The sequence below is a fragment of the Nematostella vectensis genome, chromosome 1 (assembly GCF_932526225.1).
Source record: "Nematostella vectensis chromosome 1, jaNemVect1.1, whole genome shotgun sequence".
Lineage (NCBI taxonomy): Eukaryota > Metazoa > Cnidaria > Anthozoa > Actiniaria > Edwardsiidae > Nematostella > Nematostella vectensis.
This window is the reverse complement of record NC_064034.1, coordinates 9,345,955-9,485,950: the sequence shown is the minus strand read 5'-3', so window position 1 is coordinate 9,485,950 and position 139,996 is coordinate 9,345,955. Positions and strand designations below refer to the sequence as shown.

The 139,996-nt window shown below is 39.5% G+C and overlaps 12 protein-coding genes and 1 non-coding gene across 26 annotated transcripts; 9 read left to right on the top strand and 4 right to left on the bottom strand.

Moving 5' to 3' along the window:
* The first annotated feature begins 904 nt into the window (after nt 1-904).
* Nucleotides 905-5,318, top strand: LOC5520421 (calreticulin). The gene is made up of 10 exons (XM_001640122.3): nt 905-1,108; nt 1,220-1,327; nt 1,466-1,608; nt 2,121-2,184; nt 2,406-2,500; nt 3,031-3,240; nt 3,440-3,553; nt 3,955-4,098; nt 4,245-4,484; nt 4,836-5,318. Exons 1-10 carry the CDS (start codon nt 1,021-1,023, stop codon nt 4,998-5,000), a joined length of 1,371 nt encoding a protein of 456 aa, XP_001640172.3. The 5' UTR covers nt 905-1,020; the 3' UTR covers nt 5,001-5,318.
* A 1,421-nt stretch (nt 5,319-6,739) lies between these two features.
* LOC5520422 (ficolin-2) lies at nt 6,740-12,490 on the top strand. The gene is made up of 3 exons (XM_032365395.2): nt 6,740-7,044; nt 8,397-8,781; nt 8,908-12,490. Exons 1-3 carry the CDS (start codon nt 6,757-6,759, stop codon nt 9,171-9,173), a joined length of 939 nt encoding a protein of 312 aa, XP_032221286.2. The 5' UTR covers nt 6,740-6,756; the 3' UTR covers nt 9,174-12,490.
* Nucleotides 12,491-15,062: 2,572 nt separating this feature from the next.
* LOC5520341 lies at nt 15,063-24,533 on the top strand. Its single transcript, XM_001640124.3, has 8 exons — nt 15,063-15,744; nt 18,266-18,540; nt 20,049-20,193; nt 20,573-20,870; nt 20,973-21,004; nt 21,141-21,325; nt 21,645-21,702; nt 23,341-24,533. The coding sequence occupies exons 1-8, from the start codon at nt 15,420-15,422 to the stop codon at nt 24,042-24,044; spliced, it is 2,022 nt and encodes a 673-aa protein (XP_001640174.2). The 5' UTR covers nt 15,063-15,419; the 3' UTR covers nt 24,045-24,533.
* Nucleotides 24,534-25,575: 1,042 nt separating this feature from the next.
* Nucleotides 25,576-35,210, bottom strand: LOC5520342 (steroid 17-alpha-hydroxylase/17,20 lyase). 5 transcript variants are annotated; one of them, XM_032365415.2, is made up of 5 exons: nt 34,479-35,210; nt 31,549-31,725; nt 28,430-28,915; nt 27,677-27,923; nt 25,576-27,076 (listed from the first exon to the last, which is right to left on the bottom strand). In XM_032365415.2, exons 3-5 carry the CDS (start codon nt 28,868-28,870, stop codon nt 26,280-26,282), a joined length of 1,485 nt encoding a protein of 494 aa, XP_032221306.1. In that variant the 5' UTR covers nt 28,871-28,915; nt 31,549-31,725; nt 34,479-35,210; the 3' UTR covers nt 25,576-26,279. The 5 variants fall into 5 exon arrangements, with proteins under 5 accessions (XP_032221306.1, XP_048581322.1, XP_048581328.1 ...); XM_048725365.1 differs by lacking the exon at nt 34,479-35,210 and having other exon boundaries at nt 31,549-32,114; XM_048725371.1 differs by lacking the exons at nt 31,549-31,725; nt 34,479-35,210 and adding an exon at nt 30,670-30,831.
* An 8,255-nt stretch (nt 35,211-43,465) lies between these two features.
* Nucleotides 43,466-50,429, top strand: LOC5520423 (proton channel OtopLc). The gene is made up of 2 exons (XM_001640126.3): nt 43,466-43,899; nt 44,156-50,429. The coding sequence occupies exon 2, from the start codon at nt 44,571-44,573 to the stop codon at nt 46,413-46,415; it is 1,845 nt and encodes a 614-aa protein (XP_001640176.1). The 5' UTR covers nt 43,466-43,899; nt 44,156-44,570; the 3' UTR covers nt 46,416-50,429.
* Nucleotides 50,430-54,618: 4,189 nt separating this feature from the next.
* Nucleotides 54,619-63,068, top strand: LOC5520345 (kelch-like protein diablo). 2 transcript variants are annotated; one of them, XM_048730246.1, is made up of 2 exons: nt 54,619-60,503; nt 61,324-63,068. In XM_048730246.1, the coding sequence occupies exon 2, from the start codon at nt 61,426-61,428 to the stop codon at nt 62,392-62,394; it is 969 nt and encodes a 322-aa protein (XP_048586203.1). In that variant the 5' UTR covers nt 54,619-60,503; nt 61,324-61,425; the 3' UTR covers nt 62,395-63,068. The 2 variants fall into 2 exon arrangements, with proteins under 2 accessions (XP_048586203.1, XP_001640178.2); XM_001640128.3 differs by lacking the exon at nt 54,619-60,503 and having other exon boundaries at nt 60,512-63,068.
* Nucleotides 63,069-63,580: 512 nt separating this feature from the next.
* Trnaf-gaa lies at nt 63,581-63,682 on the top strand. Its single transcript has one exon. It is a non-coding gene; the product is annotated as a tRNA-Phe (tRNA).
* A 166-nt stretch (nt 63,683-63,848) lies between these two features.
* LOC5520425 (transcription activator BRG1) lies at nt 63,849-91,766 on the top strand. Of its 8 annotated transcripts, none has more exons than XM_048730200.1 (40): nt 63,849-63,962; nt 66,181-66,275; nt 69,263-69,788; nt 71,091-71,376; nt 71,677-71,803; nt 72,763-72,869; nt 73,064-73,304; nt 73,936-74,408; nt 74,533-74,653; nt 74,815-74,978; nt 75,190-75,256; nt 75,598-75,708; nt 75,844-75,972; nt 76,398-76,511; nt 76,928-76,978; nt 77,069-77,131; nt 77,241-77,348; nt 77,487-77,573; nt 77,675-77,721; nt 78,049-78,126; nt 78,347-78,411; nt 78,846-79,033; nt 80,410-80,544; nt 81,023-81,118; nt 81,448-81,489; nt 81,937-82,014; nt 82,765-82,800; nt 82,876-82,956; nt 84,298-84,513; nt 85,877-85,919; nt 86,036-86,114; nt 86,469-86,577; nt 86,892-86,993; nt 87,518-87,544; nt 87,988-88,095; nt 89,395-89,434; nt 90,022-90,101; nt 90,323-90,418; nt 90,619-90,715; nt 91,058-91,766. In XM_048730200.1, exons 2-39 carry the CDS (start codon nt 66,207-66,209, stop codon nt 90,697-90,699), a joined length of 4,671 nt encoding a protein of 1,556 aa, XP_048586157.1. In that variant the 5' UTR covers nt 63,849-63,962; nt 66,181-66,206; the 3' UTR covers nt 90,700-90,715; nt 91,058-91,766. The 8 variants fall into 8 exon arrangements, with proteins under 8 accessions (XP_048586157.1, XP_048586149.1, XP_001640179.2 ...); XM_048730192.1 differs by having other exon boundaries at nt 90,868-91,766; XM_001640129.3 differs by having other exon boundaries at nt 85,877-85,907; nt 90,619-91,766.
* An 813-nt stretch (nt 91,767-92,579) lies between these two features.
* LOC5520346 (protein BTN1) lies at nt 92,580-97,950 on the bottom strand. The gene is made up of 2 exons (XM_032365366.2): nt 97,262-97,950; nt 92,580-94,200 (listed from the first exon to the last, which is right to left on the bottom strand). Exons 1-2 carry the CDS (start codon nt 97,770-97,772, stop codon nt 93,332-93,334), a joined length of 1,380 nt encoding a protein of 459 aa, XP_032221257.1. The 5' UTR covers nt 97,773-97,950; the 3' UTR covers nt 92,580-93,331.
* A 2,430-nt stretch (nt 97,951-100,380) lies between these two features.
* Nucleotides 100,381-105,129, bottom strand: LOC5520347 (protein btn-1). Its single transcript, XM_032365364.2, has 3 exons — nt 104,930-105,129; nt 102,429-103,069; nt 100,381-101,811 (listed from the first exon to the last, which is right to left on the bottom strand). The coding sequence occupies exons 2-3, from the start codon at nt 102,967-102,969 to the stop codon at nt 100,886-100,888; spliced, it is 1,467 nt and encodes a 488-aa protein (XP_032221255.2). The 5' UTR covers nt 102,970-103,069; nt 104,930-105,129; the 3' UTR covers nt 100,381-100,885.
* Nucleotides 105,130-107,244: 2,115 nt separating this feature from the next.
* Nucleotides 107,245-116,446, bottom strand: LOC5520348 (ceramide kinase). 2 transcript variants are annotated; one of them, XM_032365363.2, is made up of 12 exons: nt 116,109-116,446; nt 114,577-114,822; nt 113,596-113,682; nt 113,391-113,454; nt 112,732-112,877; nt 112,039-112,113; nt 111,518-111,695; nt 111,052-111,132; nt 110,556-110,644; nt 110,214-110,413; nt 109,417-109,703; nt 107,245-108,479 (listed from the first exon to the last, which is right to left on the bottom strand). In XM_032365363.2, exons 1-12 carry the CDS (start codon nt 116,236-116,238, stop codon nt 108,392-108,394), a joined length of 1,671 nt encoding a protein of 556 aa, XP_032221254.1. In that variant the 5' UTR covers nt 116,239-116,446; the 3' UTR covers nt 107,245-108,391. The 2 variants fall into 2 exon arrangements, with proteins under 2 accessions (XP_032221254.1, XP_032221253.1); XM_032365362.2 differs by having other exon boundaries at nt 113,596-113,727; nt 116,109-116,442.
* Nucleotides 116,447-116,799: 353 nt separating this feature from the next.
* LOC5520349 (cyclin-dependent kinase 17) lies at nt 116,800-135,504 on the top strand. The gene is made up of 20 exons (XM_032365365.2): nt 116,800-116,996; nt 117,428-117,615; nt 122,881-122,981; nt 124,646-124,828; nt 124,964-125,020; nt 125,690-125,724; nt 127,635-127,714; nt 127,962-128,056; nt 128,854-128,916; nt 129,719-129,780; nt 129,927-129,988; nt 130,067-130,127; nt 130,383-130,442; nt 130,534-130,624; nt 130,872-130,935; nt 131,458-131,506; nt 132,547-132,589; nt 132,857-132,947; nt 133,371-133,445; nt 133,802-135,504. Exons 2-20 carry the CDS (start codon nt 117,510-117,512, stop codon nt 133,834-133,836), a joined length of 1,413 nt encoding a protein of 470 aa, XP_032221256.1. The 5' UTR covers nt 116,800-116,996; nt 117,428-117,509; the 3' UTR covers nt 133,837-135,504.
* An 874-nt stretch (nt 135,505-136,378) lies between these two features.
* On the top strand, nt 136,379-139,389 carry LOC116603727. Its single transcript, XM_032365367.2, has 3 exons — nt 136,379-136,607; nt 137,438-137,798; nt 138,390-139,389. Exons 1-3 carry the CDS (start codon nt 136,442-136,444, stop codon nt 138,655-138,657), a joined length of 795 nt encoding a protein of 264 aa, XP_032221258.2. The 5' UTR covers nt 136,379-136,441; the 3' UTR covers nt 138,658-139,389.
* Nucleotides 139,390-139,996: the final 607 nt, after the last annotated feature.

The window sequence follows — 139,996 nt, the reverse complement described above, 5'->3', positions numbered from 1 at the left end:
ATTTGGTAGACATCCTACAGTGATCCAAACCATTATTACTGCTTCTAAATTATTGCATTCTTTCTAGAGGGAATATACTTGCTCGGGGATCAAAACTGACTTTTGATTGTAAGGAGTGTATTAAGAAAATGCCCAATTTGTTTTGCAACTTAATAAAAAAAATAATGATAACAGAACATCAAAAGGTTTGTATTTTTAGACTATCCGCTTGAAATTATCCGTAAAAAGGGTTTTTTCATATCACGGTAACCGTTTTTACTCTCACGAAAATGTTAAAAGCTACTTGATTATTTGGATGAAATACCCTATCTACAACTGCCAATGGCTTTGCTTTCAAAAAATTCCAAGCTAAGCTAAATGAGACGCAAACAGCTTTTTTTGTAACCATCTCAGGCGCTTACCCCGACCCAGGATGGCTTAGGGCTGATGCGCATCATTGGAATCTTATGGGAAAAGCCAAGAGACCATGATATCATGGTCTCTTGGAAAATCCTAGTATTTGAAAATTCCTTTTTAAGAAATAACTCCCTTTTTCCCTTTCTGTGTACGGGCCTGCATTTTTAACACCTGCATCGTGTAATTAAGACATGTACTGGTGCTATGGAGTGTTTCCTTTGTCCAAATTGATAGTTAATTCCTAAGAAAAGCGGGCGACGTTAGTTATACTTTGCATACAAGCGATAAATGTTTTTTTTGTTATCTATACACAAAGAAAAACTGTAAAACAAATATTTCATATGAAAACCAATGAACTTACACCAAATCGAGGCTGAATCGAGTAAAGCTCCCATGATAGTCCCGGGCAGACGTGTGTTGTCTCCCCATTGGTTAAAATTATACCATGTGGTCAAAATTCTATAACCTGATTGGCTGTAGCAGAGGTCGACCAATCAGCGCGCACCACGCAGAAGGCCTTTCTAGCGGCTTGTTACATTCACATGGTGCTCTGACAAATTTGTGTCTCCATTTTCAAGTTCTCCATCTTTCTAAACAGCTGTGATTGCTGTTTTCTCCACAAAAATGGCACTACAACATTTGTTACTCCTATCCTTAGCTGCTTTAGTTATTGCTGATGATCCTGTAGTTCATTTTCTAGAAAAATTCGAAGGTAAGACCTCAGAAAGCTCATGTCATTAGACGAGATGGAGTCCACCTTGAACAAGTTGTATATGCGTTGTGTTCTCGATGAATTTTACCCGATTCCCCCGTTAATCCACAGATAAATCTTGGGAAGATAGATGGGTAAGCTCAACTTCTAAGGGAGCCCAGCAAGGGAAGTTTAAATGGACTGCAGGGAAATTCTACGGCGACGCCGAGGCAGATAAAGGTATAAAACTAGTAAAAAAATCAAAGTCATTGCATTCATTGAACATCAAGCTTTAAAAGTCATTATTATACCTCATTATTCCTGAATCTAGATTATGACTGTGTAGGTTTATTTATTCACAGTTTTTAATGTTCTCAGGTATTCAAACTAGCGAAGACGCCAAGTTTTATGGAATATCAGCCAAGTTTGAAAAGCCATTCACAAACGAGGGCAAAACTCTAGTCATTCAATTCAGTGTCAAGCACGAACAGAATATCGACTGTGGAGGTGGATATGCTAAGGTAAATATCCCACGATATAGCCTTTTTAAGCTATAGATGTATAGAGATATAGATGTATCTCTCCAAACAATCCTGAAGGAAGCTACCTAAATTGTTGAAATTTTGAAGGTTCAATATATACAATATATAACAATGGAATCTTACTTAGTCTTAGGGGGGAGGGGGGGGGATTCCAACAAATATTGGTTTATTTTAGTTTGATCCTATACTCCAAATGATATCAAATAGTGTAATCAATCTTTGAGTTACTCTGCTACAATTGTTTTTGTTTACATATTATTATATTTTTATTTTATTGTGCATATACATTCTAACATATTAGGCTGTAACAAAAACATGTTTTGTTTTGATATATCTAACTAATTCTTCTCTAATGTTTATTTAACTTATATTTATGTAGGTATTCCCATCTAATGTATACATTCTTACATTGTGCTGTTACAAAAACATGTTTTGTTTTTATATATCAAAATAATTCCTCCCTAATGTTTATTTAACTTGTGTTTACGTAGGTATTCCCTTCTGATGTTGATCAAAAGAACTTGCATGGTGACTCACCATACCTGATCATGTTCGGTGAGTATGAAAAGAAGTTCATGATCAATTGTATCCACCTATTGTACACTCACTATGGCGGGGAGAGCAGAATATGGGAATAGTTTCTTCTATTTTCCACTTATCGTACCACAAATAATGATAATAGTAATAAATAATGTTCAGCAATGTTTTTTGTGTTAGCATGTGCTTATTGATATGGGTACCAGCATTAGTGATGATGTTTAAATATTAACAATTAGGACCTGATATCTGCGGCCCTGGCACAAAGAAAGTACATGTTATCTTCAACTACAAGGGAAAAAATTTACTGACAAAGAAAGACATCAGATGCAAGGTTTGTATTCTTGTGAAAACTATGTTCTTGAAAAAAATGTAAAGAAATTGAGGAACATTTCTGTAAACATAAATTCCAATATAAGTTTTTGTGATAACTGTTTTTGTGATCTTAGTTCTAGATGCCATTACATGAAAATAATATGTAGAACTTTTCAGTTAAAACCATATAAATTGTTACATTGTTGTGTACTCTACTGTACCATTCCAATCTTGACAGTTTTGGGAAGAAGGCTAGTAAAGATATGAGAAATAAGAGAGACATGAACTACATTAGTGAATCATGTATCTCATAGAAATGCTTCATTGCACAGAATATTGTGAAATTCTCCCAGCTATACAGAACTCATGTCAATAAAAAATCTGATACACATATGTTGATTTTAAAACCTGGTCTTGATGGCTACTATAGCATGAAAAAGTAGTGATATGCAATTGTTTCTATGTTTTTTGGCCTTCAGTTTGTTTTAAACACGACTTAATGTCAACATTATGTATAATATCCTTTTGTCTCTTTCTCAACTCCTTCAGGATGATGAGATGACTCACTTGTATACCCTGATTGTGCGCCCTGACAACACCTACGAAGTCAAGATCGATAACGAGAAAGTAGAAAGTGGAGAACTTGAGAAGGATTGGGACTTCCTTCCCCCAAAGACCATCAAGGACCCAGAGGCCAAGAAGCCAGAAGACTGGGATGACAAGAAAATGATTGATGACCCAGAAGACAAGAAGCCCGAGGTACTGTATATATATCGACCTGTTTTGCTCTCGCAAGTGTGTTTGCTTACAATTCTTTTTGGGCTTTTTCTTCTCCTACTCTTTCTTGCTGCTGACCTAGACCCCCTTTGTTCCTGCATTGTAGCTGAAGGGCCAGAGTTTCACCTTTAAACGAACTCATGTCTGACTAGTTATTGACCCAGCATGGACTTTGTTTTAGGACTGGGACAAGCCTCAGAACATCCCCGACCCAGACGCTAAGAAACCAGAAGACTGGGATGATGAGATTGACGGTGAATGGGAACCACCCATGATTGATAACCCTGAGTACAAGGTATGGTTGTTGTGACAAGGTTTGTTATACACTTTGTATTGCTCATTTTAATATGTGGGAAAAGAACATGATGCCTTATGGGAGGGTAATATTTTGTATTATTTATTAATTTCATCTTGTTGTGATTCTTGGAATTCAAGTTATAATGAACAAAAAGGCAACTGAATCATCCTAAGCTTATGTAGGTGAATTCTTTTTTTTTTTTTAATTGCAATGATGAATTCCCGAATGTAATTAAAAATATATTTTTATCTTCCTCAACAATTTTTATACATGTAGAACATGAAATAAAATGAGATAGGGCATAATTGTCATGTATATTGACCCAATATGTCACTGTCTGACCTTAAGAGGCAATAGTATGTATTGAGTCTCATTGTTCTCATCCCTGTTGTTGTTAGGGTGAGTGGAAGCCCAAGCAAATTGATAATCCCAACTACAAGGGTGAATGGGTCCACCCCGAGATTGACAACCCCGAGTACAAGGCTGATGACAAACTGTACATGTACAAAGACATCGGAGCCATTGGCTTTGATCTATGGCAGGTAAGAGTAAAAACAGTGACAAATTGCAAGATTAATGAATATAAACAATGATTTAGCTCATGTTACTAAGAATACCTCTTATGATGGATACTTGATTATTTAAAAACAGATTGTGAGGATTCTTTTTTTTTTTTTTTTTAACATAGGTGAAGTCAGGTACCATCTTCGACAATGTGTTGGTGACAGACTCTGTTGAGCATGCCGAGCAGTTCGCCAAGGAAACGTTTGACAAGACCAAGGAGGGTGAGAAGAAGATGAAAGACGAGCAGGATGAGATTGAGCGCAAAAAGGCAGAAGAGGAGGAAAAGAAAAGGAAAGAAGAGGAGGAGTCAAAGAAGAAGGACGAGAAAGAAAAGGAAGAGGAAGATGAGGATGAAGAAGAGGAGGTAAGAAGGGAGAAGATTTTCACCACAATCACCCCCATAGAACGGTTATGTGAATAAGTATTTTTAAAGGATAGCTAGAAATTGCCAAGAAATGAATTGTCACACAATTGTCTCGTGATATGCAGTGTCCATGCTAGTGCTGGAAGACAAAAACTGCTTTTTGAGAAATGTGGATTGGATATTTTGTTATTTATCACTATTACCGTATTCTAGCCGAATTTTTATATCAGTAAATTATTTTACGTTTTCATGTTTTTCATATCGAGAAATATCCTGAATAAAAAACATTATTTTTCTTTGCATTGGTTAATCAAAGTGTTACAATTTTAAAACCGATAATCTCTGTTTTAGGAGGAGAAGAAAGAGGATGCAAAGACAGATGATAGTGAAACGAAAGAAGCAGAACCCGAATCGAAAGAAGCAGAACCCGAATCGAAAGAAGCAGAACCTGAATCAAAAGAAGAAACAAAATCTGAAGACGAGACGACGGAAGAAAGCTCACGAGATGAGCTATGATTTAGCATATACTTTAGACTTTTTTAGTTCAATCACATGTGTATTAAATTACGTCCCTCCCAAGAACGTATTCAATGTGGCCCTCCTCCATAGGTGTATAATTTAATTGTCGCTTTTCTAGTTCAAAAGTGATAGTTTTCGTTACGTCATACATCTTCCAAAGAGCATTTAGACTTGTCTGGCTAATTAGCCGGCCTGAAAACTCTCTGGAGTTAACCAATTTTTGTATGTGAAAGGCGCAGAGTTTTGTAAGACCCGTGATGAAAAATAGTAAATGCTGTTTGTGCAAACATTGAAATAAAAATGGAAACATTTGTATTTTTTTCTTGTAATAAAAGGGGGTATTTGCAAGCTTGAAAAACGTTTAATAAAAAATGAAAAAGTGTGTGAAAAAACATAGTAAGATCTTCCTGATATGATTATTTGCCCAAGGGTAAATAGAGATGAACCACTTCTCCGTAAAAGGGGATATTTTATGCAAAGGATCTAGTTGGATTATACAATTCAATTTCAGGGTTGTAGTAAAGTTCAGCCTATTCCAAAGCCTCAATTCATTTCGATCCGCTCAATGTGTGGCGTTCGACCCACAATATTGTATATATATCTGATTTATATCAAGTTTGAGGAGAAGTACAGCATCTTTCGCCATATGAGCGGAAAACAGTGCTATTTCCAGCCTTGATAGGCAGTTGATATACCTAAAGGAGCGAGTCGAACTCGTCACATGAGCCGGTTGGGGTCCGGACCTCTTGGAACTCTCCTTTCACGCCGCAAGTAAAATAATCCAAGTTTTCTTTCGCTGGTAGTACCTAAACTGCGCGGGTTTATCAGGCGCGTAAACAGGGGGTGCGCTCAGTCCCCTTGGCGGCCAAAAAGTGGGTAATATCTACCCTAGGCTTTTCTGCGGGCCTGTCACACTCTGCATGGCTATGACGTCACTGGTCCCCTTGGTTCTCGCCCGAAGTTAGCATGCGTCCGCCATATTGGAAAGTGTTAGTCTGCGCGCAAAGCATCATGGAGCTGACAGCAAGGGAGTAGCCTGGGGACGAGTCTAGGAAATATCTTATTGAAGGTTGTCAAATCTTGGGTACGCGCCTTCTTAAAAAAATGGTCTATAGGTCAAGTTTAGGTCAGCTTTTTTATTATAAAGTGGGTCAAACTTATAACAAAGCATGTGTCAGGTGTTACAAAGTGCTCCATTTATAACAAAGTGCGTTGGAACACATCCCCTTCAACGGTCAAAAAGCGCTTTTATCTGTTAAAGATTTACCATGTTGTAAGTATTTTTCAAAATACGTATCTGCGCAAATAAACTCTCAGCAAACCTACTGTTGTTCTACTGTGTAGAGTTAGTTGAATTAGTTGATAATAGATTAAAGTTTTATGATGCTTTTGTTTGTAACTTTGTTTCTTTGGAAAATAATTTGTCTAATAGAAGAGTTATTATTATTTTTATTTTGTTCAAGTTTTTCATTCTAGAGTTTAAGATACATGTGTAGCCAAGCATTAGATGAATTACCATTATACTTACTTTTTTGTCTTTCCATTTGCTGCCTCAAAATCTCCATTTCTCAGTTAACTCAGAGAAACATGAACTAGTGCAAACTTTTTAAAGTAATTAATATTTTATATAGTTTAGTTTTATTTTCCATTGCTATGGATACGACTATCTTTGTAACTAAGTCGTTAATATTTCATTATTCTTAGTCGACTTTTGGTATTCGCTTGGGCAGATGCAATGGTGCGATCAAATGAGATGATAGCTTTTTTTTTCCTTTCCTTCTTTCCATTTACTCTTTCCCATTTTTTCACAACCCTACACGGTAGAAGATCCCTCGCCAAATCTTTGAAGACCGTACAAGTTTTGGACGACTTTTCGTGTACTCGCGAATGCTCCCGCGCCGAGGGATTGTGCGCATCAGTCAACTTCTACATAGAGAAAGATTCTGATGGCAAGCACCTTTGCGAGTTACTCACGGATGACAAGGAGCAACAAGGAAAGCTTGAGAAAGATGCCCATGTTGACTTCATCTCACCTGAGTTGGTGAGTACAATTTCTCTCCTTTTCAGTTACGCGCGGACAACGTTTCCATTTTTCTTGGATAGCTTAGAAACATGGCATTGTCAATCTGCTTTACGATGATATCAAGCAATAGGACTTACTGTTATCAAATGGTAGTATTTATTATATTTGAGCTTATTGAGCGATAATTTTTTTTAGAGTTTTTTTTAGAGTTTTTTTGAGAGTTTTTAAAAGATTTTTAAACTTGAAAAAGTTTAAAAACTTTATACGTTTTTATACTCCAAACTTCGTCGAATTCAGGCGAATTCCGAAAAATTCCGAATTGCGAAATCCGAAAAACTGAAGGGAGGGGACTGGGGAAAGTTGCTGCGTAGCATGAGGTTGCATGGTGTGTGTGGCTCAGTGTGGATATGCAGGAGTATATATATTGTTTTACTTAAGAGGGGCTTTGACAAAATGACAATGGTGAGGGTCTATTTTTATGTTTTGTCACATTTGGCTTATTGCACCCCCTCCGCCCCCAAAAATACTGTATTGTTTTATGCCCTCTATGTAGCTCCTCCATTCTCTGCGCGTTCTTGTGATATAAAAAGGCAGCGTTTATCCAATTAAATAAATTCTGTACGGCTTTTTTTTTTGCGCATAACACTTTCCCTCACTCCTCTAGATCCGCTACTCTGTGGTTAGTGTAATGTTGTGATGTGTTATGTTGTGAGCTGGTGTAGTAGTGTGTTGTGATGTAGTGTGTTAGTTTGGTTTATAATGATGACATATGATGTGATCTTGTTTAGTGTTATGATGATGTAATAGTGTGGATGAGCTGTGTTCTGTTATGTATGATGTGTTTGTAGGGTAATGTGGTAGTGTGGCGTTAAAAGGTATGGTTTGGTGTGCTGTTGTTTGGTGTGGTATGATGTGACGCGACCGGATGAATTAAAGTTTAACAGCGATTTTATGATAATGGGGGAGGGGGCGTTGGGTTTTGCGGTATTGGTCCTTTTTTGTACGAGATTGCGGTAAAAGTGCAAAAAATAATGCGGTGATGCGGTATTTCAAAACACTGCGAGATGCGAGATTCTGCATTTTAAACGGCGGTTTGCGGTAAAAATTTAAATATTTATGTTGTGGTGTTATATAATTAGAAATATAATTAGTCCTGCGGTGCGCGGGATTTGCGCTTGGAACAAGATCTAGCGGGAAACCTAGAAATATCGGGGTGTCGCGCATGCTCTTCAAATCCTCGTCCTTTAGTGAGGTATGCGATATTTCCGATGTTTTTCTGCGGTATTGCGGTATTTTAGAAAATTTTATGCGGCATTGCGGTAATTAGACCCACAACGTCCCCCGATAATGTATGTTGTTTTCTTTTTAAGTTGCCGTCTTGTGCTTATATCCAGTCATCACACGGTGCTTACACCAGCGCCATATATCGCATCGCCCTCAACCCCTCTCGGCCACTCGACGTCTACTGCGACCTGGTCACTAGCGGGGGAGGCTGGACCTTAATCCAGAGGCGCATGGATGGTTCGGTGGATTTCTACCGTAACTGGGATGAGTACAAGCGGGGGTTTGGTGACAAGGAGGGAGAGTTCTGGCTTGGGTTGGATAATATCCATACTTTGACGTCACAGAGGCGGTACCGCGTGCGCTTTGATATGGAGGACTTCGAGGGGAACACCAGCTACGCCGAGTACGATGACTTTAGAGTTGGTGATGAGGCATCTAAATACAAACTTGTTGCTGTTAGAGCATACTCAGGTAAATTCAGCCACTAAAACTAAAACGTTTCTTAGGCAAAGAGTGAAGGCTCTTTGGCTTTTGTTAGATTTCCCGAGCCCTGTAACCTGAACCGCGTATTCAATTACTTGTTTCTAATTCGTTCAGGTGATGCAGGAGACAGCTTCCTTTACCAGAAAAAACAATCCTTCTCTACCAAAGATGTCGAAAACGATGCCCATCCAACCATAAATTGCGCCCGTGCGTATCAAGGGGCCTGGTGGTACAATCAGTGTCATATGTGTAATCCTAACGGACTCTATCTTGGAGGTGCCAACGGTGCGTACGCGCATGCTAAAGGCGTAACTTGGAAAACATGGCTTGGACAAAATTACTCCCTCAAGCAAATTGAAATCAAAGTGAGGCCTTTTTAGACAGAGTGGTAGACCTATTTCAATTAATTTTGAATCAATTAAGAGTGAGCGTCTCAGACCAAGAATTTTTTTGTTCAGAACGAAAATACCATCTTTCGCCAGGAGATAGCCCTTGATGACCTTAGTATTCTGTGAAATTTTGAAACGAATCGGATAAATATCTTTGGCTTGAGAGGGGAAAATGTATTTTTCGAATAAAATTTGCGATTTTTCGGTATTTTTCGACTTGAACAGAAAATGTCTAAAAAAAAAAAAAGAAAAAATTAAGCCCGGCGGCAAAAATCAAACTTGATTGATAGAAATTATATAATTGTACATATTTGGATTAGGTCGTTGGTAGCTCTAGTATTTTTCTTAATTTTTAACAGATTTTTCAATTATTTTATGTTTTTCGTACTCCGTAAATAAGCCCGGAGGAAAACGAGACCTATATCTTCCATGGGACTTGGGACTTGGGGTTTTCGTAACGGAATATATGACTTCTCTCCCCCTACTAAGTTTCTTTCCTTAGTAGGGGGAGAGAAGTCATATATTCCGTTACGAAAAACCCCCAAAATCGTATATTACACACAAATATGACAACAACAAGGCATGTTCTAAGTTGTAAGGCAATTTTATTGGCAATGTTTCACAAAAAATCGCGACTTCAATCCACTCGTTTTACCTCTAAGAATAACAGCCGATTCCAAGCTACGAACAAGCTTCGAAACCATTGCCTGGGCTACCTGTGTATAAAACAATGAATGCGGACAACACCACAGATAGCCCATGTAAACACAGCTGTCGTGTACATATAACGTTCATATTTCTTTTTCCAGTTCTATCGCTGATATAATAAACTATAAAATGCTAAATATTCGTGTCATGGTATCTGTTTATTGTGAAACAGAGCCATAATAGAATGTTCTGTTGATTCCGGCTGTACACTACTAGCTACTACTTGTACAACTTACTAGAGCGCATAAAAGCTCGAACAGCCAATTTGAGACTGTTTAAAAATATCCACTACACTGTCATGGAACCTAGGGATAGAAAAGGGGGGTTGTCATTGTTGCCTATGGATACAAGCATTGACAGGGTTGTCATGCATCCTGGGGATATAAACGATAAACGGGTGTTTTTATTCACCCTAGGGATGCAATGTATGGTTTTAATGAAACCTTGGGATAAAAGAGAGGGTAGTTATGGACCCTAAGGATATTTATATCAGATATCAAGACTCTAGACGTAAATATTGGTACAGATTCTAGAAGAAGCACACAAGTTTACACCTTACTTGTAGTACAAGGGCATGTTGCCAAGACCTCACTGATATGTTATATAAAAGAAGATTTTCTTCTGGACTTTATCAGATCTTCGGAATCCAGCTCAAGGAACACGCACACATTTTTTAGCATTTTAAGATTCATGGAAACCAGTTTTCCATTTGCATAGAGAGAGCACAGGTTGACCGAGTCGATCTCAATGGGGTGTGTCAGCTGACATTCTCGGATGATTCTCGTGATTAGCTGCGATGATGTCATCTTCAGTGATGTCATCGGTCACTCCAGCACCTCTGGAATCTGGCTGATCCACTTTGGAAAATGTGACCTTTCTATGACAAGGCTGCAGTTCTATACCGGGACAAGATACTCCAAGAGCAGTCTTCACAGCCAAATATCGAATCAGCTTCACAACCAAGCGAGACGGCAACCCTTTTACGTGGGTGGGCATTGAAGGAAGCCCGTCCGACTAAAAACGCGCGCCACAGGGCTCCTGAACACTCGAAAGGCTAAAAGTCCGATTCAGCACAAAGAGAGCCTGCCCCCTCCTACTAAAAACGCGCGCCACAGGGCTCCTGAACACTCGAAAGGCTAAAAGTCCGATTCAGCACAAAGGGAGCCTGTCCCCTCCTACTAAAAACGCCCCCTCCTACTAAAAACGCGCGCCACAGGGCTCCTGAACACTCGAAAGGCTAAACGTCCGATTCAGCACAAAGGGAGCCTGCCCCCTCCTACTAAAAACGCGCGCCACAGGGCTCCTGGACACTCGAAAGGCTAAAAGTCCGATTCAGCACAAAGGGAGCCTGCCCCCTCCTACTAAAAACGCGCGCCACAGGGCTCCTGAACACTCGAAAGGCTAAAAGTCCGATTCAGCACAAAGAGAGCCTGCCCCCTCCTACTAAAAACGCGCGCCACAGGGCTCCTGAACACTCGAAAGGCTAAAAGTCCGATTCAGCACAAAAAGAGCCTGCCCCCTCCTACTAAAAAACGCGCGCCACAGGGCTCCTGAACACTCGAAAGGCTAAAAGTCCGATTCAGCACAAAGGGAGCCTGCACCCTCCTACTAAAAACGCCCCCTCCTACTAAAAACGCGCGCCACAGGGCTCCTGAACACTCGAAAGGCTAAACGTCCGATTCAGCACAAAGGGAGCCTGCCCCCTCCTACTAAAAACGCGCGCCACAGGGCTCCTAAACACTCGAAAGGCTAAAAGTCCGATTCAGCACAAAGAGAGCCTGCCCCCTCCTACTAAAAACGCGCGCCACAGGGCTCCTGAACACTCGAAAGGCTAAAAGTCCGATTCAGCACAAAGGGAGCCTGCCCCCTCCTACTAAAAACGCGCGCCACAGGGCTCCTGAACACTCGAAAGGCTAAAAGTCCGATTCAGCACAAAGGGAGCCTGCCCCCTCCTACTAAAAACGCGCGCCACAGGGCTCCTGAACACTCGAAAGGCTAAAAGTCCGATTCAGCACAAAAAGAGCCTGCCCCCTCCTACTAAAAAACGCGCGCCACAGGGCTCCTGAACACTCGAAAGGCTAAAAGTCCGATTCAGCACAAAGAGAGCCTGTTTGCAGGCTAAGCTTTCTATGAAGGACTAAATTCGACGGGAAGCGTGGCGTACGATTGCGTATAAGTCGAGGTCGATCGAATGGTTGACCTAGCGTTATCGAGTGCTCTTTTGAACTTCTACGGTTAGATACGCCTTGTAAGATATTATTTAGAGTCTACCAGGACCACATTTATATGAACTCGTTTTGGCGATAAAAGGTGCCCCGATGCAAAGGTATGTGCTCTTACGACAGCCATTGTCTTGCAATTGTTGAAATATGAGCGCTCAATGGGGGCTGTTTATCGCCTCATCAAAACTCGTGTTTTTAATTGCCACAAAATTTTATTTGATATATTGGAAGCAAAATAAGTGCTGTATACTTAGAGTGAAAAGAATTGTGCAATTCTACGTCCCATGGAAGATATAGGCCTCGTTTTCCGGGCTTATTTACGGAGTACGAAAAACATAAAATAATTGAAAAATCTGTTAAAAATTAAGAAAAATACTAGAGCTACCAACGACCTAATCCAAATATGTACAATTATATAATTTCTATCAATCAAGTTTGATTTTTGCCGCCGGGCTTAATTTTTTCTTTTTTTTTTTTTAGACATTTTCTGTTCAAGTCGAAAAATACCGAAAAATCGCAAATTTTATTCGAAAAATACATTTTCCCCTCTCAAGCCAAAGATATTTATCCGATTCGTTTCAAACTTTCACAGAATACTAAGGTCATCAAGGGCTATCTCCTGGCAAAAGATGGTATTTTTGTTCTGAACAACAAATTTCTTGGTCTGAGACGGTCACTCTTAAATACCCTGAAAAAGGCGGGAAGGAAATTTTGCCTCGAGATATTAAACAAAGTCAATGTCGAAGCCTCCTTTTTGCAAGGAGCTTGTGGCATCCCCTTGTCAAGTCAAAACATTTCAGCGCTCTTTTCCATATACCACCCCTCAAGGGCCTTTATTTATGTTACATTAGAGAGTCCAATTTGTTTGTATGGGTATCATATAAATCAGTAATAAACATAGGTTCTTAGGCATTGGTGGCCCAGTGTTAGCGCGTCAGCGTATGGGGTCTCTCAACACAGGTGGGCCAGTGTGTTAGCGCGTCAGCGTAAGTGGGGCCTCTCACTGAGACGGTTTCGATTCCCGGTGAGACATGGATAGTAGGTTTCTGTTTGACTTTGACTTGTTTAACGCATGTGAGCTTTCTAGAAGCTTGTTTTTCACAGTTCCAAGATGGGAATTAAATTGAAGCGCCATCATTGAGCTTTAGGAAATGGGCCTTATAAATCAAGCTATTTTTTTGGAAATCTTTGCCTGTAAACAGTCCCATATGTATCTCAAGAGTCCAGGAATTAGCCGGAATTAGGTATGTATAAGCCACCCATAATGTAACGTCTAGTCTAGTGCCAGAGTTCTTATCGGGTTTCCTGTGTTCAGCCTAGTCACAGAGTTCTTACCGGGTTTCCTGTGTTCAGCCTAGTCCCAGAGTTATTACCGGGTTTCCTGTGTTCAGCCTAGTCCCAGAGTTTTTACCGGGTTTCCTGTGTTCAGCCTAGTCCCAGAGTTCTTACCGGGTTTCCTCTAGCCCCAGAGTTCTTATCGGTTTTCCTGTGGTTGGGTTTCCGGTGGATGGTAAGAGTTTTGACGTCACCGGAAATCATAGCTCGTCCAAGCTGCCTCATTGTTCATCTAAACTGCGAGCACAGTAAACCCGGTAAGAACGCCTGGTACACTAGGCTGATGATCGCTAGGTTTATGATAATGTCAGACCATCCTTGACGATGAGGACAGTACTAATTTTCGTCAATATACACCTATTTAAAAAAGGTTTGACGATAAGAGAATGGAAAATGGAACAAAGTTTGGCCAATAATAATGTTTCCTTGTATTTAAAATTCGTTCGTTCATTACAAGGACCTCGCTACAAATTTAAATTAGCCTCACTGAATGTCATTAACAGATACCTGGATACAAGACTTGTTTTTCCTAACCAGTGGTGTTTGGCATTCATCATTTTCTATTTTCTTATAGTCAACCTTAATTGAAATAGGTGTATACCCTTGGTGAGCTTTTGCATATAGAAATACGTTACAGAGAAAAAATACACTGGCTGCACAAAAAACCTTTAGCTTTTGCATGCTAAACAGGGCCGTATAAACGTGGATAGAAAACTTTTGGAAGAGGGGACGGGGGGGGGGGGGAGGGGGGCTCTGATGCGTGAGGGTGGAACTAGATTACTAAGACTCGCCACGGCAGGAAGTCAAAACAGTGCGGGGAAACTCGATAGAGCAAAAAAAAAATGGTAAAAAGAGGCGCCTGCCGATGGGGTTGTGTTGTGAGGTTGTCGTTTTTAGTCTACCACAATTTGTTCAAAATTTTGGCAAAAGAGGTCTTCTTTCTTTTCAGAGAAACCTTTATATTCGCGAAAAAGAGAAAAAAAAAACGAAAGCGAATACTAAGTTCCGTCTACTATCACCACGCATGTATTTAGTCTGTAAATATGCATGAATTATCGGTTATGTGCTGACCAGGCTTAGACAGTGTAAGTGGGTGGGTAGATGCTTGTTTTGGGGCGCAACCTGTCAGAGGGTTATGAAGTTATAAAATAAACATGTGACCGAAACGAATGGTCGTATACTCATACATCCGTATAAGCATAATAACAGAGTCATATACTTTGAGAGTTGAAGAAAAACTCTTTGGAAAGCTAATATCGTATACCCTTCTTTTTCTTTTAAAAACATTCTTAATGAATATTTTTAATTGAGTATAAACGTGCATTCCTTCTTCCCCGGAAACACTGTTTATTGAAGCTTCCCAAAGTAAACTTTGCTCCGGGTGCCACTTGCGAACAAAGCCCGAATAAATCACTAATCTACGGGTGTTTCAAGGAGTGGGTCATGGGGTTGTCCATATGTAAAATAATCCCTTCTTGCAACACTCAAAAGAGCTATCGACTCAAAATATCGACTATAAAATAGCGACTGGGTTCGAATTTTATCTCAGGTCGATTATATCAAGTTAGTTTTTGGAGATTAGTGACGTCACAATTTGGGCATCCCTTTAGAACAATAGGCCACTGACTCTATGTTGACTGTACGGATACGTGCGTTTCGATATTTTGTAAGCGTAGGGCACATTTCCGTCACTATACGACAGGCGTATAATTTGGCAGGCTTGTCGCGTAGTGTCTTTGCATTTTCTTCGCGGGTCGTGGTGTCACAGAGGGCCTGTGCTAGACACGAATCCCCAAAAGGAAATGCTTTACATAAACCATTTGTCTGTCATTTGATATGCTGACATCTGAGATGCCAAGATTCTTCAAAGCCTAGAGAAGAACTCATGGACGCCGGATCGAGTTGTGTTTAGGAGAAAGAAAACCCGGGTATCGACGTTTTAAAATTGGATGAGGGATTCACTAAACACACAATGAACTTTAAGCTGCTTGCCTTGATCTGTTTGCTGCAAGTTTTGGCGGTGAAGGGAGTGTGGAAAACCACGAAAGTAAAGGTTACTCGAAAGCCTGTGGTCGGTGACTACTTCGCTTTTTCTTTGAGCAAAGACGACGCTAGTGCATGTACTAAACTAGCAGAGAAGGCGTGTGGTAGCTACAACAGCGTACCTACAAGCGAGCCGTGTAATCCTTTAGATGCTTGCTGTAAAAGTTGTCAATGTAAGGACGAAACGCCGGCGTTCCTTGTACATGAAAACCGCTGCGTTAGCAACAACGATATCAAAGGCAACTCCAGTTCAGGTAAGATAACTCAATGCGCAGGATTGTTCGTATAAATAATCAACAAGGTTGGTTTGGTGAAGCTACTCTAATTTTTTAGCTTTCCTAAAGCGCGAATTGTCTATTTTTAGCATCTTCGCCTCAATCAAAAAAAGTTTTAGACTGGGCTTTGGGCCATTCGAATTGAGCAGTGCACTCGAATGGATTTCTATCCTGTCAAGAAAAAAAAACCCTCAAAAACGTTACAATATTCTCCAAGTTCTAGATTGGTTGGTTTGTCTGTTTTAAAAATACCCATGAAAACAGGAAATGAGAAAATTCGTTTAGGATTTAATGCTTTTCCTGATCTCGCCTGACTACAAAGATATCACGCCCTTTCGCCAAATAGCGCAATTTCGTACCCAACAAAACTATTAAAAAATATCCCTCAGCCAAATACTTTCTTGGCTATCACAAAAAATAGAACATGCTTTGATAGCCACAAAGAAAGGTTCTTTCAAAGACTGTTTGCACAAGATTTTATTAAACTGGAAGCGACATTGATTAGACCATGTTTCTTGTTCTTCGAAACGTGTTAATGTTCTCTAGCGCTTTTCATAAAGTCTTTTCCCGTCAGGATTCGTTAAAAGGCTTACCCGAATCTTTCAGTTTCGTGATTCACGGTTGATCAAATGGCGCTCTGCTGGCTAGCGTTTTTATCCTTCTGCAAACAACGCGGACTTTAGCTTGTTATGCTACGGAAACATGGCTTACACGTAGCAGAATAAAGCCTACAAAATAATTAAAAGAGATTTCTAGAATATTATGCTACAAGAAAGTAAACATGGGCCAGGTTATACGGATAAATGACAAAGTCCCAAATGGATGTGGTGATATCTGAAAAAAAAAAACCGTTTATTGAAAAACACGGCGTTTTTTGTGTCTTGTGGTACATTTTTATAGCAAATTCTCACTAACGAATTTATGCGACTGTATGATATGGCCGATTCATTCAAATGACGGGGTTTTTAGCGAATTTTTAACGAGTGCAGTGTTGAAGCGTGCCACATTGTTTACGCAAGGTAATTTATGTATCACAGAAGCGACTCCCTTTATTGCTCCCTTTATTTTATGGCCAAAAATTGGTTTCCATCGCATAAATTGATGTCAAAGCTCTCTTTTCGGTTATAAACTGTGTTTTGATGCTTTTTGAGATCCGCAAGATGTTAGCTCAGCTGTAAGTCATAGTAGGTTTGAGTAAAGCATGCAAATTGTTGTGGCTGTTTTAATGTTTGCACAGTTTTCTTTGTCCTGACAGTGAAATTTTACTCGCTCTTTCTAGAATTGCATAGTTTTTACTTTTTTTCTGGTATCCCAATTAATTTTTTTACGAGATTTTTTTAGTGGTATATCACTTTATTTTTTGCAGGGTGTTGCCTTTTTTGGAAGCCCTGATTTTGATTCAAACTGCAACAACATCGCTCGCATGTAATCCTAAATTAATAATTATTTTGCCATTTAACTAGACCTTATGTCGATTCAATGTTCTTTAGTGGGTAATTTGTTCATTCTTCATAATTCAAGACCCCACGTCAGGCCGCGATAAGAAAAATAAACCGAATGCCCCTTTCGCTCTCGTAGAAAAGAATTAGATTTCATCAACTATTGAACTTTCGCTTGAGCTCAGCGCATGAAGCAGATTGAAATCAAGGTCGCGATTATATTTCTACGCCTTTTTTATTTCTTAATAACAAGTTAGAATTGTAACGCTAATTAGTTTGGGCAAGATCTTCATATGAACTAACAAACATAATGCAAATGACAAAACGGGATTTTTTTCCGTCACTTGTTTCAAAAAAAGCAATGGCAGTTTTCCTTGCCGCGTTTTGTAAAAGATGCTGTAATTTACCGTCAGCATATTTGTTACATCAAAACAAGAAGAAACGGAAAACGTTTGTCAGCTACGACAATTATTGCGACCCCTTTTGTATGCATTGATTTATTTTTGATGATGCTAATCAAAAGACGAATACCTTTTGAAAGGGTCGTAGCCTTTTTAGAGCTGAAGGTACCGCCGTGTGCATTCATTTGCGGCTTTTTCACCGCATTTCGTCACTTTCCTAGACAAAAGGTCAGACAAAAGCAATAATGAATACATAAACGATTTACTAACCGAAGCCGACTAAACAATTGGTTTCGGGTCGTATCAGAGGAGTACGAATTGATGAGTAAGAATAAATTGACGTAATAAATTGAGTTCATCAAAAATCATTATGAACGATTTGTTTATGAGCATCGGAACATTGATTAGTTTCTAATATAACTCTGGATAAGGTCAAATGTTTTTATCTGTGTCATCAAAAATCCATTACTGTGAGATATCCCGCCATCTCAAACACCTTGTTTACGTCATTTTAGAAATTCTTATTGGAATTAAATCAATCTAATTGATGATTAAAAAAAAATTCCCAACATGAGTGTGTATATGGCATTAAATACTCCTAATGAAGCAATATTGGACTCACGTTTTGTTCTTAGGCAATAAAAACAACTTCTTTTTCAGAATGCCAGTACTATCTAGCAAATAAAGCTAACTCAAGTGCAACCTGTACCAGTCCAACTCTGCCTACCATAGACACAGTGAATCCAGGCAAGATACAGTTTGCCATCTGTGGCCCAGCAGACATCATAACAGACGAGACTTCTGGGAACATCCTACGATGCGAAATCATACCTCATAATTCACACTACCTGGAGAATGGCGAGTGGCTGGGGCTGTCAACAGACGTACGGCGAACGGTGAAGCATGGATTTACACTCAACAAACTACAGCTGCAGGTATGGAAGGAGAAATTAACATCAATTCACGCCTGCCTCGACGCTATACACACAGTTCGACCAAAATCCCCAATTTTGAGTATCACAGAAATTTCATGTTTTTTTCCCAATTTCAATGAACTTTAGTGCATTTATTGAAAAAGAAAACTTTAAGTTTTAAACGCTTTTATCCTTCCTGTCCTCAAGAGCCCCAAATTCACCTAGTTTTCACAGGGCAAAAACAAAAAGAAAACACTGGCTTGTATTGCATGATCTTTAACTGGAATCACACAATGTGACAAATAACTATCTAATAATGCCTTTTCCCAAGGCCCATGTTTCATTGTATGACTTAGTTTTCACAAGTGACTAACATAATTGACGCCCCTTACCAAGGAAAGACATGTAGTTTAATAACTACTCTTATTTTTTATTTTATATTTGTCACACTGGATTCGACATTGGTAACAGTCTTACATACCTGTTAACTCTCCCGCATTAGGCGGGAGTCTCAAGATTTTGGACCCCTTCTCCCGCTCTCCCGCGTTGAGCACCAAATCTCCCGCTTTTTAGCGTTTTTTTATTGCTTCCGAAAAATTATTCTAAAGAAAATCGTTATTTTGTCTATTTTCTATTAAAATATTTGAAACAATAATTCCCTTGCGTAGCGCAATTTATCTAACACCCTCGTGAGATCTACAAGTGGATTTGTTCGTGAGTGCTTTCTATACGGCAAACGCCTTCAAGGTAAAACCCACCCCTCCCCCCCAAAAAATGAATATACCCCACCCTTCCCCCCAAAAAATTCTCAAGCCTTGAGATTTCCGGAGGTTGACAGGTATGGTCTTACTCTAATGCCTAGTGCACACTAGCAACATAACAACATAACGACATGGGTGTGCGCATTATGTTTAGCCCGACAACAACAAAAAGAAAACAAAAGAAAAAACATGTTTGTTCTCTTATGTCGTTATTTCCATGTAGTTATGTCGAAGATAAGAGTGCGTGCGCCCATGTCGTTATGTCGATATGTCGCTAGTGTGCACTAGGCATAAGCACCCAGGATGCTGTGCCCCTATAGCCTTGTGTGAGAGTGCACGGTCAAACAGTCATGGGAGTCGAGCTCTCCAGGCTTGTAACAGGGGCTGAGGTACTGGGGGCATGTGACCCCCCCAAACATTTAAAAAAAAATTAAGGAAATGACCAGTAGGGCGTGGTTGTCCCCACGAATAATGTCTTAATGTTTCTGTATTTTGCCCATCCAATATTTTGAGACCTGCTATGGCACACTGCTATCATCCGCGTTTGATTGAGGCCTTACAATTCAAGTGCAATTTAAGCTGTAGATGCTTAGCTAGTCACAATTAGAATAGCAGTGAAAGGTTCATATTGTTTTTTGGGCTAGAGAAACATAAGTGTGTCTAAAAAGATGCAAGAGTGCACAGCACAGTAGGTCTTTATTGTATTAAGCTATGGGTTTTTTTCCCATAAAGAGTAATAATTATGTGAGTCCATTCGTATGTTAACAGTGGGACACAGTCTCCCCAGTCCTTCACGGCTTGGTACTGTCGATGGCGGTAAAGTGTGTGAGACACAGGTTGATAGTACAAGCAGGATTGATAGAGATGGAGATGAAATCGTGCTTCAAGTTCAAGATTTCTGGAACGCGCACCTGTAAGTTTTTGAATGTCATGGCGTCACATATTCTATATCAAGATATTGGTATTGACTGGTGTACAGTACCGAGACTCCTATGTCAGAAATTGTAAATTGTAAACAAATATGGTCGTTTCTAGAAGCAATATACAGCGGCGTAGCCAGGATTCTTAACAGGAGGGGGCCCAAAAGGGACTTACCCCCCCTGGCTACGCCCTGATACATATCAACTTTCCAAACATGGTTAGAAAAGATGAAACTTTTTAAAACTCTTAATATTTTGATTTTCGCGACATTTCGAACATTTGTGTTCTAGCTACGCAAGAATTTCTATCCAAATGCATTTTAGTGAACCTCACCAAAAAAAAGCAGGCACTAAACTTTGTATTTCTTTCAGGGCCAGGACCAAGAATCCAAATCCCAGACCCTACCACATCCTTGTCTACGCATTCCATTTCCATGACGACATCAGTCAATATAACGCAAAACGCGACGTCACTTCCGCCGCTGATACCAACAGGGCGTGAGCCCGCGAGCACGAGTCCCGAGGGCACGGAAGCGTCCAGCATGGTTGACGTGACTGACAATTACGGGCCGCTCCTGATTGGCTTGGCTGCCGTGCTGGGGACCCTTTTGATGCTCGTGTTCGTCGCCATCATCGCGGCTATCATAGTGTTCAGAAGGAAAAGAAGAAAGTGAGTTTGTTTTGGATCTTCCGTTAAGGTCACATTTATCGTCGATTTTTATTATTCTACTTTGTTCTAAGTTGTTACATTTGTATTTGTTATAATTCACAGAGCCGATCTGTCAATGCGAAGAAAAAACAGAAGTAAGTTATCACCCCAACAGCTGTTTTCAGTAGTACACGCCGTAGCGTGTTCGAGTTTGTCACCAAAAAAGTCACGCGCTTTTTAAGCGCAAGTGGCCTATCGCCCTGTCTAATTGATAATTTTTTTTTTTTTAAGGTAACCCGCTGTACGAACGCGGTATAGACCCCACGCTTGGCGGAAAAGCCGCCTCACTGTACACGAATTACTCGGGTCATTTCTACCAACCATTGGTGGTGAACACACGTCCCACATGGCCTGGCGGAAAGGAGCCGATTTACCAAACACTGGACTCGCAATCACGCGAGACTACCAACCACAGTGTAAGTACTTATATTAAAAAATGGTATTTTTTACGACTCGTTGCTAAGTATTTTTATGCATTATGTCTTTAGATTTGTGAGTAGTGATGTGAGAATTTTGTCTAAATAGTCAGATATTTAAGAAATGAGAAATAAAAAACGTGTTTTTTTAATTTATAATGACAAATCCCCTTCTCTCATACAATCGCTATAATCTAATGTTTTTTCAATTGTTTTTTCCCCTCGATTTTGTCGGGAGGCATAGCTCGCTCTACCACCCCACCCCACCTTTATCCCTGTTGCGCTCGTTGTTTTGACATTGCATCTTTCCTGTCAACAGAACACTAAGAACAGCCTGCCGTATTGTGACATGACAGAAGACGGATACCTCATGCCTGGTCAGTACATCACTAGTGCTTCTGCATCTGTCTCAGGCCGTTAGGCATGAGAATGCAGCTTATTTGGTACGATAGATAGGGGCGCACACAGGGGGGGGAGGGGCGCTTCCCTATGCCACCAAAACACAGTTCTGTCTTATTGAGGAATTGCCAAATACTACAACCCTGGGTTTACACGTCACCAAGAGAGCATTAGATAAGAGAGGAACACTTTGGTGTTACCCGCGCGCCATGTCGGTTCCGAATCTGGCTATTTTTAGTAACCACCACCCCACCACTGCGCGTCAGCATTTTTACTCACCCTACCCCCGCGCTTTGGCATTTACATCGTTATTTGCCGCTGTTTTGTGGCTCGGGGCCGAAAAAAAAACACCCTATTTGCACAAATACCATCGAAAATTTCATTCTAGCATCAAGGATACGGGCAGTTGCGGTTTAATAAGGGGATGTAGTACTTCGAGGATTGCAAGATTTCGAAAACGAGACTTCATTCAAAATCAAGAGCGGAAAACCTCGTGTTTCAAACACCGTTTTCGCTCTAACTTGCTGCTTCTTCGTGGTGTCTAAACATTCATTTTCTTCCTAATGGTCAAACGAAATCTGTAAGTTAGACATTAGATATGATATTGATTTTTGTGAACATTCCGGTGAATTGAGAAGGAATCCAAGAAAAATACATTTCATAAAACTATCCTTGTAGCGAGGGAATGCATTTTTTTGATGATCAAAGCCAGCAAGCTGAAGTATCTGAGATTTTGTATTCGTGAGAAAATGAAGAGGGAGATATTACTGTACTTCTTTGATGTTGTTATTATTATATGTTATATTATTATGTTGTTATTATACAAGCTGGAGTCGGGATTTGAATTAAACGCAATATCGAAGCCATTTTATCGCTCGTCGGTTTTTTCTTTCTTCTTCACTTGACTTCGCCGCTTAGAAAAACAAAACAGTCAAACTATTCAGGGATTTAGCTTTCTGTGAGTATATTTGCCAATCTTGCTTACTTAAGTTAGACTTGTTTTCTTCTTCCGAGTTATTTTACATGATCTCTTTTCATTCCTATCGAGTTGGCAAAACAACAACACGCAACCCGCGGGGGAGTAGGACAAAATAAACGGAGCAAATCCTCACGCGCAGTGGTGGGGTGGTGGTTACTAAAAATACCCAGACTCGGAATCGACATGGCGCGCGGGTAATACCAAAGTGTCCCTCTCTTATCTTATGCTCTCTTGACGTCACTTATAACACTCGCTTTAGGTTGATATCTGGTGGACAGGCATGCCTCTTATAACTCTTTTCAAGAGAAAGCATGCTTACGATGATTAAATGATTGGCTTGACTTTTTGCTTAACTAGTTCCATTTTACAAACTCTCTTGCAGGATGTCTTGTGTCGCTCGTTTCCCTTTCTTCAAAAGTCATTGTGTGTCATTCATTTTAGATTCCAGAATCGTGTATATTCGTTACCAGACACAGTAAATACACAAAATCCATTTTGTATGATTCTAACTAGAATTTAAAAATGACTCATAACCATAAGTCAAATCTAAAACACCTAAAGCACATCTTGATGTTCTGCGGTGATGACTTTATCGATACGCCCTAACATCTTACGTTCGTTGTCTTACGTGTTCTAGTGGACGACCATACGTACCCCACCCCACCCCAGTCAGAAGGTAACGTCACGGACATGACCGACATCTCGCATCCTTCCAGCTCACTCGACTCGCGCAACTACGACAAGCCAGAAGGCATCATCGTAGCCAACCCAGAACAGGAGAAAGTAGACGCTGAAACATCCCCCGAAAAGCTACCAGCGCGCGCGACCTCTGCACCGGTAAGAGGACAATCCCAGCGGGTCCCCACCCCGGGTGGGGCAAAAACCATGCCTGTACCCACCACTGAGAAGGAGCCAACGCAAGCGGTAACTGGGTCAAAGACATTACCAGACGCAGACCAGCTTGTTGTTGCTTTGGAGCCGGAAGATAAACATCAGACAGGCAACGTTAATAGCGAGAAGTCAGTGATTGTAGATACACCCGAGGAAGTGGAGCCTGCGAAGGACCAGCTTGCTGTGACATCACAATCGGATGACTCTGATAACGAATCTTGCTATGAGGACATGCAGGAGTTAACTCTCCCAATCGAGGAGGGGAAACCGTTCTATTTTGTGTTACATTGTCCGGCAAAGGGCACAAAGAAGTCGAAGAAACGGAGGAAAGAGGCGGAGGAAAACGGCGAAATGAATAATGACGAGGTAGAGAAACTACCGGATATTAAAACTGTTGAAAAGGAGTCTCCGCCTCTGTACCACACATTTGAAGGGCAAACACATCTCTAATCACGTGGACGACTCGTCATGATCACGAGGGCAGACCTCAAGGTCACGTGGTAGACACATGATTCCGATCACGCGTCAACATCGTGCAGTTGTCGGTTCGGTGTTACCAGAAGAGAGTTGTCGTTAATCATTGTGTTGTGTTAATCTACGTAGATATTTAGCTAGTGTTGCACGGGACCTCGGCCAAATCCAAACAGCCAGACGTTATGTTGATAAGTAGCTGATTGGAATCCAATTCCACGCGTTATTTCTAGACATTGATATCATAACATGCAGTTTGCAAAAACAAATATAGTACATTAGTAAATTATTTGATTCGAGAAATGATCCATACCCCATAGAGGGAATTGTGCTGATTTGAAGAGGGCAAAAAAGCTTTCATGTGGCAGCAATGTTTGCCAAGAGGCGGTATGAATTAGGGATGGGGGCTGGATCGACAGTGCTGAATAACGTATGCGCATGCGCGTGTTCTGGCGTAAACAAACAAAATCGTACAATACAATACAATACAATACAATAAACTTTATTTAATGAGGGTTTCATATTAACCTTTTACAGTTATATAATATATGGCCCTCGTAGTGTTGAATCGTTCGAGTTAAGGTACGAAAGGCTGACTTCAGTCGCTGTTTTGACTTACTGTACAGCATTAAAACCATACTGTACAAAAGATGACAGATTTGTTTGATAATGAGGGAGTCATAAAGAAAATGATAGCCTTAAGTTTGATCTAGTTTTCTTAGCATTCGCCAAAATGTGACAGTCCGCCGGTAAAACGCCGCCATTTCAAAACAAAAAGGCTGGTTTAACCGCGCGGTACTGGAACTAGTCTTGCGTTTTTCAGCACTGTCGGCTGGATCTTAGAACTGGAATCACGCAATATGACAAATTATCCAACAGTGTCTATTCGCGAGGCCCATGCTCCATTGTATGATATTGTTCTACTTAAGTTTTCACAAGTAATCAACGTAGTTGACGCCCCTCACCACGGGAAGATCACAGCGCACTATGTTGTGTGCAAAACTAGCTAACATTTGTATAAAGATTATCTTATTTTGTATAACCTTTGGGTTTAGTGTTCCAGCAAAACATTTGAGATTCATAGGTCAAAACTAGTGGCATCAGAATTTAACGCGAAGGAATGGCCGGTGGAGGACTGCTTAGTCCAGATAGAATGTCTGGGCCCATGAAACAAGATTTATAGGCAAAAACTAGAGATATTTAGCTCAACACAAGCGCAACAGCGTGCTTCTTACCAACGACTCTACATTTGGGTGGCCTGTGTCTGAATAGGTGCATGAGAATGGGGTCGAGATTGCTTATACACAGGCGTTCAAGTGGCCTCCAATGTATTATGTTCGTATCATTTATATATTTTTTCAAAATTCTATATAAAAAATAAACCCGCACATCGCTTTATCGCCCCCAAAAATGTTCAATAGTCTTACTAGTATTATATCAAGAGAAGCATGTTCACGTTATGAAATATAGATTATAGATATGTAAATAAATATGAGAAATGAGTTCAAGCAAAGCGTTGAATTTGTTTATTGACTGAATTAATTCGCATGGAGAAATTATCTATATATATATATTATTACGGTAACTGGCATATCGTCTGCATATATTAATGTATAATATTGAAGATCTATTATTAGTTTTCTTTGTAAGATTAAAAAAGGTTTCAACCCAACGAAAACCCACGAAATTATATAAAATATGGCGTCAAAATATCATTCACGGCTACCAGCCAAAAATAATTACTCTAAAAATTAGATGCCCAACAAGTTTATAAATATCTGGTAGTCCGGGTCCTTTCCATAAGTCTCCTTCTATCACGTTGTATTTTTTTAAATTGATTTAGAATTTAGAGACATTAGTTATGATTCTCTTCCCAGCGAAAATAAGAATTCACCAAGACTTACAATAATAAATACAGGCCATCTTAGGCATTTCCAGCTCGTTAACTTGAATTCGCCACTAAAAATTACTTTGAGTTAGTGTAGAGTTCGGGAAACGTTCAAAAACGGCTTATAACTGATCCAGTGGTTCTTGGTAGGTCACATAGATCTAACAATTCTAATCTATACAATTCTGAGTTGGATTTGCGTCCGCAAAGTCAAGCAGATGAAGACACATTGACAGTACCTTCCGTCCCGCAAACAAAGTGACTTTTCATTTTTTTCACTCAAAAAGGGGTATCCGCATCTGCCGTAAGACATTGGCACATCTCACTCAAGACCTCTTTTCGACCACTATCCGAAATGGTTTAGGGCACAGGCTTGCCCCGAAAACCCCCTCGAGACTGGGAGGATGTCCATTTGGAGGAACACTGAAGCGAAACTTGTGCAACAGTCGAGAGATGAACAAGAACAGCTGCATCTTCCCAAGCGATTCCGCAAGGCAGACTCTTCTTCCAGCTGAAAACGGCAAGTAACTAAGTGTCGCCGGACAGATAAACTTGCCTTTATCATCCAGAAACCTTGTAGGATCGAACTCGTCGGGGTTGGACCACCTCTGAGGGTCATGATGCATATTCCAGACATTGAAAAGCACGATTGTGTCCTTAGGGACCTCGTACCCTCGAAGGTGAGTGTCTGTCGTGGTGGAATGTGGAAAGAGGAGTGGAACAAGAGAACTACTCCGCAGGACCTCAGCGATTGTAGCTTCAATTAGAGGTAGATTCTCGCGGTCTGATAGCTCGGGCGCTCTGTCGCGACCGACAACCTCGTCTATCTGTTGGTGCAGCTGCTCTTGTACTTTAGGATTTCTTATGAGGTAAACCAGCGACCAGAGGATGGACGTCGCGGTGGTTTCTAGTCCAGCACTGAAAATGTCGTTCATGGTCATGATGATATGGTCTTCCGTCATAGGCAGGTATGCAGATTCCTCTTGGGAGGCTTTGTTGGCGCTGAGGAGGGCGTCTGTTAGGTCGCGAATGACGCCGTGTTCGTAGGTGACGAGGTGCTCTTGGTATTTCTTCTGGAGGACGACATCTCTGTTTTGACATGCTTCCTTGATTTGTCGCAGCCCTAGAAAGATAAATACAAAGTTGACATTTCTAGAGAAGTTTCATGTAAAAAATAGCTTGACAACAGGAAATCTCTTCAAGTGATTATGAGATCACCCTTAACATCCAATAAATATGTATATATACATGACAGCCTTAGCAACCAAAGAGATATATATATATACATATACATGACAGCCCTAGCAACCAAAGGTATACATATATACATGACGCCTTAACTAGCTATGAGATACATATATACGACAGCCTTAGCAACCTATGAGATGTATAAACATATGTACATGACAGCCTTAGCAACCAATGAGATAAATATATACATAGATTGCAGCCTTGGCAACCAACGAGATACATATATATACATAACATCCTTAGCAACCAATGATACATATATACATGACAGCCTTAACAAACAATGTATTTGTGACAGCCTAAGCAATGAATGAATGGGTTCGAAAAGAGAAAGAAGGAAAAATGAGACGTCTTCTCCTTCCTTTCTCTTCCCTCCCGCCCCTTCCCCCCTCCGCCGTCTTGCTCTCGCGCCTCGTTACGCTGACTGCGACGCCCTGGGTACCCGGGGATGGATAGCTATCTCAATACGTACCTTTATTTGGTAAGTGTCTAAGCCATGGAAAGTAGTCGACCAAACTGGCAGCACGGAACCCTTGCACGAATTGTTCCGTGTAGTCGACGACCGTGTGGAACTCTGGGTCGTCCATGTCATAGCGCGAGCCGAACACAAAAGAGCAGATGATGTTGAGCACCGCGAGGTTCACGTCATCCTTAGGGTTGTGGGCGCGGCCCTCCACGAGGGAGAGTCTCTTGATCAATTCGTCCGCCTCCACAGTGATCTAAATACAGGTGCCGTGATCAGGTATAAGGTGTGTCAAATGCAGATAGGGGGATGGGCCCTCTACATATGGAAAGCTTTTTGATCAATTTCTCCGTCTCCGGAGGTATTGGTGGGCAAGGGTGATCTCAGGGCCAAAGATCGCACAACGTTTTATTTTATAAGGCTCGACAAACCCTGCTCCTGAGTTTATTTTTTAGATAATATCAATCGACTCAATTTTTCACCGCGTTTTTCAAAAAAGAAAGTATACAAAAAGCGTTGGAAGAAACTTAGTTAAAAGGGAGATCTTGGATTTCGCTGTTTTTGTGAGAGCCAAGAACGTATGGTGCTCCCTGAATCGACAGAAAATTGCGCCTTTGACTCTATTGAAAAATATATTTAGGATTTGAGGCCAGCGGTATGGGTTTAAAAAGATCTCGGATGTATGGTCAAGATGACCGGATGTGCAAAAATACTAGACTCACTATATCTAGAGTACGTGATGGCTATCCATTTAGAGGTTACCTTTTCCTCAAGTGGTTTGAGACCGCTGCCAAACATCCTTAAAGCCGAGTGCGCAATCTTTCGCTGTTGTTTCCACAAAGGCCCAAAGTCTCCAAAAGCAATATCTGTCCCATTACGGGATATCAGGCTCGCGGTGTACAACATGGGTCGGCCAGCGAAGTCATTCGCACGACGGACAAGCGCCTCACGAGCAGCCTCGATACTATTCACGACCACAATCCGATGACTTCCGACTTTGAGCCGAAACACTTCTCCGTAAGACTTGGCGAGTTCTGTGAGGCCAAGATGAGGGGTGGGGCCCATTTGAAGCATGTTGCCGATGAGGGGGAGGGGTAGGGGGCCAGGTGGAAGTTTTTTGTTCTCTCTATAGTGGGAACCGAAGGAGAAGAGCATCAGCGCTGAGATAACGACCACGAGGACGGCCACGCCTTCTATAAGCATCCTGTAGCTCCTCCTCCTTTTGGAGGACGACGGGGGTTATGGGAACTGAAATCAAATGGACAGTCTTAAGCAATGACTTACACAAACAGGAGGAATTGTTCTCTCAGGGAGGAGGGGAATTACCACCGCGTTTTCAAATGTAATGACTATGTTTTGATAAAAAGTAAGTGTCTAACATTGGACCAAAGTCATTTCAAGCTAGTCCAACAATACTTAAGGTTTTGGGTGTTAGATTTATCGTCAGTTTGAATTGAGTTTGTGTTGGGCTACAAAATAATATTAACTTCAGGTGGAGGGAGTATCGACTGAGGTATCGTTTGAGTATTTGAAGGCTAGGTTTAGCCATTGCAAGGTTAGCACACTCGAAGACAGGGTTCTATTCTTGGACATATAGACCGCCTTCAACATATTCGTGGTATTCGTATCATTTGCCACCGCCACGTCCTTCGTCCAATTACCTTTACTTCTTTCTCCACCATCTCTGTTACGTAACAGCCGCGATCAAGATGACTATTTGCAAGGTCGCTCAGGGTGACTCGCGCTATAGTGCACTATATATCACAGCTTGATAGCTGTTTGCTGGACTCTGCACATCACCCTTGCTGTCGGTGGCGAACTAAGGCATTCTTTACATGACACGAAGGGCTGGTGCTGAGTCACCTTTGATGCAATAAAGAGCGCGCAATGATCGGGCAAAATGTTTAGAGCAACTGGTGTTGTCTCTGACTAAAAACGTGCAAGGTGACCCATTTGAAATAGTCACATGTACTGTTCACACGTAAATACAGCGATTCACGTGAGTAAAAGCCCTTTAAGATTGTCCCGAGGGATTCCAGACAGCCCCGAGAGACACGAGTAATACGAAGACTGCTAGTGGCTAGACAGCGAAATTAATTGATCACTTATTCGTTTAAAATATGACACGAATGAATTATAAGTACTACTTTCATACACAGAAAAACAGGTATGACGCCTATGCGAAAGAAATTTCGACCCTCTAAATGGATACTGTGATAACGAACGGTCCAATTTTACCCCACTTGAAAAACTAAGCTATAGAGAACCGGGTGTAAAACGAGGTGCCAGTCTTTTGCACAATTTCCGGACATCTAAATTCCTCTCGTAGCACTTTCTTATACACTTCACCACCGGTGTAGAATAAATGATCGCAAAAGGCAATGAATGCAGCGTTACCTTATGAGAGTCAGAGCTCGTGAACTGCGCGAACTTGAAGGCCAAAGAGGTAATACATCGGATTATGATCAACTTACGAACATACGACACAGACAAACCCATGAGTACTTATGTCATCGAACGCGCTATTAGAAAACCTGTAACAGTATCGGCGGGGTGTGATAATCTGAGCTCATAAGCCAACGAGCAGTGCCTACACGTAACATGGGCACTTGCACAGAAAACTCGCGAACTTACAAGCCTCAGAAATGATTCAAAGACCATGGGCCAGGTCTACGATACTTATATTATTTCTATACTATTATGCTGTGAACAGCTATATGTTTACCGAAGATTGAATTGAGCTTGCACTGTAAACTACGGCGCCAACACTAAAAGACTCCCTTCACAGTGTGAATGAGGGAGATCTGATGGATGGCGTATAAGTACAACAAAAAGTCAACCGTTAGCGTTACATTAATGTTAGGAGAATGTGTTCTTCTTGTTTGAAAAGTTTTACGTGGCTACGTAAAATAGCATCATATGTGATCATTGGAAGGCATTATCATGATCATAATGATCGATCCTTGTCATTATTATTATCATAAGTTCAATGAAATACAAACCTAGGAACACCGAGTCTTATCTAGTTGGAATGATTGGCTGTGTTTATAGAGGCAATTCAGTCCGAAAACCTCCCTGGAAAAGTATAAAATAGATACCCGTAGCAGCAGGGGGTGAGATATTATCTATCGATAAACCACTTCCTGTTTACATGTCAACATCAATCACCAATAAAACACATGATAGTCCTATCGCTGACCTCACTAGAGAGGGGGGGAGAGATGGCGACAAATAAAAGGACCTTTGAACAATGGCCAAGGAGGGGAGCATCCGGCAGATTGTATGATTCGATGCAGTTGCCTCAACCTTCTTTGAAAAACAATTTGACCGAAATTTAACATGGGGTGGCGTGTTCCAAGACGTGGATGATTTATGATTCATAGATGCTAATGGTGATGTTCAATTGCAACGGTAAAAGGAAGTACATGTTGGGCTTCTTTGTCACTCATCTAAACTCAATAATGTCATGTGCTTACACTGTGTATTAAAGTAAACCTCATGAGTACGCAGCTGCTTTGTCTCCTATTATCTTTGTTCTACAAAGGAGTTCTTTTGTCTCTATTCTTCTTGTTCTTTGTGTCGAGGTGCGGATATTGTTCATTTGCCCAATCAAATTGCAGCTTGTAAGAGCTGCGTACTGACCCCATGATTCAAAAGTTTTCGTTGACACGGTCCGTCTACGACGACAACTCTGCGCCATTAATCACCTCGTGTAGCTAAACCGATGCTTATTGATTCACGATTAATAAAGTAATCAGTTGTGAGTAGACATGCTTGTAACTCTCTGCTGATCCGTGTCCGAATAGTACATTTATTAACACTAAGTGACCCACTGTTTACTTCTTCCACGATCACTTCACCAAGTCCCCACATATTCTTACCTCTGATCGAGAACGCCCTGAAATGTAAGCCCCGCTGGGTCTCTTGTGGTGTGCACTATCGTAGCGGTGTACTCGATGAATGGTCCGCCAAGTGAAAGTGTATAGACCCTGATAGTGTTTATATAATGATATGCAAACGTCCTGCGCACAGGTTGCTCGAGAGCCTCTCTACTAATCCTGCGAATAATATCAAAAATTTAAAGCGATTAATGAACTGTGAAGAGCTTACAGAAGGCCTTTGTAACTTGGACTAATAAGTAGCCTTCAAGTGCTATAAAGGACCCCGACGGATCGCTCTTTCGGTCAGGATACCGGGTCAAGTGCCGACTACCCAACACCGACTATCATCTCAAATGCTGTACATCCACAACCTCCCAGTGTGAACATGCACAAAACTCCAGAATACCGAAATGTGCGCACGGATAGCTAAAGAAAACACTTTTTACGGTGAGAAGAAATATCCGTGAATGAGGATGGTGCGTGTTGGAGTAACAAAAACACACAAGGGGAAAGAGGCTCTACATTTCTGGATCACCTTCGAGATTTGCAATTTCTTAAGTTCTTAAGAAAAGCGTTTCCTTCGAAAATGCGTAGGAGGTTCCCGTTGTCAACAAGAATAGTTTTTTTAGTGTTATAATATTTGTACGAGCTGAACTTCCAAATCCCGCTTGTGTTACGGGTAACAATGCAATGATCCCCCGGATCCCTTTTATTTTATTTCATATTTTCATCCTTTTGTAGCTGTACTTAGTAAATCCTTGGATATTTGTTCCTCGGCTTGGTCTTATTTGGACCATTACATTTGATCAAAACAAGACAAATCTAGAATATGCCTTCGGGACATTGTACTTTAAGTAAACACTCTAGCTTCCCTAGGAGCGTGTGACGTTGTTAAAAATAATTACCACAAATTACACTACAACAGAACGAATTACAAAGAAACTAGGCCGTTTTCTTGCAATCATAAAAAAAGAACATTTAAAATCCACAAGACACAAATACGTTTTGCACATGAGTAAAAGACAAAAGGTTTTCATTGATTCTCATTTTGGTACAAATCGCACAAAAAAGAACATTTAAAAGGCTCAAATATGTTTAGTATATGAGCTATCTGAAGGACAAAGGTCTAGAGTTTTGGCAGAAGGAAAAAGGTCTAGAGTTTCTGCAGTAGACCTTTAGAGATTCTCATGGTGAACGACCTTTAGCGAATTAACCGGCCTTAGGGCGGATCGCAATCTGTTGTGCATACGTCTAAAATACGTATATGTAGAATTTACTATTAATGTTCCCCCTCTTTTCCTACTTTTTATTCCTATTTCAAGTTTTAGTTTTATTCTATTTTTTTTATCTGTACAATACCAAATCTTAATCTTTCACTAGATCATTATTTAGGGTTAGTTTGATTTATACAATACCTCTTACCCAATCTATAAAAGAGGAACCAAATCAGTTATAAGCAGGGACTGGACTAAAATATCTTACTGCTCATAAGCATCAAGAACAATTAATTAAGATGGCCTGGTGGGACTCACAACATCAAAAAGAGAAAAACATCAGAAAAAGGATTATCAAAATTCGATAACCTTTTTTTAGGAATATCGACATTAATGTTTGAGGAAAATATGGCAAGAAAAAAAAAGTTCCTACTGCGAAGGGTGTAGAGTTATTCGGGTTTTTATTCGAGTTACCCGAGAAAAACTAAAATCGGACCCGTCCAAATCGTACTCGCGATAACGATTTACAAGAGTTCGCATACTTTCAGTTAGCGGGATATATTGTTTATATATATTTTATCAAAAATAGCTAGAGCGGCTAAAAATAACCCCCCTTTCCTTATGGGTGTTTCTTGACTATGAATACATGAATATTGTTCTGTACAAAACATATCCGTAAAAGGCGCATAAACCCGGATGTATTAGAGCTACGTTATTCCACCTGGGCAAAGGAAAGGATGCAAAGGGTATCTATTCTGATTCTCTTATTGTTATCACTGTGTATACATTTTAATTATCAAAGTCAACATCGTCATCATGGCATTGATCATTTCTGATTCTATAAAATGAACACCGTACATCTTTTTAAACAATATAATTTTACATTCAATTGAGTGTTAATCATAGTTTTTATTAACCCACATTACGACCAGTGTGTTACATTGCTTCACAAACATTTCTAAAAGATCTCGTTTTTTCGTCTGTATAAAATCCTGTTGAAAACTATTTGAAAGAGTGACGGCTGAGCCCAATGTGGCGGGATTTTAACATGTAAAAGGACCGCACACGCGAACAGCCATGAACAAATTTCAAGATTATGTGCCTCATTACATGAACACGTCTTGGTTCACCGACTACTAGATTAAAGTGTCTCACAGTGCAGTAAATAAAACCGGCAACCCGCTTGCTGCGACAGGCAAGAAAACAAAGAAACACTACACAAAAAACCTTTACGCTACTGGGGGTGAACCTACAAGGATAACAAAAGTAGCTTTGCTTAAATAGTTTCCGTTACGTATTTTTATAAACTTTGGACCCAAAATAGTTTTGAGTCATTAAATGTCTAAAAAAATGTTATTAGCAAAAAATTGTAGACTTTTGGCACCCCTTCAACTTGGATTTATCAATATACTTTTTCGTCATTATGAATGAGCTCGCATAAAAAAAACATCAGAAAAGATACTTCTTTTTTTGTTTTCTTTTCCTCTTTTTAAAAAGATAGTCATTCATAATCTATCAATATAAACTAGAAATATAAAATAACTCTTTTTGTTTCACCTACTATTTCATCAAAGCTGGGGCCTCTACCCATTATTCAATAAATTTAATAGACCACTTAACCGCGAGTGCTTTCGGCTATTAAAAACAAGTATTTTCTTAAAAGGAGTATTTTAGACGTCAATCATCGATATTAAAATAGCTTACCTACTATCTTACCTCGTTGAACCTTGTTCCTCACTATCCGACAATCCGTCGCTGAGTATACCGACGCGAGGCCTGCTCACCAATACAAGTCTTCTCCCCTCCATTCACGTGACTTATGACTACGGGAAGTACTTCCATTCTATCAATTGATGGCCGGTTTACAAGCGACCCAGGGGCTTCCTTCCGCATTACTCGCTCAGCCATATTATTGCGCAATCAAATATGGCCACCGGCCTAGCAAGGGCGGGTTTGTTGTCCGTGCGCTGTCTTTGTGAATCCGCCATGACGAACCGCGTTTTTCTTCTTCGTATGTTTGCCATGGCGATGTGCGGATTCGATATCCGTTTGCTTTCTTCCTGAATCCGCCATTTCAATGCGCGTTTTTTTTCTTCGTATGATGCCCTCGTGAATACGCGATGACAAACGATGCGCTTCTTCCGTGTGGTCGGGACCGGCTGAAAGTAAAGGAAAATGTTTCCACAACAATAATATCAGCTAGTCATCAAACTAGTCCCTTTAAGCAAGGAGAAAAGCTGAAAAATAAGGATTAGCCGAAATAAAAAGGGTTAGGGAGATGCAGGTCCGCCCTCAAACGGGTAGGGTTAGAGGAAGACGTCTAAACATATCCACTCACAGGAGAATTGGGGACCGCCCCGCTAATAATACTACAAGACTTAATGAAGTGACTCCCACTATGTGACATATAACACGCTGCCTCCGAAAATAGATAACGTATTGTTACCGTGGCTTATGGCACTGTCACAATACGTATAAAGCGTAGTATAAAGAACTAGAGTAATAAAAGAATGAAATACATCGATTAAAAGTACCTGAAATGAACTTTCTAAAATGATTTCTCTATACTTTCATGCATATCTATCTCATAGAACAAACATGTATTTATACCATACTGTGACGCCAGTATTCAGGTACAGTAAACGCATTTTTGAAGAGCCCCCGGTGATAAAACCTGAAAACCTTGGCTAAGACTTGTAATGATGGCCAATGATGATGGTATTTTTACTTATTTATTTATTATTGTTCATTCAGTTATTGTTTATTATTGGTGGTTGGGGTGGGGATGGGGGGTACCACATATTCAAACAGCATGCTTGCCATACTGTGTGTTTAGAAAATTTTGTGTCGCTCGCAGTAGTTTGCACAGCAAACGTTTCCGTGTGTTTAAGGAAAGAAAGGAGAGGGCTGCTGAAAGGATCTTTTCTGTAACTGCACATCAAGAACTTGGTATTTCGTTTCGTCTGTCATTATCATAAAATAATTGAGATTGGTGGGATTGGTCACTTTCATGGCGCTTTGAAGGTCACAAATGACTTAACACTTTAATACAGCTCGTATCACAGGAAAACAGGCACTGACGGAAATATCATGGTCCTCCTCACCATGTATTTGTCTGATTATGATCATTAATGTACTATAATTAATGTAAATATGTGGCGAAAAATAAACTTGAAATTCGAGGTTTCAATTATTGTCGTATGAATGATTTTATTGTATAAAAGGAGAGTTAAAAAATATAATCGTTCAATAAAACTTTAGAAATTCTAATAAATTTCGTTATTTTCCCTTCTTATGATGGTGACAAATAATTGTATGAAGGTTTCAATGGTTTTCTGTGACTTCACAACTCTTCCCGACCACAGGGAACCCGATCAGAAATCCGGGTAAGAGCACCTGGGACTGGGCTGCCACTCCCCGTCCCCTCCACTCACCTACCGCACCCACCCCTCCCTCCCCTAAAGACGAAGTATCAAAACCTGGGTCTGGCGCTGCGCTTTTTGCTGTCGCAAAGAATTCAGTGAATGCACTCTCCAGCCCCATCCACCTCCTTTCGAATCTAAAAAGACATACAAATATACTCAAATTTAATAAATAATTATTTGAAAAATCTCTCAAATATACACCCACGCACAGTAACGTGACGTATATCAATCAATGGCAGTCAAATATGTTCCAAAAAGGAGCCTTGGGCGAGCGCTCGGGAGAAATTTTATGTTCTTAAAAACGCTAGGGCTTTGGCCTGTTTCAAAATGGCGGCCTGCAAAATCGTGGTAAACACGAATTCCTGCAAGTTTACGAAAAATAATCGACGTACACAGTTTAGGGCGACAAAAAAAAGCGAAAAAAAAAAACGATTGTAGCGGACTTCTAAATGTGATATGTAATGTCCTTATAAGGAATTGACCGAGCGAGCTAGAAAAACGACAGTTTTCAAAACTGGATTGATTGATAAGTATGGATAATCTTAGACCGAACTCCTAGCAATAACAGAGCGACGCCCCCCCCCTCTCCCCAAACAATTATAACAGAACACCCCTTTCCCCTCGAGAACCCATTAAATGTCACAGAGGCCTCTAGCCCTCGATCTGGGTTGTACACCAAGAGCAAGAGAATAATTAGGTCAAGTCGATTTGTTATTATTTTCATGAGCACGTTCTTAGCAGCTATTTTAATTGAAAAGGGAAGTTTCCATTTAATGCTTTGAGGATTGGTTTCAAGAAGCTTCGTTTGAATTAAAGCATGATTCTATAATAGCAACATGCGACATTCAAAACATCCAGAAATATTTATATTTTCTATCAGTCATTTTTAACATGGCAAAGTCAAAGGGTGTTAATGTTCCTGAAAAATTGCTTATTTCAATCGAACGTTTTAGTTTTTTTTACATATTTCATATTCATATGTCATACCTATATATACTAGTATAAACACAATTTTACGCTTATATTGGAGACCCAATTCTCTACGCTTATATTGGAGACCCAATTTTCTCGAAATGCATGCAAAAACGATAACTCAAATAAGCCCGTGAACATTCGACCATTACGCACTTCCGTGAAATGTACTTTAGTGACGTCATGCATTTCTACGAGAAATCTGCACCATCAAGGTTAATTCTGTGACGTACAAACCGAGATAATGGCGCGACATTATAAGAGCACGCAAATGAAGAGCGGGAGATACCATGTTAATCCGACATCTCACAGATAACCAAGTAAAAATTCGACAGACAACTTTAGAGTAATAAATGACTTAGGGAGCACTCCGTTGTGTAAATGCCATACAAAAGGCGTCAGTGCAATTATTTAGAGAGTCGGTTAGCAAACGATTGAGTGCGTATGGAGCCTAGAGCAAATAGGGGTAGCGAGGGAAAAAAATTAACTGAATTAAAAATAGAACACACTTTGGATTAGAGAGACTTCTACATTGGAGTACGGAGTATAGGAATGGAAAGATAGGGGAGGGGGCACACTTAGAAGCCGAGATCTCTACACGTTTAGAGTGTAGGGACGGAAAAAGAAGAGGGGGGTAATGGCAACAAACGTGGAAATTTTGGCAGGCCTTTATTTGCCTGACCTAGCGCAAAAATCCCCACGTTGTCACTGCTAGGGCGGTAGTGGAGGAGGGGGGGGGGGGGGGGGGGGGAGGTCGTGGGCTGGCAATCTTATGGCAAATAAGAAAATATAATAATGTACTTGGGAGTCCCCGCAGAAAGGTGATCAAGCTCGATATTTTTGGAGAATGAGCTTAAGCATTTGTATCGCACGCGCACTCACTTAGAATCGATCGAGTTCGTAAATAAACATAATATTTCATTAAAAGGAATTATCTTTTTTTCCATTTTGCGCGCCGTTAGCATAGGGCTCCTCCCTGTCCATATTAACAAAAATAAATAAAACTGACGCCGAGTTGCTAGGCGACGCACGTTAAGAGAGCATCTTGGGAATCTGACACGAAAAATGCAAATCGAAGAACAAATGGATGGGAAGCGCGTCAGTGACGATTTCGAAAACTTCGACCACAGCACTGCGCGTATATTGTATTCACTTAGCCTGCTTGCTATATTATTGCCATTACTAGGCCCCTGTTGCCCCAGGGCTAGAGTTTGCTATCAATTAACATCTTGTAAGACATCATCATTACATACAATTTATTTCCTACGACAGAATCACCCATCGCGCTTGAATCAATAACTCGGTACGCGTGTAACGGGAGCGGGAGAAAACTGATCGAGGCTGACAAGGCTTCCGACTCGACGAACGTGTGGTTCGAAGGCGATTCAAAACAGCTGGTTTCTCTACGCTGGTAGTAAGATGGACAGTCAAAAACAATCTGGTGCCATATTCCATTTACGGAGACCCTATGCAAGTCGTTGAAAATTTATGAGCTAAAAACCAAATATATTTACACATTCAAGTTGACTTAACCATCTATGAATACAGGAGAATTATTCACGGGCTCTATATTGCGGTTGAAGAATCAAGAAATCTTAAGACAAATTGAAAATAATAAAGAAATCAGAGGAAGAGGTTCACTTTGTGGTTTGAAGACCAACAAGATGAATACAATGGCTTTTTCTTCTACTTCTGTTGCGTTACCTGCACGCATTGAGAAATTCAGCTCATCGCTTACTCTGTATTCGCGTGGTCAAACGACCTCAAAAACTGCAAACGCGACAAGGCTTCTTGACAAAAGACCGAGCGCTCGCGTAACCACAGGCTCCAGCGATCAAGCCATTGAGAAGTCAAACGCAAAACAACGTGATTTGAAGCAACAAGAGAAAGGCGATTCACGGACTCCAAGAAGATATGTGACTTGCTTAAAGACCTCTCTTAGTACGACTTGGAAGAGAAGTTTGAGCCAGGACTCGGATGAGAGAGAGCGTGGAGCAGAAAAAGTAGAGGTGGACACAGACCAGGCAGAGATCACGGAGAAGACGACGACGCGTGCTAATCAGACTCTAATGAACAATGCAGCGACAAATTGGGAATCGTCGAAAGGAGGAAATGACAAAGAAAATAAGCCTGAAAACCATAAGGCATTAGAAGAACATTTAAATATCGACGCGGTGCACTTCTTGAAAGAAAAGGTGCGAAATACGCAGGAAAAGCGGCTCAAGCAGAATCATGTTCTCGTTCAGAGCGAGGTCGGGAAACAAGTGTCGATAGTGCGACCAGGTCGCACATGTCAGCAAGAGATGGACAACAAAAAACCCTGTACTTCTTACGTGTATATCAAAGGCAAATACTCGGGAACTAGCGGCTTGAATACTAAATCGAGTAAAAGTTCCACTGTGCGCGTTCAGAAACCGCAGCTGTACAGGAGTATTAGCATTTCTGAGGGTAGTTTGAGCGACGCGAAAAGTCGAAAAAAGCCGAATCAGCAAATGCGATGTAATTCCGTGGAAGAGCCGGGCATTGTGGTACAGAGAAAACCGGCAATTCGATCCATCACGCTGACAGGTAACTCTATGGACCAAATGGACGGGAAAATGGGAACGATTTACGAATCAGAAATGGAGGAACCATGCGGGAATGAATAATAGAATATTCTAAAGCAAGAACTAAAGCCTCTAAATTTCGGTCAAACATCTGACGGGTCAAGAGGAAACTTTATGCAAATTCCAAGCAATTGCACACGAACAACTGAAATCCATAGGCAAAGAGACATATAATGGATAGCTTGTTTTTCAAATACTCGCAATTAAGAGGTGGTTTCCCCATAATATAAGAGATTATGCCAAAAATGGGAAATAAAAATAATGGAGATTTCTAAAATTCACTCTATATCTGGAGTATTAAAAGAGAGCTGGGATGACAAGTCAATGATTTGCCGCGGTGGGGAGTTTCTATACCGCCAATTGCCTCCTTTCAAAAAGATCACATACGGTTTAAAACGGAGAATTGACAATTGAGACTAAACTTCAATTTTACAAGATTAGAAATGTAGATAGCGTCGGGGAGGAGAGTTTTTAGTTTTCGTGGAGAATAATAAAAGAAGGAAGTTTGAATAAAGGCTCAACTAAATTTATGTGAATTCATTTTAAACTCCTATATCATCGCAAACAAAAAGAACTTTAACACGACTTAGGCGATTAGTAGTTAAATTCATACCAGTGTAGACTCCGAGACATAATATTCACTCAAAATGAGATGGCAAGCAGAAAAAAAAGTATTTTTTAGAAAAAGAAAAACAAAAAGAAGACGAAAACACGTCGAGCAGGTGATAGTTTCTTTCAAAAAGTAATTACCATTTTATTTGACTAGCGTATGTAGTTCTTGACGAAGTAAACCATCAAAAAAGCAACGCGTTATTTGTATTCCTTCAATAAAGCTCCGGGGTTCAATTTTGAAAGACTAGTTCAGAATTTGTTATTATTCTATCTATGTGCTACACTACAAACACCCCGCGTGACAAATTTTTTCAGTAAACAGCTTCTCATTCAGTATTTCAAAAGCTGCCGAGTTCGGTTGGCTCTTCAATATAACCAGTACGTGCGTGTTGAATGGCTAAACGGTAACTAAGGAGCGACTTGCTATACAATGTTGTAAGTCTTGATTCTTTCATTAAAGCTATCTATGCTTGGATTCAGAAGTTTAGTTTTTACTGAAATTGGATTTGATTTTATAGTCATGAAAAGAAGCATTTCAAATACCGCCGGTATATGATATTAGCACAGTTGGTTATTTTGTGTATTTCTCGATATGAGATCAGTTTCTAAGCAGCCTACTAGCCTCGTATTGTACCTTCATTAATTGGAAAGGTACTTTAGTAACGAGTAGAGCAAGAGACTTGATATCTCATAATCACTCCCAGCTCGGCACTTACAACCAAGAGAGAAGCAAAATATATTTGCACCTTGGCAGCGGTACTATCATAACAAATTGCGAAACTAAACCATAACAAGGAAAAGTTTATGTAAAAAAATGGTAAAAAAGTAGTCTTTCCCTGACTAAATAACGAGAACTAGTTGTGGTCTTCCAGGGCCGTGCGTTAACTAATAGTACCACTTGACGCTCGAGTTTTCTAGAGCAGCTGAATGAGTTTATAAATAAAACTTGAAATTTGCTTCCTTTATCCTTAATACACGACGTGAATTGAATACCATTTCTCTAGGAACAGGCTTGCACTTAGGAATCACGATTCACAGTTTTTGGATGGCAAAATCAAGGTTCTCTGGCTATTAGCGGCAAAATAAAACAACAAAAGGCAACTTATTCAGCGCTTACCAATCAGCCAGAAAGGGCTTATTCATTTAGTAAGATATTTTATTTTGGTGAGTTTGTCAATCAAAAAGTCACGTGATTTCTTAGTGCAAAGTCACCTATTCTGCACTAAACGATGGTATCACGTGACGTACGACTACAGATTTGTCAAATCGTAAAGGGAAATGGAGTAACCGAGGTCAAAAATAGAACAGAAAAGTAACGGTGCTAATGGGAGGCTCGAGTTATGGAGGGTTTGAGTTTGGGAATCCAATTGTGCGCAGTAATTCAAAACTCATACATGTTAATTCCATGTTCGGAGCCTCTGGTACCCAGGGTATCAACGAGGCCGATTCGTAGAAAATACTTAACATGGCTTAACTGGCATACTTAAAGGGCGGGCAAGTCTGAGTAATTTCCGGTATACCCCTCTCCTCGCCTTATTACATTAGGTAATCAATCTTGTATTTATAGGGTGCTTTTTAACATATAGCGATAATAATAAAGATTATTATAAAAAGATTTTTATAGCTATTTGAAAGACATATTGTTGTGCACGGTATATCTCCAGCCAAAAATTATATATTTTTGTTTGTTCTGAGCGGACCTTCAAGCCGGGTTGAAGGTCCGCGCGAGGACTATAACTACATTGGTTCCTAGGTGGTAGGATGTTCGCTAGCTTATGGTTAGAGCACAGATAGACGAGAACAGATTAAGACAGAGTTCGCCCCGTCTGTCCTTCAAAGTCTGTAAGCCATGGCTGGCAAACCAGTCCTGGTAGTTAGCTTGTGGCGACACAATGCACATTACTTTTTTCTGCCCTCTCTCGATCTCGTCACAGAGATAAGCCTGGAGGGCATTGTGGAAAACAGGCGCGCAGTATTCTAAGACTGGCCTAATAGTAGAAAGATAATAGGCAATAATGTCCTTAATCGGAAGGCGGGCTCTTTTCAACATTACAATGAAGTATAATCGCTTATTTGGCTTTTTAATACATTCGGAGATTCCCCTTTACAACATTCCCCTCTACAATATACCAATTGCCCTTCTTGACCCGGTGACACCGTGCCAGCTACGGCCCTGAAAAAACATATCCCTGGGTGACCGACGAGGGATTTGCGGCCGAAAAACCTTATGGGTATGCTATCATCGTAAATTACATTCTACACAATTTAAAGCAGAGGTCGGCATCGGCAGATTGAGGAGGAAAAAATCTTAAAGGTTACGCACCTACATGTATTAAAAACATTATATGTAGCTTTCTGGTTGACATAGTAATATTGGGCTCTCTTAGTTATCGGTAGTGTGTTGCGTTATGTCTGTGTGTGTTTGGGGGGAGGGGGGGGGGGAGGAGAGGGGTTACCAACTGCCATATATTGAGTTATTGGGAAGGTTTCAAAATCAAATAAAATGGCGTGTTCTAGACATTTTAACACCAGCACTGCTCTATTTGACGATTCCTTGAAAGGTGATGAACACTAAGTGTTACAGAAATCGCGCAACAATACACCCTGTTAGGCTTGTTTCGTGTTACTGCCCATGGGTAAAAGCAGACTTTGACTGTCATTTAGTAAAAATGGGACCTACTGTAGAGACTTATATTAAAAAGAAAAACACGACACACAAAGGGCCAACCAACAATCAGCAAAGATAATGACGTAGAAAATAAACAGATGCAAAGGAGTACCGGCTCCACAACAGGTAACAAATTCTCAGAAAAATCCATTTAAAACATGCATACCAAATAATGATTTAAAAAGAATATAAAATTCTAGTTTATCATATTATCATAATATGAACTCATTTAGACATGTTTAGGCCAGCATAGTGTTTTTCCCTCGCCTGATTTCCCAAGTCTAAACTTTACTCGTTTGTTCACATGGTGTTATGCGTGGTCATTGGCTTCTTGACTGTATTCAGTGAACCGAGTGAGTTTATCACACGATGCTGTGCACACTGCTTATGACTCCATGAAGTTATCAAATTGTCGCTAATACGGTCTATTGGGCCCGTAGGGTGTGAACGAGGTATTACTCATAAAGCCTACGCACCAGACGCAAAGGTTACGATCGTAAAAAAAAAACACTGTTTACACTTCGCAAAAGATCATCTTTTGTTGCAGATGTGTTTATCGTAAACGCTTTTGTGCAGGGCTTAAGGACATGTGCTTTAAAGTGTTTGGCTTTGTTTGACTGAGGTTGTTTTGCCAAGTTGTAAGAGTTGCAGAAAAAAAAAACACTCGCTTGGTTTCCCATTCAATTGAAGCGTGTCCGTGAAAACATTGCCCTGGAAAGGGGGGTGCAGGGTTTTGAATCAACGGAGGCACATTTCAGTTACACATCATAAATCAAGAAAAGAAAGGAACATTGGATACACATCATAAATCAAGAAAAGAAAGGAACATTGGATACACAAAATAAAGGAGACAGGTTGGTACTAATGTAATAAACGAAATCGTCGATTAATAGCGATCTTAATTTGTTAAATTAATAAGACTAACGTAAAAGTTTCTGAAATATAGATGAACTGCTTTCCAAAAGTATTACATCTCAACACTCTCTTTTCATAAATCCCTACAGACACTTGCCACTATCGTTTTCTATTCCTAATACCCCCACACTCAAAAACCTTGAAAATTTCCTCGATTTGAAATCTAATCTGTTTTCTTTCCTTATCATTTTCAAGATTTAGCAAGGGCTAAATGTATAAAGCATACATCGATTGCACTTCAAATGTCAAACGAACGCAGATGATCGTAAAAAAAGGAAATAGTTGCAGAAAATCATCCCCTTTAAGACTGTTGTCGTACTTGTACGATGCGTGCCTCCCCCCGCTTTCCCGGGCCTTGTTTTGCCAATCCCTTCATGGCTCTATGACCCCGAATGATCACACAGACCGGTGGCACTCAAGCGAGCTGTACGATTGGCCAAACACGGTCGCTACAGGTCGTTGCATCTTTTATAACTCAATGCCCCATGAAGTAATGATGATTCCTGCTCTATGAGGTAATGAACCAGCCAATAAGAACTTTTTGTTTATCAAAACTACACACACACCGAAACGGGTGCCGAGCACACTGCGCCAGTCACGTGACGTCATAATGAAGCCGGATGGAACAACGGAGAGACTACAGCTCCTCTTTGGCGAAGCGCGACAGACACACGCTACCCCGATCATGGCTGGCAACAAAGAACTCTACCCCGTTTACGAGAAAAAAATCGAAAACGAAACCGCAAATACACCGGATCGTGCGAAAAAAGAAAAAAAATCCAAATACTCGAGATTTGTGTCAACGTCACTAATGTTCTTGTTGGAACCGATTCTCCCGGACGATGGAGTGAAAGGCGATGGAAAGATCGCTAGTGTAATGTACTTGATTTGTTTAACGACAGCGGGAGTAGTGTTCAATTTGTCACAGTGGCTACAGGCGGACGCCAAAGCCGACTCGGGAGTGACTGCCGATCATATCGATGGATTCCTCATCACATGTATCTTGCCAGCGTTATTATGGATCTGTTACATCTTTTGCAAACAAAATGACCGCAAGACGGTGGACTTTATCACACCTTCGCCACACTCCCACAGGCCGCTAATGGCAGGGGCGTATGTGTTCGGCGCCGGCAGTTGCGTTATGGACCTTTTACACATCGCATTTTACGTCGAGTGCTCGTCGAACTTACCAAGCTTATTCTTCTCAGTGTTCAAAGCGGTTTTTATATTTTCACAAATCCTCTTCCTGAGGAAGTTCGCTACGGCGACACTACACAAATCACCTAGCATCAGACTTGTGTTATTCCACATCCTGGGGACAAATGTTTGTATTTGGTTTCGAGCGCTGTTCAGTCATTCTCGGAGTATCTTTAGCGTGCGCGGCACCACTACACTAGACTCCGCGGCGGAGACTGAGTGCATCGCTCTTCACTACTCCATGAGTAAAATCTGGGAGGCGTCCGAACCGTACTTGTACCCCTTCACCATGGAGTACTCGTTAATAGCGGGCGGGATTCTTTACAACATGTGGAGCGGTATGAGAGATTTAGACCCGGACCCGCAAGACATCTACATCTACGATGAATTATCAGACTTTAACACAACCTCGGATAACCTAAGCGAGAGGCTGGAGAAGTTCGAGGAGGATCATGGCTATGGCACGTGCGAGGCCCACACTCCTTCGCGGGACTCTGTGGCAAGCAGCAGATTCTTCAGCCGGTTTTCCTTAAACAGGGCGGTGTCGAATTCCTCCATTTGCCAGACGTGCGTTGATAACGGAATGGTGCGGAACACGTCGGTCCCAAGTTCGGATCCTGGCCTTCTGGTAGGGCTTCTCTTCTCCACGCTGCTCCTCCTCGCTGTGGGTCTCCTCTGGGTGGACAAACAGTCAAGTAATGCGCTGAGGTTTTATTATCTCTACCAGATAACTCTCTTAACCTTTATGTGCATATCGTGCTGGGTGATACTCAAGTGCTTGATGAATCAGAAGTTTACGTGGTATCCGCTAGCCCCCGATGACACCCTTTTAATCGCTTCCTTCTCGGGTCTTTTTCTTTACGCGGGACTGTGCTTAACAGCGGGTATCGCAGAATACAAAAACAAACAGCTCATTTCGAGTTTTTCCATCGCAAAGTCAACTCTAATTTTATTCCAAGCGATGCTTCAAGCTTCTGCCGTCATTAAGGCTTTGAGGTTCAAACCAATAGATGAAATCGGAGCTAATGTTATTCGTCAGGGTGCGTTGTTCTTACTCACTACTAATTTTGCCCTTTGGGCTCAGGACTCGTTCTTTGAGCTTCGCAATTTTGCTACAACGCCCGTGCAGACTGTTTTCTATGGGGAGAAATCGTGGCGAGCGATAACCACTTTGGCGTACCCGCTTTGTATCTTCTTTCGTTTTCATTCAGCCGCTTGTTTATTTGAAGTTTGGTCGTCGTTTAGAATGTGTCGCTAAATAGATAGCTTTTTTGTAGAAAACTCGAAAACGCAATTTTATGAATTTAAAAGTATTTTATAATTCTTCTAATGGAGAAATTTTCTAAATCAAATCGACAAAAAGGATTTTGGAGGCCTTTACTAAATCTTTTAACACAATTTTTATAATTGACGTGACGGTAACCTGTTCTAAGGATATAAAATAGTTTTTAAGTAGGTAGGACAAGTACGACAATTTTTATTTTAATGTTTAAATATAAAATTGTCGGATAAGTAAATCAACTTAATATTTACTTGATACTTTGATCCAATAGGGTGGTATGGGGTTTAGAATCTTAGGAGATAGGAATAGTGATTTTTTATATTGGCATTTTTGTCTTGCTAAAATCGTGTGCAGTAGATCTTCATCAGAAACCAATTGACCAGTTATTCAAATGATTGACGGAAATATTGTTAATCAAACAAACTACAGAATTTCGACTAATTCGAGAAGCGAAACTCAAATGACATAAGTGACTGTCAACCTAGAGCTCTAACCTAGAACACATGGCTGGGAACAACCAAGGAAATCAAGGACTTAGAGTCAGCCTCAAAATAAACACAGGTAAATAACTAACAAACAATCACACAGCTTACATAAACAACCGAAATTGTTACACAGACATTACAGCTACTTTCAAACAAGCGACATTTCAGTGACATGAACATACGACATTATAGTGACGTGAACAGTCCACATGAACATTCGACATTAACATGACATGACATGACAGCCTCAAAATAAACACAGGTAAATAACTAACAAACAATCAAACAGCTTACATAAACAACCGAAATTGTTACACAGACATTACAGCTACTTTCAAACAAGCGACATTTCAGTGACATGAACATTCGACATTATAGTGACGTGAACAGTCGACACAAAAATGACAGAAACATTCGACATTAACGTGACGTGAACATTCGACATTATAGTGACGTGAACAGTCCACATAACAGTGACATGGGCATTCAACATAACAGTGATCTGAACATTGGACATGACAGTGATATTAGAACTGTCGAAATGACAATGGCTTAAAAACATTCGACATTACAGTGACTTAAACATTCGACATTACAGTGACTTAAACATTCGACATTACTGTGACGCGAACAGTCGACATAACAGTAAATCGAACAGTCGACATAACAGCGACTTATGAACATTCGACATTATAGTGACTTAAACAGTCGACATAACACTGACATGAACATTCGACATTACAGGAACATGGACAGTCGACATTACAATGACTTATAAACATTCGACATACCAGTAACGTGAACATTCGACATTACAGTGACGTGAACAGTCGACATAACACTGACACGAACATTCGACATTACAGGGACATGAACAGTCGACATAACAATGACTTATAAACATTCGACATACCAGTGACGTGAACATTCGACATTTTAGTGACTAAACAGTCGACATAACACTGACATGAACATTCGACATAACAGGGACATGAACAGTCGACATTACAGTGACTTATAAACATTTGAAATTACAGTGACTTAAACATTCGACATTACTGTGACGCGAACAGTCGACATAACAGTGACTCGAACAGTCAACACAACAGGGACTTATGAACATTCGACAGTACAGTGACATGAACAGTCGACATAACAGTGACACGAACAGTCAACATTACAGTGACTTATAAACATTCGACATTATAGTGACTTAAACAGTCGACATAAAACTGACATGAACATTCGACATTACAGGGACATGAACAGTCGACATTACAATGACTTATAAACATTCGACATACCAGTGACTTGAACATTCGACATTACAGTGACGTGAACAGTCGACATAACACTGACATGAACATTCGACATTACAGGGACATGAACAGTCGACATTACAATGACTAATAAACATTCGACATACCAGTGACGTGAGCATTAGACATTTTAGTGACTAAATAAACAGTCGGCATAACACTGACATGAACCTTCGACATAACAGGGACATGAACAGTCAACATTACAGTGACTTATAAACATTCGACATTACAATGACGTGAACATTCGACATTTTAGTGACTAAATAAACAGTCGACATAACACTGACATGAACATTCGACATTACAGTGACTTATAAACATTCGACATTACAATGATGTAAACATTCGACATTACAGTGACATGAACAGGCGACATTACAGTGACATGAACAGTCGACATTACAATGACGTGAGCATTCAACATTTTAGTGACTAAATAAACAGTCGACATAACACTGACATGAACATTCGACATTACAGTGACATGAACAGTCGACATTACAGTGACCTATAAACATTCGACATTACAATGACGTGAACATTCGACATTTTAGTGACTAAATAAACAGTCGACATAACACTGACATGAACATTCGACATTACAGTGACATGAACAGTCAACATTACAGTGACTTATAAACATTCGACATTACAATGACGTGAACATTCGACATTTTAGTGACTAAATAAACAGTCGACATAACACTGACATGAACATTCAACATAACAGTGACATGAACAGTCGACATTACAGTGACTTATAAACATTCGACATTACAATGATGTGAACATTCGACATTTTAGTGACTAAATAAACAGTCGACATAACACTGACATGAACATTCGACATTACAGTGACATGAACAGTCGACATTACAGTGACCTATAAACATTCGACATTACAATGACGTGAACATTCGACATTTTAGTGACTAAATAAACAGTCGACATAACACTGACATGAACATTCGACATTACAGTGACATGAACAGTCAACATTACAGTGACTTATAAACATTCGACATTACAATGACGTGAACATTCGACATTTTAGTGACTAAATAAACAGTCGACATAACACTGACATGAACATTCGACATAACAGTGACATGAACAGTCGACATTACAGTGACTTATAAACATTCGACATTACAATGATGTGAACATTCGACATTTTAGTGACTAAATAAACAGTCGACATAACACTGACATGAACATTCGGCATAACAGGGAAATGAACAGTCGACATTACAATGACTTATAAACATTCAACATTACAGTGACATGAACAGTCGACATTACAGTGACATGAACAGTCGACATTACAATGACTTATAAACATTCGACATTACAATGACGTGAACATTCGACATTTTAGTGACTAAATAAACAGTCGACATAACACTGACATGAACATTCGACATTACAGTGACATGAACAGTCGACATTACAGTGACTTATAAACATTCGACATTACAATGATGTGAACATTCGACATTTTAGTGACTAAATAAACAGTCGACATAACACTGACATGAACATTCGACATAACAGTGACATGAACAGTCGACATAACAGCGACTTATTAACTGTCGACATTATCTAACATTACAGTAACTTATTAGTTGATGAACTTACATTCTGCAGTTATTTGCAGATTGACATGAAATACTGACAAATGCCTTGACATGACTGACAAACCGACATCAGATTATACAGTAACTTTTAGAATATTGCATGACAGTAAAATATACACTAGCTTTGATGACTCGTTAACTGACATTATATGGTGACTTACGAAATGACATTATAAGTGACTTATGGACAAGTATTATACATAAACTTGTGAACAGGCATTTATACGGTGGCTCATGGACTGATATTATATGGTGACTTATCAACTGACATTACAGTATATGATGACTTATCAACTGACATAAATTAAATGATGACTTATGAACTGACATTATATGGTGACTTACGAAGTGATCCGCAACTGACGGACTGACATTAAACAGCGACTTACGAACTGACATTATATAGTGACTTATGAACTATTATATGGTGACTTATGAACTATTATATGGTGACTTATGAACTGACATTATACAGTGACTTATAAACATATATTAAATAGTGACTTATGAACTAACATTAATTAAACGATGACTTGTGAACTGACATTATATGGTGACTTACGAAGTGATCCGCAATTGACGGACTGACATTAAACAGCGACTTACGAACTGACATTATATAGTGACTTATGAACTATTATATGGTGACTTATGAACTATTATATGGTGACTTATGAACTGACATTATACAGTGACTTATAAACATATATTAAATAGTGACTTATGAACTAACATTAATTAAACGATGACTTGTGAACTGACATTATATGGTGACTTACGAACGGATCTGCGACTTACGAACTGACCTTATATAGTGACTTATGAACAGACATTAAATAGTGACTTATGAACTGACATTATATGGTGACTTATGAACTGACATTATATGGTGACTTATGAACTGACATTATACAGTGACTTATGAACATACATTAAATAGTGACTTATGAACTAACATTAATTAAACGATGACTTGTGAACTGACATTATTTAGTGACTTACAAACTGACATTATATGGTGACTTATGAGCTGACATTATACAGTGACTTATAAAATGACATAATATGGTGACTCACGAGCTGACATATGGACTGATATTATAAGGTTACTAATCACAACTACCTTTGTTGTTAACAATAAAATAGTAACTTGTAGAGTACACAAACACTACAGGGTGCTAAAAATACAAGTTCAACACAATTACTTGGAACAAGTCGCATGTCAATCTCATTTACTTTCTCGCTAAAACCAAAAGGACATGGATTTGTAAACACCCAGTTTACATCATTTATCAAATATACATCTCTACAGATGTTTAGGGCAATACACGGTAAGAAACAACTCGTCAATAATTCAAACTTCCACACATTGATAAAGACTGATGACAACACATTAACACAGATTACTATGATTAACATATTGAAACAGACTAGTTACATATTGAAACAAAGACTTCAAACTGACGCAGTTACTGTACATATTACAACTAACGGGTGCCTTACATATCACTTCTACGATATACTCATTGTAAGAGACGAGTTACACAGACTAGTAACAGACAACAGTTAATGAACTGACGACTTGCACATTGACAGAAAAACTATGAACTAATGATGACTTACACATTGACAAAAAAACTACGAACTGACGACGACTTACACATTGACAAATAAACAACAACTGATGACTTATACATTGACAAATAGACTACGAACTAACGACTTACATATTGACAAAAAAACTAAGAACTGAGGACTTACACGATAACACAAAAGACTACGAACTGACGACTGACACATGTACAAATACACTACGAACTGACGACTTACACATTTACACAATAACTACGAGCTGACGACTTACACATCGACAAAAAGACTACGAATTGACGACTTTCACATTGACTATAGACTGAAAACTGATGACTTACATATTGACAACCGACTACGAACTGATGACTCTTACATTGACAAAAAGAGTACGAAATGACGAGTTACACATTGACAAATACACTACAAGTGACGACTTAGACATATACATTGACAAATAGAAAACGAACTGACGACTTACACATTATCAAAAAGACAACGAATGGACAACTTACACGTTGACACAAAGACTACCAACTGACGACTTACACACTGACAAAAAACTACGAACTGACGACTTACACATTAACGAAAATACTCCGAACTGACGACTTAGACATTGACATAAAAAAAATTGGACTGACGATTCACACATTGACACAAAGACTAAGAACAGACGACTTACACATTGAGAACCGACTAAAAACTGACGACTTACACATTGACAAAAATCTACGAACTGACGACTTACACATTGACACAAAGACTGCGAACTGTTAACACAAAGACAAAAAGACAACGAATTGACGACTTAGACATTGACAAAAATACTACGAACTGAAGACTTACACAATGACAAATAGACTAAGAACTGACGACTTACACATTGACAAAAAGACTACGAACTGACGACTTTCACATTGACTATAGACTGAAAACTGATGACTTACATATTGACAACCGACTACGAACTTATGACTCTTACATTGACAAAAAGAGTACGAAATGACGAGTTACACATTGACAAATACACTACAAGTAACGACTTAGACATATACATTGACAAATAGAAAACGAACTGACGACTTACACATTATCAAAAAGACAACGAATGGACAACTTACACGTTGACACAAAGACTACCAACTGACGACTTACACACTGACAAAAAACTACGAACTGACGACTTACACATTACCGAAAATACTCCGAACTGACGACTTAGACATTGACATAAAAAAATGGACTGACGATTCACACATTGACACAAAGACTAAGAACAGACGACTTATACATTGAGAACCGACTAAAAACTGACGACTTACACATTGACAAAAATCTACGAACTGACGACTTACACATTGACACAAAGACTACGAACTGTTGACAAAAAGACAAAAAGACAACGAATTGACGACTTAGACATTGACAAAAATACTACGAACTGAAGACTTACACAATGACAAATAGACTAAGAACTGACGACTTACACATTGACAAAAAGACTACGAACTGACGACTTTCACATTGACTATAGACTGAAAACTGATGACTTACATATTGACAACCGACTACGAACTGATGACTCTTACATTGACAAAAAGAGTACGAAATGACGAGTTACACATTGACAAATACACTACAAGTGACGACTTAGACATATACATTGACAAATAGAAAACGAACTGACGACTCACACATTATCAAAGAGACAACGAACTGACAACTTACACGTTAACACAAAGACTATCAACTGACGACTTACACACTGACAAAAAACTACGAACTGACGACTTACACATTAACGAAAATACTCCGAACTGACGACTTAGACATTGACATATAAAAATGGACTGACGATTCACACATTGACACAAAGACTAAGAACAGACGACTTACACATTGAGAACCGACTAAAAACTGACGACTTACACATTGACAAAAATCTACGAACTGACGACTTACACATTGACACAAAGACTGCGAACTGTTAACACAAAGACAAAAAGACAACGAATTGACGACTTAGACATTGACAAAAATACTACGAACTGAAGACTTACACAATGACACAAAGACTACGAACTGACGACTTACACTTTGAAAACCGACTACGAACTGAAGACTTACACATTGAGAACCGACTACGAACTGACGACTTACGCATTGAAAAAGACTACGAACTAACGACTTACACATTGACAAAAAGACAATTAACCGACGACTTACACATTGAAAAAAAAACCCAACGAACTGACGACTTACACATTAACGAAAATACTCCGAACTAGCGACTTAGACATTTACATAAAACATGGACTGACGATTTACACATTGACACAAAGACTACGAACTGTTGACTTACTCATAGACAGATAGACAACGAACTGACGACTTAGACATTGACAAAAAGACTACGAACTGACGAACTACACATTGACAAATAGACTACGAACTGACGACTTACACGTTGACACAAAGACTACAAAATGACGACTTTACACATTTACACAAAAACTACGAACTGACGACTTAGACATTGACTTGACAAAAAGACTACGAACTGACGACTTACACATTGACAAATAGACTACGAACTGACGACTTACACATTGACACAAATACTACAAAATGACGACTTACACATTAAAAACCGACTACGAACTGACGACTTACACAAAAACTACGAACTGACTACTTACACATTGACTTAAAGACTGAGAACTGACAAATAACAATTTGACAAAAAGACTACACAATGACGACTTACACATAAAAAACACTACAAGTGACGATTTACAAATTGCCAAAAAGACTACGAAGTGACGACTTTCACATTGATAATAAGACTGAAAACTGATGACTCACATATTGACAACCGACTACAAACTCATGACTCTTACATTGACAAAAAGACTATAAAATGACGACTTACACATTGACAAAAAGACTACGAACTGACGACTTGCAAATAGACAATAGACTGAAAGCTGATGACTTACATATTGACAACCGACTACGAACTGATGACTCTTACATTGACAAAAAGAGTACGATACGATGACTTACTCGTTGATAAATACACTAAAAACCTATGACTTACACATTGACAAATAGACAACGAATTGATGACTTACACATTGACAACCGACTACGAACTGACGACTTGCAAATAGACAATAGACTGAAAGCTGATGACTTACATATTGACAACCGACTACGAACTGATGACTCTTACATTGACAAAAAGAGTACGATACGATGACTTACTCGTTGATAAATACACTAAAAACCTATGACTTACACATTGACAAATAGACAACGAATTGATGACTTACACATTGACAACCGACTACGAACTGACGACTTGCAAATAGACAATAGACTGAAAGCTGATGACTTACATATTGACAACCGACTACGAACTGATGACTCTTACATTGACAAAAAGAGTACGATACGATGACTTACTCGTTGATAAATACACTAAAAACCTATGACTTACACATTGACAAATAGACAACGAATTGATGACTTACACATTGACAACCGACTACGAACTGACGACTCTTGCATTGACAAAAAGACTAGGAAATGACAAGTTACACATTGACAAATACACTACAACTGATGACTTAGACATATACATTGACAAATAGAAAACGAACTGACGACTTACACATTATCAAAAAGACAACGAATAGACAACTTACACGTTGACACAAAGACTACCAACTGACGACTTAGACATTGACATAAAAAATGGACTGACGATTTACACATTGACACAAAGACTAAGAACAGCCGACTGATACATAGACAAAAAGACAACGAATTGACGACTAAGACATTGACAAAAATACTACGAACTGAAGACTTACACAATGACACAAAGACTACGAACTGACGACTTACACTTTGAAAACCGACTACGAACTGAAGACTTACGCATTGAAAAAGAGTACGAACCGACGACTCACACATTGACAAAAAAAACTACGAACGGACGACTTGCACATTAACGAAAATACTCCGAACTAACGACTTAGACATTGACATAAAAAATGGACTGACGATTTACACATTGACACAAAGACTACGAACTGTTGACTTACACATAGACAGAAAGAAAACGAACTGACGACTTACACATTAACAAATAGACTACGAACTGACGACTTACAAATTGACCCAAAGACTATAAACTGACGACTTTACACATTTACACAAAAACTGCGAACTGACGACTTGCACACTGACGACTTAAACATATCGACACAAAGACTACGAACTGTTGACTTACACCTAGACAAAAAGACAACAAACTGACGACTTACACATTGACAAAAATACTCCGAATTGACGACTTAGACATTGACAAAAATACTACGACATTAAGACTTACACAATGACAAATAGACTACGAACTGACTACTTACACATTGACACAAAGATTACGGACTGACGACTTACACATTGAAAACCGACTACGAACTGAAGACTTACACGTTGAGAACAGACTACGAACTGACGACTTACGCAATGAAAACGACTACAAACTGACGACTCACACATTGACAAAAAGACAACAAACTGACTACTTACACATTGACAAAAATACTCCGAACTGACGACTTAGAAATTGACATAAAAACTGGACTGACGAGTTACACATTGAGAACCGAAAACTGACTACATATAAACAAAAAACTACGAACTACTTACATATTGACACAAAGACAACGAACTGTTGACTTACACAATGACAAATAGACTACGAACTGACGACTTACGCATTGACACAAAAACTACGAACTGACGACTTACGCATTAACAAATACACTACAAAATGACGACTTACACATTTACACAAAAACTACAAACTAACGACTTACATATTAAAAACTGACTTATGAACTGACGACTTACACGTTGACAAAAAGACAACGAATTGACGACTTACACATTGACAAAAAGACAACGAATTGACGACTTACACATAAACAATACACTGAAAACTGATGACTTACACATTGACAACCGACTACGAACTGACGACTCTTGCATTGACAAAAAGACTACGATACGATGACTTACTCGTTGATAAATACACTAAAAACTTATAACTTACACATTGACAAATAGACAACGAATTGATGACTTACACATTGACAACCGACTACGAACTGACGACTTTTACATTGAAAAAAGACTACGATACGATGACTTACTCGTTGATAAATACACTAAAAACTTATAACTTACACATTGACAAATAGACAACGAATTGATGACTTACACATTGACAACCGACTACGAACTGACGACTTTACACATTTACACAAAAACTACGAACTGACGACTAAAACATTAAAACAGTTAAACATTGAAACAGACGACTTACACATTGACAAAGAAGACTTACACATTGACAAAGAAGAGTTACACATTGGCACAGACGAGTTACACACTGACAGAAATTAGATACACATTGGCACAGATAGTTACACAATGATGTAGACGAGTTACAGATTGACAACAAAGAGCTATACATTGACTTGGACGAGCTACACATTGACACAAACAAGTCACACATTGACACAGACGAGTTGTACATTGACAAAGACGAGCAACATATTGACACGGATGAGATACACCTTGACACAGACGAGTTTCACATTGAAACGGATGAGCTACACATTGACATAGACGAGTTACACATTGAAACATATGAGTTATACATTGACACAGACGAGTTACACACTGACAGAAATGAGATACACATTGACACAGATAGTTACACAATGATGGAGACGAGTTACAGATTGACAAAGAAGAGCTATACATTGACTCGGACGAGCTACACATTGACACAAGCAAGTCACACATTGACACAGACGAGTTGTACATTGACACAGACGAGCTACACGATGACACGGATGAGATACACCTTGACACAGACAAGTTACACATTGAAACAGATGAGCTACACATTGACACAGACGAGTTACACATTGAAACATGAGTCACACATTGACACAGACGAGTTAAACACTGTCAGAAATGAGATAAACATTGACACAGATACACAATTATGGAGACGAGTTACAGATTTAAAAAGAAGAGCTACAAATTGACACAGACGTGCATTAATACATTCTAGAAACTGTTGATTTATATATTGACACATCAATGAACTGACGATTTATACATTGATACATCCTACAAACTGGTGATTTATACATTGATTGATACATCCTACAAACTGATGATTTACACATTGATACATACTACAAAGTAATGATTTACAGATTGATACATACTACAAACTATTGATTTACACATTGATAATACTTTAAACTGATGATTTACACATTGATACATACTAAAAACTGATGATTTACCCATTGATACATACTACAAACTGATGATTTACACATTGATACATACCACAAACTGATGATTTACACATTGATACATACTACAAACAGATGATTTACACATTGATACATACTAAAAACGGATGATTTACACATTGATACATACTACAAACTGATGATTTACACATTGATACATACTAAAAACGGATGATTTACACATTGATACATACTACAAACTGATGATTTACACATTGATACATACTACAAACTACTGATTTACACATTGATACATAATACAAACAGTGATTTTAAACTGATGATTGCCACATATATCAAGCTGGAGACTTACAGGTAGTATAGAGAACATGGTCAAATATTTCCAAATATTTTTCACACAATTGGTGTACTGATGAAGGACTGTATGACAGGAAATACAATACCCAATCCAGAGTAATGACTGAATAAGAGTATCTTTGATTATTTACTAAACTCTGACATACCGCTCTAGAAATATCAAGTATAAAAGTTAGCTAAAATGAGTAGCCAAGATAGGCATGGACCAAACTTGCCAACATTGTGAATCCTAGTTCCAAAACGAACAATAAACTGATACATGACTATGTGTAAACACCTACGACACTACTGACTTGTACAGTTGACTTATTCCTTGTAAATATGACAGCAACAGACAAATAATTAAAAACCAATGAAAATAAACATTAGAGCCAAACTAAGCTGTAGAAAACATGATTAATGACTGAATATGATGGATGACACAATACTAATGATTTGGTGCCTGGCATAATATGATTACTGGACACTTATATTGAGGATAGACAGACTTGGTGTGTGACAGGACAAGGGCATGCATTTTGACAAGCAAAAATTGACATTATTACTTGCCACAACATTTTATCACTGAAAGCTTTTTTGGTTATGGTTTTGGGGAGGATTTGTGCTTCGGACACATCGTAAAATTACTTTTTTTTATCTATAAGCAGTTCCCCCAAATAAGCACCTCATCTAGGGCAGAAAAATCCAGAAAAAGTGCAGCGGCCCCTATTCAAGCAATTATGCTATGTAGCAAGTGCTAATGACATTATGTCATATGACAGATTTTTGATTTTGACTTGAAATGATGTTATGTGACACTGATATTGATATTTTTAATAATGACATGACACTGTTGACATGTGTGACAATAACATTGACATATTGAGTGACATGGCATGACACTGATATTTACTTAAGACATGATGTGACATGACACTGATATTGACTTGACTTAACATGACATGACTTGTTAAACATGATGCAACACTAATATAAACTTAAGTGAGATGGCATGACACTGATAATCACATAACATAATGTGACACTGAAAACTAACTTGACTGACATAAAAGGTATGGTATTGTTTGGACGCTGATATTTGACTTATGTGCAGGGCTTTCATTAACTTTCAGAGTAGGCGGTGGAGATTGATAAGTAGGGGGTGGAAGTTATATCTTTTTAGTTCAAGACTTTGAAAAAAAGTAGCCGGCGCTCAGTGGAAAATAGCCAGCACTTCCGCTGGCCGCCAGGACCTAATGCAACCCATGGTTTGATATGGCAGAATGCTGATATTGACCCTGGTACAACATGGCTAGAAAATGGTATTTACCCTTGATTTAATGAATCTGAGGACCACTTTTCAGCATTTCAACTTTAATGCTTATAATAAGTTGCAAAAAGTAATTGTTTAGTATTTAGATCAGTATTCTACTTGCCATCAATGTAGAGATCAATTATTGATTATTTATGATATCCAAGTCAAATATAAAAATCATGGGGCGGATCCAGGAGTCCAAAAAAAGTGGGAGCAAAGCAAGGGTTTCATTGTTCTATGGTGGATTTCCTTATATTTCTTGTTATCTTTAAGCTCAATATCTGTAAATTTGGCTAAACCCTAGATCCGCCCTGATTCAAATACCTCAGGGCCTTTTATTGCAGGGGCGTAGCCAGGAATTTTAACAGTAGGGGCCGATATTGAGTCATTTTCTCCTGTATTTTAAGTAATGTCTTGCCTTATCTTTATCTTTAAATAACTTAATTGCAGCTAGCGAGCTAATCCGGCAATGGACATTTACTGTATTTTTGGCTGCTGAAAGGGGGGGGGGGGGGTGGCCCCCCTGGGTCCTCCTCCTGGCTACGCCCTGTATTGTCTTGGCAGGAGCCAATGGCTTTGGAGGGCTGTGGAGCCCATTAAATTTAATGCATTCAATGATTCCAAGAAAAGAGTTTACCTATCTTTAATATAGATACCTATAGACAACTATAAGTATCATTTTATATGAAATGATATATTTGATTATTAAGTAACATTTATTTATTTTTATTAATAATAAATGCAAATTAGGATATGGACAGAGCTAAGAGCAGGACTTCTTATTTGCATACAGCTCTTGTTTGGCCATCATGCATCACTTCTAAAATTAGCAGAAAGATAAATTACATACCCGCCTCCATTTCGGCAATCCCTAACGTTAAACACAGGCCAAACACCATTATTCTCTCATTTTCTCTTCTACTTTACTTCGGGCAATCTCTTTGCAGCCGTCCGCGTTTGCGCAAAGGAGACTACACTACGGCGGCGGGAATATTTTGATCGGTAAGTTCTCGTTGCATCTTCGTGGAAAAGTCGGAATCAATGTCACTGTTCATTGGCAACTTTTGGGTAGCCTGTGGAAATTCCAAAACAAAAATGAACACTTCGAATGCTTGATTTCTTTTATGTTACGTGTTGTGAAATAGGTTAAAGGATAGAACATCAATATCGTTAAGCCATGGATTATTGCAGAGAGCTTCTTCATACCTTGAACGAATTTCGTCTAGAGAATCACTTGTGTGATGTCGAGCTGATAGTTGGAAACGACAGGTTTGCAGCGCACAAAAACGTCCTTTGTGCAAGCAGCATTTTTTTCAACGGCCTATTTTCCTCAAGTATGCGAGAACGACAAGAGAATACTGTCAACCTCAAGCAATTCCCAGTATCCATAATGGAAGATCTATTGACTTATCTTTACACTGGGAAGCTGGAAGTCACAGAGGCAACGGCTCAAGATTTTTTAGCTGCTGCTGATTTTCTCTTGCTGCCAAAATTGAAAACGATTCTGGAGAGTGAACTCGAGCAATATATTAACCCTTTCAACTGTATTCCATTGCTTCATGCGGCTAAGGCGTATTCTTGTCAGCGTTTAGCTTCCGTTTGCATTCAATGCATGAAGGTCTCTTTCAGTGAAGTCAGTAAATTAGAAGAATTTTCATCTCTTAATTTCAGCCAGGTATTCGAACTAATATCATCTAGAGATATTATTGTACAGAGTGAAGAAGAAGTATGCGAGGCTGTTATTTGCTGGGTTGAGAGCAATCCAAACACAAAAGATTACTTTACCAAGTTATTCCAACAAATACGTTTGTTTTGTCTGCAGAGTGACTACATAAGGGGGCTTCTTTCAAATGAGCTTCTTGATGAAAGATGTCTAAGAGCTATTGAACTCTCTAAACACCATACACCAACTTCTCCATACCTCATGAGACCCCGGACATGCCTTGATGACTATATTGATGTGGTTCTTCTGTGCAACAGGGCATTTGATCCAGCAGTTGTTTGCTATGCTCCTTGCTTAGAGGAATGGTATGAATTCCAGCCAATTGCTGGAGGTATCTCATGGCAGTGTCTGGCCTACTGTAATGGCTGTGTTTATGCAGTAAGTGGCAATGGATGGAGCGGCTGTATTAATCCAGCGTCGCATGTCCATTGCTATGATCCCTCGACCAACACTTGGGCAGCTAAGGCTCCCCTACTGCACGATGCAGACGAATTTGGAATGGCAGCCATTGGCAAATTTATTTATGTTGTAGGGGGACATAATAGACATGGTGTCAGGACAGAGCTCCTGCAAAGATATGATACCTGTACTGACACATGGGAATTGATGTCCCCATTACACCCTGCCAGGTCAGGTACCTGTGTGGTCTCCCACAACAACCAGTTGTATGTTTTTGGAGGCAGTACTAATGATAAATGTCTCACTAGCTCCATGATTTATGATCAGTCGTCTGATTCCTGGTCACAAGTAGCACCCATGAGTTATTCTAGATCATCAGCTTGTGGTATCGTTGTCAGTGAGAAAGTTTTTATCATTAGTGGACATAGTGATGAGGCCTATGGAACTAATTCCATCAATGATATCAAACCAATAACAGCTTGTGAGGTTTATGATATTAGAACAAATTCTTGGAGCAGTATACCTGACATAACTCTGCAAAGATCAAATGCAGGAGTTGTTCACATAGATGGTAAGATTTATGTTTTTGGTGGGGATGATATGATAAGCTTTGCTCAACAAGGAGAATCCATGGAGTATTTTGACATTGAGTCTTGTGAGTGGTCCAGTCCAGTTGAATTCTCAGACTTGCATGTCACTATTTCCAGACCCAGAGCTTGTGCGTTACGCTTGCCAAAAAGCTTTGTCCAAGCTCTTAATAATGCAATATAAAAACTTTGAAGAACATGGATTTGAACTGTGTTTTGAAGCACTTCTTCAATTCACCCTGAAGTAAATTGCAGATGATGGGAATCTGGAACTGGCTATACCATGCTAATTAGCCTGACACCTGACAAGGAATTAATTACATAAAGAAGTTACATGTAATTTCTAGAATACCTAAACCTGGAAGTTTCTGTTTCCACAAGTCAAATGAATCCTCAAGTCTATTTTTGTAAAGAAATGATCCATTTTATTTGGACATTTTTCCCACAGTGTTTTTGCCTCTAACCCTGTTAGTGGAACTCTCATGTACTCTCACTAACTCTCATCTCCATTTGTTGGGGCTTCACTTAGGGAGGGACCTCAATAAGAATAGACGACAGGGGCATCATGATCCTATCATTTAGGGCAGGCTGCATTTTGATTGTAGAGTTCTACCAACTGCTGTCTTTAAGCGGGTGTTCAAAGATTGTTCTAATTTTGCTATCCCTTAGAGGGTCTCACCCTAATGGTGTCCTGAAACCCCAAAAACTTATTCCACAGTACACTACAGGGGCGGATCCAGACTGCAGGCTCCAGCCAGACCTGGCTCTTTTATTAAAATGTAATTGTTACAAGAGTGGGGTATTAAAATTATAATATATTTATATGTTTATGTTAATAATAACCTCCTATAGTCCTGTTTTTTTTCTTGTTTTCGATTAACTTTTTATTTTGAAAAGGGTGCAGTATTTTTTATGCCATTCTGCTATTGCTTAGTGGGTTTAGAATTACCTACCCTGGAAACCAGAGGCTCCGAGAGTTTTTCGAGAGAAGCGAGAGTTTATTTTCGAGCGAAGCGTGTTTTTTTTTTCTTTTTTTAGCGAAGCGAGAATTTTTTTTTCAGCGAATCGGGTAAAGCGGATATTCAGCCTCTGGAACCCAGGGTAAAAATTAACCCCCCCCCCCCCCCCCTCCCGCCCTTTGCCTACAGCCCACCTTCTAAGCTGTAGTACACTTTGAGAACAATTGGTTGAACAACAATTAATCCGCACTGCGTACGTTTAGAGAATGTACCAAAATAGTCCCCCAAACCCCTTCCTTTTTACCTTGAATAATATGTGTGGATTGAGAATTGGGTTTTGTTGCCTACTGCGATGAGAACGAAAGCAACTTTGTTATCATACTGATAAAAAGTTGAATTATAGTCAGTTCTGCCGAAATAGCTCAGTTGGGAGAGCGTCAGACTGAAGATCTGAAGGTCCCTGGTTCAATCCGGAGAGTTCGTAGGAACTCTGAACAATCCCGGGTTTCGGCAGCTTTTTATTTTTCACAAGAACCTTTTAATTTTTACTTCACTTCTATATAGAAATATTCAAATTACATCAACAATTTAAAATATCCCCAAAAGCACAGAGTTTCTTTAAACTGTAACGACACGTCTCTGATATGTTTCGCGTCCGTAGAGGGGCCCGGGCTAGTATTGTTTTGTCGTCTTCGAAACGAGGCTACCTCCGTTCAGAGAGCCGAACCGCCATGGCGGAGTAGCGAAGTGCTTATCGTCGTTTGGAAGCCTAAATTCGGCGCTCCTACGATAGGTGAGTTAATTCTCCTTTTTTAAAATAGTTATTTCAGCCATTTAGAACATTATGTTTGAAGGAATATTGTTTATATGTCGCCAAAACTAGAACATGCGGATGTTTTTAGCGATCTCTTTGTTTGCCATATGTCCGTTCAGACAGCTTATTTTGACTTGGTCGTTTATCCATTTGCCTTTGTCTTGCTTCAGAGCATCGTGTGTCGGTTTGGATTCATTTTAATCGCTTTACCAGAATGTTTTATATGTTTAAGTCGATGATATCTTTGTGAAATGACTTCGATTTTTTAGTGACAGACTGCTATCATGTCGGCGGCATCACGTGTCCGTTTTACTTCTAGCCATTGGATAAAAATAAGAATAAAACTCTGTTGTTTTGACTCCATATTTGTTGTCTTTAAGTTGCAAAAACAATTTTGTACATAACATGTAGGGTCATAAATATGACTTTGATAACCATAATACTTTAAAACTTTGGTTGGAAAAAGTTCAGTGGGTAAACTTTGGACAATGAAATTTCGGACATTTTTTAGCCAATTTTCGGACATTTTCTTTCACAAACTTTGTAAATTATGTACCATCGTTATCCAATTCCGCAAGGTGGCATTGAAATAGTGCTGAAAGCAGGGTTCAAAATATATTGTTTTAAATCTGCTAGCTTTGTATATTTTGGTGGGAAATAAAGCCTGCATACTAAAAATATGAGAAGGGGATAAAGAAAACAGGCAAAGACCAGAAAACAGCCAGCTATGACCAGCCACTATTTTGAAAAATTTACATTTGCTCTGAAGAATTAGGGTAATAAACAGTATCTAAGCAATTCCACCTAAGAAACCCAAACAATTCCATCAAAGAAAATAAAAGAAAATGTTAATTGATTTAGCCACTTCTTAGGAGACTGGTTGTGAGATGCAAAAACAAAAATAAGTGATTAACTTCTTCAAGAGAAACTATGCAAGAAAATCTGTAATTGGAAAAATAAATTATTGATATTTAGGCTGAAAATTTATAATAAAATCAAAAAAGTTAAAAAAATTCTTTAAAGCCTGATATAGTTTGTTTGATAAATAAGAGAGGATTGATACTTAATCATTTTGGAACTAAAATACTATAACATATGCAAATACTTTGGTTTTATCAACTGCATGGAAATTGCCTTATTTGGCTCCCTGTGGTTTTAAAAAAACAATTCACCCTGTCGGCTCTGGAAAGTCATGTGCGTTTTATGTCCAACAAATCATAAACAACCCGTGAAAGTTCGGACAAGTGTAGAAATGCTTCGTACAAACAAATTGTTGACAACAAAGTATTGTCTAAATCTTTAGTAAGATTTCTGATGTAACATCTGTAACACTAACAAAGCTACAATTTTAAAATTGGAACAAAAAGCTTTACTTATTTTTTTAACATGGGCATCTAAGGTTGATATAGCCTTAACTAAAAAAAACATAAGTATAATTTAAACACTTAAATGCAACAAAGATATGACAAGATAAAAATTGAAAAATGTGTTCCAAATGTAATGTCTGTAACAAAGAACTGCTCATCTACTGCTTTTTTATAACGTTATCATGATTGTGAGTTCAAGTAAAAAAAAATGAAGTGTTACAGGGAAAAAACAGCAGTTATTCTGATGATGTAACATTTGAGACCTTATGCAAGGACGACATCTACGGCATGAAAAAGGGCATGCACTCTCACATATTCCAAAACGGTCGTTGACGTTCCCGGTGGTTCGCATAGAATGTGAAAAAAGAAAAAAATGCCATTCTAGATTTACTGCAACAAGGTTAGTGAGCTATTCGTGAGCATGCATGCCGTTTTTGGTGCCGTTATGATCATCCTTGTGTAAGTTGTCTACTATCAATAGTACCTCATGCTATTAATGCCTTACAGTATGCTGATGATTGAGTAAAACACACAAATGACAAAAATAAAAGGATATTAAAAGGTATAGACTGAATTATATTTAAATTTAAAAAACTTTCAGACATTTTTTTGTCCAAAATTTTTAAATATAAGCATCATCAACAAAGGAGAAGGAGTAACAGTGTTAGAACGTTAAGTTTTATTTTGTTAGGGAGCATATATGCCAAAACCTAGCATATCAAAAACTTTGTTAAGCCACCCCAAGTCAGGCTAATGCTTTTGGTACTCAAAGTCATAATGAGTCTGAATATACACATTACTAATTGATGCGTTTTGTTTTCTTATTGTAGCATACTGGTAGATAATCCCTGCTACAATGTCGGCCGCAATGAAGCCGTTGCCAGGCTTCCAGTACACTCCAGAAAATGTGCAGCGTCTGGAGAGGGTGAGTTAAACTTGCATCAGAACCACAATTATTAGTATTTACGTGGCACATGTACATACAGTACTGACAGAAAGTAATGCAACTGAATTTTGCCAAAATTCACTGTATGTTCGGCGATAACATCCGAGAACACCCGTAATTCGCCGAAAGTTTGGCAGCGCCGAAATTCTTTTGTTTTGCACGCTCCCGGAATCTCGGCGAATTTTCACCTAAGCAAGAATTATAGGCAAATGTGGTTCTAGCAGAACATCGCCGAAATTTCACCGTCCTAAATTTCGGATAGACTTATATGCACAGCAGAAATCCCTGAGAATGTACAGACACTAATCGGCTAATGTTGGCAAAGCGATTTCGCAGAACTTTTAATTTTAATTTTTTAGAGGCAGAGGATTCTTCTTGATCGGAATCTCAAACTTTGATTCTCTTATCATAGTTTAATACAAAAGCGAAGTTTTAAGGGGAACCAAAGCACATAATACATAGTCACACAACTTGTTAAGCCCCATCTACACTAACAATTTTAGTTGACAATTTTTATTTGCTAGTGTAGATGGAGCAAAGTCGGTAATTTTTATGTGGCAACTATAGTTGCATAAAAGCTAGCAGGTTTGCTTTTTCTCGGCAATTAAAAATTGTCAGACATGAAAAATTGCTAGTGTAGATGCCAACAAATATAGTTGTCAACTAAAAATTGTTAGTGTAGATGGGGCTTTACTCTCCAATGCCGCTGTCGTCTCTGAAACTTGTGCGTACGAAAACTTTGATGCTCCTCTCGACACCACTACGCAAAATATAGACCAACTAGTAAGTTATTTGAAGGAACTTCGAATAAAATAAACATCCTGTAATTTTTTTTCCAGAAATGTAATGTGTTGCTCAAGATTGCGATTTGATTCATCAATCATTTGACAATCATAACAACAGTCGTTCCCGGGAATTTCCGTATAATAATAACAACACACTTTGACTATGACAGAGCTGCATAAGAGAACTATCAGGCAAAGGAAAAGCAAAATATTTCAGAATAAAATTCCATGATTGTTATTGAGAAGTTTTAGAAAGGCAGGTTGAATCTAGAGATGTGTGACATTTCCATTGGCTTGGATGACGCTACGGCGACACGCTTTCCACGGCCACAAAAACTTTTATAATGAGTGGCTTTGCGTACCGAGTTTTAGTTAAAAATGTCCGTTTGAAAAAGAGACCAAAAGAATCTTTACATTAATATGAGATACAACTGTATTTCTGCATGTAAAATATATTTTTTAAGACTCTCTATCGTGTTTATTTACATTGTTTATTGAAGTCGCAACGAGACCGTGTAGGTAAGTCAGCAAAGCGAAAGTTATTAGGCAAGCAAAACTCCAAACAATTTCCTTACAAATGAAGTGTATTCTTTTAACGGGAACAAGTTGTGTTTTCATAATTTGCTTACCCTAGCATTGTCTATCTTTCGTTAGTTTAGAATTACTGGCCATGAACCGATTGTGAACATAGACGTCGCGTGTGTTGTTCGCTAATCGCGCGTCGTCTATGCCGTAATACTGTAACATACAGCTTCGATATCTCTGTGTTCGTCCTGAGAAAGTACAGTGTACAGAAAAAGAGCTCATTTACAACAATAACCCTTAATTTCGCCGAAATTTTGGATGCTGAAATTACGGATGGCGCAAACCTGCCGAAAAAAACAATAGACAAATTTTCGGAGAAATCCGTCAGTTTTCGGTTGCATTACTTTCTGTCAGTACTGTATGTACAATATACTCTAGTTATTCATACAGTAAGTATTAAATGTTACTAGTGGTTACCCGTGAAATATTCACAAAAAGCAATTCTTTGTTGTACAAAACTTTTTAAGGTATATTTCAATCCTTCAATGTATTGGACTTCCTGGTGCTTTAGGGGAATGGTATTAATGGTCGTAAACAATAAACAAATGCCTCTCTTTTGAGTCCCCAATATATTTATCTCATATTTAATTTACCTCATAAAAATGTGAAAAGGCATTTGGCACGTTCATATGTTGGGTTTTGTGAACAAGAGAGTGAATTGTTTATCCTTGCTTCGTTGGCTTTCTTGGGCTAAGTGTGTTATTTGGTGGTCGATTCCGATGTGACATAAAATGTATGTGGGTCTGAAAACACAAAATGACTGCCAACTATTTGTATAGAACAAACCTTTTGCTTTTATAAAAAAAATTGAAGAGTATTTTTTATACCGAGATTGATCTGATATAAGTAGAAGTGTTGTGCACCATCTCCATCTCAATAAATAAGCGTTTATGCACCATCCTTTAATGGATTGAATTAAAGTTGTTCAAAAGTCTTGCAGTTGTAGATAAAAGCTCTTTTCTTCCGGTTTGTTTATGCGTGATGGAGCTAAAAAATTTACTTTCTTTTCGAGGTAGGAATAATGCCCTTCTAAATAACGATTAAAGGTGGTTGTGTTTTCAATTAATCTATCTATACAATGAAACTACAGCAAGTATTCAAATTCTTTTTCAGATTTTATTTTCTGTGAGCTCAAAGGTTTGATAATATTTTTGGAAATAGACTTATTACTGTATACTTTTAGTGTGTTTTTCTTGAGAGACACGGAGGTCTGAAGGTCATTAGTCCTTTCTGCTGCAGGAAATAAATTATTTTTGTGCTTCTGTGAAGTCTGGAAAAAGTGCGCCTTTGCGAGTGTAATCCTCTCCCTTACAAAAACGTGTGAGTTAGAACTCTGCTCCCCGGTATAATATTGAAATTAAAAACATTTGCACACCTCTTCTCCAGTAATGTGTGGAAATGGTATGGTTTCAGAGTTTTTTAGCTCAGCCGTTTTTTTTCTGTGAAAGGTGGAGCACAGTCCATTCCTTAGTGTATTATACAGTATAAAGTATAGATTATTTCTCAAATGTGGTACTACCAAGTCAGTGAAACTCTTTGACAGCCCTTATTGAGCTTTAGATAGTGCTCTCTGACAATCTCATCTCCTGTTAACAGGCTCTTCAGGCAATGCAAGAAAAGGGGCTTGAAAATGACCCTCGCTATGCACAGTTGATGGCTCTGATGAGAGCACGTCCTCCAATGATGGATATGTCAGATCCCAGCCAAGTCATGGGCAGCAGCATGTCTCGCATGCATGCAAGTGATTCCTCTATCCCAGCTGGTAACACGAGTGAAATGGGATCATCAGACAACATGTCTGCAGCCTTACCAAAGTCATTCAATTCACAGCAACTTATGCAACTCAGAGCTCAAATCATGGCATACAAGCTCCTATCCAGAAACCAACCATTGCCTGATCATGTCAAGGAAGCACTGAAGCCGAGAGAACAGGCAAAGTCACAATCAATGAGCACAAGTATGGGAGCAGGGAATGCACAGCAGGCATCAACTGCACCCTCCATGCCCAGCAGCTCTGCCATACCACAAGCAAGTCAGGGAACTGCTCCAACAACAACAGGAGCATCCGGAGCGAGTTCACCTGCACCCAACCAGACAGCCTACAATATACCAGGCATGACTCGTAAGTAATTACTTGACAAGACACACTCAATATTACAGGCAAGACTCGTAAGTAAATACTTGACAAGACAACCTACAATATACCAGGCATGACTCGTGAGTAATTACTTGACCAGACACACTCAATATAACAGGCAAGACTCGTAAGTAAATACTTGACAAGACAGCCTACAATATACCAGGCATGACTCGTAAGTAATTACTTGACAAGACACACTCAATATTACAGGCAAGACTCGTAAGTAATTACTTGACAAGACAACCTACAATATACCAGGCATGACTCGTAAGTAATTACTTGACAAGACACACTCAATATTACACGCAAGACTCGTAAGTAAATACTTGACAAGACAACCTACAATATACCAGGCATGACTCGTGAGTAATTACTTGACAAGACACACTCAATAAACCAGGCATGACTCATAAGTAAATACTTGACCAGACAGCCCACAATATTTCAGGCATGACTTAAGTAAAAACTTGACCAGACAGCCTGCAATATACCAGTCGTGACTTGTAAGTAATTACTTGACCAGACACACTTTATATACCAGGCATGACTTGTAAGTAATTACTTGACAATTACTTGACCAGATGGCCTACAATATTCCCATGCCTCACCTTTTTTTTTACTGATATATATATGTTTCGTAGACCAACACTGCCGTTGGTCCACTCCTCAGTTAAACTATCATTCAATGACATCAATGTTTATCTACGTAAAGTGTGCATAAATTGAAAAACTGTTACAAATGGTGCTCACCTTTATGTGCGTGCCGTTTTAATCGCCTAATAATTACCTAACTTTAGAATGAATTTGCGTTGATGCCTACTGTACATGTGGAAACCAGTTCGTTTCACTTGTTAAGTGTTGCCATCTCTGGCTTCATAATTATAAAATGTTTCTCTGTAGTACATAAATTGCATCTCAGTTTCCTTAGAATATGCCTTTGCTCTAGCTATTATCTTCCAACGTACTGTGTAATTGATTATCCTATCTTTTAACTGCCATATATGCGTACTCAATTCAGTCTGGTTTCTCCTGCTTTCAATTCTAAATGAAGAAGCAAGATTTCGTCATCTTTTCGCCAACTCGTTTTATGTAATTTAATATTATTCAAGCTGAAGGTTCCACACCTTTGCCCACGCGTCTTCTATTATAATCCCTGCCACTCCCTCATGACTATGCCCCATTATGCATGCCTTATATACAAGAGAGCCTACAAAAGGTTCCTCTATGATCAATTTTTTCTTCTGTTATTTGCCTTTTTGTTAATTTAAAGTTTCAATTTCTCAGCTCAAAAGATGCAGCAAGGGTCGAGCAAACCACAAGCAAGCTCTGGCCTCCAGGCCGCCAAAGGTGCTGCCGCAAGTGCCATTGCGGCAGCCAACCAACAACAGAAGCTGAAAGAGCAGCAGCGGCAGGCACTAGCTCAGCAGCAACAACAGCAGCAACAGCTGGCCCAGCAACAGCAACGCAAGCCCCAGTCACAGGGCCAGACACCCACCAAGTCTCAGCTGGCACCAGTGGCCAAACCCACTGGATTAGACCCTGTGGCAATACTCAAGGAAAGGGAAAACAGGCAAGCAAAAACTCTCCCTTATTGTATGCCTGACATGGTACACTGTATACCAAACTTCTGAATGGTGCAGCTTTTAAATCTGTTTGAGAGTGGTACAATACATACATAGCTAAGTGGTACGAGCTTTGTTTCCCAAGCTATAAGGATTTAATCTTTGGCGACATCAATTTTTACAGAGGTGTAAAAACCTGGCCCTCTCCATCTGGGACAGTGAATCCTTCATTGATAACTATGTTAAGTGGGAGGTCAGATTTTATTTTTAAGCGTGATTGGTAATTAAATTTCCTGTTCTGGTTTTAGAATCCAGGCTAGAATCATTCAGAGGATCAAAGAGCTAGAAGGCCTTCCAGGGAACCTTCCTGATGACCTGCGAATCAAGGCTATGATTGAATTACGTGCCCTCAGACTTCTAAACTTCCAGAAACAGGCAAGGATTTGTAGTGTTTATCAGCCAACCACCTTGGGCAAACAAATTGATTACTGTATGTCCTGGCATTTAATGCGCACCCACATATAATACTCACCCCAATTTTCAAGGCCTTTAAAAAAAAAATCAATAACCTGTGTATAATACACACCCCAATAGAAAAAAAAACAAGGAAATGAGAAACAACCAAAAAAGAAACAGAAGTATCGAGATGAGATAAATGTTCCGATTCACTATTCATTTTAATTATTAATTGTAAGCAGCGCATCTTAGCACAACTGTAAAGCTGTTATTCTCATCGCTGTACATTTTTATTTTCACATGGAACATCGAAACGCTAGCTTGTGTTCGTTCCATTTTTAACGAGGTGCAAAGAGGACAACAAGAAAATCGCGAAGGAAGCATAAATAATTGCTGTTTTTCTGGCGAGTTTTTGGGCTTATTTTCTCACAAAACACATGATGAGGAAATAAAAGATATTTTTTTTTAATACCTTTTACTATGTTATTTTTAAGCGATTTTATGACTTTTTCTCACCTACAGTACAATGGTATCGCCGCATTTTCGTATTGATTCCTGCCTTTTATCATACTGAGAACAATGGGTTATGCATATAATGCACACCCCATTTTTCGGGGTCATTTTGGGAGTAAAAAGTGTGCATTATATGCCGGGAAATACGGTATGTCATCACTTAATTACAAATGCATCTTAGGACTTTACCCTTCTGTATATGGCTGACCCATATACTGCCCCCTTTTTTTTAAAAAAACTGTGTGCACTTGGTGCAGGCGCACGTTTCATACTTTAGCTTCTCAGAGGTATCAGTCACGTTTGTCAGATGGGTACAAGTTAGGTAGCAGTTCTCTTTAATTAATCATCCATGTCTAAGGTCTACCATACCTCTTGTCCCCTTGACTTTAACATCCATGTTCCATCATTGTTGCTTTTTACTTCAGCTGCGGCATGAGGTTGTTGCATGCACAAGGAAAGACACCACTCTAGAGACAGCCCTCAACTCTAAAGCATACAAACGCAGCAAGAAACAGTCTCTTCGTGAAGCAAGGTACATTGTCAAAGTTGAATTTTCTGCTGCATTTTTTGCACCTAAATCTAAAGTTGCTGCTTATGTTTACTGCTTTTGTTGCATGGACTATGAAGATATGTTCTGGGGCAATGACTATAAGTATTTGCAAACTTAACTAATATAAGAATTGGCATACCTACAATATTATATGTACTGTATTTTTGATATTTTAGAATCACTGAAAAGCTTGAGAAGCAACAAAAGATGGAGCAAGAACGCAAGCGACGGCAGAAGCACCAGGAGTATTTGAACATGATTCTGCAGCATGCCCGGGACTTCAAGGAGTACCACCGATCTGTGCAGTCCAAGATTGTCAAGCTGAATAAGGCTGTCATGAACTACCACTCGGTGACAGACAGAGAGAAGAAGAAGGAGGAGGAGAGAATAGAGAAAGAAAGAATGAGAAGGCTTATGGTAAGAAAAGTTGTTACGAATTCAACATGAGTTTAGTTGCACAATATCACTACAAGTAACCAAACAGGGGACAGTTGCACAATGCCTGGAAAAGTTATCCGCTGGATAGGCCCTTAAACAGACAATATGCATTAATTCCAATTCTTGTAGAGCAAAACGTAAATTGGTAGTTCCTTGTAGATTATGCCAAATGGAAAAAAACATCTTTTATGTGTGTTTAAACTTTCAAGGTATATACAACTCATCTCATTTCTGACTTTGTGCAATCAAATCATGCCACTTAAAGGATGTCATTCCCATTAACGTTGTCACATTAAGAATGCTATTGAAAGGCGCGTATCATATGGTATTATATGGAAAAAGCATGGTATTTGAAGATTCCTTAATAAGAAATGACCCACTTTTTGGCTGCCAAGGGGGGTGCGCTAGCACCCCGTGCACCTCCTTGTGTACTCACCCGATTGAGTCTTACAGGATTTGGAGATTTTTCGTCACTGGACTTGTTTTTGATGTATTCACTTTTTTTATCTTAACAAAGTTGCAGTCGTAAAAATTGTCCACTGTATGTACAAGAGTGTTAATATATATACACCAAATTGTGTTATTGATGTCTCTATTGTGACTTATTCAGGCTGAGGATGAAGAGGGCTATCGAAAGCTTATTGATCACAAGAAGGACAAGCGTCTGCACTACCTGCTCAGTCAGACAGACGAATACATTGCCAGCCTGACCAAGATGGTACAACAACACAAGCGAGACCACAAGAAGAAACTACAGAAAGGTCGTGTGAGGAGAAAGTCAGACTTTGATGATGAGACACCAGATGCTGACAAGCACATCCCAGTTGTTGATACAGAGACTGGTGAAGTTCTGAAGGGGGATGATGCCCCTACTGCCGGCGAGCTAGAAGACTGGCTGACTACTCACCCAGGGTATGCTGTTGCCCCACGCCAGGAGGACGAGGAGTCAGACGAAGATGATGATGAGGACGAGGAGGAGGAAGAGGAAGAATCTACACAGAACTTGCTGTACCGAGATGTCAAGTCTAAGGAGAAAAGTGAAAGAGAGAAGAGAAAAGAGCTGTATGGCAAGGATGATGAGGGGTAAGCTAATTGTGTTGGTTGTGCATGGTAATGGTGATTCTCACATTTCATATTCAGTTTGCTGTTTTTGTACTGGTTTGCATGCCTGTTACCTACTATTTCTCACTCTCGTATTCTTGTACAGTGAGCTGGAATCAGAAAACCCTCAGGAAGCCATCAACTACTACAGCATTGCTCACAGCATGAAAGAAACCATCACTGAACAGCCCAGCATGCTAGTGGGAGGCCGACTCAAGGAATATCAGGTACATACAATGCCCATTGCTACATGAATTTTCAACTTTATAACTGTCTCACTGGTGGTAGATAATAAGGAAACTCCTCCTCAGTGCATGTGAAATTTGAATATTTTGTCTAACTACTGTAAGTAATGCCTTAATCACTTCGGTACTTTGTTTATCATTAGTTGGCCGGTCTGGAATGGATGGTATCACTTCACAACAACAACCTAAATGGAATTCTTGCTGATGAGATGGGTCTTGGTAAGACTATTCAGACCATTGCACTCTTCAGCTACTTGATCGAGAAGAAACGCCTCAATGGTCCCTTCCTGGTCATCGTCCCTCTCTCGTAAGTCAGCTAGTCTTTATTTCCTGGTCATGGTCCCTTATAAGACAAGTAGTCTTCATTAAAAGAAGCTTTTTGCCTGTCCATACAGTATGTATATTATTCCACTCCAGTAGGTCACTTTCATCCCCTGATCATATTTATGTAGTCTCTCATTTTCCCTGTCCAAGTTGAGAATTCAGTAATTTATTATATTTTTTTCTTTAATGTATAGGACTCTATCCAACTGGCAGTTGGAGTTTGAAAAGTGGGCTCCTTCTGCTATTGTAGTCAGCTACAAGGTACATAATGATGCACTGTTTTATTTCCTTCATGGTCTCCTGATTATGTGTTCTCTAAATGTCTCCTGTTGATGTGTTCTCTAATTGTCTCCTGTCAATGTGTTCTCTATTTGTTTCCTGATGATACTGTATGTTCTCTAATTGTCTCCCGATATATACAATATGATATGTTCTTTAATTTTCTCTTGTTGATGTGTTCTGATTGTCTCCTTGTGATTTGCTACAATTTTTACCTTATAATGTTTTCTAAATGTCTCCTGATGATGTATTTCAATTGTCTCCGGGTGATGTGTTCTAGTTGCCACCTGATGATCTGTTCTAAATGTTCTGTCCGGTAACAGGGATCCCCTAACATGAGGCGCTCAGCTGGAGCAGTACTCAGAACTGGCAAATTCAATGTGGTGCTGACTACTTATGAGTATGTGATGAGAGACAAGGCCATCCTAGCCAAGGTAAGATATTGCTCTAATATCAACCAGTGGTGTCTGTTTACTGGGGGAGGATACAGTGCTAGTAAAGCTTGGTCCTGGACAGTGATTCTATAACTTTTTTTAAAGAAGCTACTTAATAACTGGCTATCTTCACAGGTGCGCTGGAAATACATGGTGGTAGATGAAGGTCATCGGATGAAGAACCATCACTGCAAACTGACACAGGTGCTCAACACCCACTATGCCGCCCAGCACAGGATCCTTCTGACAGGGACTCCCCTACAGGTGACTTTGGCCCTGCCCTTGTGTTAGATGTTGAAATCTGTCTGAGCTTTTGAAATGTAAATTGAAATAGAAAGAAACTCTTGGATTTCATGTGTTACATGTTACTAGCTCAAATGAAGATCAAAATTAACGTATCATAGCTATCATAGCATATCATAGCTAACTGTACTTGTGTTAGATGTTTGAATGGAAATGAAAATATAATTTGTCTCATGATGGTAAAATTGAGATTTTGAAAAAACTAGGGGTACTTTTCATATGTGTTTTGTAACATAACTGATGATTTGTATGTACTTTTTTCTATAATTTTCTTTGGCCTGTAAATAATATGATAAGTAATCACTTTATAGGCTTGGTCAGCAAGTGATCACTTTATAAAGGCTTGGTCAGCCCTTGACTGTTGTTTTGTTATTTTCTTCAAACAGAACCGTTTGCCTGAGTTGTGGGCTCTGCTTAACTTTCTCCTCCCGACCATTTTTAAGTCTGTGAGCACTTTTGAGCAGTGGTTCAATGCCCCATTTGCCATGACTGGAGAGAAGGTACTTATATAGCTCTATCACATATTATGATGTGGACCTTACACAATGACGGCATTAACAGCCTGCATGCCTGCATGCTCACACAAGTATTCCAACCTTATATCATCAGGATATTAGATATTCTTATGAGTAACACAATGAATCACACATGGCACACCACTAGACCTGGCAGGACTAATCACATGATCATCAGGCGTAGAAGGTGTGCAACAGCATTCTCAGGATTTCGCTAACACCATCAGAGCTCAACAGCTCCGTGAATGGGGTTTGATAGTAGGCCCTGGGACATTTTTATTAACTGTGACTTTTAAGCACTAAGTAGTAAGATGATTATACCCTATGTTCATGCAACTATGTAAATGCCAATTTATAAAGTGCTATAATCACTCTTTCATCCACCTTTTTTTGATGTCTAGGTGGAGTTAAATGAGGAAGAGACTATCCTTATCATCCGACGTCTGCACAAGGTACATTTCTTTACTTGCAAACCTTGAAAATTTGTTTGTTGTATACAATGATACATAATGCCTTCTTGCCCCTGTCCTCTGTGTGGCCAGGTTCTTAGACCATTCTTGTTGCGTCGTCTGAAAAAAGAAGTAGAATCTCAGCTGCCTGACAAGGTTTGTATTATACACAAGCCTACTCCAGGCCTAAAAGAAATGCTGTTTCCTGTCATCTTCTTTTATATTATAACTTCTTATCTTATTGTTTCTGTCTTGTCTCTGCCAGGTTGAGTATGTTGTGAAGTGCGACATGTCAATTCTACAGAGAATCCTGTACAACCACATGTACAAAAAGGGTGTTCTTCTGACAGATGGCTCTGAGAAAGACAAAAAGGTAAGTTGGTAATGATGGTGTATAGCTACTGTGATGTTATTGTGCAGCTCCTATACTGTTATTTGTTAAGTTGTAAGGCATTTGAGTCTATACCTCTTGTACTCTGCTGATATAAAACGTTTGATTCTGTTTTATCAGGGTAAAGGTGGCACAAAGACCCTGATGAACACCATCATGCAGTTGAGGAAGATCTGCAACCACCCATTCATGTTTCAGCACATTGAGGTGCAGTAATGTGGTTTACAGAGATTTGTTTTTCAGTCGTTTAAGTTATCTACTTACTGAAGCTCACATCAAGGTTCTGAAAAATATATGTTATTGTGCAGGAGTCTATTGCTGAACACCTTGGCTTCCATGGTGGCATAGTAACTGGGTAAGTTTTTATGGAACTAGACGCACTAATGTGTGTTCACTCGGCGTACTATATCATACAGTTAGGCAAATTTTTACATCAGTCATTGTCACATTAATATCGCTATTAGGAATCTAAAAAAATATCATGGTGAGTGTAGATCTAACATTGTTGAGCGAACTTTTGCAATAAATCTGCTTGAAAATATCCTTCCTTCATAATAAAACAGTAGTTTGATGGTTTATAGTCTTTGTTGTTGCTCAAATCTGTGCTACCCTTGTTAGTCCTTTTAACTACTTGTCAAGCACCATGGTTCACTTTACTAAGTTGTGTTATTCTCTACTACAGACCTGACATCTACAGGGCATCTGGAAAGTTTGAACTCCTTGATAGAATCTTACCAAAGCTAAAACGCAATAAGCACAGGTAAGAAAACCAAGACAAAATGCAGTAGATACCTTACTTGAACTCAGATCTCTGAGGTTGACTAAAAGAATTGTAAGAGTTGTCATAGTATTGTTACCCCCTTTATTTTCATAGCATACACACAAAAGACATGAACAACTGTAAAGAGGTTTGAAATCAGTATACGTATTATGGATAGTTTTTGAGAGGTGTTCTCAAATGTGACATTGTTTGTTTGTAGAGTGCTGATGTTCTGTCAGATGACATCACTCATGACCATCCTGGAAGACTACTTCAACTGGAAAGGTACAATACTACAGTGACCTTAATAGTTATAGAAACTCGTTTGACCATGTATGACCTGGTCAAAATCCAACCGCTCTAACCTTAGCACAATGCTGCAGTATAATCCTCGGTTTACAGCAGTTGCAATGTTCACCATCCCGACCGCAACCCATACGTTAGATTGTATAACATTGCTCCATAATTGATATTCACTAAGGCTTACTTTCTGGGAAACAGAGTTCAATTTCAAGAGCAACTGTGTTTTAAAGCAATGTATGATTCAAGCTGCACTTTGTGATTTACATTGCTTCTAGGTTTACCTGGTTGCATCTAGGTTTACCTGGTTTACCATACCTTGGATGTGTCGCAAGTCTGATCATTTCCCAGTGCTCTAGGTTCCCATACAGTACCTTGAAAGTGATTGTCGCAAGTCTGATCATTTGCTTGTATTTTAGGTTTCCCATACCTGCGCTTGGATGGAACCACCAAGTCTGAGGATCGTGGTCAGCTGCTCTCACTGTTCAATGCAAAGGACTCTCCATACTTTGTCTTCTTGCTCAGCACACGAGCTGGAGGCCTGGGACTGAATCTCCAAGCTGCTGACACTGTAGTTATCTTTGACAGCGACTGGAATCCGCACCAGGTTAGTATTGCACTTTATCAAACATCGGGATGGATGATAACAAAGAGCCCTATGATCTATTTGAACATACTGTTAAACTTGTCTAAACAGGGCAAGTTAGAGCATATGGTTTTTGTAGGATGTACCTGAGATCCCTTTAATCCAATTTAATTTAGGTAATTCGATATGAGTTATAAGAGAGCTGACTTTCTAGACCGTGGCAGGACTGACCACATGATACGAGGGTATAAGTCATTTTTGCCAGTAATGCTACAAAAGTTACATACTTGTTATGCCATGCTAGTCATGGCACACCGCTAGACCCTGGCAGGACTGACCACATGATCGTCAGGCGTAGAAGGTGTGCAACAGCATCCTCAGGATTTCGCTAACACCATCAGAGCTCACCAGCTCCTTGAATGGGGTTTGATAGTAGACCCTGAGACATTTTTGTAAGTCATATTGAATAAGTTTGTCTTAATGGTTTGTCTGTACACATCATATACTGTAACTGCGTCACCGTATATGGCATGATATTTTGTACCTGTGTCGCTATATTATATGGTATTGTGTGTCCATATATGGCATGATATTTTGTACCTGTGTCGCTATATTATATGGTATTGTGTGTCCATATAAGGCATGATATTTTGTACCTATGTCGCTATATTATATGGTATTGTGTATCCATAACAACAACAACAACAACAACAACAATAATAATAATAATAATAATAATAATAATAATAATAATAATAATAACAATAACAATAACAATAACAATAACAATAACAATAACAATAACAATAACAATAACAATAACAATAACAATAACAATAACAATAACAATAACAATAACAATAACAATAATAATAATAATAATAATAATAATAATATGTTTAATCATGCCACTTGCAGGAGTCCTGAATTACAGGCACGGTCAGCATGACGTGCGACAATACAAATTATAACTCACATGCATATTTACTAGTTACAAATTTCCCGAAACGGTCAGTGTTTGTGGGCTTACAACTGAATGTGTCAGGTGACACTCTTCTCAAATTATAATGCGTGTCCCTCTTAATTCTTGTGCCATTTATAATTATAATGCGTGTCCCTCTTAATTCTTGTGCCATTTATAATTATAATGCGTGTTCCTCTTAATTCTTGTGCCATTTATAATTATAATGTGTGTCCCTCTTAATTCTTGTGCCATTTATAATTATAATGCGTGTCCCTCTTAATTCTTGTGCCATTTATAATTATAATGCGTGTCCCTCTTAATTCTTGTGCCATTTATAATTATAATGCGTGTCCCTCTTAATTCTTGTGCCATTTACCATATCCATATATGGCAGGATATATATTGCAACTCATGGCTTGTCTGTCCCCTGTAGGATCTCCAAGCCCAGGATCGTGCCCACAGGATTGGACAAGAAAAAGAAGTTCGAGTACTTAGATTGATGACTGTCAACAGTGTGGAGGAAAAGATCCTCGCTGCGGCCAGATACAAGCTCAATGTTGATGAAAAGGTACAGATAGTAAATATAGCTGCCAACAACCACGTATCAAGTGATATCCATGATTTTCATAGTTTTAGCTGAAGCACTTAATCACCATGTAAACATTTGTCAACGTTTGAAAAATTATACAGGGGTGCATATAGAATTGAATTTGGCATGGAAAGTGAAAAAGAAAAACATTGCCTTTGGGAAAATTCAAAATCAATGTAACAGCTTTCAATAACGATATTTCAATCAACACATTATTTGCACAATAATGTTTCTACAAAACTATTGCTTTAAAATTTCCAAGTACAAGATTTTTTGATGCCCATTAATGGAAATTATTATGTTATTTATTATATTGGAAATGTTAACACAATGCATAATTCAAAAACAGTTCAAACTTCATTTGATCTTTCTGATCTACTTGCTATAGGAAGAGCAGACTGTAGATGTCTCTATTATCGATTTTTTTTCTAATAAAGGTTTCCATTCGTGTGTACAGGTCATCCAAGCTGGTATGTTTAACCAGAACTCCACGTCCAGTGAGCGAAAGGCCTTCCTGATGGCACTTCTGGACACAGAGAACGACGATGATGAAGTAAGTGCTCACAACACTCCACGTAACAGTAGTTAACACGATTTCATGCTAGCAGCACAAGGCGTAACAATATGATAAACACTATCAACAAAATTGCTACAAAAAATCATTTAGTGTACACAGTAATATTGTCTTTAACAGCGTTTAAGCCTATTTGGTTGACTGAGCAGTTAGAGCCAGTTCAGTTAAGGAAATAGGTTAATACTTTGTCCTGTGTCAACTTCGTGCAAGTTTTGTTTAGTTCCAACTTAACCATACACTTCGCTCGTGCAAGTGATTTTTTAACTTCTAGTAGAAACAAGTACAAATGTTTTTAATTTAATAATCAGGCTCCGAAATCCAACTCAAACGGAGCCTCCAGTGCAGCTATGGTAGGGTCTTTACGCATCAGCTGGCATGCTGTCCAATGCCCAATCTGCAACAAATGCTCACCACATTCAACCTTCCAAAACTTTTGAACACTTCAATATTTGGTGGCAGGGTATTTGTGAAGGATTGGCTTTGAATCAGGTCAGACTGTACCATATCATTACTTAGAGTTTGTAGGCAATTTGCACATTCTTTATCTCCTCTGCCCATGTGTTTGCCAAACTCACTTCTTGTCTGTGCATACGTCTGTAAACACATGTCATGGACTTTCTATGTTTGTTGGGCTGTTTGTCAGTCGCTGTCTGTTTTGTTAAACTGACTTTCGTGCTATATACGTGTATCATCCACATCTGTTTTTCTTGTTTATGTGGAATATCATCCTACATCTGTTCATATAACGGGTTGTCGGTGTGTTTGCTGAGTGTTCTGGTATATTTGTCGTGATACAGGAAGAGAGTGAAGTTCCGGATGACGAGACGGTTAACCAGATGATTGCTCGTTCAGAGGAGGAATTTGAGCTGTACCAGGTTCGTAGTTTGCTAGCAAGACAAAAATTATGATAAGACTTTACACTTAATTCCACAATTCTTTTCTACGGGTAGTTGGGAACTAATGTTGCCAAGTCACAACCTAAGTTCCCAAATTCGCAACCTAAGTTCCCAACTTCAGAAATTAAAATATTACACTGCAAAGTTTATTATATTTGAATTTTATTTGAACTCTGATAAGGAAATGAGAAGTGTTCCCACGCAGAGAGCTAAAAATAGCCTTCACGTACACACTCACCGCTTCCAAACAATCAAATTGACATTTTAAGATAAAAAGCGGTGACTAGAAATAGAACAAATTGTTTATTCACTATTAAGTATAATCTCGCGAACATGGTTGGCATTTTAGCCCTTGCCTCATAAAAGGATTTCTCTCCATTTTGGAGGGCCTAACTTTAAAATCGAAGTTGGGAACTTAGGTTGCCAACTTGGCAACATTAGTTCCCAACTACTCAACAAAGCTCACAGCCCCCTGCGGAAAGGTATTGTGTAATTAATTGTAATGATTAGCCTGAATCGAACCCTTCTGTTTAGGCTGGTATAGTAGCAAATGTGTTAATTTTCTGATTAAAGTAATTCTCTAGTTTAGTGTCAACTCGTTATAACCCATTTGATCTGGGTTGTTGGTCCGAAATTGATTTAACTAAAAACTGTCGTTGTTGTAGCTGTTTTATTAGCTGTTGTCATGATATTTGTTCATCTCTTGTGTGTGTGTATTTTTGTTTTTAGAGAATGGACATTGAACGACGCAGAACTGAAGTCAGGGTAGGGATGTCCTTTGAATTCATCTCTTATCATGCCTTTTATTTCATTTATTGACACTTTTATCTTATACGGCAGGACCCAACTACACACCGCCGTCGCCCTCGTCTGATGGCAGACAATGAGCTGCCCAGATGGATTCTAAAAGATGACAATGAGGTTTGTACGATACTTATAATCCACAACGTAATGCTGTGAATGTCATATACAGTTCTCATGGCACACAGCTAGACCAATATATTGAGCAAATGATCGCCAGAATATGTCATGTATATACAAAAGTCATATATATTACATAAGTCATGTATATACATTACAGATGTCACAAACACTATGTCACGCTAGTCATGGCACACCGCTAGACCCTGGCAGGACTGACCACATGATCGTCAGGCGTAGAAGGTGTGCAACAGCATCCTCAGGATTTCGCTAACACCATCAGAGCTCACCAGCTCCGTGAATGGGGTTTGATAGTAGACCCTGAGACATTGTTGTACAAATGTCGTACAAATCTCTATCACTGTTGTGATATTTTGTTAGTTTGACTATTTTTGAAAGAGCGTCTGGAAATACCTCCTGCTGTTGCCTTAGCTATCCATCCTTTAAAATTTGAAAGCATCTCCATTCAATTTTCTTTTACTGGCTTCATAAACTACAAGGAAAAAAAGCAAAATCACCCCTCTCAACAAAGCGCTCAAAATACCACACAAGGAAGAAAGATCAGCAAACACATCTCAAGACACAAATAGATACCTATCCTCCAGGTTCATTTCCATGGCCTCAAAACACAATGTCCACTCCTTGAAGGCTGTGAAACCACTTGGATGCCATCATTACGGATTGAAAGCATTGTGGAAGATCTGGGGAAAACCCCACGAGGGGAGGGCCAGTAATCACTCCTCTTCCCAAAAGTTTTTTTTTTTTTTTTCAAATCAATGCCAGGTCATACAGGCCCAGAATAGCACTTTAAACAATGTTGGAATCAATTTGAAGTAAGAAAAAGACGGCATTTAGGAGAGCTGTGGTGATTCATTGGAAAATTATTTTCTTATCCAGGCAAAGCCAAAGAAAAAAAACACCATGAATCCACCTTTGCTTGCAAATATCCATAAGCACAGCACTCAATTATGCCCCAATAGACTTCATGGTGTCCTAAGACACTCTCCTAATATGCTCATAGCTGAATTTTTGATAAAAAAAAAATACAAGCAACCATCAATATTTTGTGCTCATATTAGCACAGTGACAAGGAATTAAAAATGGGACTGCAAAGCACTGTTGGAAAACTAGGTTACCGCTGACTAGGTGCAGCAGTGTTTGACTTTGACGGGCTGTATAAAACTTAAAATAGGGGAGGAGTTATCTGTTTTCAGTCTGTTGAATTTGTCAATTCAGCTCAAAATAGCCAATGGGTTAAGGTTGATCAGTATATCTCAGCATTGTTTCTAATGTGCCGGTGGAACATGTTATGCTTATCTGAGCATTGTTCGTAATTTGCAGGTGGAGCGTCTGACTTGGGAAGAGGAGGAAGAGAAGATGTTCGCACGTGGCTCAAGGCAGCGAAAGAAGGTGGACTACAGCGAGCACCTGACCGAGAAGCAATGGCTTAAGGCCATTGAGGATGGCTGCCTGGAGGAGGTAGAGGAACGCCAGAAGACCAGGAAGGTGGCGAAAAAGAGGCGGCGGGAAGGCACTGAGGAACCAGATGCACCTAAGGTGAGTCAACCTCGTGATAATGATGACCCTATAGAATAAGCTGCTAATCAGGCACTGAGGAACAAGACACACCTAAGGTGAGTCAACCTTGTGGTAATGATGACTCTATAGAATAAGCTGCTAATCAGGCACTGGGGAACAAGACACACCTAAGGTAAGTCAACCTTGTGGTAATGATGACCCTATAGAATAAGCTGCTAATCAGGCACTGGAGAACAAGACACACCTAAGGTGAGTCAAACTCGTGGTTATGATGACTCTATAGAATAAGCTGCTAATCAGGCACTGAGGAACAAGACACACCTAAGGTGAGTCAACCTTGTGGTTATGATGACTCTATAGAATAAGCTGCTAATCAGGCACTGAAGAACAAGACACACCTAAGGTGAGTCAACCTTGTGGTAATGATGACTCTATAGAATAAGCTGCTAATCAGGCACTGAGGAACAAGACACACCTAAGGTGAGTCAACCTCGTGGTAATGATGACTCTATAGAATAAGCTGCTAATCAGGCACTGAAGAACAAGACACACCTAAGGTGAGTCAACCTTGTGGTAATGATGACTCTATAGAATAAGCTGCTAATCAGGCACTGAGGAACAAGACACACCTATGTGTAAGGTGAGTCAACCTCGTGGTTATGATGACTCTACAGAATAAGCTGCTAATCAGGCACTGAGGAACAAGACACACCTAAGGTGAGTCAACCTTGTGGTTATGATGACTCTATAGAATAAGCTGCTAATCAGGCACTGAGGAACAAGACACACCTAAGGTGAGTCAACCTTGTGGTTATGATGACTCTATAGAATAAGCTGCTAATCAGGCACTGAGGAACAAGACACACCTAAGGTGAGTCAACCTTGTGGTAATGATGACTCTATAGAATAAGCTGCTAATCAGGCACTGAGGAACCAGACACACCTAAGGTGAGTCAACCTCGTGGTTATGATGACTCTACAGAATAAGCTGCTGATCAGGCACTGAGGAACAAGACACACCTAAGGTAAGTCAACCTTGTGGTAATGATGACTCTATAGAATAAGCTGCTAATCAGGCACTGGAGAACAAGACACACCTAAGGTGAGTCAACCTCGTGGTTATGATGACTCTATAGAATAAGCTGCTAATCAGGCACTGAGGAACCAGACACACCTAAGGTGAGTCAACCTCATGCTAAGGATGAGTCTTTAAAAAAAGCGGTGAGTTACACCTTTCAATCTGCACTGAGTCGAACTTATCGCAACGTTGTGTCTAAAAACAAAAAAAGCCTTGATGGCAATTTTACGTAATTCAAACAATTCTAAAAGTCGTTGTCATGCCATTAATAGAGGCACTTAACGGATGCCTGTTGTGTTTCAGATGAAAAAGAAGAGAGGCCGGCCCCCTGCAGGTGCAGTAAACAGTAATGAAACACCCTTCCCTCCGTTCTGATTTTGAATTACTCGATTTCTCTGTACGTATCTAGGCCGTACTTCTTGCATAGATGTGAACCTGACATGTAGCATTTAAACTTTACAGTGAGACTGTCGCCAAACCCTCCTGACTTGACAAAGAAGATGAAGAGACTTGTGAAATATGTCGTGAAACATGTGGATGAGTAAGTCGTTTTACTATCCACGATTTGTATGTGCTGATAATAGAACTACTTATCATGGAAGAGTTATGTTTGAGAAAAACCTTTTTACCTCATATTTCTATACGTTGTAGACAGGTGTCTGACAATCAAAGGTTTTTGCTTTGATTCGTTGACTTTTTCTTAAACTTCATAACTTAGGAATGCCCAAGGTTCCAAGCATTTCTGGCTTAGCTGATCCAAGGACAAAATAAGTGTCGTAGGATCACCCAAGATGATGTACAAACAGCACCACATTTCTTGGCCTACCAAGGCTGTGTGTTTTCCCAGCAATACTGGTATTGTTTGCTCAAGGCCTTACTCTTTTTGCTCTTGTAGAGACACCGGTCGTAGCCTGGCAGAGCCATTCCTCATTTTACCTACCAAAAAGGACCTGCCGGATTACTACCAGATCATCAAGCAACCTGTCGATATCCGCAAAATAAGGGTGAGCATTACTGTCCTGCTGGTAACATTCTCTGACAACTTCTGTACTGTTTATAAGAAGCTACCGACATCGCCTCTGTTGGCTTTTTCTAGCACATATCATCTCCCAAACTTATACAATACATCGCCCATTGATATCTTGTTAACTATTGTATTACCCGCTTTCTCTATGTTCCTTGGTATCCTGTTGCTTATTGTATTACAATAATTCCTTTTGTCCCTTGATACCCCTAGGCATCATATATTCGCTTCACTTCTTCAACTTTAAGATGGGTGCTTTTTAAGCCTGATAATGAACATGCTTTATTATTTCAGGAACGCATCAACTCGCACAAATACAGATGTCTGGAAGACCTTGATGAAGATTTTACGCTAATGTGTCGCAATGCGCAGACCTACAACATGGAAGGCTCTATCGTGAGTCACTTATTTAATGCCAGATACAATGTCACACACAACATGCACAGCCACATTGTGGAGGGATCCTTGTAACCTAACTAACCCTGACTAACCCTTTAAATACAAATATGACACTGCTATGCCATGTTACTCATTGCACTTTAATATCCAGTATAATAAGGCTATACATGTCACGCACTTGTTATGCCACGCTAGTCATGGCACACCTTTAGACCCTGGCAGGACTAGCCACATAATCGTTAGAAAAAATGTACGCTAGTAGCACTACAAATGTCACACACTTGTAATGTCACGCTAGTCATGGCACACCGCTAGACCCTGGCAGGACTGACCACATGATCGTCAGGCGTAGAAGGTGTGCAACAGCATTCTCAGGATTTCGCTAACACCATCAGAGCTTAACAGCTCCGTGAATGGGGTTTGATAGTAGGCCCTGGGACATCCAGTTTATATCTTGCTCCTGATCTACAAATTTCCATGTGTGTGGTTTCTAACTCTTTTTGCTATGCTTGCTATTATAGATTTTTGATGACTCCATCAAGCTACAGGTATGAATATTGTTCATTGTAATAATGTCCCTTTTTACTCTACTCCATCAAGCTATAGGTATGAATATTGTTCATTGTAATAATGTCCCTTTCTACTCTACTCCATCAAGCTACAGGTGTGAATATTGTTCATTGTAATAATGTCCCTTTTTAATCGAATTAAATAGTCTTAATCATCTACCATTGACCAAAATAAAGTATCAATTTCTATCGATTGATTTCGAAAAGTTAAAAATTGTTCGATGTAGTGTAAACTTTGTATTTACATGATAATTTGGAATTTCGGTAAATAATTTGCCTTCCAATTTGGAAGAAGACAGTGACATGGCAGACATGGGCTCTTTAAAAGTTGCTAACACTTTTATGTTGCAAGAACTCTAGAAAGCTCGAGGCTAAAGAAACAGCTTAAATCCTCTGTAACGTGGAATACTTTACTATTTCAGTCACTGTTCGACCACGCCATGAGCAAAGTAAAGTCTGGCGAGGAACTGCATATCCCCAAGACCTCGCAGGACCAGGAGAGCGACAAAGACACCACAGATAGAGAAGAGGTAAAAGAGAACTAAATACAGCAGCGCTTCCAAAAGTAATTCAAACTATCCAGGGTTTTCGCCTGATCCAATCCATAGCAGGCTTGACCAGCGTCTGTGTTTTTTACACAAGCGCAGTTCAGGTCGTTGGCTTAATCACAGTCAATGTTAGACTTGACCACACAAGCACAGTCCTCTGACCGTGTTCATTGTGAACGGCATGAGGTCCGAGACGATACCCGTGTGTTCATCTCGTGTTTACATGTGCTATGACGTTGGGCCATAGGCAAGAGGGTGTGATAGGGCATCATAGGTGAAATATAGGTGCGTGCGAAAAACGAGCCAAAAGCTAGTAGAGTGGAATACTAGATTAAATTCCATTAATTTATTTCATCGTTTTTAATGTCCCTTGTTGTAGGGGTTCTATACAAATTTTTAAGGTCTTAGTAAAGGTAAATTTGACACCACTGTTTTTTTTTTTTGGTTTTTGCAAAACCTGTATCAATAGTTCTAAACTTTATTTTTGCAAAAACAATAAGACGGCTAAAATGGGCCTTTGCTGTTTCCCGTGACCTGTTGACCGTGAATTCACGCCAAATCTTTGACTTTTCTAGCGTATTATTTTGAGGCGAGAAGTCGAGCTTGTCGGGCGTAACCTTGCGACGGTTTTAAGATACCGCCTTCAAATTTTCGAGATCTGATAGATGATTATGCCATGTCATAAAGTGTGTGAGGAATTTTCGATTTTCAACTGAAGATCGCTTTTAAAGCACTTCGTGTCCAAATTTCTCCAGAAATGAGAGTTCCAACTTTGGATCGTGGTATTTTGTTGACAATGTCAAATAACAAAAAGTCCTCACACACTTTGGTAGACCATCTATCTGCAATAACGCGAAGGTGCATTACGCTCTAGAGTAAACTCCGTACTTTTAAGTGTGAGGCCTCAAAACTTAAACACGGAATTAGCTATTGCAAAAATAAAACTTGCAGGAGATAATTCAATCTTTAATGTTTTATTTGATATATAGTTTGTACATGTAGTGAAAATTGCGGCGCGACAAAATTTTTTTTTCCGCAGACACGTCGTTTACCTTTACCGAGACCCTAAAAGAAACACGTCTAGTTGTTGATTGGTGGAGAACCCCCTGAAAGCGAATTTTCACGGGCCGCATTTGAATTCTCAATTAGATTCCATTAATTTATTCCATCGTTCCTTCCCTTGTTGTAGGGTTACTATATAACTTTTTAATTATCGGTCTTGGCTTGACACAGTCGTCTTATAATGACCTATGTCTAAGGAAATAATGTTGTTTGTCGCAGGGTGACAACGATGGAGAGAGTCTTGGTTCGGATGTCGAAGGTAACATTTCACATTACTTGCACAAAGAACATACAAATGTGTTCACCCTGGCTGGATAATTTGGCATGCAACAGAATATACTGTGTTTAGAATGGGTATAGTAGAAAAGCAATACTCACACATCCACCTGGATCTGACAATGTTCTTTGGGCTTTGAATATTAAAATATCTTGTCATCTATGAAAATATCATTATCCTTAAGGTTATTTTATGATTTCTCAATAAAATGATTTCGCTAACACCATCAGAACTCAACAGCTCCTTGAATGGGGTTTGATAGTAGGCCCTTGGACATTAGACAAAAAAAACACAGAATGCATGCAAATAAATTCAAGAAAAGTATCAACCTTTGATATGATACATTATATTTTACATTCTCTTAAAACAAATTGTGCAAAATTACTACTAAAATATTTGATAGCTCGAGTCTGACTTGTCACGTGCTGGCTTGTGTGACTTGTTACGTTCTGGCTTGTGTGACTTGTCACGTGCTGGCTTGTGTGGCTTGTCACGTGCTGGCTTGTGTGACTTGTCACGTGCTACCTTGTGTCACTTGTCACATACTTAACTGTGTGACGTTTGGCCAGGTGGGAGTGTCTCGTCGCTCAAGATGCGCATTAAGCTCGGCAAGCAGTCGGTGGAGAAGGCTCGCGCCGAGATAGGCGGGGTACGTATCTTCTGATAGTGTTAACATATTAAAGTACATCATTTTGCTATGTGCTTAGTTCTTAAGCAAGGGGTTAGCTCTAAACCAGGGGGTTACTTGTTTACAAATTTTGTAAATAGGTTTGGATTCGTGCCTGTAGATTATTTCATCTTAAATTGCATAAGAAACGACTCATGGATAACAAATGCTAAGCTGACGCACTTGTTCACCCCTCTGTTTAGAAGAAGAGGCGTGGTCGCCCTCCTCGGTCCAGACCTAGTGATGTTGATGGGACAGACTCGTACCCTCCCTCGGAGAGGGCAGATGAGAGTAGTGAGGTGAGAAAGGGATTTATCTCGAGTATTCTTTTAACCATCGACTGTTTTCAGGGTGATTGTACCTTTCGATTTCCAATAAGCCAAGGCAAAGCTCGGCTATTTACTCTTATAAACTAGATGCTCATCATTAAGTAGAGGTGCTGTGTAATTATCTGTGTAACTGTCGGTTAAAACGTTTGTTTTCTCTTCTTTTTTTTCAGGAGGGCTCTGATATGGAAACAGACTCTGTGACCACGTCGGTCGACACTGCAGTGCCCTCCCCATCACAGATGAGAAAATAGCTAGTATTATGCCCTCTCCCCTCACAGATGAGAAAATAGCAAGCAGTGTGCCCTCCTCCTCACAGATGAGAAAATAGCACGCAGTGTGCCCTCCCCCTCACAGATGAGAAAATAGCAAGCAGTGTGCCCTCCCCCTCACAGATGAGAAAATAGCAAGCATTGTGCCCTCCCCCTTACAGATGAGAAAATAGCACGAAGTGTTCCCTAACCCTCACAGATGAGAAAATAGCAAGCAGTGTGCCCTCCCCCTCACAGATGAGAAAATAGCACGCAGTGTGCCCTCCCCCTCACAGATGAGAAAATAGCAAGCAGTGTGCCCTCCCCCTCACAGATGAGAAAATAGCAAGCAGTGTGCCCTCCCCCTCACAGATGAGAAAATAGCACGAAGTGTTCCCTAACCCTCACAGATGAGAAAATAGCAAGCAGTGTGCCCTCCCCCTCACAGATGAGAAAATAGCACGAAGTGTTCCCTAACCCTCACAGATGAGAAAATAGCAAGCAGTGTGCCCTCCCCCTCACAGATGAGAAAATAGCACGAAGTGTTCCCTAACCCTCACAGATGAGAAAATAGCAAGCAGTGTGCCTCCGCTCCCAAGAGACAAGAGCTACAATGACATGGCCGACAGCTCAACACAAGTAGCAGTGTTTGAAAAAGTTCATGCGACGTGATTGTTTTGATCAATTCTAATTCTAGATAGTTTGCATCATTAGAGATTAGACACTAGGAAACCTAAAAAATCATTGCTAGAGTGCACTGAATTGTCAATAACTGTGAAGGGAATGAAATCGTGTCATTAAAAAAGGGAAGATACGTCTTTTCAGGATAGCAATTTCCACTATACGACAGGTTATAATACACACAAGCGCCCTGTGAATATGTTACCTTCCCCTTGCACTACAAGAAACAATAGATTTTTCTTGTCAGTTGTTTAACTTTTATTTCGTACCTAGGGCCATGCTTCAGCTACTTATAAGCCTAGTATAGCTTAATATAATATTCACATTTACAGATACATGCTGCAAAACCTTTAGTAACAAGTTATTCCCATTAAAAGAAAAAAAACCTATTGCTGTAGTTTTCAGTCACGGCCCCTCCCCATCAGTTGGCTTTACTTTCCCTTCCCGCAGTCGACTGTATATAGACTTGCATCTCCCTCTCTCAGTCGGTTGTGTATTGACTTGCCTCTCTCTTTCCCAAGTCGGTTGTGTATAGACTTGTCTTTCCCTCTCTCAGTCGGCTGTGTATAGACTCGTCTCTCCCTCTCTCAGTTGGCTGTGTATAGACTTGAATCTCCCTCTCTCAGCCGGCTGTGTATAGACTTGCTTCTCCCTCTCTCAGTCGGCTGTGTATAGACTTGCCTTTCCCTCTCTCAGTCGGCTGTGTATAGACTTGCCTCTCCCTCTCTCAGTTGGCTGTGTATAGACTTGTCGCTCCCTCTCTCAGTTGGCTGTGTATTGACAGTCTCTCCTTCCCTCGGTCTGGTGTGTACACGTCAATTAACGGCTGCGAGGGAGACTATCCATTACTCAGTGATGTGTATTTAACCGTCTCCCTCCTCCAGCCTGGTGTGTATTGTTACACCTTTCCTTGGCGCAATATCTGGGCCTTTCCTTGAAGGCAGCGGCGGATAATCAACTGCCTGGATAGAAGCTCGTAGCAGGGATTTGCCGGGGTGAGGGGAGAAAGTCCATGAAGAACTAGCCCCCTTTGCAGCCGTTAGTGCCGGAGTCACGCAACGCTCCCGGGGAGCGTTACGTGACTCTCGACACCAGCGGGCTGCAAATGTGACTAAGAACCGCTTGTTGGCGTTCGGGAGTGATCCTGGTTTGGTTAGACTTTTGTGTTTCGCGATTTGTCATTCAACAACGCAACCAAGGTAATGAATGTACATTTTTAATGATCTGTGGGGAGGTTCGTTTTATTTATTTATCGGCATTTGAATTTCACAAAATAGATCATTTATTTATTTTATACCATCTTACACATCACAGAATATTCCCCGATATATTTACATACGCATAACTAAAATAAATCTAGCCAACTATTCCAAACAACACTAATATGAGAATGTTAATATTTTTCAGTTATTTGTTAATTATTTACACGTTTCTAAAGAAAAATAATTTGCGATGAATTAAAATAACGTCACATATGACCGCATGTGATACAGGTAGGTGTTTTTAGTTTTTCTTATACTCAGGGGCACATCTCATTCTGCCCCGCCCTCGGACAAGGCGGACAAGGCCCGTCGTTATTACCCCTCTCATAAAACGCAAGCTACTTTTCCCTATTTCAATTGGATTCGCGAAGACATCCGAAATAGTGTGCCATTTTCTATTTAACTAAAAAAAGACTTTCCGCACGTTCGATCTTTTTTCCAGAAAATACGCCGTCACTGCACAAGCAGAATTTAATATTTGCTGAATGTCTTCAAGTTTATAACATGATATCTAATTTTCTTGTTGTTTAATTTACATTCATAACCGGTTTCATTTGAGTACGAGATAACATATTCCCCTACCGTCCTCTCCCCCCTTATTTTCCCTCTTTATGGATATTAGTGGAGCATAAGAGGCGGTCAAGTTATTCCCCACCCTCCACTCCCCTATTTCTCTTCCTTAATTAAGGACATTAACAGTGAATATTAGAGCTCCAGCCGGTCGCGTTACGATGGCGAGTGAAGCAATACATTTGCTCACTGATGAAGTGCATCTTACACTCCGACTGCAGAAACGGTTCCACCCCCAACCCAACCAAGCCTGCGCTGAATGCACCAATAGCGTTACCCAGCGTAAGAAGCCCGAACGCAAATTCGCGCTCTCGGGTCTCGGTAACCGAGGCAACGGCGTGTGGCGAGTGTAGCACGATGAGCCCCGAGACAAGGCCGACGGCCGAGCACATGACGATAATGAGACCGATACCGGGGACAAAGTGGTACCAGGATTCCAGGGCGAAGAACATGAGGAGGATAAGATTGATCAGTGCGAAGATCCACGTGTGACGGCACAGCAAGAAGCGGGAGAAGTCCCCAAACAAGGAAATAAAGAACAGATAGGATCGCCCCACGAACTTGCCGATGCGGTAGGATAGCGAGTAGTACAAGTAGTGATCCCGCGGGCGGATGCCGGAGCCTGGGAACGACACTGTTGTTACCACTGATGAAGTGATGAGGTATTCGGCGAAGAAGCTGAAGAAGAGAGGCAGCATAAACGGGAAAATCTTCCACGCGGCCAGCCCCTTCTCCTTGCAATCGAGCGGTCGGGTCAGGCTGAGTTTGGTCTGATCGAATTCCGTGAGCTCCTCGTCTTCCGAGGACCCATCACTTTCGATCTTCTCGTACGACACTCCCTTGGACCGCTTGCCGAGGGACGGACTTGAGCAGGGGCTATTGGCGATGGGCTCCTTATTAAGGATGGCGTATGCGATCATGATGAGGATGGACCAAGGGGCCGTTATTAGGATAGCTGTCTTGGGCGGTACACAGCTCCAAGTCGTGACACCTGTCAATCAATGAAAATTTATCAACACCAGCGGGCTACCTGTGGCTAAGAGAAAATCAATGGTAGTCTGTCAAACGAAAACGTAGGAAGAAACCACCGGGAACAACCTGCCCCTATATTAGAACCAATGGCCTACCAAGCTAAACATTTTTCTCAACAGGTGAAACACGACCTATAACCTCCCACATAACCTGCAATACTAAAAACGTGATTTATATGATTCATTGAAACCGCTGTAACCTTCAATATATTTGGGAAACTAAACGCAAATTAAAAGAACGCTTTAATGACCACCGCAGAACTGTTGACTCCCAATCTCGATCCATACCAACCCCCGCCGCTGAACACTTCCTAAAACCTAACCACTCCGCTTCTGACATAGAGCTTATACCTATTAAAAAAATAAGAAATAATCGCGACTTCATCCGAAAGGCAAGAGAAGCCACACTGATAGCTCGCGCTGGCACTCTTGAACCCGGTGGCCTCAACCGGCGTGAAGAAACCGTTTAGCTGTTTAGTAATCCACACCACCCTATTTACCATCTTCCATAAGTCACTCTTTACTCAATTACTATTTTGACCTTTTGTTAGTTAATCATCGATTAACTTTGTACAAATACTAGCTATAACATGCCATTGTAACTCATTCATAACATGAAGAAGGCAGGATTTATGATTTTTTAGATAGTAAAAGAGGAAAACTTACATAAAATTTTAGTTCTATTTATAAAAAGTTCAATAGATAGTCAAAGTATATCCTACAGCTAATATTTTGTTCATTAACTCAGGCGCGTACACAGGAGGGTGTGCGCTCACCACCAACCCCCCCCCCCCCCCCACCCCTTGGCGGCGAAAAACTGGGACATATGCTTTTTCCTATGATACCGACTGCGCACCCCCCCCCCCCCCCCCCCAACTAATCCTGGGTACGTGCCTGTTATTTTTTTCATATAAAGGTGTTTGACCATATAGAGACTTGAGATGTGACAACCGAAATTTATTGACTTCCTTTTGGAAAAATGGAATATGCGTACTCGGTTTATAGGTAAGCATAGAGAAGCCACGTAACGAACCAGCGCGATTAACTTCGAGTAGAATTGGGAGTGTCATTTATTATTGGCAATAGATTGAGCCATCGTGTTTCAAAAAATAGCAGTGACAGTTGTGATAATGATGTCTGTGATAACATTCGACAGAGAACATAATGGTAACATACTTTTTTGGATTACAGCTGCTATTTACAAACAGAATGAAAAGTATTATATAGCACTTAAATCCAAACGAGTTTACTTTGGGTAATTAAGAGGCGTTCAAACATCAAAATCCTTTACTGTTTATGAATAGTAACGGTAGACAGTGAAAATTGGGTCCCATTGTTCGAAACAGAAAATACCTTTTCGATATACGAGCCCATTCTTCGATTTCCGAAAAAATATTGACAAGTGTATAGCACAGAATTTGGGAGAATACGAAATATCATATCAAATATCATATCAAGTATTTTCAAAATATTGTACGTATTGTGCTAAGACATCAGAGTTTCTGCACTTATTTCCTGTTTGGGCGCATTACAAAGATAATGTCATTCCATTTCGCAAACCTGACTAATACCTAACAGCGCGCGAAGACCGCGACCCACGCATGGACGAGTTGGATAAGTGACATTTTTCTTATTACTTTCTATATGTCTTGTTCATTTATTTTCATTTCTTTCTTTTTCATTTTTTTTTCGCACTAAGCAACAATAATCAGGCTGTAAGGTAGAAAAGTAGCTTACATTTAGTAAAGAGCTTTGTCTCGATATTTTCCGGAGTCGAAAGGCCTGATGTCTAATGATATTCTTCCCACTTGGAATAGGAGGTTTTATTTCTTTGAAATACGGGGAACGAAGTGAATATAATTATTTCTTTTTATTTTCGTACAGTGAACTAGCCGATCTGAAACTTTAGCTGCTTAATGTATCATGATTGCCTTAGTTTATCAAGTAACTTGCACCACGAAAAATACACAAAAAAGCGGAGACTAAAGAGAGAAAAACGAGATTGCTATCGGACGAAAGGTGTCTGTTTTACCGAAGGCGATCTACCAGCTAGAAAAAAGACGCCAAAAAAAGTAAATGATTTGGTCAGAATGTGGCATTCTGCTTTATTGGTGTAAGCTTTAAATGATAAAATGCATTCTTAAATAAATTGGGAATATATTGTGTTCGTCGAAGGCATTCAATAAAAAATAATTACGTTTATTGGTGATCGGACCGAGATGGAGTCCAAATGATTAAGTGAAAGACTCGATTGAAATTATTGAAAAAAACTTTGATTTTTCAGAATCTCGTGCCTCATTTCGATTCCATTTTTTACAGAGAAAAGGCAAAGGCAATATAGATTTGTTTTAATTTAGCCTATATTATACAGAGACAGATAGCTGCGACCCCCATGAGCCCATGAGAGCATGGAACAAGCAAAATAGTGGGAGAATTACGATCATTCGATACATAAAATAGGGCTGGGGAATTTTGTGAAAATGTCGATAGATGTGATATTTTCAAACAAAGTAATCTTGTTGAGTCGTTTTCATTAACATTTTACGGTTGGTTTGATCCTTTCTTTCTTGAGTTATAAACATTTAAAAACAAGTTTGTGGTCTAGAAACCCTATTGCGGACCGAGAAAGATGGTTATAGTCGAATACAAACTGATTTCATATTATTTACCATTCATCGCTTATTTCGTTAGTCTACCTTTCAATAACCTCCTTTAGATTAAAATTCAAACAAAATTGTGAATTAGCTTTAAAACGTCCTGCATCATGCCCCCCTTTTGTATTTGTAATAAGAATCAGTTCAACCAGAACAACCAGATATAGTCTCACACAACAATTTGATTAGTATGAATCTAAAAAATGAGCTAGATGCATAGCTGACAAAAGACCAACATTTCTTATCCAAATTACAAAATCAAGTGAACAGTACATACATATTTTTTTCTAATTCATTAAAAAATATAAAGATGAGTATAACCACGTAAAATCTCAGTTTTCTGTATTGTTACGACAGTGGGTCTTACCTGTATAGTATAAAGGCGCAACCAGAGATGATAGACCAGTTCCAGCCACGAAAGAACTGATGCAGATTTGAGGGTAAAATGAAGTGAGTGAAAGGAAGACCAACTCGCTTGCCCCAGTCGCCATAGCATTCATCGCGATGCCAAGTAACTTGAGCTTTGTGCTTTCTGCGTACACTATGATCAAAATGCCGACAATCATGAAAGTCGTGATCAACAAGGTCTTGACTAAATAAGGTACCCTTTGTATAAACCAGGGACATAATATTTTAACAGCCATCAACGGAGTTATGAAAGTCACAAAGATTGAAGCCGTGGGCAGTTTTCGCCCGCTTAGAATATCTTCGGCGGCAGTGTAAAGCATCTCTTGGTTGAAAAATGACAGCGTTCCGAAGACTAGAAACACTAGTACGTCCGCCGTAGACACCGTAGCGTTGGCTTTCTTTTCGTACTCTTTGGAAGGAACGAGCTTGCATAGCGCTTGTCGGAATCTTTCCCATATAGTACTTGGCATTGTGAAGCGTTTTTTGACCCGCGAACTTCACCGAAGTTCTGCGGGAGAAGAGGGCGTTCGCTTGGCTACGAAAGCCTTTTGTAAGTTCCGTTTTGTCTTCGCCCTCTACATTTGACAGCTAGTTCCCCCGAGAGAAGCTCTGAGGCAAATGTCACTCATGGCAATAGTTTTCCGCTCTCATAAATGATAGATTATAATTGCAAATGTACAGCTGTTATCACTGGTAGAGAGAACAAAGAAATTTACACCAAGTCAATATTAGAATAAAAAGCACTTAATTTTTATGTAGATTACAAAGGATGAAATTCCTCGACCAATTGTGGTTGAACAGCAACAAAACACCAACTTCTAGACACCACTATGAGTCATTTTTTAAGTAGCCCAGGAATATTGATTTTGTTAATTCCCTGATCGAAGAACTAGATTTGATCGCGATAATATTGCGATTAAGTTCCTATAGCAACAAGGCAACCCCGTTTGATAGGGAAATCGACAAATGTACAATAAATATGTTTGTATTTTGTGTTTTAGACAGTGCGTCAAGATACTCGATGTTACATCAAAAAGAATATTGTTTTGTAATAACACAAAGATTTGTGCTCGTTCTGATTGGTTCTCTGGTCAAAAGCGGCCTCCGCGTGCGGGCTAACCAGCCAAAATATTCGTGATATCTCTCACGAAGAAATTCTATCTAAAAAAAAAACAAGGCAGAATGCCTCGGTCTAGGTGTTATCGCATAGCTTTTGTTTAATAAAAATTATGTTAATATATTGTGATTTTTTTATTCAATAGTTTATAGTTATGTTTAGAACCGGAGTATAAAGAAAAGCGGTAGAACAATATTATTAGTTTCTGAACACTTTAACATAAACATTATATATTTTAACCATTTAATTATCTCGTTCATTACCCTGGATAGCATAGGTTTCCTGTAAGAAAAGCCATGTAAACTGGATTCTCACAATATGTAGAGTCTTGTTAACCCCCAATATTATTACGCGGAACATAGGGCAAAAGTGGGGGCGGCATGATAAATATCATAAAGAGATTTAGACTAAGTGTTGAGGATGCTTGTATGATTTCACTTTTACATCATTTCTTACTCTCCTAGGAATAATGCGATGGAAACGTCGGAGTACACCAGCACTAACACGGGCCTCAATACGAGCAGCCTCTGTATTACGGGAAATTGTGCGGTTGTTGAATCTTTTTTCAGGCAGGTTAGAGCCAAAAATCGGACATTTCACGTTTTACGAGCATATTCAAGACATAACACAACCGAAATTCTTCTCGAGCTATACATCGAGTGAATTTCATGGTTATAGCCCCTTCAAAATGGGCCCATCAAGCTGGATCTACAATACGTTTTCATGTTTTTTATGTGACTAATCTTTGTTGCACTGATATTGTCTCTCGTTCGATAATACTGTACCTAGATAAGTTTTGTCTGTGTAGAAACTTTATAAACTTTCCAATACTTGGGTAAAAGGACCCTAGTATCAGTAGAGTATTGAATTAATTTCCTTGGATATCATCAACCGTTTTTCAATTATCTCTCGGTTTGGGGCCTTTTTGCAATGGATGGTCTACATTTCGCAATGCTGTATTTGGTTAGTTATTACCGATGCGTTGTTCGGTGTTATGGGGGCAGCGCCATAACATAGGCGAGAATTTTGGAATTAAACATCTACAAAAATGCCACAAAACCTCGAGTATACGCCAAGTAGTCTAACTGGAAGTGGATACATCTTTTGAACTTTAAAATAATCTAAAAAATTTAGGGTAGTTATAGTAGCCTTTGTTTAAAAAGAATATTGTGCTAATGTCCAATGAATACATTTTTTTATTAGTTTATAGCCAATCAAGTTTAGAGAGTATAGAGGATAATAATCAAAAAGTGAAAATAAACTTTTCCAAAGTAGTTTACCCCAAGTCAATTTAAACGGTAGCATTTATTCTACTTAATCGGATATGAATAACTTCCATACATGCATGATGTTTAATAGCCCAATAGGCATGAAGAGCACTCAGGAATGGTTTTTAATAACCTATGCAGACGTTCAATCTCAAGTGAAGAAAGGGTTCTTGACACCGCTACGCTTTGAGCATCTAGAGAGGTTTTAAGTTGTTTTGATCTTTTCCCTTTAAAAATATCTTGACCGGCTCGGTCCAATTTGTCAGGCGTGATGAAAACCTTTCTTGTGCCCATACCCATGAGGGTGGGGATGGGGAAGAAATAGAAGAACAAGCCCATAGAGGGCAGGGATGGAGGGCACATAGCAGAACCAGCCCTGGGAGGGTAGTGGTGGGGGAACACATAGCAGAACTAGCCCTGGGAGGGTAGGGGTTGGGGGCACATAGCAGAACTAGCCCATGGAGGGCTGGGGTGGGGGACACATCGAAGAACCACCCCTAGGAGGATAGGGGAACAAACAGCAGAACCAGCCCTAGGAGGGTAGAGGTGGGGGACACATAGCAGAATCAGTCCTAGAAGGGTTTGGGTGGGAGACACATGGAAGAACTAGATTCTTTAATAGGAAATGACCCACTTTTTGGTCGGCGTGGGGGGGGGGGGGGGGGGGGGGGGTGAATGACGGATACCAGAAAGTAGTTGGATATTATTGACGATTTTAAAAATATTGATAATCACAGTAAAACAGTCATTCACCGACTTCCGACTTCTCTATTCCGTCACAGTAACATGATCTTTTCATTTTTTATAAACATGGTGATTTTATATCATTTGTTCTACATTTGCTATCATTACATTCTTATAATAGAAACTACAGATTTTAAGGTCATCACGACACAATACCGAACAGATGTTATAAACCAAATATAAAAAAAAAACAATTTCAATTACTAAGATTGGGAGTCATATAAATCATAAAACTACACAGGTAGACAATATATATGCTTGATGATTATAAATTTTTTTAGCCAAACGCATAGTGAATTGTCATCGCAGGTCATGTAACGATGTCGCAAAAACTTGATACTTTACAAAATGGCACTTAATTTCTTATACCTTTCTCCCCAATCATTATCTCACATTTTTTTTTGCATTACGCCCATCTCTTCTGTATTACATGTCTTTTGTATGCAAATGTTATTCACGAAGCAGGCAGGCAGCGTAGATTATTATCCCACCCCGTCGTATTATGAAACCTGGTGAAACAGTATTTGGGATCAAACTTCTGCTGACACTTAGCTGAGAGGTAGGGCTCCACAAAAAGTCCAACTATCGCTGCGGCTAGTCCTCCAATTCCATTCCCGAGCGACAATAAACTCAACGCAAATTCCGACTCGTTTGGCTGCACCAGCTGAGGGACCAAATGCGGGGAGTGCAGCACGATGAGGCCCGAAAACAGCCCTATGCCTAAGCACACCGTAATAATGATCTCCACATGGGGCACAAAATGGTACCAACTGTCAAATAGCAGGAACAGCAACTGGAATATATTACACAATGCGAAAATCCACGTGTATTGACACGTATCCCGCATGCAGTCCACGAATCGCGGCAAACAGGACAGCAGGAACAAGTACGAGCGGCCCATGAACTTGCCGATTCTATAGAACAACGAGTAGTACAGGTAGTGGTCCCGCGGTCGTAGTCGAGAGTTCGGAAGTGCAATGGTGGTCACAACCGAGGTTACGGCAAGGTACTCGGTGAAAAAACTGATAAAGAGGGGGATGAGTAGAGGGACAAGTTGGACTGCTACCGAGAGCTTGTTGGAGCAGCTAAGCCTTGTCGTGTTGTTGTTTGGCTCGTCGGTCTCGCTGTCGCTCTCTGTCTCTTTGGTGAGCAGAGTCTTGTAGGATACCTTGCTGCGCGTGGAGCCACGCATGGTACCGCGCGTGGAGCCACCCATAGAACCGCGCGTGGAGCCGGACCTGTGGAGGGGCGTGGCCCTGATAGGCGTGTCTCGGATGGGCTCCTTATCGAGCGCGAGATAGAAGATGAGGAAGAAGATTGGCCACGGGATGGTAAGCATGATGGCGGCGCGCGGGGCGAGGCAACCCCACGTGGTAGCAGCTGCAAACGATAAGCCAAGTATTGATGAGGCTAGCGTGACTAGGGTGAGGCTAGCGTGACTACGGGAAGAGACTCGCGTGACAAGGGTACAATGGCGTTACATGATGCGATGTGATGAAACAATCGTGACAAGGGTAGAATGGCTTTACATGGACTGTGAGCCTTGGGAGACAAACCTCAACACGAGTTTGAGTGATTTGACAAGCGTGACTGGGTAAAAATGGTGTTACAAGGATTGCATTTGAGTGATTTGACTAGCGTGACTGGGGTAAAAATGGTGTGACAAGGATTGCATTTGAGTGATTTGACAATTCTAAGACGCAAGTAACATGGGTTGAACTAGCGCAAATTGTCCATCCAGATGCTTGAGTGTTGGGAATAAGACATCGCTTTGCAATAGGCGAGTTGCACTATAGAATTACTTGACTTTTTGGGTAGCAAACTCTTGTGCGCTCTTGCTAGCGTCAGAATGTCTCTATGTCAAAAAGGGCTGATTTTCATTCAAAGATTTTATTTTTTTTTCGCCCTCTCTAGCGTAACGGCCTAAGCCGTTGGCGTGAGTTTGCTAGTCACAAGATTTCTTAGTGAAAGTCGCCTATTTGAAAAATTCGACTCACCCGCGTAGTAGAGAGGAGCCACCAAAGCAGCGATTCCCGTCCCGCAAACGAACGCGCTGACGCAGACCTTGGGGTAGTAGGCCGTGAGTGCTAGAAACACTAACTCACTCCCACCTGTCGCCATGGCGTTCAGACCAAGGCCCACCATCTTAGCGACCATGCTGTCAACAAACACGATGAACAAGGTGCCTAATATCATAAAGCCCGTAAGCCAAGTCACGTGGACCACATATGGAAAGCGCTGGAAGCACCACGGGAGAACTATCTTGGCCACGACAAGCGGGACATTGAAGCAGATAATCAGAGACGCCGTCGGGATGTTGAACCCGCTTAGGATATCTTCCGCGGCGGTGAACAGAATCTCCATGTTAACAAAAGTTAGGAGACCAAATACCAGGAACGCCGAAATGTTTAGTAAAGACAGAGTTTCCTCGCTGATGTACACGAGGCGCGAAAGGCCTCTGTGTAGTTTTGGCTTGGGTTTTTTACTTGTCTTGGTTGAGTCATTGTCATCAAGACGATCTTGGAACAGCGATCCCATGATGGTCAGAGGATAACGAGAACACTTGGCGGTATTCAACGACCCTGACAAGAAACCAGCTAAAGCGGGTATCAGGTCATCCTCCCACGAGGGTCCACACCTATTTTAAAGGAGAACATATAAAATTTACAAACAGTAAAGTAACCAGTGGTACCTGCATGGGCGCGCGCAGAATACCGCAGTTGCATAACGGCATCACCGATCCTAACAAGTAAAATGTCTTTTTATCAGGGTAGCATCCCCGGATTTCCAGGGTGTAAAAAATAGATTGATGATGGTTATGTAGCTACAATGATGTCGCCGCGTGAAGGATATTTTTTTACAGAGTTTTATCATGTTATATATCACCAGACCCATTTGCGCGCAAGCAAAGGAACCCCAAAACACAGGGAACTTAATTGTTTTAATGATATTCGATAGTTATCAAAATTTCGACCAAAAGAAATACCACGGCATTTTAAAAATTAGAATTACGTGCAACATAAGGATGAAAATGCTCAACTGTTGAGGGATCTGGAATGTTTGCCCAAGAAAATTTTGAGATTTAAAATGCTCTACGGGGCTCTAAAATTCACCGTGTACGAGCCAATAACCATATAAACCAAAAGAAGAAATGATTAAAGGAGGCCATTCACGCAGAGGATTTTACGCTCCCGCATAATACCGAGTGACTCAAGCAACTAACTGAGAAACTTCCATTCAGATATCGTTAACAAAGTATCAGACTTCAATCGTGGGTGGTTATTTTGAAGTTTTCTTTTAAATGAACTGCTTTATGTTCAATTGTAAATAATAACAAAGGAGTGGTTGATCGGCATTCTTTAATTCTTTTATCCACATGCATATTTTACACGAATGCAAGATCAAAGAGGAACAGTAGATATGTGAAATTGGAGAAACAGTTTGTCGAGGTAGAGGCTTTGTTGGTGGCCAAGTCATGTCGTGATCAAGTTTTTTTTCATGAAGAACATAACGCTTGAGTGATTGTAAACAAATAGAAAAGCATAAAAAAACTCACAGCATTACACTATTTTAAGAGCTTTTTATGAGAACGCTTACCCTGATATATCAACAAACTCTAGAATTCTGGGATTTGCACCCTAGCGTTATTCGCCAATATTTTAAAGCGTGTGCGATTATGAAAAAGAACCATTTTTATCGAAACGAAAAATGGTAAATTTTGCAACTTATCCATGCGTAAATTTGCTAATTTTTACTTTAGCACGAATTATCATACGTCTTGTGGGAAATCCGTAATAGATTTACCCTAACGAGTCAAATCATTAATCGTAGATAGGACTTTTCATGATAATATTATAAGTCCTACTATCAACAAAACTGATTTTGCCCGCAACGCACTAAAAGTTATGACACTGTATTTTCCACATTTTAATGCTGGCTTTTAATTGCCCTCTCATAAATGATCTAAAAAATAACACTCTCAAATTTCGTAGGAACAGTTGAAACGAGGTCAAAACTTGACTTTTGGTGGGCAACCTTATGTCTCTTCATACATGAAATCGCGAAACTCTTACTAATACTAAATTGATTTTTGTACCCATAAATTATGTTAACACGCGTAGTTAGGTTAAACCGCGGACACTATCCCTTACTTTCGTCCTTGAACAAAATGATGTCACTATAATGTGAGCACCAACGGGATTCAAACCGATCGATATGTTTGAATTAAAATCGAAAGTCACTATCCTAAAAATACTAGGTACTTTAAAAATATAAATCATTAAAGCGATAATTAACTCAGTTTCAATTAAACTTGTAAACTGCACATTATTGAACTGATAGTAGCCATTTTCTAACAAAACAAGCAGTTCAATTGAACAACACATCATGTCTCACTCCCGAGCGATAATTTCCTGGTTGCAAATACGAATAAACGTGGAATTAAACTGTACTCGTTGGAGGGTGTCGAGCGGCTATAAAACAAACAACTAGTACATACCTTTAAATGTCGCTGTATCTTGGGAATGTGCTTGGGATTCAGCTGTTGTATTCCATCTAGACTGAATTATAGGTTCACCCAAACACCGAGGGCAGTTTTTTCGTTTTAGCGCGGTTCTATCCAAGTTAATTTTAAGCGCGCTGTAACATGAATCTTACCGCTTGCTACGACTACCATATTGTGACACGAGGGAGGGGAGAGTCGAGGGGGCTATTGTTGCGTGTTATATCTTTGTTGTTTTCTACCCCTCCCCTCGATGAATATATCATGAAGATGCCGAGACACCTAACAGATGATTAACTGCATTTTATTAGATCCTCTTTGTTCTTTAAAGCCAGAATAGCAAAATACACTCTTTATTTTTATAACGTCGAGGCTCAGATAGCAGCAAAATACTGTTTTGTTAGTCTGATACTTTCTAGAATGAATCAAATGGTTCTCATAATAACAAACGTAAATATATTGCTATTGAATATTTCTATAATTATTTTCTATAAATATTTCATTGAGTATCATATTTTTATATACAGGGAAATTTTCCAAAAATAAGAATAAGAACTACTCTAGCCTGTGTAAAGCATCTCAGGGGCGGATACAGGGGGGTGGGTTGCGTGGATATCCCCCCCTTGAGTAAAAAAGTCACTTTGTTTAAAGAAAATACATATCTGAGGTACTGCCCATGTGCCTTTGCCTGCTTTACTTTGCTGACGCGACAAATCCAATTCAGCGTGAAGTATGTAAGATCTATGTGACCTACCCAGAGCCACTGGATATTAAAAGCCGCGTCTTTCCGGCCATCATAAACCCCCCATTTCGAAATCCTGCAACCGCCCCTGCCGCTAACTAACCTGGTAGCCTGCGTAGGCTACTAACCTTGCAACAGGTCTTGTCGCCAGGTTAGTAACTAAGCGGCTGTACACAGCCTCCCCCAGTCTCGACCAAATTTTAAACGTTCTTAAAAACAAAAGAATTAGCCTATTAATCAGTGCCTGGAGGTACCCTGGAGACCAGAGGCTCCATTCAGCCTCTGCAACCCAGGGTAGCCTGGAGACCAAAGGCTCCATCCAGCCTCTGCAACCCAGGGTAGCCTGGAGACCAGAGGCTCCATTCAGCCTCTGCAACCCAGGGTAGCTTGGAGACCAGAGGCTCCATTCAGCCTCTGCAACCCAGGGTAGCCTGGAGACCAGAGGCTCCATTCAGCCTCTGCAACCCAGGGTAGCCTGGAGACCAGAGGCTCCATTCAGCCTCTGCAACCCAGGGTAGCCTGGAGACCAGAGGCTCCATTCAGCCTCTGCAACCCAGGGTAGCCTGGAGACCAGAGGCTCCATTCAGCCTCTGCAACCCAGGGTAGCCTGGAGGCCAAAGGCTCTATTCAGCCTCTGCAACCCAGGGTAGCCTGGAGACCCACTGTCATCAAATAACGGCCCTGTCCACCGCTCTTCCGTGGTTTATGGGAAACGCACAAATGGCTTTATTTTCACTGAAATCCACCATTCAGTGAATGTTGACAAGTACATAAACTAAAATCCTGCAGCTTCTCAAACCTAAATTTGCCTTTATTTACCATTTTCTCACATGCGTGATACCCATGAAGCATTGATATACTTGTAAAATTTTAGAGAAATAAACAAAACACAAGCCTGAAATGGCATGTTTATGTCTACAGGCCCGTACTTTATAGGGGGTGGGGGGTGGGGGTGGGGAGGGGTTGCGAAATCCGAATAAGTGGACCTAATTTCACTGGGGTGAATTTTCTGATAAAAATCTGCTGACCACACCCTTTGCACATCTCCAAGGGACGTTTTATTGTCGGATTTGGCAAAAAAAAAGTCTGACATATATTTGACAAACCAGAGTGATCAAGCTTATGTTTTATAGTTTTGTCTACAAATAGCACGTCTATTGAGATTTCAAAAGTAGACTTTCGGCCGTTGTGTGTGTGTGGGAGCTCTGAGCATGAAAATTAGGCGCATTTGCGATGTGCTCTTCCTTTTCTGTAGATCACTTAATAGGATTTGCCAAGGGGATACTGTATCATGCAATGTTCCCCCGCCCCCTCCTCTCCTAACAGATCGAATACCCTCCGACACCCGGTCCATAGTTGCCCTCAACCTCGTCCTAAGGGTCTTCTGGGTAATTTCCAATATGGCGTCAGAAGTCCCTTGGTAAAAGTTGTCCTGCCATATGACAACAAGGGTTCGGATTGATGCCTGTTTCGTTTTCTCATACCCGACATCAATGTCGGAAAATCAGCTTTGATTTAAGGTCTAAAGACAGGAGTCACTTACAGACTTAAGACAGGATTCACTTACAAACCTTTTTATGCATCTTTTATTTTATTAAATAAGTTACCCACCCCTTTTCACATATCTTCATCTCTTGTATTTCACTTACAAATATCACATAATTGGGTTAATTTATAATGGCAACGCTGTTTTTTTTGTGTGTACTTGGCCAGATACGATTATTGTATTGACTGAATGGCGTTTGAAGATTGAAACTGCTTGGAAGAAACAATTTGAAAAATCTTTTACATGGGTATAATAAAGAATAAGTGAGTATGAGTGCAACTACAATTCGGAAGGAATCTTTTTTTTATCTCAGATTTTACTTTTTTCCTTTTTTATTTGGAAGAGAACTGGGTAAGACCCTTGTAACTAAACGAAAACTAAGCTGGTCAAATCGGCAGCCTTAGCTTTGGTAATACGCCACTTGATGCAACTAGAAACTTTTTTTATCCAAATATACACATAAAATTGACGAAGGGGTCAACCGTAGTCGAACTCATTTCGTCACATGAGCAGGGTGGGGTCCGGACACTTTGGACACGCCCTTCCTCCTTCTAGACACGCGTCTCGTTACTCAACAATAAACCTAGACCCCTCGGACACGCCCTTCCTCCTTCTAGACACGCGTCTCGTTACTCAACGATAAACCTGGACCCCTCGGACACGCCCTTCCTCCTTCTAGACACGCGTCTCGTTACTCAACGATAAACCTAGACCTCTCGGACACGCCCTTACTCCTTCTAGACACGCGTCTCGTTACTCAACGATAAACCTGGACCCCTCGGACACGCCCTTCCTCCTTCTAGACACGCGTCTCGTTACTCAACGATAAACCTGGACCCCTCGGACACGCCCTTCCCCCTTCTAGACACGCGTCTCGTTACTCAACAGTAAACCTCTCAGTAGCGAGGAGCAGCTTTTTCACTGAGAATCTCTCAAATATCTAAATTAAAAGCTAAATTAAAAGGGCCATAGCTCCTTTGCAATGCATAACGACTATCCGTTTTACGAACAACCTTCAATAAATAAAGTCTATGGGTTTAAATTAGATTAAGAACTCGCAACCGTCATCATGCTTCTGACGTAACGCTAGCTTGTCAACATGACTGCTATGCACGATTATTCTTGCAATCCTATATACTTCTGACGTCACGCTAGTGTGTCACGTGTTACGTCACGAGCGCCGACAGACGCGACAGGAGGGCGTGTTCTCGCATTCCTCAATGCCACGCGCGAATATACGCACCAGCTGACGGTGAACCCTGGGACGAGAAAAAAGGACAAGACTGAAACTTCCAATGAGAACAAATGTTCACCAGAGCACCAAGAGTGCGTTTGCAATGATAAATGATAAAAGATATGTGATCTAGAGTAATGCCCACACAAAAACACCTTAAGCCATGAAAGATTCTTCAATGCTACCTAATGACCTCTGAGGCGATCGAGACAACCAATGAGAAGTGTAGAAGTCCGCTGGTAAGGCCTAACATGATTGGCTAGGTTACCCTCATTGTTCTATTGTATTCCCGTTCTTCGTCTGTGTTGCATCAATCCAAACCAATCCAATGTGGTGAAATCTTCCGATAGCTTCTACATGGCCCCAACCAATCCGAATATCGCACTAATTTTCTGATGCGTTTCTCGAAAAACGTGCACGTGCGCGAAGAAAACCTCTCTTGCCCTGCTGTTGTCAATTCTCTTCGCAGGCCTGCCCTCGTCTCCTCACATAATAAGCACAATATATAGTTCTTATGTGTGACTTGACTAACCTCATGATGATTGGCTAACCGTGCGTCTTACCTCACGAAGAATGGTATAACTAGAAAGAGTACAGGCAAGCTGTAGAAAAACCAGATGGTCTGCGTAGGCGTGGTGTAGACAAGGTATGAATCAACACAAGGTTGAAAAGGTATGTTGAACGCCTCTGTGACACAGAGTGGTTGCGCTGACGTTTCGAGCGTTAGCCCTTCGTCTTTTGCTCCGACGAAGGGCTAACGCTCGAAACGTCAGCGCAACCACTCTGTATCACAGAGGCGTTCAACATACCTTTTCAACCTTGTGTTGATTCATACCTTACCTCACGATGATTGGCTAACCGTGCGTCTAATCCCACGGTGATTGGCTCGCCATGCGTCTTACCTCACGATGACTATCTACCGTGCGTCTTACCATACGATGATTGGCTCACGTGCGACTTACCTCACGATGATTGGTGCATGAGAAACGATTTCTCCATCCACATTCCAAATACTCTTGGTTGAGCGTCCGCGCGTCTTACCATCACGCACTGCAAGGACCTGGCATTCGTTGGTCTTGTCGTGTTGACCGCCTTCGTCCGTGTGGTCTTCGATTGCGTTCGCCTGACTCTCGGAAGCATTCGGATAGTGTACGGTAGCGTCTGTATGACCCTCGGGAGGGTCGTCGTTATGAAATGGCGTGAATTGGAATTCTCGCACGCGGAACACTTCCACAAAGTTGAAGTTAAACTGAATGTAAAATATAGCACCAACACTTTTGTCAACGATTTAAAATAAAGGCAAGAGAACCAGGGTTGGGTACCAATGCCGTAACACAATGTTGAACAAAAGCTTGCTAGAGTATGCCTTTAAAATCATCGAGACCTCATGCCCTACTATCCGGCGAAAATTTTTTTTTTATTGTACTGAAAAATGAGACTAGCCTGCTAGTTGATCTACTCCTTTGACCTCCCTCCTTCCTTTTTTGTGTTTCCGCAATACTACAAAGTTAACGTATTTAAATAAATAAAGAACCCAAATCCATCAAAATGTCGTCACGTGTTTACGAACACTCGCCACTAAACCCATGCCTTCGCTAATATTTTTGGGTTCGTTTTATCCCGTTTAGATTGTTCATTAAATCTGAAGAACGTGCAGGTTTTTTCCTGTTCTCCTTTCGATTTATTCCAATTCATCACACATTTTGTTGGCCCCAGACGCTCCAATGCACCCCCCCCCCCCATGGATGTAAGATCTTACGTGGTCGGATGTCCCCGCCAGGCGGAGCATGTGTCTGAGGTACTGCACACGTGACGTGTGTTTGACAAGGATCAGATCGAGACAGCCGTCAGCAAGGTGCGCACTGGGAGACAGCCCCTCCGGGCTTTTGGCGCATGCACAAGACATGTTGGCGCCAATTACACTGATGAACTTCCCTTTGACGCTGCGCCACTGGGAGCCTGGGGCATGGAGAGATAGTAAAAGAAAAACATGTCACATTATGTATATTTGTTAATCCGATTGAAACAAACTGGTGCAAAATGAAATATTTTAAAGATAAAGGTTGCATGTTTCTATGCACAATGTATTAATTCATTATACCATCTGCCTGCAGTGGCTTCTGGGAAACTTCCCCAACAGCTGTGTCTTGTAAGAGCTGAATGTCTTTTGTCTCATTACACACAAAGCACCTGTACACGAAATCAGACGAGATTTAGATCATCATAGAACGACGCGATTGAGTTATTAGATGCTTTGTAGTGTAGGATGGGTTACTCAAGCTCTGAAAACACTCATTTGGGGGGAGGGGGGTTGGGGAGGGGTAAGGGATATGTAAACCTTAATGTTTGGGGGGCTTTTGATTAATGTTCTCTGTAGCCTGCATAGCAAGCGTTTCTGGGAGGCTTCAGTAAAAATAGGAGACAGAGTGGAAGTAGGGCCGCATGGAGAATGGGGATGAAGAATCGGCAGAAAGAAACTCCCTCTCACCATTCATGGGCACATCCATACATACGATTTTTACTTCTGCTGCTTGGTTTCTATTTCTACTGAAAAGGTTTAACTGAGGTTTTCTGAACTAAGTAGATAAGGAGCTTACCCTGTCCTACATCGGCTTCTGTCTTGTGGACTGGCTACTGAGCTGTCATCTGATAAAAATTTGATGGTACCTTCATAACCCCTGGAAAATAATATTTATAAACAGCTTTTAGAAATCGAGAAGAGAATTCAAAATCAATTTTAAAAGCTTCCAATAAAGATATTTAAATGGAAACACAACACATGTTTACTGACATTTCTTAAGACACCAACACTATTAAAAATATACTGGTACAAGTATTTGACACCCATTGATGGAAATTGCTCCTGTTGGAGTTAATCTTAATACACAATATATTAATAATTTTTTTTTATCTCTGTGTATTAGCATATTTCATGACGTTTCGGTAATGGTGCCTTCAACAGGAACTCCTGATTACTTATATATTCTTAGCATCTAACTATCACTGCACAAGACCATCAATACTATTAAATACACATTGGTTGCATCTTGACAATTCATGTACCTATTCCCCATAAACTTTTTGAAGCCAGAGCAGTCGTAGCGCTTGGGGCCCATCCAGCGGAATTTTTCACTATCCTGCAGCACATCACCAAAAAAGCCATATGCCATCATGGAGACTGAGTATCGCAACACTTCCTGGCCATTACTCACGGAGCAGACGTCAAGTGGATGAATGTCACCTGCGAGTAGACCCACAATGGAGTTCATGCTCCTCCTCCCTGCTAGTCCTCATATTTTGTGGATGGCAAGTTTCTATTCATGGTATATTGAATTGTGTGTATAGAATTCAGGGTAATGGTATGTTTGTATGTTTGGTAAGTTTGTATGTTTGGTATTTTTTGCAGTGTAAGGTTTGGGGCTCTATCAGAACCCCTCCCTTATGCTCATCTTGTTCATAGCTTAAGCTAAATTTTTTTGAGATTTTTGAGCCAGGAAGTTTGTGGCAAGAGTTTTGCATTTTATAGCTTTTATGTCTTTAATATAATAATAGATAGAAGTAGTTTGATGGTAATCTCATTATACCTATTATAATGTGTAGAGCGGAGGTGACAGGGTCATTTATACCAGTTGTGCAGTAAGCTATAGCATCTGTGGATCCTAAAAATACAAAGCAAAAAGTTGCAAAAATTTGAAATTGGCTGAACAACATCTCCCAAAAGAAGCCAACACTATACAGCCTATGTCTCTGTGTTGTGCCATCCCCACAGTAGTATCCTGTTACAGCCTTGTTATGTATAGGTTTTATAACCATATATTATATTAATCTTTCTGTATCTACAAGGTTAAACTGGAAAAGCCTGATAATCAAATGTCACAGTGATAAACAAACTCTACATGTCTGTGTACTGTAACTCTAGGGAGACACACACACCTATTTAATCAATACACGTCGTCAGTGCAAATGGCGAATGGCAAATGGCAGTTCAAAGACCAATCACTGCTTTTAGGTATAATTTTTTGTAAAGAAGAAAGTTGATAATTAATATAATCCCAGAAATTACCCACATTTTCCTTGAGTTCCACGAGATCCAAGGTATTTTTTGATAGAGAACTGCCATTTGACAATCGCCATTAGCTGTTTGCACTGACAACGTTATTTGAAATAGGTGTATTTGGCTCATGACCTTCAGCCTTTTATGTTATAGTACTAGTTATAATGCCTTTAATTACTTTCAAAAATTAAATTTGATTTAAAGTTTTAAAGGTGCACTTTACCAGCTGGGATGACTCCTATTGAGATCTTGGGGCACACAGCTTGAAAGTCAGGGTTGGTAGTATCCACATCGTAGTCTTGTTGGGTGCGAATAATCAACCCATTAAGGATCTCATGAAACATGCCATCTCCACCAACACATATAACCCTGAACCGAGAATAAAGGAATCAAACATTTGGCTGTTGATCTAATAATTCAGATTTAGAGTTTTTTCTTATTGGATACAATATTAAATTACATATTTAAGATTTATAAAAAGAAATATTTTTTTGTTTATTTTCATAAGAGATTAGTATCAACTTAATGACCTTGAAATTTATCCTATATGGCCTAAACATGTTTTTTGTTCTGTAATTCTGGATTTGTCCAAACGTGGTAAATTCATGTCTTGAACCAGTTGCTTTGTTAATAGAAAAGAAGACTCATAAACAGTTGTTTCTGTGGGCAACTTGAGAAAACACTCAAAATCAGATAAGAAACCATTTTGGGGGAAGTTGCATAAGAACTCCAACAACATTTCTTGAAGGAAAGGGTGTACATATTGCCACTCCTTCAAAAACAGGAACATGTCTCAGGATCAAGAAGTTCAGCTCCAAGCATGGAGTATGACATTGTGGTACCTAATATACCACCCCAATACACCTCAATCACATGACTTACCCATCAACTTTCTCAAGGGCTTCTTCCTCTAAGTAGTCTTTTGCATGATTTGCTCTCTGAGTAACTAAAAGAAATAGATATGCTTTATCAAAGGCCCTAGTGGAATATATTTTGTGACCATAGTGAAATTTATTTGTGCATCCCACAGCAGGGAAACAAAGGAACAGCAGTGAGGATTGGAATATACAACAATTACTTAACATACCAATAACCTCTGCCTGGATGCCAGCTAACTCAAACAATGGCTGGATTTTGTCTCTATAAATCTTTGCTGCTTGCTTCTTGCCGCCAACTGGGTTAACAAAAACAAGCAGTCTGTTGGGTCTCTCATAGTTCTCTAGAATTTAAAGAAATTTGTCTGTGAGAATGAAGTTTTGGATATACCCTTTATACAGTGGAATGTGTTACATAGCTTGGGGATCTACAGCAGGTGTGTGAACATCTCCTTGTGGCCTTCAACCACTTTCACTGTTCATATTAAAACCTTTCTGGTCCACAGCAAAGAGAGACAGAGTCCCTGAACCAGCCACATTTTCTTGAACAGGTATCATTTGCATATTTTTTTACTAGAAAACACGTGAGGCTGCTTAACCTTTCAAAGAGCTCTATGAAATATTCTATTCCTTATTTACCGCAATTTATTATACATTTATTTGCATGTTTATGAACTTTCGTTGTTTTCATTATATTTTAACTCACTTCTTTCTCCACCAGTGTGTACACCTTACCCCTTATCAGCCTTTTTGTTTTCCGGTCAATACCTCCCTACCCACTACCTCCTCCTTAATCTTCCCATTCACCCTATACGCCATGGTAAGAACAATTGCATCACTATCCCGTCCACTCCTTATAGTCCATCTCCACTCAACATAGCATTATCCCCACAATGACCCTCCTGCCCTCTCCCCTGCCACCTATCTCTACCCATATCACAACCATTATTCCCCTTTTATGTCCCCCTTCTCCCCAGGTGCCATGGTACGAATACCCGCTTTCAACCAAAAATCATTTGCATAGCTAGGAATGGTTGAAGGGTGCCAGTCCGTCTAGGCTGCCAAAACACAGTCTTGTCTTCTAGATGAATCTCAGCATTTTAGCATAAGATATCTATTACTACACACCCTAGCAAACCCGAACAAGTATTCCAATTGTCTATTCTGATAACTGTACAAAAAAACTCACTTACCATTAAGAATAGCCTGCATTGCCTTAATCCATTCTCTGCACAATGCAACATCCTTGCAATCAAATGTGATCTTTTTCTCTCTCCATTTATGATGCTTTAACCTTTTAATAGCATAAATTGTGAACAATGTGCTGGAATAAGGCAGTAATTCGATGTCCCCACATTCTGATTTGACAGGCTCTTCCTTGTTTGGTACTACAGCAATTATCTCTTCAATAGGGATAGAGTGGCTAGGAGGGAGATTTTCTGGAACAATAAACACAAAATATTAGAAAAAACACACACACACAAGAGTATATGGGATAATAATCCAAAGTTATATGCAGACTCTACTTCCAATGTTGCACCAAACATGAACATGAATGCTCAATAAAATGTTATTAACATGAGTGTATTCCTGGCCCTACCAATCAACAAAAATCGATCATCGGAAACTAATCGAATTGATCAATATTAATCAGTTGATTTTTATTGATTTACATTGGAAATCGATAATAGTCGATACTCACAGCCCAAGAGTACTCAATCATATTGATTATTATCGATTAATATTGGGTTTTATTGATTTCTTATATTTAAAACTGAATGCTGGAAAACTGCTGGGAATGATACATCGAGCTTCTTGGCATGTGTTCATCTGTATGCTTTCCAATAAGCTAATATAAGGGCTGAGTAGTGTTCAGAAATCTCTTATCAAGAATTATATTGGGTTAATAAAGAATCTTTAGTAAATAAATGTTGTAATATTGTGAATGTGGTTTGCAACTGGTAATGCGCCCTTTTGAAGCGATATAAAAACTCCCTTTGTTTATCTTACCCTGTTTAAGAAACAGAGTAAAACAATTTATCATGCCAGTTAAGGGTGATACACTTGGACGGAATGGACAGAAATCAAAATTTATCAATACAATCAATAATAATCGATAATTTCAATATTTTTCGATGATAATCAATACTCACACAGTTTCACGTTATCGATTTCTATTGATTTCCGATATTAATCAATTGATTGATATTGATTTTTATCGATAACTGATGATTGTTATTGATTATCGGAATTATCGATTGGTAGGGCCGGGTGTAATACCCTTTGCCATTGTTTTTTCGCTTTTTTTAGAGTTACATTTGACAGTTTGGATAATTTTTATGCTTTCTAGAGTATTTGTATTCGTCTTTTTTCACCAGAAACGACTAAAGTCTTCAAATTGACTCTTGAAAAAAAAGTTTTTTGTTTAAATGCATTTTTTTTCTTCTGTTACTTACTTAATTAATTAACTTATTGATTAAAAAAACAGCTCTGGGAATTCGAACACATCATTCATATTTTCTTTCGTATTTTCCCTTGAGTTCCATACACAGAACCGATACTGTGGTATGGATGAAGAACTCATCTTTACGTGTTACCTGAAAATCGTAATCTCAGTTCGGCTAGGAATAAAAAAATGGTGCGATTTACCGCAAACACACTCGGCACAGTTCCAAGGTTCGTTACCCCTTCTTGACTCCGTTCCTCAAACATGACCTATACTCACTTGGTTTAGTCTCTTCTTTACTCTCTGAGCTCCAGTAAAGCGTTTTTCTGGTAAGGCAGACATTGAATGGCCTCTTATGTTGATAAAGAATAGAGTTTAGAATACATCCTGTTCCACCATCGTCCGCCATCTTTCCTTCCTTGTTTGACTTGTGGAGGAGACGACAACGCTCACAACATTGAAGACTGGTGCGAGCGTGACATAATTGTGTGACATGACAGCTTTACTGACCTTTCGTCACCCTCTGGGATATATTTTCTGTATGATTCATTTGTTATGACTTATCGAGAAAAAGATGTTGGTTTACTCACATCCTTATTCTCACTCAGACTAGTCAAGCCTTTTAAGAAGAACCGGATATAAATCATAATAAACCAGGCTACCCCATGGAGCGTAAGTAAAAGTGGTTGGCTGATATATTGTCCGGACGCTGTCTATCCAGCATTACGCAACAAATTTATTGTTTTCAAGGACTTGTTTTCGGAAATCTGTTTTCTGATCCACCCCTTTGTCACATCGCAACTTTAAAGCCAGTACTCCCTCAAATTATAATTAAATTCGATTGGCTCAAAATGACCTTTTAACAGCAGGTTGGAATGGGAGGGCAATAATTGAACTTTTTTTGCGGGGGAAATATGTTCTCAACTTTTTCCGTGCGTGAGTCGTTTTATTATTATTTTTCCTCGGAGACCTGTTTTCAGCGGTAACTGGCATACAACCAATCACGTGCATTATAGAACAATAGCATTGTCAATCACCCGCGGATACAGCACAGGATACTGGGAAAGATTCAAGATGGCGAAATTTTGTGTGGAATTCTGAAGCTACAAGCGTCCTCAAAAAAGAGCGTGAACAACCCGCTGCAGCGCGCCAACTAAGACAAAACAGGTGATGCAAAAAGTACTTTCTTGGGAATGATAGCTGTCTTATTCAAGCATTTATCTTTTCACCTTTTTTCTCGAAGTAAATGTTTGGTTTGACAGCCTTTTCGAACCATTTGTCAAGGTGTAATGTTTGAAGACCGTCCACTTCGTAAACGGAACCGGGACAGGAAGAGTTAATAACCCAATTTTCATCCAACACTGCATATTTGATATCCTAAAACCACAGTAAAACTAGTATTCTTTTTCCTGTAGGGCGTACTAACTTGTATGATTTCACGTACCCAACACTTCACGCACCGACACAAATTCGTTTTGTTGGTGTACAGTCGCTCCTCTAACTATGGAAGTTTTTGTTTTCTATTTTGAACGTGTTACACGTTATTTTCCTGTAACAGTAAATTGATCTAAACGGCAGGATATATACTATTGTTTCAGATTATATGAGGGATTTGAGCGTGCTCAAAGCAAACATGAATAGACTGTGATTAGGCTGTGTGTTTGGTTGCCGGTTGGCGAAATGAGGAGGATCAAGCGAGCCTTGTCTCTTCGCGGGCTAAAGAGTGAAGATGTGCTATCAGAGTATGAAGAACAATTCTCAATCGATGGCAGTGGTCGAAACAATGGTAAGCTATAATGTCTTATCGCTATATTATGTTGGTATTTTATCCAATGTCTTCGGAAGCACCGATCGGCGTTCTGGTCGTGGTAGAGACGTCGAAGACACTCGATTCTTTTAGAGTTGATTTTTCGGCACATCAGAAAATACTCCAGAAAGTCTTCATTGACCTGGGCGAGAGATCACGAATATCCACGTCTTAATTTGAGATTTAGTCGTGAAACCTTATAATTTACATATCTGTGCTTCCACACGATTAGGAGCCGAACAAAACGCCTTGACAGAATTGTTGTCTTTTCTAGTTGCCCTTTAAACTTTGTGATGATGTTTCTGTTTATTGTTCTGAAATTATACCTACGAGATCCTATTTTATTAATTATTTTATCGTTATCTTTTTCCGCACCGACAGTTTTTGTTTGGTTTGAGGAGTTGACAGTGAAATTATTATTATGTAACGATCATATTTATGCATCAAAGTGCATGCCCTGGCGATTGCAATTTGTCGTCGGCTTTACTTTTCGCGATAAACTTTGGAGGCGAAATCTTGCATGTTACAAAAGCACCAGAAATCAAGACGCGCCACTTTTCTTCCGAACTCTAAAAGCTGTTAAGAACCATTGTATGCTAACGTTTTCTTCTTCCGCTTCTTGGCAACTAGGACATGAACTAGACTACACAATAGTTTTATGTTTTTTGCTTATTTCCTTTACTCCTAAAGGAGCTTTTAGACCTAGGACAATTTCCTATATCATTACTAATGTAGTAATTATTATTTTGCTAATTCATTAAGTCAAATGTAGATTATAATGTATCGATGATTCTATAAGAATATCTGCATTAATATATGCCTGATGTGTGGATGGTTTTGCACCCAGTCAATACTAACCCTATTCTTTTGCAAAATAAAAGTTTAATATTTGATTTCCTCTTCCTTTATTGCACTCTACATGTTTCTGGCTCTTATAATATTCTTGGTGAATATTTAATCATATGTTATGTTTAACCAGGACTGCATTAAACCCATTAAGATCCAAATATTTGCTATTAGGGCTATCAAGTAAATACATCTTTCATGATAGGTCCTCTTGAGATTAATTAAAGCTTATGGGTAATGCGAGTCAGGCTAGAAACGTTTTTTATTTTTGTTTAGTTATGAGTAGGCTACAGTTAGTCTGGCTAGACACTTGTCAAAGCAATAGACTCAGGGGGTGGACTGGGTCATAAATTTCTAGCTTATTCTTCAAAAGCCTACCCTGCTGTGTAATGTATTCTATATTTAATCCACTTCTTTGACATTTACATGTAGCATGTGGTTAGGCCAAACAGTGCTATAAGTAAGTTTATCTTACTTAAAGTGAGATAAAAAAAATATGGAGGTTATGGTTGATTGAGGTGGAGATGTACCCACCCTAATCAATTGAATGAGTCCAAGCAAAATCTAAATGAAGCTTAAATTGATGTATAGATTCACCATGGTTTGGTAATCAAACACAAATTTTCATTGAGTTTGGTCTCTGGAACAATTTGATTAGTTTGATTTTGATCAGTAAAATATATCAAATGCAAAACTATTTGTGATAGGAAAGTGTCATGTAAAGCAGCATTTCAATGAGTAACTTTAACATTTAAATGAGTAACACAATCTTGGAATAGTACAAAACAGTAACACAGCAATAATAATGACAATAGAAGCAGTATCAAGTCTGATTAACCATAAACTTGGGACTTTTTTAGGAAACTAATGGAGATATTTAGGTGGCTCCTTGATTTGGATTGATGGTAGCCCTCTTGTTTCAGTCAGTTGAACACACACTGCTGCTTGTCAGCTAGAATCAATATCCAAAGGTTTGATCAGCTAGAATCAATAACCAAAGGTTTGATTGAGGTCAAATATTTATGAAAAAATATTATTTATGAGGAAAATATTTTTGGTGACTTAGATTGTATTTGATCACCAAACCACAATCGAATAAGCCAGGAGATGTACAAGGCATTAATTCATATGATAACTGACCAATATTTTGTGTACAAGATGACACAAGTATGATGACTTGAGGAGTAAAAAAATTAAGACTTATTTACATATAAACATCAAAGATTAAGAAAAACATACCCCCCATTCTTACCTGCATTTTTTGGCTTATATGCTTGTTTAAATAAGTTCCAGTTCCATTTTCACTTTTGTGCCAAACACAGACAGTGCCATTGTCTATATCAATGTTTAGAAGGTCCTTTTAGTGCATTTGTGGCATAGCTGTCAACTCTCCCACATTAGGCGGGAGTCTCAAGATTAAGAACCTTTTCTCAAGCCTATATTTTTTTAAATATCCATACATTTACTGTATTCCCCCGCATTAGCTATCTTGGTACTTCTGATACATTCACTGTATTTTCTCAAGATTTTTCCTAAAGTGAGGTTGGCAGCTATGTTGTGGTGGCCCTGGTCTATTACAGGATGGCTCTATGGCCCCACGGAATGATAAAAATAATAATAAGAAGAAATAAATTATTTATGATCATATGCAGGAATATGGAAACAGAAGTTGTTAATGTGACATCAATGGAAGTTGTTAATGTGACATCACTAGAAGTTGTTTATGGGATATCCCTGGAACTTGTTATGTATGTGATGACCCTGTGATACCATAAAGTGAAAAATCCAAATCATTTTCTCCTTCTGGGCCCTTTATACTTTTGAATCCAATAACTGGACAATGAGAATGATTTTATTGATGTTGGTGTTGTTTTTCTGGGTTTAAATGCTCAAATCGAATCTCATGTCAGAATGCCTGGGGAATGTCCTACATATGAACAACAAACTAGTACCAACAACAACAACAACAAAATGATTGGTCAGACATGTTATAATCAAGCGATAAACATTTACTTTTGGATTTTCTTCCAAAAGAATCATCAGATATACTTTAACAGAGACTTAATTTAATAGTATTAAGAAGTCATTGCTCAATTTGAGTTAACAACTCAACAGCCTTGTGGCTTTGTCATTTGTCAGTTCTTCCTATTTGTTTACACAGATCACTGTCCTTGCACTAAAAAGTCTAAACCATAATAATGCAATCGGCTTCACTAAAACCCATGACCAGCTATTTAGAAATAGTGGCTCAGATCAGATGGCCATATTATGATTTATGTCACTAGGTTTTTTGTCTAACCAGTCTATCATTTGTTTCTTTAATTGACATCAGAAATTCATGGTGCCATATTTCTTCTAGATAAAGCCAGCCTTTGTCTCATTCATTGAGGATAAGTGCATAAAATTACTGTTGATTTTATCCTACATATGAGTTGCTTTAGAAAGTGGATTTCCCTCTAGACAAACTGAGATCATGCCTTTTTTATGGTAAATTTCAATGTTCTCATTTATTATTTTCATTTTTATTAATCAAGGAAAAATAATTTCCTCCACTCTTATACATACACAAAAGGTGTTAAAAAGACAATACCTTAAACATGCTTTCTTGTCAAATATCTTTTCTTAACCTACTTTTTTTCACATGTTTTTCATAATTATTGACAGTGCTATCTTGTTTTCTATCTGCTTAGCTGGCAGCAGTGAATCAAGGCTAGCGAATAAGGCCATATTCCAATTAGAATTCATGAGATGAGTATTTCATTAGAATTCATGAGATGAGTATTTCAATCTCCTTAGGCAATCTCCTGCAACAAACTTATCTGCTGATCAAAAGCTAAACACATTTAGTCATACCTTAAATCTCTTTCTAGCCAATGGTTGCAGCCTTATGACTGGGCTTTTATTTAATATGTGCATTAACTGCTTAAAGCTTAAAGACATCGCTGATCTTAGAGCAAGACGTTTTAAAAGCATATGGCTATTCTCCCATGATAACATACCTTCCACATCTGCATGTCTTAAATTCACTGCACAGACTTTTGCACAAGTTTAATTAGAATGCTTGAATATCTGTGGCTTCTTTTTATTGTTTAGAAAGGTAAGCAATTCTTAAAGATCTAAAAACTTCATAAATATTTTAATTTCTGATCTTCATAAAAATATATTATGATAACAACTGTAATTTTTGAGGTAGAGGGCATAATTTAGATATCCTGTAAAATAGGAAAAAGAAAAAGGATGGGTTTTGAAATAGCTCTATTGCTCAGATTATTAGGAATTTTAATATTTGTGTCAGAATAGTCAGAATTTGTGTCAGAATAGACTGCTTATCTATTGACAGCCTTTTCTAACATGTCACTTGTAAATTGTTGAAAAGGACAATTGAAATTACATCTTTTGGTAGACTTTTCTATTCAAAACCCTTGTTTAAAGAAATAAACTTTATCTACTCTTCATAGGCACTGCTTTTGGTGGATTTAACTTTGGCAATTAAAGTATCAGCACTGATTCAGAGAAAATTTCAAATACCTTGCAGGGAAACATAAGAAATAAGTAATTAGTCCACACACTTCTATGATGAAAAGAAAACAAGTAAAAAAATAGGGTTTAAGTTTTGGGACTAAAGGGTGGTTACTTGCAAGAGCTGTGACTCTAGTACTTTGTTAACAACATTTACTTTCAACATGTGTTCTGCAACTATGTGTTCTGCAACTATGTGTTCTGCAACTATGTGTTCTGCAAATATGTGTTCTCCAACTATGTGTTCTGCAACTATGTGTTCTGCAACTATGTGTTCTGCAACTATGTGTTCTGCAACTATGTGTTCTGCAACTATGTGTTCTGCAACTATGTGTTCTGCAACTATGTGTTCTGCAACTATGTGTTCTGCAAATATGTGTTCTGCAAATATGTGTTCTAATTGAAAAAGAAGACTTCATTATCATGATGGTCCACATGCAAATTTTTTTTTCTGGTGTTGGGCATGACCCTTGAAATGTGTTTAATTAATGTTTACTAAAATTACTTCTAATATAATTGTTGTTGTATAAAACAAGTAGGTCATCTTTTTTATGTGTATCTGCCCTCTAATTGAGGCACAGTCTATGCATCTGGACTTTGGGGCAGATCCATGGGTGGATAATCCACCATTTCTGTATGTTACACCCCTTTTGAGGTTAGTTTCGTAGTCTGTCCCCCCCCTTATAGAGTCTGGATCTACCAGTATGTTGTTCCATACGTGTTGCATGGGTCGCCCAGTTGAGCTGATTGCTGATTAATTTGAATTCCTTGATTATTTCTTTTCATAATTTACTAAATGTCCAATAAATCATTGCAAAACGTACATAAAATCTTAATGCACTAATTGCTGTTTTCACTGTGTTTTTTCTTTGTTCTTAGGATATAGTTCAAATGACAGTGCATTCAGAGATGAAAAACTGGAATTTCATGAAAATGACTCGTTTGAGCCTGTAATGATGAGAAAGCCACGTTCCAAATCTGTAAGTTTATACAATAATTAAGTATAATGTCAATGCCTGAAATGCTGGCAAATGCTTATTGCAGGATATTTCTTTCGCTCTAGAAGAGGGCTGAGGTCCAAGTTCTTTAATGTTATAGTTTACCTCCAATTAAAGATGGCAAATTAAAAGAAAGCAAAAGATTGTCTTGAAGTTCCCAAGAAAAAAGAAAGATATTTGCTAACTGAAGGACTAGGACTAGGAGCGGCATAGTCAGTGGGGTTGCCCGGGGCCCCTTTCTAGCAGCCAAAAATACAGAAGTGTATGAGACATTATCTAAAATACAGGAGAAAATTCCTTGAACGGGCCTTGTGGGCCCTCCTCCTGTTAAAAATCCTGGGTTCGCTGCGGGCTATACCCTGCTAACAGAGCAATCTTCCTGATGCTTCTATCATTTCACTTAACCCGTGTTTTACGAGTCTGTTCTTTCGCATTCTCATTTGTTTATGTCCGACCTCTGCCAACAGCCGCCAACAGCCTGTCTATATACCTCCTATTAGACCTTCCTAGCCAGCATACCCTGATGTCAGAGCGTTCTTCCTGTTTGTTTCTATCAGTTCACTTAAGGTCACTCACGCATTAATCAACATATCATAAACAGAGGGCGTTATCAAACTTTGCACAGAACAGTCAATGTTTCGCACTTATTTTGCAGAATCAGTTCAGTATGTGGTGATAGCCACTGTGAAAGCTAGAAAACAATCTGTGGAAGAGGAAAAAAGATATATATATATCTAGAATTTCGACCCAAAAAATTGACGACAAAGTTCAGTCCGTTCGAAAAGCGTTTATGTTAGCCTTTATTACCCGAGTTTTTGCAGACACAAACGCCAATTGTTTACGATAACTCATGTCAAATTTGGTTTGGCTATGTTCAATAGAAAGAAAGTTGTAACATTTTGAATGACACTGCCATTTTAGAACATTTTTCCACAAAACTGATAAAAACACATTTTCCGCAATATTTCAACAATCAACTGTGGAGTTTTAGAGATATTTGTCAATGATAAAATTAGGTCCTTTAGACAACTTATATGATCGACTAGACTACTGTACATAGAAGCGCTTTGTTGGGACAGGGGAATTTGTTAAAGTGAGGGACTATCTCGGGTTGTGTTTTTGTGGTGGTGGGGGTTGTTAATTTCATGCCACACAGCGGTATGCAAATCGAGAGAATCACAGAGGGTCGACATTCTAAATATATATCTAACTTTATTTCTCTTCCACAGATTTTTTTCTAACTTTCATAGAGGCTGTATCACCACAGTAGTGTCGTCAAAATGCTAACGCTCAATTTTGCGTCAGTCTCAAATGAGAGCAAAACATGTTGTTTACCTTTTATGTGCTTCTACATTATTGTGTGTTAATACAAATACAATTTTTAAATGGGTGCACATTGGGTCATCTTTGGTAAAAAATCTAGAGCAATCGCATAAACATTGACTGTTCTGTGCGACGTTTAAAATTGATAATGCCCTCTTTGTGATCTGTTAATTAATGCTCGAGCGACCTTAACTGTGCCGCGAGTCTGTTCTATTGCGTTCTTGTTTGTTTGTGTTCGAGAGTGTTCTAAGGCCTCGAAATCTGAGGTTATAAGTAAAAAAAAATGTTTGTTAAGATGTTGATTAAAAATCTTGCTGTAATAGACCCTGAGCACTACAAGTAGAAGTAAGAGATTGTCTCTTCCAATGCTACACTACGGCTCATCAATGAATGACATCTCTGGGAACCGTAGTCCTCACTCCAAGAGTCCCAGTAGCCTCCACACAAGCCCAACCTTCCAGGAGCCAGCAGAATCCATGAGTAGAACAACAAGGCGCATGTCACTGGTAAGAAGATTGGGGACATAACCAAAAATAAACATGATATATGATTTAGTTTACAGTGAAAAGAGGCTGGTGACCACTCTTGTTTATCACAATGTCTTTCCATCTTTTGTGTTCTAACACAAGTTTTTATTTCAGTCTGAGCTGGGTTATGGGAAAATGGAGACTTACACAAAACTGGATAAGCTTGGGGAGGTAATGCTGATTTACAAACATTTAAAATACATAGCAAGCATCATAGTTTAATAACTCTTCTCAAATATACACCTATTTTAAATAATGTCGCTTCCTGTGAAACCCAGGTGGATCAATAATTTTATAACGGGGGATGTACCTGTGAAGGGGGTTTTTACTTTCCATCAATTAGACAGGGATGGTCATCCTATTTTTAATGTTTAGCATACTATCTATATGCTATCAGTTAGGGGGTGTTATTTTTTGATTATGCTATCCCTTAGGGGTCTCACACTAATTGATCATCCTATGCAATAACAACTGAACCACTCTAACAGATCATCTAAAGAGAGATGTGCTTGCTGGCAGTGTCATACTAACTGCAACAAAATTTATGACACTGTAAATGTGTATGTAGTGTTATCTAATAGGGGCTAAAATTGCTGCTGACTACACCTGAAGCACTACTATCCCTTAGGGTTATACTTGATTTTGCCTATGATCGCTCCTGTTTACTTTTAATGGAGTCAAAAGATCCATGTATATGATATTTATTTAATACTACTACTAAGTAGATTTTTTAAATCACATGCTGTGTGTTAGATAGATTTTTAATAATGATGACTAAAAGTTTTAGCATGTTATTGACTTTTCTCAACAAGGTATGATCATTGCTTTTTTTATTTGCAGGGGACATATGCAACTGTTTTTAAAGGGAAAAGCAAGTAAGTTCTTTCCTTTACAGGGGAGGAGGAGGTTTAAACAAGGGGTGGTCCTTTTGTTTCCTCTTCTTTGTTCAAAGGGTGCAAGAAGAGGAGGGCATTAAATATATAAAGGGTGGACCTAAATTGCCCCTAAAAAGGGCCTCTATATTCAAGGTTCTCAAGGGGGGCCCCTACAAAAACCCTGCCAATTATTGACCCCCTCCCCTGATTTAATGATTAATGGCCCTTTGCTGTTGAAGGGGCACATAAATACTTTTGCCTTATTTCTGTTTTTTTTTTCCTGGTGTTGTTGATACAAAGATCTTGGCTCAAACATAACCAGAATCAACTGACAATGTTACCTTATTTAGGCTGACATGTTTTTTTTATTTTCCTTTTTCTTCACACTTCGATTAACAGTTAATATAGTAGCACTCAAAGAAATATGACTTAAGGGTCTCTATATTCAAGGTTGTCAAGGGGGGGGGCCCTAAAAAAAAACCCTGCCAATTATTGACCCTCTCTCCTGATCAAATGATTGATGGCCCTTTGCTGTTGAAGGCGCACATAAATACTTTTGCCTTATTTCTGTTTTTTTTTTTAAATCGTGGATAGCGAAGCTATTCAGGACTTTTTGCAGTGGCGGGTATGTGTCACTCGCTAATCGCTAATAGCTTACTAATCGCCGACTCCATAGCCAATCATGACTCTTCTACTATCACAACTCTTGGCCAATCAAATCAAACGTTTTAGCAAAAAAGCCCGCAAATTGTCAGCGGTTTTCCAAACCATGTAAAAAAAACATGGCGGCCGTAGTTGAATTCTTTGAAGGTTAAGACTATGATTTAACGTCATTCCTGCCTTTCTTGCCAATTAAAAATCGAGCCACATTCGATAAATAGCTATCTGAATGCAAGGTTTCCCTTTAAAGTCCGTTCGTTATCAGTTCAACTTTCACGATATATCATGTTGTCAACAGACTTACGAAACGCCACTGGTAAGCCATTTCCACTTCCCCTTTACTACTGCTGGCTGTGTACCAAATTCTTTGTTTATTTCTTGCATGCATGCTTGCTGAATTAGCTCCAACATATTCTTGCTCTTATAATTTAAGCTTCGGAATTTATCTGTACTTCTCTACGAATAGCGTTGTTTCCAATGTCTCCATGAATAACATTTCTAGACTGAACTTCGTTTGCCAAGAGCAGGAATCAGTTTTTTAAATGTCTGTAAGCAAAATCACCCAAGGAGGGCTAGAGGGCCCCTTTCCATCAATGGTATCTGAGTCGACTGGTTGTCCCCAGGGAATCAATCAGATGGGCATTGACTTACCTCAAGCCCGTAGCCAGGATTTTGAGCGGGGTGGTTCGTTTTTTCCATGTTAGCGGACCAAATTCCTGGTATACCCCTCTCGCCTTATTACATTAGGCATGTTATTAATAGGGTACTTTCTAACATATAGCGATAATGATAAAGATAATTAAGATTTTTATAGTCATTTAAAATACATATTGATGTGCACGGTATATCTCCAGCCAAATGTTATATATTTTTGTTTGCTCTGAGAGGACCTTCAAGCCGGGTGGAGGGGTTCATCCAAACCCCCCGAACCCCCCCTGGCTACGGGCCTGTACCTGAAGCAGTTATTTCAACATCACAGTAGTACCATTGTTTACACTTGTCTGAGACAAAATACCCTATATATAAATAAAACCACATAAAGCCAAGAAATTTATTAGTTTGGTCCATACTCTACATACCATTTTACCCTAAAGTGTGTTAAAAATAAATGCACCAAAACCAAGCTTTTGTCCCAAATTACCATTTTATTATCCACGACTTGGCAAGGGCCTTGCCTTTTGATCTGGCCTTGTTGATACAAAGGTCTAGGCTCAAACATAACCAGAATTTTCCTTTTTCTTCATACTTAGATTAACAGATAATATAGTAGCACTCAAAGAAATACGACTTGAACACGAGGAGGGGGCACCCTGTACAGCTATCAGAGAAGGTAAACAGTGGCAGCAATTTTCCTTTTTCTGGGGGGGATGGGGTGCTTTGGAATTTAAAGTGCTGTACCTTGCTCACCAAAATGTTTAAGGGTTTTGCAAGCCAAATTGTTAAAGGTTGCATTTTCTTGGTTTCTATAACATGGCTTTTTTTTATTCACACATTCCAATACTGTATTTATCAGAATTGAGATTGATAGAGCATGAAATCCTTACTTTTAAATATATTCTTTGTTTGTTTTGTTTCAGTGTCATTATTAAAGGGACTCAAGCATGCCAACATTGTGACGCTTCATGATACTGTTCACACCCAAAAATCTCTCACGCTTGTGTTTGAGTACCTGGTAGGTGGTGAACTTTGTGTTATTCCTTCCCTGTATTCCTTCCTTGTAAACATGAAGCAGTCACTACATCATTTTTGCCACATCACAAATAAAGGACACAGCACAACTTAACCAAATGTATGTATAATAACGATTTGGTGGTGGTTTTTGTTTATTTCACAAAAAAAACCACCCCCAAATTGTTATTAGACATATATTTGGCAACAAGAAGACATGTTCTAAGTTTTAAGGCAATTTTATTGGCAACATTTCACAAAAAATTGCTACATCAATCCACTCGTTTTACCTCTACTACAAACAGCCAATTTCAAGCTACAAACAAGCTTCAAAACCATTGTCTGGGCTACCTGTGAAAAAAACGAGGCTTCGAGACCCCTAATATTTTTGAAAAAATGAGACTTCAAGACTTGGGTTAAAAACCTGAGATTTGAAACTTTGCAACTTACACAATTTTGAGGTACCCATGGCTACCCCTACAGGAGTTTCTCAACCTCTCCTTACTGGATCCAGACCATTTTCTTTAAATACCACCAAATATTTTTGTCTTTTATTTATGATTTAAGTTTTTATGTGAAAGGTTGCGTCTCATGGCATATTTTCCTAAGCCTGACACACACCCCCACTCCACACATAAGTTATTTTTTCTGAAAATTTTACTTTACCTACCCTGCCCCTTTCTCAATTATCTACACCAGTTGAGATAGTGTATACTGAGGCCACTACATACCCCAACACCGATACACACTTACACAACAACCATAACATGCTTCATAAACATTGTCTGTTTCCTATCCCAGGAAAAAGATTTAAAACAATATATGGATGACTGTGGAGGAATTATGAGTATGAATAATGTTAGGGTAAGTATTTATTAATTCCTTCTTATATATGCATGCGCCACTCCCTAATCTCAACCTAGGGGGCAATAGAGTCAGTGTTGTAGATTGTTACAAACTTCTAGGTGTCCATTTGAGCTATGACCTGACATGGAATACCCATGTCGACTACATGATAAAGAAGGCCAATAAGTGCCTATACTCCCTCCAAGTTCTCAGGAAGGCTGGTGTCCACCAGGCAGATCTCATACGTATTTATTGCTCCATCATTCGGTCTGTGATTGAATATGCTTTGCCTGTTGGGAATGCACTTCCTGGGTACCTGGCAGGGATGATTGAGGGGGTACAAAAAAGAGCCATTAATTAAGATCATTTATCCAGAACTTGACTACCAGTCTGGCCTCTAGTTTGCCGGTCTTACTTCTTTTACGGACCGTCGTGCTCAAATTTGTGAGAGGTTCATTGCTGGCTCCAAAGAGCTTGAGCCTATTAAGCACCTGCTTCCCTCCGGCAACATTGTATCACATGGTAACAGCCTCAGATCGGGCACTTAAAGGATGGAGTGGAGTCGGGCAAAAACTGAACGTTTCAGTACATTTCTAACAATGCAATATCGCTAGCTGTGAGTTCACCATGTTATATGTATTTTTTGTCCCTTAGTATATATTTATGTGTTCCTGACTGCGCTGTAATTTAGCATTCATGCTGCAATAGCATTGAAATTAATGATTAAACGATAACAATTAAACAATTACTTTTTTTTTATTTCTTAGCTATGTAGACATACTAAAATAATCTAACAAAATGCTCCTGTTATCTGTTGCAGATATTTTTATTTCAGTTATTACGAGGGCTTGACTACTGTCATAAAAGAAAAGTTCTTCATCGGTAAGCCTTGAGCAGACAGAGGATAATGTTTTAATGCAGATAATTCCATCCGTTTTCTTCTTGCCACATTGTCAAGTATATAATTTTATGACTGCAAAATATTTTTAGTGTGTGCTTTTCTTGGATAATTTTTGTTCTGTTTTAAGGGACCTAAAGCCCCAAAATCTACTGATAAATGATAAAGGAGAGCTTAAACTAGCTGATTTTGGTAAGGGCTTAATTTTTATTGTTACGTTATATCGCACACACACTGTGCATTTACTTTACCAAATTAAATTTTTTATAGGCCTTGCAAGAGCAAAATCTGTCCCAACAAAAACATATTCCAATGAGGTTGTTACTCTGTGGTAAGTTTGATGCATCTCCTGACAACATTTATGATTTGCTAAGTCATCCCCCGGGTCATATTATTCATCCCCAAGATGTCAGTCATCTCCCATATCATCTCCCATCAGTCTAGCACACAATAGAGGCAGTCCAGAAGCTGAGTGTTTTGAGGTGGCTAGAGACAAAAATAAACAACCCTAGTCGATTTGTGTCTTGACAGCAGTTTATCCCTCGAAACAGTTGGATGATGTGTTTTGTGTTTGGTTTATCTTTAGGTATAGACCCCCTGATGTTCTTCTTGGCTCAACAGCTTACTCAACTCAGATCGACATGTGGTAAGCCGCATTACAATGGCTGATTGCTTTAAGAATCTTTATGCTCAGTATAAATAGCAAGAGTTACAACAACTATACTATCTTCATCTAGGGGTGTTGGGTGTATCTTTTTTGAGATGGCCACAGGTCGACCGCTGTTTCCTGGCTCAACAGTGGAAGATGAGTTGCTGTTGATTTTCAAGGTACATCAAGTGTTCTCTTAAGCTCCCCAGTTTGCCTCATACTGGCATGTTATTCTCATGTGACAATAATATGACAAGGATTTAGAAGTTCAAGTTGTTTTAAACTATTTCAGAAAGAAAATTATAGGAAATGAGGTCTTAAGACATTAGAATAGGAAGTCCAGCATATAAGATCTTGAAAGACCAGCCTCTGGTATGACCCCGTCTTAACCATTGCATATTTAATGATCTTCTTGGTATGCTCTAGGTTCTTGGTACGCCATCTGAGGAAGTCTGGCCTGGTATCTCAGCAAATGAGGCATTTATTGCAGGTATATTACCCTAGATGGCATAATGGAGGAATTTCCACACAATATATGCTAGGACTGCTCGATATATATGCTCAGCTTTGAGTGGGTGGGGAAGGAGGGGGTGTGTAGTCAAGGTTTCATATGGAAAAAGGATAGTATCCTTTGATAGAATTGACCCACATTTTGGCAGCCAGGGCCAGGTTCCTAGAAAGCAGGTTAACATTAACCCAGGGATAAAAGCCCTTTTTCCCAATCAAAAGTCGAGATGGCCGTATTTATCCCTGGGTTTGTGCTAACCTGCTTTCTGGGAACCGGCCCCAGGAAGGTCGCTGGTGAATGCTGCAAATATTTAAAAAATGGGTCCATTAGCTAAACAGCTTGCTATTTTTTAAAGTGAAATGCTCATGCATGTATATTGCATCACATACTGTTGCACCTTAGCTTGAAAGTAGGTTTATTAATGAGTCGCTGAAATGTTGCTTAACCGTTCTTCCCTTAGTAGTTTTCATAATTAAATCACATATAACTTGGATTCATTTTCAGGAAAGTTTCCAGATTATCCAAGAGAAAACCTTATTATTCATGCACCAAGGTGAGAGTTGATCCATTTTTCCTCCTTGTAAATGATTGATTTATCAAGACCTAAATCTGAGTTTAGGATCAGAGATATCTTTTGTAGGGTAAGGATATACCAAGACCTTGATCCAAGGTTAGGTTAAGAGATCATGTCTATCAGAAACACTGGAAAGGCATTGACTATATGAGCACCATTAAAATATTTCAAGAGAAAACATTGATTGCAAGGGTTTTGAGACAAGAGAAATAAAATATACATATATTTTCTTGGTTCTTAAAGGTTAAATTTAAATTTTCTACACGTTAAAACTGTTAAAGGCTTATGGTACTCTCTCGTTGCTCAAAACGTTATTGCTACGGAAGGGAGAAGCGATACATTAGATTAAATAGACTCAAATCACTGCACGTTCTCCAGGAAGCCTGGAGCAGGCGCTCCGGGTACAATCCCCAGCCGAGTCTTTTTTTTTTCTTGGAAACTTTAGTTCTAACTTTTTTTTAAATAAACTTTTAACATTTTGTAGGAGAAAATGAAATTTTTATATGTTTTCAGAGGATTTTCCCTCAAACTATTTAATATTACCAGTCCTAACAACTTGCATGGAATTTTTTATTTTTGAAGAAATCGAAAAATTATTACCAAATATGTGGTTTTCAAAGAACATAGAAATTCCCCATTTCTTGCGGTGTCAAAATTTTGCAAATGGGATAATTGAAGATTTCTGCACACAAAAAAATGATGTTAGATTTCAACAGTAGCTTCTCCCACGTTTTTCTGTTCTAGGTCACGTGACTATGGGTGAGGTCAGATGTCGACATCACTTGTGTCTCATTTATGACTAAAACACTTATATGTTGAAAGTTTGAAGTGATTTGACAAAAAAACACAAGCTTTTATAAAACAAACAAATTTCCCTTGCAATGGACTCAAAAGATAGTACCAAAAGCCCTTAAAACTAGGTGAAATGTGCGTCTTCTCACAATTTTGTAATAGCTTGTAAATCGTTAATGAAGGAATAGTAAAGTTTGTTAACAGTGAGTGTTTTCTGCAACTTGTAGATTGGACAATTCTGGTCTAGAATTACTGGAAAAGTTTTTAGAGGTAATGTTTTATTACAAGTTTGTATTGTGGGTCTTCATACCGGAAGACCCAAGGTTTTCCTAAGCAGTTGCTCAGAGATACCGCCTTGTGCAGTATGGCTGTTCTTATATTTTAACTGTGGTGGTGGTGGTGGTGGTGGTGGGGGGGGGGGGGGTGGGTGGCACAGATACCCCTCCTGAGCTGCTATGGCTGCTATGGACACTGCAGCACAGACAATATTTCAGCTGATCAGGATTTTGTTGGCTGATGTTGTTGGCTGTATTTTAGTATACCGTCAAGGACAGGGTGTCTGCCCACGATGCCATGAGACACGACTATTTCTACAGCCTTGGGACAAGGTGTTTGAACCTTGGTGACTGTAAGTTGGACCAATCTTCACTACAGTGCTTTCCAGAAGCCATTCATTTTACTGCTCTGATTATGTTACCATGTTGTCTTTTCTAAAACTATCAAACAAATTTGTGGTTGTACCTAGTTTGTTTTAGAGTGGTTCACTCATTTCTCCCTTATACCTAAGGGAGGTAATCAGCCCCTTTTTGGGTATAGGGCTGCTTCCACCAAGGGCGTGTAACCCTGTTTAGGACGAAATAATATCTATAAAAAAACATACCATTCAAAAATAACATAACATAAGAAAAAATGTGTACCCTGTTTAGGACAAAAGAAAAACAAATGCTGAAAACTTGAATACTACCAGAACCTCAGAAGTTTTATAATAAAAAACCTTTTATGATTTTAATTCACATTTTCCTAAAGCTCTAATTATTGTTATTCTTTGCAGTGGATTCCTTATTTTCTCTTGAAGAAATTCGGCTCACCAAAGATCCTGGGTACAGATCCACTGGACGGACTTTAGGTATTTATGAAATCAGACTTTTGAGCTCAATATTAGTGACCTGCAAGTTGCCTTATAGCCAAATTCGTTGTTGCGCGACCTCCTAGAACCGAAAACTCCTTTCTTTGTTTGGGAATAGGGCATAGTCAATCAAACCAAACAATCAAAACCAGACAAACTGCCCCCAAAGCTTGTGCCTGACTACGTGCTGTTCCCAAACCAGACATGGATTTTGGATTAGCCAAGGTCGCACAACAACGAATTTGGCTGTAAATGATAAATAATCGCTAAGTAAATAAACACTAGTAAGTTACACTTGTCACTTTATGGTGCTCATGTCTTTGTTTTGTTTTTTGTTTTGTTTTTTTGTTTTTCAGGTCCGTCCAGAAGAAGACAGAGTATGTTATTTTAGCTCAATCTTTGTAACACAACTTGCACTACTAACAAGATGGCTTTTAAGGAGATCAATCTTTATCTTATGAAACTAGCCCGGTGCTTTGAATGCTGGTGAAACATTTGTGGTGCATGTCCTTAAACCTAACTAAGCCTGCATCAATAGCACGTTTAATAGTCCTTAGTTTGTGAATGCCAGGGGAAGTTGTGGGCTCATTAGTGATCTTAAGGTCTCTTCTGACTACCTATGTGGTACAGTCTATTTAAAGTCAAGTTTTTTAAGAGCAGTGCTAGGCAAGCATAGTGTATAATACTGCAAGCCTTTATGCATGTACATAAAGACAAGAAGGCTGGCAAAATGTTCATAGCAGACTACTTCCAAGTTGTTTTATGTTTTTAAAATTCATTTTGTACGTACATTTTTTTATGAAGAAGCAAAGAAATATCACAGTAATTCAGGTATTATTAACATCACTAGACTCATATGCCCTGTAGTTCTATATCGGTTTCAGCTTAAGTAGGTTAGTGCAACATAGATTGGAATATTAATTCAACTGTAGTACTTATAGGGGAATGCATTTTCAAAGTTTAAGCTGGCCTTTCATGTTTAGAAATAACCTTTGGTGTTATTCCTGCATACTCAATTGGCACCGCCAAGCAAATCAGTCACACTGAAACTGACTGTTTGCTAGGTTTGAGAATAAGAAGTTTTGAAAGGAGCTTTATCTTTGAACATCAGCATTTTAAAGAGAATATTTACCATTGTTAGGTGCCAGAGTGGTTTTCAAAATCCTGTGCAACAAAATGTAATGGTAAAAGTGTAATAGTCAAGCCAGAACAAAGGAGAACAAAGACATTACAGTGTATTAGTACTAAATAAACTAAATAGTATTTCACGGGTTTGTGAAAACCACTCTAATTTTGCTGTTAGAGCTTTATATCGAGGAAAACTAGCCATTTAGCCAGTAGTTTTAAATAAGATAGTAGATTTTTTAATATTAATGCTGGAATGGTGATTGTTTTATTAATTTATTTCTTCCAGTCTTCAAAATTCAATTTGCTTGTCGTCTAATATGTGAATCACTAGTCGAGAATATAATTTTACGTTCTGGCACAGTTTTAATTTTTATTTTTGAAAAACCATTTGCATTTTTGTCGCAAAGAGGGATCTCAAAATTCAATTTGTAAAAAATAGTACTGAAAATTTCATCAAGTTATAAAGAATTATATGGACCTCATAAAGATGTATTCTATGCTTGCATCACTAAAGGTGCAGTAAAGGTGAAAGCTACTGAAAGCCTCTAGTTAGGGTAGCCTGGGGTCCAGTCTGCTTTACCCACCCCCCTTTAGTTAACATATTTAGAGCCTCTGGTTTTCAGGTAAGCCAGGTGTAGTGTTAGTTGGTTTTGATACTTCAAAATTTATAAACATTCCAAAAAACTACATGTGTAGACTCCTAAAAGATGCCTTTAGTCTCCCTCCCCCCCCTCAATACAACCCATTGACACTACGCCTAATTACCTGTGTTTAGAATGATAGGCAATCACCTGAATCGAGTACTTGTTAATCACCGTTGCCATGGCAATATATCCAGGCAACTAAAGCTTAACATAGTTCAAGAAAGTTGTACACTACACAGATTTACATAAACTTTGCCACATTAAAACATGTAGTACCTCAAAACCAACTACATTGCGTTCTGTTCTTTTTTAACCTCTAACATAGAGTGTGTGATCCCAGAATAAATCGGCAGTTTTTTGAAATTCAAATTCCCTCCGTAAGGTCCGATAAAGGCCCGATTCATAGGTCGCGCTCCTGCCGGGCCAAATCTAATTGTCTATTTGTATCGACATACAAATACATTGGGTTAAACGTTGAATTGATTCAGACGTCGCACTAAATAAGTCGCGCTCAATAGTTGACTTGATGCAGGACGTTTGAATCGGTGTCGTGCTTTTGCCGAGCAGCACGACTGGTGCAGCCGCGCTGAGTGCCGTGCCGAACTCAATTCTACCGCGCCGAACTTAATTGATTTAAAGGTCATACCGTTCATGTGCCGAATCCAAACAATAAGATTCTGCACGGTAGGAGCGCGACGTTATAAATCGGGCCTTAGATTCAGACGACGGCGGAGGGACGACGCACGCGTTGTATTTCTCCGCGCGCTAAAAGATGTGATAGCGTACTCTAAAATCTTGCGTGTGCGTCGTCCTCGACTCTCATACGCATCATAATACGTATAGATCTAATCTTGTGCACCCCTTTGCGGTTTAGGGTAGACCGGGCTGGACTATCACAAGCTTTTCGGGGGAAGAAAGTATCTTGGGTCGTGCGCATACGTCATGAGATCATCAAGTAAAAATCGAGCGGAACTTGGCGCAACTGAAGTCTCGAGTTGCGAACCTTTCCTCGACTTAGGCGTTGGCGTTCGTCCAATATAACCGTAGCCAAATGCCCAATCACAACACCGTGCCACTTAACTTTCGGTTCCGCCGATATAACTCATTGGTGAACTGAATGTCGGGCATTCCCCTATTGCTTTACCGGAAGATATTACTGATCCATAATAGGGGCTTTCCCTCGGTCAATTTAATTTTCGAAAGAAGACTTTGCGAGCAGTTGTAATGGAGCTGGTGTGCAAAAACAGATTTGATGTGCTTCAATATGAGGATAGCACGAAATTGTTATGTGATCAACAAGTAGACTTGGCAGATGCCACGGCGTCACGCCACAAACCCTTGGACGGAAGAAACGAAGAAAAGACTCTGTTTACAAGTGAATCGATCTCCGGTAAGGATACTGACTTTATTTAGATGATTTTATAGCACTTCTCAGTAAATGGACGGTCCCTTTTTGATATTCCAAGTTCGTAAAGCAAAATATAGGCAACAAATATCTTTTATCGCAGGTTAAAAAACCGCGGATAAAATGGTAGTCCACTACATGAACTTTCCTATGCGGGCTATGTCGGCGGCAGTTGTAAATAACGGACAGTTGCGACAGTTATAACGGACAGTTACGAGATGTTTAGTTTAGGCTAATTCATGAGCTATTCGGGTTCCAATAGTTTATCAGTATATAGGACTTGCTTCCGGTTTAGGACTGGATTTCTCAGAAATGCTTCTTTTAACCCCAACACAATGTGGCAAGGGTCTTTCCCTTTTGGCCTAGCTACAACTCTATCTTCAGCTTCATCCGTGTGTTTAATGTTCGGCAAAACATCGTGTTTGATCTTATACTGATCATTTTTTTTTTTCAAGAATGGGGTTATGGTTTGGGAGAAAAGGAGGGCTTTCTAAAATCTAGAAACTTTTTCTATCAAAATACACATAAATTTAACGAAGGGGTCAACCGGAGTCTAACTCATCTCGTCACATGAGCAAGGCGGGTACGGAATAACCCTCTAAACACGCGGGGGGCGTGAGGGGTGTGCGAAAACCGCACAGAAAAGAAACCGCACAAAATAACGCCAAAAAACGCAAAACCGTCAATAATTCAATAACCGTAAACAGCAAAAGCTACAGAAACCGCAATACAACGGGATAAAATACGAAAAACCGCGCCTTACGCTAGACCACTTAATATGAACTTGGTATTTATTATTTGTCTCCTTTTATTAGGTAACAAGAAGTTTAATCACGTGAGTTTCTCGGAGCACCTTACCATCTTTCAAGACGAGACGGATAACTCGTCAAACCAATTAGAAAAGCAAATCAGAAATGCCCCGTCAACAAACATCAAGGAAATAAAGACTGCAAAAGAGACAAGACAAAGTTCCTCAAGAGAGTTATACAGTATTGGAGGATCCGTCGAGAATAACAACAACGTTGGCGATAATATCAATAACAACGGCACGGTGAGATCATCTTGGAAGAAAAACAGGATGAATTTGAAGTTGGCATTGTGCTCAGACCCAAAAGAGATGAAGATAGTAAGGCGAAGTTCTCCATGTGACAGCTCTACTAACGTTACTCTGAACAGGTTTGTGTAAAGATGGAAGAAAGAGCCCTAAGGCAAGGGAGAACCCTTAGAGAAGGGTGGAAGGAGAAAAAAACCCAGGTGTGGTACCTATTTTGCCGAGCGGGGAGGGGAAGAAAGATCCCTAAAGGAGGGAAAAGAACCATAGAGGGGCGAGGAGTAACCCTAGGAGAGGGTGGGGGAGTGGCATGCCCAGACAGGCATGCCCAGACTGTAGACATTATAAGGTTTTGTATGATCTAAAACACAGAATCGTACAACTTTCTTTCGCAAAATAATCAATTTTCCTACATTTACTGTAACACAAGGGTATAATTTACTTTGGCGTCTGTGGTGGTTCCCAATGTGGAATGGTAAAAAACAACATAAAGTGAAGGCAAGCAGGTGCATACACAGGGGGGTGGTCCCACCCCCCCCCCCCCCCCCCCCATGGCGGCCAAAAGTGGGTAATTTATTAACTTATTAAGAAGTCCTCAAATATTATGACTGCACCTGCCTCAGCAAATCCTGGGTACACACACGCCTCGTAAGAAGGGATCCGAATTCTGGATTGATATCATTCGTAAATGTAGCTCATTGTTCTTTTGATAACAGGTGCTCAATGACAACTCCAACTGGAACATTATTGCCAAGAATCATTCGGCAGCCCTATTGTGCAAGACAATGGCGCAAACCAGACATCTGCACAAGTTTAGGGCGCTCTATTACTAAAGGAGCAAGGTTCATACGTGATGCCCTTGGGAACCCTGTGGTATCATATATTGTTGGTCTTGCAACTAGTATAGCTCTAGTACCAATAGAAAGGGCTTTATTTCCCGGGTCATGTGACTCTGCTGGGAACAACACAGTTTTAGCTTTGTAGCACTTGTTTTATATTTTCAGTATTTAAATGTTTCTCAATATTTTTTTGGTAAAATACATTGGTGTCAACCACTGTAATGATTCAAATAAGTGCCCTTTAAATAAGGGCCACTCCACGATAAGTACAGCCCTTTGACCTCGAATTTTGTAATAAGCGCCCCCTCCCTTACCCCTAAAAAGATCTCCAACAAAAGCACCACTTGAATATAGTTTTGCTCTCAATCAATTCAGAAGCTTGTATTTTCCAGTGAAGTGAAATAAGGGCCCCTCCCCAATAAGTGCGCCCTCTCCAGTTGGCACATCCCACACCCCCTCCAAGATTTGAAAAATCAACTAAGCAACCAGAGGATTTATTCAAATCATTACAGTATCTGCATTATGCCTAGAATATGGAAAGCAGACCCGGGTGGGAGAGAAAAACAGACAAATTCAATTTTAAACCTAAGGGATAGCACATTGGGTGTGGTCAAAGGAATTTTTAACCCTAAGAAAAAGTTTATTTATTATCCCGAGGGGGGGGGGCGGGAGGATTTTGATAAAAGTAAGGGATAAAATAAGTTGACTCCCCCCCTTCAGGAGGAACAAAATTTTCCATGCCCCCCCCTTACGCTTCCCCCATATTTGCGGTGCCCCCCCCCCCCCTCACGAAAATTGAAGAAAGAAGGAGCAAAGAAAGGAACGGCAATGACAATGTTTAAGAAACGCGATCAAGAGATTAGCTGCAAGCTGGACAGAAAGTGAAGGGGAAGAACGTGGCTGAAAACATTAATTCAGAAAAAGGGAAGGCACTCAATTTCTCAAAGATGCATTATATCAGGTTGCAACCTGATATAATGGTTGATGCTATAGATGATGTAAAAGAAGCAAAAAGGCTTTTCGATCTTCTCCTTGCAAGATAAGAGCAGCACGAGAAAAGAAAGAGGAGAAACCACAGCGAGAATCAGATATGAGCAAGGATTTTGATGATGGAGAATAAGCGCTTATAGCATTAAAATGTTCTGTTTATATTTTAGATATGGAACGTAAGCACTTTATAATATTACATAGCGGAAACCATAAAAAGATGTATTTTTAGAGGGTGTATACAGGTTTGCATTGCATGGATAAAATGTGGCTTAATACATATCATGGTCTCCTGGATTGTGCATGCCAAATAAGAAGTCTGATTAGACACTTCGTCAAATTACATAGTAGAGACAACACCCAAAGGAATCAGTGACCCCCCTTTTTAAAATCGAAACACTTTGGACGCCCCCCTTTTAGATCTCAAAAATTTCTCAAGGCCCCCCACAGTATCCTCACGCCCCCCCCCCCCCCTATTTGAATAATAAATGAACTTT

Excerpts from the sequence above, each read along its gene's own strand:
- LOC116603727 (XM_032365367.2), top strand. The coding sequence starts at position 136,442 with ATGGAGCTGGTGTGCAAAAACAGATTTGATGTGCTTCAATATGAGGAT. Across the intron at positions 136,608-137,437 it reads TACAAGTGAATCGATCTCCG|GTAACAAGAAGTTTAATCAC; the intron begins GTAAGGATACTG and ends TCCTTTTATTAG. Across the intron at positions 137,799-138,389 it reads ACTAACGTTACTCTGAACAG|GTGCTCAATGACAACTCCAA; the intron begins GTTTGTGTAAAG and ends TTTTGATAACAG.
- LOC5520422 (XM_032365395.2), top strand. The coding sequence starts at position 6,757 with ATGATAGCTTTTTTTTTCCTTTCCTTCTTTCCATTTACTCTTTCCCAT. Across the intron at positions 7,045-8,396 it reads ACTTCATCTCACCTGAGTTG|TTGCCGTCTTGTGCTTATAT; the intron begins GTGAGTACAATT and ends TTTCTTTTTAAG. Across the intron at positions 8,782-8,907 it reads TGCTGTTAGAGCATACTCAG|GTGATGCAGGAGACAGCTTC; the intron begins GTAAATTCAGCC and ends TAATTCGTTCAG.
- LOC5520342 (XM_032365415.2), bottom strand. The coding sequence starts at position 28,870 with ATGCTTATAGAAGGCGTGGCCGTCCTCGTGGTCGTTATCTCAGCGCTG. Across the intron at positions 27,924-28,429 it reads TCAAACCACTTGAGGAAAAG|ATCACTGTGGAGGCGGACGA; the intron begins GTAACCTCTAAA and ends ACCTGTATTTAG. Across the intron at positions 27,077-27,676 it reads TAGACACTTACCAAATAAAG|GGCTGCGACAAATCAAGGAA; the intron begins GTACGTATTGAG and ends TTATCTTTCTAG.
- LOC5520346 (XM_032365366.2), bottom strand. The coding sequence starts at position 97,772 with ATGCCAAGTACTATATGGGAAAGATTCCGACAAGCGCTATGCAAGCTC. Across the intron at positions 94,201-97,261 it reads TGCGCCTTTATACTATACAG|GTGTCACGACTTGGAGCTGT; the intron begins GTAAGACCCACT and ends ATTGATTGACAG.
- LOC5520425 (XM_048730200.1), top strand. The coding sequence starts at position 66,207 with ATGTCGGCCGCAATGAAGCCGTTGCCAGGCTTCCAGTACACTCCAGAA. Across the intron at positions 75,257-75,597 it reads CTATTGTAGTCAGCTACAAG|GGATCCCCTAACATGAGGCG; the intron begins GTACATAATGAT and ends GTCCGGTAACAG. Across the intron at positions 77,574-77,674 it reads TCATGTTTCAGCACATTGAG|GAGTCTATTGCTGAACACCT; the intron begins GTGCAGTAATGT and ends GTTATTGTGCAG.
- LOC5520347 (XM_032365364.2), bottom strand. The coding sequence starts at position 102,969 with ATGGGATCGCTGTTCCAAGATCGTCTTGATGACAATGACTCAACCAAG. Across the intron at positions 101,812-102,428 it reads GGCTCCTCTCTACTACGCGG|CTGCTACCACGTGGGGTTGC; the intron begins GTGAGTCGAATT and ends TATCGTTTGCAG.
- LOC5520341 (XM_001640124.3), top strand. The coding sequence starts at position 15,420 with ATGAACTTTAAGCTGCTTGCCTTGATCTGTTTGCTGCAAGTTTTGGCG. Across the intron at positions 20,194-20,572 it reads GATTTCTGGAACGCGCACCT|GGCCAGGACCAAGAATCCAA; the intron begins GTAAGTTTTTGA and ends TATTTCTTTCAG. Across the intron at positions 20,871-20,972 it reads TTCAGAAGGAAAAGAAGAAA|AGCCGATCTGTCAATGCGAA; the intron begins GTGAGTTTGTTT and ends TATAATTCACAG.
- LOC5520348 (XM_032365362.2), bottom strand. The coding sequence starts at position 116,238 with ATGGCGGACGATGGTGGAACAGGATGTATTCTAAACTCTATTCTTTAT. Across the intron at positions 113,455-113,595 it reads CATCCAGGCAGAGGTTATTG|TTACTCAGAGAGCAAATCAT; the intron begins GTATGTTAAGTA and ends TATTTCTTTTAG. Across the intron at positions 111,696-112,038 it reads CGCTCTACACATTATAATAG|GTGACATTCATCCACTTGAC; the intron begins GTATAATGAGAT and ends GTCTACTCGCAG.
- LOC5520345 (XM_001640128.3), top strand. The coding sequence starts at position 60,679 with ATGGATTATTGCAGAGAGCTTCTTCATACCTTGAACGAATTTCGTCTA.
- LOC5520423 (XM_001640126.3), top strand. The coding sequence starts at position 44,571 with ATGAAGCCGGATGGAACAACGGAGAGACTACAGCTCCTCTTTGGCGAA.
- LOC5520349 (XM_032365365.2), top strand. The coding sequence starts at position 117,510 with ATGAGGAGGATCAAGCGAGCCTTGTCTCTTCGCGGGCTAAAGAGTGAA. Across the intron at positions 125,725-127,634 it reads GTTTTTAAAGGGAAAAGCAA|ATTAACAGATAATATAGTAG; the intron begins GTAAGTTCTTTC and ends CTTCATACTTAG. Across the intron at positions 129,781-129,926 it reads AAAAGAAAAGTTCTTCATCG|GGACCTAAAGCCCCAAAATC; the intron begins GTAAGCCTTGAG and ends TTCTGTTTTAAG.
- LOC5520421 (XM_001640122.3), top strand. The coding sequence starts at position 1,021 with ATGGCACTACAACATTTGTTACTCCTATCCTTAGCTGCTTTAGTTATT. Across the intron at positions 1,328-1,465 it reads CGACGCCGAGGCAGATAAAG|GTATTCAAACTAGCGAAGAC; the intron begins GTATAAAACTAG and ends TAATGTTCTCAG. Across the intron at positions 2,501-3,030 it reads AGAAAGACATCAGATGCAAG|GATGATGAGATGACTCACTT; the intron begins GTTTGTATTCTT and ends CAACTCCTTCAG.